The sequence below is a fragment of the Esox lucius genome, chromosome 12 (assembly GCF_011004845.1).
Source record: "Esox lucius isolate fEsoLuc1 chromosome 12, fEsoLuc1.pri, whole genome shotgun sequence".
NCBI classification, from domain to species: domain Eukaryota; kingdom Metazoa; phylum Chordata; class Actinopteri; order Esociformes; family Esocidae; genus Esox; species Esox lucius.
Window position 1 is genome coordinate 4435415 of NC_047580.1, and position 144179 is coordinate 4579593.

The window sequence follows — 144179 nt, forward strand, 5'->3', positions numbered from 1 at the left end:
GAATAATATGTTATGATAATTAGCACCACTGAATCAAACTGTTCAGTGATGGTTAGGCCACCCATTGATTTACATCAATGATGATGTTACCAGGGTAAGGTGAGGATTTGCTTACTGAACAGCAACAGCGTAGGTTTGTATTGTTTATTGGGAGGGTCAGGTTCAATGGATCCCAGGATTTTCACTATTTTCCAAGGGGTCACATTTACCAATCTGTACTATTGGGGGGGTCATGACCCCCCCTAATTATACACCCCTGCTGAACAGACATACTGTAATACTCAAATTAATGTAATTATAACCAGATACGGTTTTCACGTTCGAATACAATTTAAAATGAATGGCATGTTTTAAAATACATTTGAAAATGCATACAAATTAATTATTACACACACCAGAAGAGTAATCCCTGAAACCAAAAAGAAGCGAATGACAAACAAAAACCGAAATCAAGTTGCATTCAATATCATTGGCCAGTAGGTGGTGCCAACGACGTGAGACAATTGACATTAGAAGTTAAATTCAGCAGACCGCTTTCTATAGATTACTCAGCAGACGGAAAAATCATTTTCTAAAATCTCTGATAAATATGTCTATAAAAGTTATAATAGCTTTGATGAGAAATTTGAGCGATACTGTGCACGAAGAGCGTATGTTAACTTATCTGAATAAAGTTATAAGATATTTTTAAAAAACTGTGTCATTACTCAGTCATAGGAAGGAACTGAACAACAATATAAAACGGGTCTGTCTTGGCTTTTTGGTTATCTTGACTTTGATAATTCGTATCGTATTTCCTCATGTACTGTAGACCTTATGCCGCGTTCCAGTTACCTCTTAGGCCTATGGCTAGTTGATAATTGTCTTTCTTCCAACTGTACGACTAATGTGCAGTTGATCAAGCTCTCTAGGTGCAGCAAAATATATGTGAAGCAACATAATAACCATAATCAGATTATTTTAACCTGCGTGGCTAGTGAGTTATTTAACTCGTCTTATTCAAACTCGACCTTGTGTCTCACTGAATTTGTTCCCCCTTTTTTTTCTGGCATTGCGTTTCCGGAAATCTCGATTTATCTTTTGTTTTGTTTTTGTGTTCCCTGAGGGTACCGACGGAACAGCGACGTTGCTCCTCAAGAAACTGATGAAGGACATTTCTATCTGCTTTTAACTGAAAAATATTATTGAATGAGAATTATCCAATACATTCCACGCAACGAATACGAAAGGTGAGGACACTTTTCCGCTTGCATTTCATTGTGAGGGCTTTCATTCTGACAATATGGTTCGAGTTTTGCCATCTCAGTCTATCATCTATGGACAATGGGAGCGTAGTGTACATCGCTGGTGCTAAGACTACATTGCGGCGACTTCTTATGAAGCGCATGCTTAACCATTATCTTAACAACGGGGGTGGTTAATTTTTGATATTCTATAACAGTAAAATCATAATTCTCTTATATTGTTACTGACAGAACATAGTTATTGTTTGCTAATTGTGCGGTACTGAAATTCAGAACTAGTGCAACCGATGGTTTTGTCAGTTTTGGGTTGACATAACATTTACTGTTAGACCAATGTCTAGTTAACGCTTAATTTTAAAACGTGTTTTCTGTGAATTTGCAAATAATGCAGCTCTAATCAGCCTCTTCTATTGGAAGTATTTAAGTTTAAACCAGCTTAATAAGGGTAGTCACCTGGAATGGGGAGCACTTGTTGGCTGCTTTTCCTTCTCTCTGTGGTCCAATTTATCCTCAACCATCTCAACTGAGATGAAACTGGGTTATTTTGGAGGCCAGGTCACATGATGCAGCACCATCACTCTCCTTCTTGGTCAAATTGTCCTTACACAGCCTGGTGGTGTGTTTTGGGTCTTTGTCCTATTGAAAAACAAATGATAATCATAATAAGCACAGAACAGATGAGATGAAGAATCGCGGCATAATGCTATAATTGCCACGCTGGTTGAGTGTGCCTTTAATTAAAAAAAACGAAAATGTAAAATAAATCACAGTCAATGTCACCAGTGAAGTACCTCCAAACCATCACACCTGCTCCTCCATGCTTCATGTTGGGAACCACATCTGTGGAGCTCTGTACACTCTCATCCGTAACACAAAGGCATGGCAGTTGGAAACAAAAATCTCACATTTGGACTCAAGACCAAAAGACAGATTTATACTGGTCTAATGTCCATTTCTCATGTTTCTTTGTCCAAGCAAGTCTCTTATTATTATCGGTATCATTCAGTAGTGGTTCCTTTGCAGCTGTTCAACCATATAGGCCTGATTCACGCAGTCTCCTCTGAATAGTTGATGTTAAGATGTGTCTCCTACTTGAACTCTTAAGCATGTGTTTCGACTGCAATCTGAGTTGTAGTTAATTTCTGAGTCGGGTAATTCTAATGAACTTCTACTCTTCAGAAGAAGTCATTCAGGGTCTTCCTTTCCATTGGCGGTCGTCATGAGACCCAGTTTCATCATATCACTAACATGTTTTTGTGACTGCACTTGAAAAACATTCAAAGTTCTTAAAATGTTCTGGATTGAAGCTGTTATTGCCATAATATAATGATGGTCTGTATACCCACCCTTCTTTGTCACCTTCTGTATGTCCACCTTGTAGCAGCCAATAATGTAATAACTACCATTAATGTAATTACATTTATACATTACTATTACATTATTGGCTGGGTTAATAAAAAATAGTTACAATTGTAATAATTGGAGCTGATTATGTAATTATAAACATATATCACTGTGTGTTTAAGATCTATTAAGTGTCAGACTTCCATAAAGCTTACTGTTGCTGTTGCTTCTTTCAAATAGCTGCTCAAAAACCTGACCAATTCTGACCCCTGAATCTTTGGCCTAACTCTGAGGAAACACACACACCTCTCTTTCTCTCTTCTTGAATAGATATTTCAGTAAAAAAAAATCTAACTTAATGCATGGCTTTTGCTGTACTCCTCCATTTTCAATGGTACAAAAAGTAATTTTTGTTATATTCTATAAAATGTCACATTTAATTCCGGAAACACTGGAGACAGGTAATCTAGAGGCCCTATCTAATAGCAATACCTAAAAAAAGAGAGAATATTGTTTTGTTTTTTTCAATTTTGAGGCATACCCTTTATATTTATTATAACCTTTGACTGGTTCAGTGTATCAGTGCATTTGTGTATTCTAAAATACTTTGTATTTTCAAATAACATTGCAATTTTCAAATACTTGACTTAACAAATCCATTCATTCATCTTCTTCCGCTTATCCGGGGCCGGGTCGCGGGGGCAGCAGTCTAAGCAGAGATGCCCAGACTTCCCTCTCCCTAGACACTTCCTCTAGCTCGGGGGGCACCGAGGCGTTCCCAGGCCAGCCATAGTCCCTCCAGCGTGTCCTAGGTCTTCCTCGGGGTCTCCTCCTGGTGGGACGGGCCCGGGACACCTTCCCGGGAAGGCGTTCAAGAGGCATCCGGAACAGACTTAACAAATCATTTAATTAATTGAAATGTCATATATACAGTTAAATACTGGTCAGTTCCAGACAAGACATCTGTCTTCCCAATCACTCTCACCTTGTTCCTGCTATTCCTTGTAATTTTTCTCTTTTTTTTGGAGCCAATTTGCAATCATATGCATAAATCTTGGAAGTACATTGTGATGATAATCAGCTGTGATTAATTTTACAGCAGCATTTATTTTCCCTTAATCATCCACTTTCCAATTCTGTTGTTGTGGAAGCCTTTCAAGTAGTGCAGCTGTCTAAGGGCTTGTTTACATGCTACATTTTCCGAGACATATCGAAGAATACTTGAAGAAGTAGATTATTGTGTTGTTAACTTGCAGATATCGTTAGCGATGGAGAGCCCACCCCCCATAGTTTTGCTAGCGTAAAGAAACTGTTTTAAGTTTCACATATCTATTTTCCTGCGATTGACAGCCACAATCATGCATGGTACGTCTCAAATGTGCCAGTGTAAATACAAAACAGTATGGAAATTATTATGAAGACTAAAGATAAGTCTATATAATGTTTTATTCTCTGTCTCGTAATGTAAACAAGCAAGGTGCTCTTTCATAGTACCAAGCCGACCATGTTTTACACTGACATTTTTGTAATTTAGCTGACACTCTTATTCAGTGGTATTTACATACATTATTAATTGCGTACATTTAGTACCTGTACTCTTTTTATAGGTAGTTACAGGGGATGAATGGACCAATTGGAAGCTGGAGATGATTAGTTGGACATTATATTTGGCCCATAGTGAACCTTAAGCCATGACACCAGATTTAACACCCCTAATCCTATGATCAGAGCCATTGAATCTTGAGTGACCACAGAGAGTCGGGACACCTGTTTAATGTCCCATACACAAGATGGGACTCTGCACTGAGCCATGGTCCAGTTGTGGTCTCCTCTTCATCTTTTTCTCTGAGGCCATCTGTCAGAAGAAGAAATACATAAATTACCCATGCAAGGTGAAAATTGAACTGTTGTGACCAACATTCCTGCTGACTTATTGTCTTACAGTTCTAGTAAAAGAAGAAGTGTTTTTACCAGAAGTACCGTACTGTTTTGTATATACAGCTACGAAAAACCTTCCTTTTCAACTTTTTTGGAAAGGAAATAAAAAGGTGCAGTGGTCTCTTAATTTTTTCCGGAGCTGTAGTAAGCGAGTACGCCAGTATTGGGACCAATTGGGACATTCTACCTCGTCATAAAATCGTCTCTACATTAGATAATTTTGTAACGCATAACATCATGCCAAGTTTGAATATTTAGCTAGACACCATTAAGCATTGTGTTAAACTGACTAATGTTTCCTATTAAGTTTACTTCCACCACAAATAGCATCTATGAACTGTATAGCTTGTATTAGCCAGTAATAGGTCTACTAGTATCTACTTACTATTTGGAATAATCATAAGAATTGAGCAATTGCTAGCAAGGCTGAAGATTAACTTTACACTGCCAAAGCTAATTTCATTTCATGGCACAACAATGTACGTTTTTCTTTCATTGGTGAATGACATTGATATAATAACTATCAGTATAAGGGAAGATAACTGACTATTTTATCAAGTGAAAAGACGAAACAATCGTTGATTCCCTCCTCTTTTTACTGCTCAAGGGGTTGCAATCTATTTTACCCCAAAAAGCATACACGGACGCGAAAGTAGCTACTGAAGGTTGTAGCAATTCAAGTTTTTGTCTATTCTAAAGGAATCCTAATGCATAATTTGTTTTGTTTGTGGCGAGGTTCAAACATCGGGTGGTTGCATGGCAGTCCACGTCTCTAACCACTACGCTATTTAACAAGGAGTTGTCATTCAGTCACTCAGTAAGGGACATTTGCTCTTCTTGGCTGGCTCCATTTATGCGGTCCCGCAAAAATAATGTGTGTATAGAGTGGAGAGTGTGTGTTATGTGTAGATATACGGGACATAGTGTTTGTGGGGGAGGTTTGTGGTTTCTTGGATTCAAATTGGAATGTCTGTATGCTGAGTGACAGCAGAATGTGAGTGTGATTTTATGTGGAGGTATAAGAGAGTGTGTAAAGAGAAACAAGAGAAAGTGTATTCGGAGGGAGGGAGTAGAGGGTAGGAATATGTGTGTGTGGAGCAGAGAGTGTGTCTTGGTGAGGAGTGGGGGGAGGAGAGTGTGGATTGTGTGTGAAGAGAGAATATAATGTGTGTGTGTGTGTGAAAGTGTGGAGGGAGGAGAGCAGTGTTTACAGAGTGGACCGTCATTCTCCACTCGAGTGACCACCGATGATGATGGAGGGAGGAGAGCGTATGGGCGTAAAGGAGAATGTGTTTGCGTGGTTGTGGAGACAGAGGAGATGATGGAAATCAAGTGTCTAAGACACAAGATTATGCGTTTTTGTGTGTTGAAAGAGAAAATAATGTGTGTACGGGGTAGGGATTCGAGATAGTGGAGATGGTTTACATTAAGTATCAAAGATACATTATGTTCTGATTAACTTCAAATTTTATGTGTCAATCTTGTATGGCAGAATTTGGGTGAATATCTTAACATCTGTGACATTTATAGCTGCTATAAACCCATTACATTGTGTATAGGAGTGAAGTGTCAAAGACGTTAGCCACATTGCATTAGTTACCTAGCATTAGTTACACTGCGTTAGCCACATAGCGTATGTCAACTTGCGTTAGCCACCTGGTGTTAGCCATCTTGCGTTAGCCACATAACATTACCCACCTTTCATTAGCCACCTTGCGTTAGCCACCTAGTCTTAGCCACCTAGCCTTGAGCTTGCAAGCCACCTGAGTGACAGCTAAAATCCTCTTCCTCTAGCGCAGAGGTCTCAAACTGGTTCCACGGAGGGCCGAGTGTCTGCAGGATTTCACTCTCATCTTGTACTTCATTGACTAATTAGGTCACTAATTGGTTCGTTTCTACCCCCACCTGGTTGTTTAGGTCTGAACTGGGAACCAATTTAAAGGAAAACCCAAAAACCTGCAGACACATGGCCCTCCGTGGAACCGGTTTGAGACCTCTGCTCTAGCGTCACACGCACACTCAGTGGCCAAAATGATATGACACCCGGTTTGAATTCCTAATACCATTGACTTTGAACGGGAAATGGTTTAGCTTGTTAAGATGAAGAATCCTTGGCTCCATCGATTAAAACAATTGCAAACAATGAGTGTCTCAGTTACTTCATTTAGTGATTAAAATCTCCAGAATTGTTCATGTCTCTTACATATTTGGCAGAATTTTGATGAATTTCTTAAAATCAGTAAGGTTTATAGTGCCACCATTAGAGCAAGCTGTTCGTACCTTTCAGGGTTCATTCCTGGCCTTGGGGTTTATCTGTAAAGCAAGTAGCATCGTTTTTGGATTTATAACCTTATAAAAATTGTGCCACAACTATGTCAAATTCAATTGCGGATTGCGGCCACATTGTTTGAGTTATCAACTTTCTTTATAGACTTTTAAAGATAATGGTCCACAGATCCTGCACCGCAAACAGCATTCAACGGTCCCTGAGATGTCATTTAAGCACTTTATGTCTTTCATCACCCTAAATCATATTTGGTTTCAAATGGTTGGTTGTAATCTAATAGCCTGTTTTATAGTTAAATTGTAACTATATTAAAAACTCCCCAAAATCTAGGAAGGATATTTCTAGAAATACATTATGATGAAGCATTATTTGTGGTTCATGGGAAATCTGGTAAAAGTGTTTTACTTTTGGATATTTCTATTTTGGCAGAAATATATAAAAGTGCAAGATTCTTTCACCCATGTGCTCCTCATCAGATGTATTTTAAATGTGGTGAAACACTTAATATGCTTAAGGAAGGGTAGTAAGATGTGTGGCAAAGCAGCTGGCCTTGACATTGGAGACACTAAGCAGTGTCTTGCTTCACAGTTCTTTTATAGTCAGAGGTTTCTCTCTTCTCCTGAGGTGGTCTCCTATCCACTATAGTGCAATGTGACTGGCATCTCAAAGCAGCACAAAAGCTGTAAGAGGGCTATAAGGGGTACACTTCCCTGTGGTCTAAAAGTCAAATCCCAATGCCCCAGCATAGTGGAGGGGACATTACCCTACATAGGATTCCTGACTCTGGTCAGTCTCTAATGCTCTCATGGCACTTGTCATAAGAGGCCGTTTTAACCTTGGTGTCTTGACTGAATGTCCAATATGATCCTCGTGTCTCCATGGCTACCTAATCATCCCCAGCTTCCAATTGTTTAGTCAATTCTCTCATCCTCTTGTAACAGTTTCCCATGCAGGTCATTGCTTTAAATGAGAAATGCTGTTAGATAGATTTAGCTAGTTTTGTTTAACTGTAATAATTCAGAACGTTCGGGGGTGGTTGCTACCAGCGCACCCTTGCTCTTTCACTCTGTTCCTGCTAACAAGCACAGCGGGAAACTGCGGGCGAGTGAGGGTGACATGACACCAGCCCAACTGTCTCTCCTACGCATTCACATCGCTGCCTCTCTGCCCGAAAAGAGGAGCCACACTCTGGTCCAACTCCTCTCTCCCTCTTTGGCTTGATCTCCCCAAACTTCTTGTTTCTCTGTCATCCTCTGTCATTCAAATCATGATGTTCTGGCACCCCTTCTTCACTACACCAAGCAGGCAGTGTTCCCTCGTCCCTTTTGCAGGTGTGATGCCGCACATACAGAAATATATATGCTTCTGATTGAGCTGCACCATTTCAGCTTTTCCTACTGACACCTATTCACACTGGCTTTTTTATTTATGTCCACATTTTACTTGCTGTACTGGTGGGGAGTGGCATGTTTCTGTCAAGCTAAATGCTGCTCTGAAGGGAGATAACACTTTTCTCTACCAGCTGGTAGAGCATATTTTGAAAGTGGATTTTTCACATTTCCTAGGGTCGTTTCAATTTGCAATTTACAGGCGGCACTGCATTAAAAACAGACACGATTCTGCAGTGGAAATCAATGCATGGGCTTAGGAACACTTCTGAAAACCGTTGTCTGTGAACACAGTATGTTGCTGCATCCACAAATGCAAGTTAAGATTATACCATGAAAAGAAGTAACCATTTATATGCATTTATATAAGATCCAGAACCGCCGTCACTTTCTCTGGGGCTGAGCTCATTTATGTTGGACTGAGGCAAAGTGGAAAACTCCTGTGGTCAAAATTGTACATTTGTTTTGAGAATCATGGACGACCGCGTTCTCCGGACTAAAGAGGAGAATGACCATCCAGATTTTTATCAGCGCACAGTTCAAAGGCCAGCATCCGATATGGGGGTGCATTAGTGCACATGGCATGGGTGACTTGAACATCTGTGAAGGCACCATTAATGCTGAACAATATATACAGGTTTGAATACATTTCACTTTCAGCACTACAGCAATTGGTGTCCTCAGTTCCCAACTGCTTACAATATTGTTAAAAGAAGGGGTAATGCAACACAGTGAAAAACATGCCTCTGTCCCAACTTTTTTGAAATGTATTGCTGGCATCAAATTAATAATGGGCATGTATTTTTCCAAAAATAATACAATATCTCAATTTCAACATTTGATATGTCGTTTTTGTACTATTTTCAATTAAATATAGGGATAATTGATTTCCACATCAATTCATTCTGTTTTTATTTGCATTTTACACAGCATCCCAGGTTTTTTGGAAACGTTTGTAATAACCAAGAGTAAGAAACAAAATAGGTTTTCCCCATTTTCACTGCTGAATCCCTAATAAATTGTTCAACTCTTTCTGCTCTTGTACCTTTACATCAATCATCTTTTTTTTTTTTTTTGCAAGTCTCTGTTGATGCACAAAACGTCACTAGTAATATGCCATAAAATAAGAGATCAGATGGTTTCAGTAACATTTCCAACTAACAGTTACCTTTTAGTTGTGAGTGTCCATTATTATCTAATTCACTTAGGAGGATGTTGTGTGAAGCATAAATCTGGCAATTCACCGTGCCTCAGGGACGGGCGACTCCATTCGTGTTTTCAGTCAATATACACTATCGCTCAAAAGTTTGGTGTCACTTAGAAATGTCCTTGTTATCCAAAGAAAATCTAATGTTTTGTCCAATAAAATAACATCAAATTGATTAAAAATACAGTGTAGACATTGTTGATGTTGTAAACAACTGTTATAGCTGGAAACGGCTGATTGTTTTTATGGAATGTCTACACAGGCCCATTATCAGCAACCCTCAGACTGGTGATTCAATGGTATGTTGTGTTTTGGTAATCCAGTTTAATCATTTTAAAAGGCTAGTTGATCATGAGATAATCCTTTTGCAATTATGTTAGCACAGCTGAAAACTTGTGCTGATTAAAGAAGCAATAAAACTGTTCTTTAGACTAGTTGAGTATCTGATGCATCAGCAATTGTGGGTTCAATTACAGGGTCAAAATGGCCAGAAACAACAAACTTTCTTCTGAAACCTGTCAGCCTATTCTTGTTCTGGGAAATGATTCCATGAAAGAGATTGCCATGAAACTAAAGATCTTTTACAACGCTGTGTGGTACTCCCTTCACAGAACAGCACAAATTGGCTCTAACCAGAATAGAAAGAGGCTCCAGTGTGCAACTGAGGTTGAGGTGTTCGGATCACAAAGAAGAAAATTAATGATTTGCAGACCAAATGAAAAGATAATGGAGGAGTGCTTGACGCTCTCTGTCAAGCATGGTGGAGATTACCTCTTCAGATGACCTCAACAAATTGACAGCTAGAATGCCAAAGGTCTGCAAAGCTGTAATTGCTGCAAATGGAGGATTCTTTGACAAAAGCAAAGTCTCAAGGACACAATTATTATTTAAGTTACAAATCATTATTTCTAATCTTGTCAACTGGTATATTTCCTATACATTTTGCTATTTTCCTATTTCTTTATTAATTCAATGTATATTTTCATGGAAAAGTGACCCATGAGCAAATTTTTGTACAGAGCACACTGTTCCTGTATATATTTTTTTTACCTTGGTGTTGTCAGGAAAATGTCAGTAATTTTTTGAAAGCAGAGGCTTCTCCTTTTCTAACCACCTATGTTGACCATGTTTGTGAAGTTTCTTTTTGAATTTTGACTCACACTTTAACATTGATGCTGGCAAGAGAAGCCTGTAGATCCTTTGATGTTACCCTGGTGTTCTTAGAGACTTCCATGAGCGTCTTTTATACAACTCTTGGGCAGAATTGGTGGGAGGACCTTTGTGGATTGCCAGTGTTCTTGACTTTATTTTTAGTTGATCTGTTGGTCAGTGGAACGATGTACTTTGAATTGCTTGGAAATTGCTGGCTTTGTAACTCCTCCCAGACTAATGGGCACCAATAATCTTTCTTCTGAGGGCTTCGGACAGGGTACGACACACCCATATGATCAAGACCAAACTAGACCCAGTTTCTACACTTTATGAAAGACTAGACCCTGCCAAGTTAACCTGTAATGATTCTGTAATTATTTGCCTCTTTTTTGGTGAACCTTATTCTAATTTTACCCATTTTATGTGATTGTGAAGGTAGCCATTTTTTCTCATTTTCCACACATGGAAATTGCATGGCTTTTTCTTGTGATTCTTTAAATGATGTTACCCTTATTAATAATTGTGGTTGTAATTTAGCTCAACTATTCATGTGTACAAATCTGTACGAATAAAGACAATCTAGGGGGTGCACTTTTTCATGAGACTGTTGCAATATCACTAAGTTGAGCTTGTCAAACAAACAGTTATTCATGCATGACATGGTTGAACTGACAAATGCTTGCATATACAACAGGTAGTGCACTCTGTGAAGGACAGACACATCTATCTTTAGCTAGACATTAGAAGGGCCTGCACTGCCTACCTACCATGAACCATTCTGATGCCCTTTAGGTGTTCATCAAAGGTGCTTGACTGAGGTTCTGTCCCCTTTTGAGATAGAGGAGTCTTAAGCCATTAGAGGGGAGACTTCCAACTGTGCCCTGTCCTGCACTGTTCAATACTGTAGCCTTGAGCTTAGGCCATTTTATGTTCACCCTTACATTTCCTACAGTGTTTTATAACGGCATGAACAGTGTTCGACTAACACTGACCTGCATGCTTAACTCTGTGTGTGTGTGTGTGTTGTGTATGCGCAAGAGCATGTGTCCTCTTTTAGCGTATATCTTGTATAACTTCTAAGGAACAGTGGCATTAGCCAGCTCTTATGTAAGGCAACTCTTATGTAAGGATGTAAGGCAGCTGTCTTTCCTTTCAGTGGCCCATATTACTTGTAACTTTTTTCACTCCCAGATGAAAAACTGCCTTTCACTCCCTCTTCCCCTCTCTTGCCGCCTGTCTCTCTCCCTCTCTTGCCACCTGTCTCTCTCCCTCTCTTGTTCTCTCTCACATAAAGAGCTTCTCTCGAAAAAATTTAAAAAAGTAGCAATATTCCAGTTTGCCAATCTTGTCCATTTCCTGGTTAGAAAAAAAAGTCAAAATGCAAACCAACCAATTTTGTTTATGAAATAAATGTTTCCACATTTAATAAATGTATCAAATCATTAAGAGATTTACAAAGAAAATATCTAACGGAAGTTCTTTGTCTACGGTGAGACATCACAGGGATATATTTCGATGAAGCACGGAGAAGCCCCAAAATTAGCTACTTTGGAAGCATACGTTTCAGATAATAGGAAGTGGATGACAGAGAACGTCTTGCTTTTAAACCCAAGAAAAACCGAAATGCTTGTTTTAGGACCCAAGAAACGAAGAGTTTTGTTGTCAAATATCACTGTGAACCTCGACGGCTGTATGGTGGTATCCCAAAAAACTGTAAGAAACCCTGGCGTTACCCTGGACCCTGACCTCTCCTTTGTTGAACATATAAAATATATCTTGAGTTGCTTATTTTCATCTTCGGAGCACAAATCAGAAACCTTTGATCAAAAACTGATGCAGAAAAACGAATCCATGCTTTTGTTACTTGTAGATTAGATTACTGCCATGCCCTTCTCTCCGGTTACCCTGATAAATCTATAAATAAACTTTGTGCTGAACACGGCTGCTAGAATCGTAACTAGAACTAAAAAATGTGAACACATTACTCCAGTACTAGCCTCTTTACACTGGCTGCCTGTTAGGGTTAGGGCTGATTTTAAGGTTTTATTGTTAACCTATACAGCAATACAATACAACTTGCTCCTAGAGTGAGGAGAACAAGTATTTGATACACTGTCGATTTTGCAGGTTTTCCCACTTACAAAGCATGTAGAAGTCTGTACTTTTTATCATAGGTACTCTTCAACTGTGAGTGACGGAATCTAAAACAAAAATCCAGAAAATCACATTGTATGATTTTTAAGTAACTAATTTGCATTTTATTGCATGACATAAGCATTTGATACATCAGAAAAGCACAACTTAATATTTGGTACAGAAACCTTTCTTTGGAATTACAGGGATCATACATTTCCTGTAGTTCTTGACCAGATTTTGGCCCACTCCTCCATACAGACCTTCTCCAGATCCCTCAGGTTTCGGGACTGTCGCTGGGCAATATGGACTTTCAGCTCCCTCCAAAGATTTTCTACTGGGTTCAGGTCTGGAGACTGGCTAGGCCACTCCAAGACCTTGAGATGCTTCTTACGGAGCCACTCCTTAGTTGCCCTGGCTGATGGCGGCGTAGTGTGTTACTAATGGTTGTGTTACCAGGAGAACAGGAGGGCTTCTTAAAGAAAAACTAACAGGTCTGTGAGAGCCGGAATTCTTACTGGTTGGTAGGTGATCAAATACTTATGTCATGCAATAAAATGCAAATTAATTATTTAAAAATCATGCAATGTGATTTTCTGGATTTTTGTTTTAGATTCCGTTTCTCACAGTTTCTCACAGGTGTACCTACGATAAAAATTACAGACCTCTACATGCTTTGTAAGTAGGAAAACCTGCAAAATTGGCAGTGTATCAAATACATTCCCCACTGTAAATCACACATAGGGTATTGATGAACCAAATATATTAACGATCAAAATATTTACTGTACATTGTGTAATTTGTTGAGAACCAAATGACAACGGTCTTTCACATCTTTCACATGTTCTCAGTGTGAACCTGCTCTCACCTGTGAAGAGAACGGGGCACCAGTGGCAGATATGCCAATTCTGATGTTCTCTGCCGAATGCCAGTCGATCTGCACCGTGCTGAGCTGTGAGCACAGATCTCACTAGAGAGCGAAACACAAAATCAGAGAAGAATCCGTCAGGAAGGAGAGCGCAGTTGTTTGTGGCCTCCCCCTGCCAAACCATTCCCTTTTTGGGTGTTGTCTTGCTGTGGCCTCTTCAGTGCATCTGCTGTAATTTCCATATGCACCATAACAGGTGACAGTGATTAAAATAACTTTTGTTACTTTTTGTTCTGAGTGTTGTTTAGGTGCCATTTGTCAAACTCCAAGCTGGCTGTTATGCACTTTTTACTGAGGAGGGGCTTCTGTCTGACAACTCTATCATGAAGAACTGCTAGCAAATCTGCCTCAGTTATTTTGTCAAGGAGGTCTTTCTTTTGCAAATTTACATCTAAGTTAGTTTAAGAATCCTTTCCATCTTTCTCACTCGTAGGATTGGTATTGTTTACCATTTACCAACTAAGGTTTAGACTTAAACCAGTACAACAAAAAGCCGAATACTGAAAAAGCTACAACCCCACATTTTTGGGAGGATGTGATGCAGAACTGAAGCCCCATACAGATTTGATACTTTTGTGCCACATGCTTCATGGGAGTGGCAAGTGCATCTAGTAGCATCTGTAAACACTAGTTTATTTGGGCAATGAAAAAAGTTGCGATTCAAATTATACAGAAGGTTCACATATTGTACAGTTATTTGCTGCAATGATGCACATTAAGGTGACTATTTTTAGAATTCTGCTTTCATTTTACAGAGCAAAAATCCTGTCTTCTGGGATAATAGTAATGAAGGTAATTAGTGCTGGGAGATGTGGCATGGGAGAGCCACTGTCTTTTCACGGTGCCACTCCGAGGGTTGTGGGCATACAGTAAATCTCCCACACTATCTTAAAGTTTGGAAATCAACTCAGTCCCTATTTAGATACAAGTTTCTTTCCTGGACCTAGTTTAGGTTGTGAAAGTAGTGTAAGTTTAGGCAGAAACAAGGGAGCATCGGAGGGTCATCCAAATCAAAAGGCTGGATGATGGCTAGGTGCTTTTGATGATGATGATAATGATGAGACGGCATCAGCCGTTGGCACAGGAAAAGGCTGTGAGTGCAATGTGAGTTTTATTTCACCTGAGTGATAAGCTCTAAAATGCCTCCTGGGGGGCTTTGCCTCTCTGCCTTCCAGGAACAGGCTGCTTCCAGCGTCTTTCTTCTAAGTAGTCCTCAGCCTTTACAGAGAAGCCTGTTTTTGTTTGTGTTGTTTCCATCTTCTCTGATGTAAGGAGAGGGTGAGTCTGTGCCTATCCTTTGTGTTTACAAAGGACCTGATTCTCCAGTGAAATAGAAATTTAACACTACTGTTGTTTGCTCCTTGGGGTTTAAGGCTGGGTGTTTCTGTAAAAGCACTTTGTGACAACTGCTGTTGTAAAAATGGCTTTATAAATACATTTGATTGATTGATTGAGTATCAAACCCCACTGGAGGATTTACAGTGGGGAATGTATTTGATACACTGCCAATTTTGCAGGTTTTCCTACTTACAAAGCATGTAGAGGGCTGTAATTTTTATCGTAGGTACACTTCAACTGTGAGAAACGGAATCTAAAAGCAAAATTCAGAAAATCACATTGTATGATTTTTAAATAATTAATTTGCATTTTATTGCATGACGTAAGTATTTGATCACCTACCAACTAGTAAGAATTCCGGCTCTCACAGACCTGTTAGTTTTTCTTTAAGAAGCCCTCCTGTTCTCCTGGTCAATTTCCCTGAAGAGAGCTGGGACCACAGTCTCAAAGAAAACCTTTAGTAGCACACTACGCCGTCATGGATTAAAATCCTGCTGCTCATGCAAGGTCCCCTTGCTCAAGCCAGCAGTGGTCCAGGCCCGTCTGAAGTTTGCCAATGACTGTCTGGATGATCCAGAGGAGGAAGGGGAGAAGGTCATGTGGTCTGATGAGACAAAAATAGAGCTTTTTGGTCTAAACTCCACTCGCCGTGTTTGGAGGAAGAAGAAGGCTGAGTACAACCCCAAGAAAACCATCCCAACCGTGAAGCATGGAAGTGGAAACATAATTCTTTGGGGATGCTTTTCTGCAAAGGGGACAGGACGACTGCATCGTATTGAGGGGAGGATGGATGGGGCCATGTATCGCCATGTATTCCCTCAGTAAGAGCATTGAAGATGAGTCGTGGCTGGGTCTTCCAGCATGACAACGACCTGAAACACACAGCCAGGGCAACTAAGGAGTGGCTCTGTAAGAAGCATCTCAAGGTCCTGGAGTGGCCTAGCCAGTCTCCAGACCTGAACCCAATAGAAAATCTTTGGAGGGAGCTGAAAGATCGTATTGCCCAGCGATAGCCCCGAAACCTGAAGGATCTGGAGAAGGTCTGTATGGAGGAGTGGGCCAAAATCCCTGCTGCAGTGTGTGCAAACCTGGTCAAGAACTACAGGAAAAGTATGATCTCTGTAATTGCAAACAAATGTTTCTGTACCAAATATTAAGTTCTGCTTTTCTGATGTATCGAATACATATGTCATGCAATAAAATGCAAATTAATTGCTTACAAATCATACAATGTGATTTTCTGGATTTCTTTTTTTGATTCCGTCACTCACAGTTGAAGAGTACCTATGATAAAAATTACAGAAAACCTGCAAAATCGGCAGTGTATCAAATATTTGTTCTCCCCACTGTATGTGGGTTTGTGGAAAGGAAGAAAGTGGTGGATTTTCCGAAGTAGCCTGAAGGAAATGCTCCGTTAGCCTGGTTGTGAGACATATATTGTTTGGCTTACTCCAAATATGAAAATAAAGTAATAATGTATTTTATTGACAAAAATCATGAAAGAGGATTTGGTTAAATAACAAAACATTTCCACTCTGCTCCCTTAATATCATGAGTTAGTACTGGAATTGACACATGCCCTTGGTTTTAAACCATGTATGGGACTTTCTATTGAGTTATTTTATTTATAGAATCATATAACGTTTCAAGATAAAACATGTGCCTAATGGAATTATTTTGCCATTCAACCAACATCTTATGTACTCCCCCAAATGTTTATAGCTGACCCCTTGCCATCTCCTGCCACTTTCATTGTGGCTTTCAACCAAAGTGGTGCCATGTTACTTCGTATGAGTGATATCATCTGAAACATTAGACAGATGGCGGATACGTTTTATAGCAGTGTCCTCTTGACATAATGTGTATACAAACTTTATCCGGGATTATATAACATTTTATGCTACTAGAGTGCTGTAAGAATCTCTGTTTAGCTCATTGCTATTATGGAATGTAGTGACAGCAAAATAGAATATAATGTTTCAGATGAAGTTACGAATACATAGCTTCTATAGGCCACATCACTGCACGGAGAGCTTTAAAAGGGACACATTTTTGTGTTTTGGAGCTTCTCTTTTACATTGTATTTACATAAACAATGTACATTTGGTCGTAAAAATCTAATTCAACCAAGACGTTGAGCAAGGTAGGAGTTGGATTCAAATCTAAAAGTTACATTTGAGTTTCTTTACTAGTGAACTTTAAATCTTGAATGCCAGCTTCCTTATTTTGGAATTGGCTTTAATTAAGCATTAATTCACAAGGGGGTCTGGTATATCCCAGGACTAAGAACTATTCTTACGCATTACTATTATAAACTAGTTACAACTGAAAAAATATAGTCTCAAACAACGCCTTTAAGCCAGTAGGAGTTCAGGAATTAAACCACCCTGTTTATATTGCAAAATGAAGTACCTTCTCATGTATCGACTAGGCATACAAGTAAACACACACAGATCCTCTTAGTCTCTGTCCATCATCATGAACTCTATAGGCTATCACATGTCAGCAGATAGCCGAGCCGAACAAAGGCCTTGCTGAGAGAAAACAATGTAATTTAACAGTCTGATAAGACAATATTCAGTAGCACTACAACAGCCTGTGGCCTGCCTGACTGGCCCTGACTCACTCACTCTATGGAGGGGGAGCAGGTTGGAGAGGGGTGAGGATCAGGGCGAGGGGAGTAGCGGCGTGGTAGAAGACTGTCTTGGTGTTGGAAGGTGGGTGGGTGTAGATTGCATGTTGATGTTCACTGCCTTTGTCTGAAGGGTACGTGTACTCGAAGTACATTGATTATTCATTGATTTGAAGTACATTCTGTGTGCATGCACCTAGGAGATGGGAAGGCGGTCCTTTGCACCTGTTGTTCCGCAAGCAGACAGGAGGCTGTTTGAGACAGACCAGGACTACTGTACAGGGAATGAGAGGGCTGCTGGTGAACCAGTCAGTGTAGCTGTGGAGAGGGAGTTGACAGAGTAGTGGAGTTCACTGATCACTTGAACCAGAGGGTACTCCTACTTACTGGCAAAATAGGAGAACGTTTGGAAGAGATAAAAGGCTGGAGGGGTGGAAGGAGATATGGAGAAAGAGATGGCTGTGGAAGGATAGAGGAACAGATAGAGGTAAAAGAAGAGCTTGAGAGTGAACAGGATTATGAGTGACCCTTACCTAAGATCTGCTGCTTATGTCCACCATGTTCCCAAACTAAAGGTCACTGGTTCTAATCTCTGAGGAGACAAGGTGGGAAGAAAACTGGTGGTTACTGTAAATAACAATGTTTTTTTTGTTTGAATAAAAAAATGTAGTAGCTGCACAATTTCTTGCTGACATTTGGTCAAATAAGCTGTCATCATCAGGGTATAATGTCAAACACTGCAGGTGGTTTGGAGAGACATATGCAGGTGTAAGTAATTATGACCATAATTGCTCTTATCGTATGGAAATAACACATTGACTATATCTGAATTAACTCATTAAAAAGACAACAGAATTGATAACACACAATCATAAATGTGACTTACTATAAGCCACATTTAAAAATCACAGGAATGGTTTAAGGTCAAACTCTACATTGACAGCAAAGGGCCCAATGGTCTTTAGATTGAAGGTCTTAAACAGCCTCTCTTGTTAAAATACTCCTATGTGGAGAGGGTGCTGTGTTCGATTCTGGTATAACATAGCGGTTCATCTCCAGAAAGTGGGCACCAAAGGGGTACATCAAGATGTGCACCTAATCTTGTTAAAGTATTCTGAGATTATGACTTTACATGTTCAAGTTTAACAACTCAGTTTTTCCAGATTTATTGAAATCCTTACAGTTTAATGTCTTAATGTTCTCTGAAATGAAAGCATAGAATGAATAAACAATTGGAGACAAAAAATTAATCTAAATAATAATCTTATAATCTGAAGTTTTTACTCATCAAAGTAGCCACTCTTTGCTGACATAACAGCTGAACACACTCTTTGCATAATTTTCTAAAAGAATGTCAAATATTGTTTGGAAGGTTCTTCCCAACACTGTTGCAGAGGTTCCCACAAATGTGTTGCACTTGTAGGTTGCTTTGCTTTCACCGTTCTGCCCATTTCATCCCAAACCAAAGATTTCCTATCTTGGAATGGCTTTCTTACTGCCGTTCGACCTGTCCAACTTGCTGCTCGAAGTCTTCTCTTCATGTTAATTTACTTCCATTGCTGCAGAACAGCTGTACGTTATTAATCCATTACTTGTTCCCTGAAAAAGGGTAAATTTTTAATATTTGTAACATTTCAGATTATTCACTGGACTTGAACTGCTTAAATTTCTATAAAAACTGGAATAATGGGGGTTTTCTAAAATGTTTGACCGGTAGTGCATATTTTCACAAGGACAGGTAAAAGTCAAATAACTGGTTGAGCTGATAAGGACCTTTGATGGGGATATCATGTTTGAGGGTGCATGAAAGATCTACATCTATAAGTGGCGTTGCTTCAGGCTCAGGCATTAAACTGTAAATTGCAGGCCAGTAAAGGCCCACAGCAGTGTTGAGAGGAAGACATTTGAAGAGGTCGGTCAGTTTACCGAGTGATCTCAGATTTTTTTGTCACACAAGAATACGACTAATGGACGGTCCAAAAACACTTTGCTTATATTATCATCAGAACTAAGAATGGTTAGAGATTTTGGAGTACCAAGTTTTTAAAACACAAGAATAGTATTTTTTGAGGGACTGTCCTTGTTTTTTCTCTTCAAATATATTAGCTGGTAAAATAATGGTCCATGTTTTATGGGTATTTTCAGAGGACTTTATTGATGGTGCCACAGTAACACTTAAAAAACTCAGTGATTTGGACAAAACATCAGAATAATGCATCAAATCATACATTTACAATGGTCTTATGCACCACTTTAGTTTTTAGCCTTTAACCTAGTACTAGTCTGATGGTTTTTGCTTTCAGTTGGCCCATTAACAATCACCCAGGACCACAGTCCTGGAGGCTCCATGTTTATGGGTATTTATATGATGTGTGTTTGTATTGCAGGTCCCCTGTGTGTGAGGATGCGTAGGTAATGCTCCTGTCTGACAGAGGGACACCATGTCTGAAGAATGGACCTCGGGAAGAGACATGGACTCCCACCACCTCAGCAGTCAGGACGAGGAGGATGAGGAGCTGGAAGAGGAGGAGGTGGAGGAGAATGATGGAGATGAAGACTGTGTCCATGGTAGGTGGAAATGGAAAAAAGATATACAGAAATTGAAAATACATGCTATGAATAAACCTGATATGTTATAATCCTATTTAACGATGTCGCAAAAAAAGGCAACCAATGGTTTTGATCTCCATTTGGAATATGTTCGGTAGTATTGATTGCACCAAGAATAATTGCACACGTCACAAAATAATATAAAATCTTTGGAAGAAGAACAGAAAAAGTCACCATCATCATCCCCATCATGCACCATCATGGCAATTGCAACACCTCAACTAGTGGATCTCGATATCCTGCCAATGTCAAATAATAACAGAAGGAGTGCAGTGTGGCATAAAAAGTAAATATTTCACTCCATTCTGTCTCTAAAAAGTTGTCTTCCACATATTTTATTTTTGCGCCTTTAACAGAGCTTACCATTGCTCACACCTAACTGCAACATGCTTAGCTAACCACAATTAAATTATTTTTCTTGCTACTTCCCATCTCTGCTTTTTTACGTTAACGTAATCAGGTGAAAGAACAGTAGAGCGCTTACAGTAGGCTGCATTAATTTAATGACCCCTGATTTGGATGTTTGTCTGTAGTCCGAAGGATCACTTTAGCCTAACTGGAAGGAACTCACTTCAGTGTATTTCACTAAAAGATATTAAACCATTGTATGTACATCAAGTAGATATTTATCAAGTACACAATTTCTAATCTCATTATGAATTGTGTTTGCTCAGAAACTTTAGCACTAAGACAATTTCATTGATAGCTAAAGTTTCATGTATTTGTTGATTCTATAATACTTTTTTGACTGTTCTGTAAAAACAAATGTAATAGTAATTGTTAATGTAAACAAAATCCACTATTGATGTATTGGACTTTCTGCCATGGTATTGAAATGAGTATTGATAAGCTTAAAATTTCTCTGGTATCATATTTAATTTGAAAATTCTGGTATCGTGATATACCTAGTTCAATAATATTATGTCAAGCATGGAAGAGTTAACCATGATGTGTATCTAACATGTTTTGATGGAAGGGAACATACTTTAATTTTCATTTAGGAGTTTCCGTTAGTGATTTTGAACTGATTTAATGAGTTGGTTCAAACCTACAGTCATATCATCTGTCTTTCCTTTCCAGTTGTGTGTATTTTCAGGCTGGTCATTGGTAGAAAGACATTGAAGGAGATTAATTCTGTCTAAACCCTGTTCAGCTCTGAGAGGGGCCGAGTTTTGAATGGGTTACAAGAAGAAAGAAAATTGAGAAGGAGAGGGATAGTTGAGTAGAAAGAGTGCTGTTCATTCCCTAGGAGGTGGTGGTGACATTCACAGATGGTTTTGGGTATGTCACTGTGACACAGCGTTCCCCAAACCTGTTATGAAAGACGTCCCTCAGCCTTGCCGTCCTTCCCCCCACTTTCTGTATCTGAGCAGCTATGCCTCGTTAAGCTCTGAAGCACAGCTCTACTGCAGTCCTGTAGCACACACACACACACACACACTATTATACAAGTTTCTGTGGGAATGAATAATGGGGTTTGAGCTGGAGTGTACTGTTCTGTTCTTTGTCATGTTTTGTCATATAGTTGTTTCACAGTCAGAAAATTGAGTGCCCTGAAGTCTAGCTACTGTACTTGGGCTCTGCTCAGTATCAGAATTTACACATTCCTACAACACTTTGTCTCACACACTCTTTCAGTATCTACAGATTTGCATAAATCTAAACTCAATAACCAGTAAAGACCAAGCCAAAACATGTTTTTAGAATATACAGCTCTGGAAAAAATTAAGAGACCACTTCAAAATTATCAGTTTCTCTGGTTTTACTCTTCATAGGTATGTGTTTGAGTAAAATGTCAGTAGTTTATTCTATAAACTACTGACAAAATTACTTCCAAATTACAAATACAAATATTGAAAACTGGTTTTCAGACCTCAAATAATGCAAAGAAAACAAATTCATATTAATTTTTCAACAATAAAATACTAATGTTTTATAACTTAGGAAGAGTTCTGAAATCAATATTTGGTGGAATAACCCAGATTTTTTTATCACAGCTTTCATGCGTCTTGGCATGCTCCCCACCAGTCTGTCACATTGCTGTTGGGTGACTTTATGCCACTCCTGGCCCAAAAATTCAAGTAGCTTGGCTTTGTTCGATGGCTTGTGGTCATCCATCTTCCTCTTGATCAAATTCCAGAGGTTTTCAATTGGGTTCAGGTCTGGAGATTGGGCTGGCCATGACAGGGTCTTGATCTGGTGGTCCTCCATCCACACCTTGATTGATCTGGCTGTGTGGCATGGAGTATTGTCCTGCTGGAAAAACTAATTCTCACATTGTCCGAGCAGAAGGAAGCAGGTGTTCTTCCAGGATAACCTTGAACTTGATTCATGCGTCCTTCACAAAGACAAATCTGCCCAATTCCAGCCTTGCTGAAACATCCCCAGATCATCACGATCCTCCACCAAATTTCACAATTTCAAACCGTCCTCGCCTTGCACTTCACCCCAGCTGCTGTTTGCCATTCTTTTTGTAGGTCATCCTACGGTTGTTGAGTGACATTTGAATGAGTTGACGGTCATCTCGCTCACTGGACAGTTGTTTTTGCCCTCTGCAAGTCTGTAGCTTTGTTGTCCCCAATGTCTGTTTGCTTGACCTTGTTCTTATGAACCGCCATCTATGAAATTTTAAGGATGGAAGCAACCAGAATGACCTTTGAGGTACTACTTACACTGGTTTTCCCATCCAGCTGGTCCTATTGCAAGAGGATATTGATGACCACAGCAGTGATTTTTATACTTTTCCTCATTAAACTAGGTTTGGTTCAGGTAATCATCTAATCAGTACCTCATTAAGTAAAATGAGGTGTGCCTGTGTTGGAAGTTAACAGACACTGGAGTGGAATGGCTGCCATACATGTAGAGATGCTGATTTAAGGAAAATGGAGTGATCTCTTGTCATGGTGCGGTGAGCAGCAGCGCCACCGTGCCATATTTTCACAAGTTCCCATATTCTCACAAACACATCCCGGACTGTCACATGTTTCCTATCTTCCACACCAGGTCCCAATCTTGCTAATTTGTATGTGTATGTATGTTTCCCCTCTGCTCCCCACATGGTGGCTCATTGTTCTTGTCGTGTTTGGATGTTGTGTGTGTTGCCGTTGTTGACTCCACACCGACTACACCTGCCTGCACCTGGTTCCTTGCTCTTGCAACACTGCACTACACCACCTTTTGTGACATCTCTTAATTTTTACCGGAGCTGTATATACACTGCTCAAAAATAATTATGGAACACTTAAATCACACATGTGGTCTCATTGAACAAAATATATTAAAGATCAAAATCTTTACAGTACATTGTGTTATTTGTTGAGAACATCATGACATAACAATGTTCAATGGAAACCAAAATCACCAACCGATTGAGGGCTGGATTCAAACTCACACGAAAGTCTAAATCAAAATCAAACTCATAATGTGACTCAGTGGTGTGTTTGGCCCCCATGTGCTTGTTTGCACTCCAAACTACGTCTGGGGATGCTCCTGATTAGACAGCAGATGGTGTCCTGGGGGAACTCCTCCCAGACCTGAACCAGAGCATCAGTGAGCTCCTGGAAAGTCTGTGGTGTTACTTGGCGCCGTCTGATGCACCGATACATAACGTCCCAGAGGTTCTCAATTGGATTCAGGTCTGGGGAACATGATGGCCAATCAATGGCATTAATGCTTTTGTCATCCAAGATGTGCCTACAGACTCTGACAACATGAGGCCGGGCATTGTCCTGAACCAGGAGGCAACCGGCCATCCACGTGATGTAAAAGGAAACGTGTTTTATCAGACCAGGCCACCTTCTTCCATTGCTCCGTGGTCCAGTTCTGATGCTCACGTGCCTATTGTAGGCGCTTTAGGCAGTGGACAGGGGTCAGCATGGGCACCTTGACTGGTCTGCGGCTATATAGCCCTATATGCAACAAACTACAATGCAATGTGTGTTCTGACACCTTTCTATCAGTACCGGCAGTAACTTGTTCAGCAATTTGAGCTACAGTAGCTTGTCTGTTGGATCAGACCATTCGCTCCCCACATGCGTCAGTGAGCCTTAGCCGTCCATGACCCTGTCGCCGGTTCACCGCTTTTCCTTCTTTGGACAACGTTTGATAGGTATTGACCACTGCAGACTGGGAACACTCCACAAGGGCTATGTGTGTATATATATATATACACATACAGCTCCGGAAAAAAATGAAGAGACCACTGCGCCTTTTTCTTGAAATGAAACAGCCAAGATGGAATTGAAGTGCAGACTTTCAGCTTCAATTCAAGGGATTGAATAAAATATTGTCTGGAATGCATGGACATCACCAAACGCTGGGTTTCCTCCTTTGTGATGCTTTGCCAGGCCTTTACTGCAGCTGTCTTCAGTTGTTGTTTGTTTGTGACTGTTAGGGTTACACTTCAGAATTCTTCCGGCTGCTTCTGTCTTCTGTCACATCATCAATAAACACTAGTGATCCAGTGCCACTGGAAGCCATACATGCCCATGCCATCACACTGCCTCCACCGTGTTTTACAAATAATGTGGTATGCTTCAGATCATGAGCCGTTCCAAGCTTTCTCCATCCTTTTTTCTTCCCATCATTCTGGTACAGGTTGATCTTAGATTCATCTGTCCAAAGAATGCTCTTGCAGTATTGGGCTGGCTTCTTAGATGTTTTTTGGCAAAATCTTGCCTTTTTATTCTTGAGGCTTATGAATGGTTTTCACCTTGTTGTGAACTCTCTGTATTTGCTCTCGTGAGGTCTTTTCTTTATGGTCGACTTGGACAAGAGAGTGTTCCTCACTTGGCTGGATGTTATGTAAGATTTTTTTTACTATGGAAAGGATCTTACGATCATCCACCACTGTTGTTTTCTGTTTACGTCCAGGCCTTTTTGTGTTGCAGAGCTCACCAGTGTGTTATTTTTTTCTCTGAATGTACCAAACTGTTGATTTGGCCACTGCTAATGTTCCTGTTATCTCTCTGATGGATTTTTATTTTGCAGCCTAAGGATGGCCTTTTTCACTTGCATTGAGAGCTCCTTTGACCGCATGTTGTGGATTCACAGCAACAGCTTCCAAATGCGAATGCCACACCTGGAAATCAACTCCAGACCTTTACCTGCATAATTTATGAAATAACAAAGGAATAGCCCACACCTGTTCATGAAACAGCTTTTGAAGTCCATACCATATCATCATCTTCCGCTTATCCGGGGCCGGGTCGCGGGGGCAGCAGTCTAAGCAGGGATGCCCAGACTTCCCTCTCCCCAGACACTTCCTCCAGCTCTTCCGGGGGGACACCGAGGCGTTCCCAGGCCAGCCGGGAGACATAGTCCCTCCAGCGTGTCCTAGGTCTTCCCCGGGGTCTCCTCCCGGTGGGACAGGACCGGAACACCTTCCCAGGAAGGCGTTCCGGAGGCATCCGAAACAGATGCCCAAGCCACCTCAGCTGACCCCTCTCGATGTGGAGGAGCAGCGGCTCTACTCCGAGCTCCTCCCGGGTGACCGAGCTTCTCACCCTATCTCTAAGGGATCGCCTTCCCTCACTCGTGAACAGGACCCCTAGGTACTTAAACTCCTCCACTTGAGGCAGGCACTCTCCACCAACCTGAAGTGGGCAAGCCACCCTTTTCCGACTGAGGACCATGGCCTCGGATTTGGAGGTACTGATTTTCATCCCCACCGCTTCACACTCGACTGCAAACCGTCCAAGTGCATGCTGAAGGTCCTGGCTTGAAGGGGCCAACACGACAACATCATCCGCAAAGAGCAGAGACGAAATCGTGTGGTCCCCAAACCTGACACCCTCCGGCCCTAGAAATTCTGTCCATAAAAATTACGAACAGAACCGGTGACAAAGGGCAGCCCTGCCGGAGTCCAACATGCACAGGGAACAAGTCTGACTTACTGCCGGCAATGCGGACCAAGCTCCTGCTTCGGTCGTACAGGGACCTGACAGCCCTTAGCAAAGGTCCCAGGACCCCATATTCCCGAAGCACTCTCCACAGGATGCCGCGAGGGACACAGTCGAATGCCTTCTCCAAATCCACAAAACACATGTGGACTGGTTGGGCAAACTCCCATGAACACTCCATCACCCTGTAGAGGGTATAGAGCTGGTCCAGTGTTCCCTTCTTAAAAAGAGGGACCACCACCCCGGTCTGCCATCCCAGAGGCACTGTCCCCGACTGCCACGCGATGTTGCACAGGTGTGTCAACCAAGACAGCCCCACAACATCCAGAGACTTGAGGTACTCAGGGCGGATCTCATCCACCCCCGGTGCCTTGCCACCGAGGAGTTTCTTAACCACCTCTGTGACTTCAGCCCGGGTGATGGACAAGTCCACCTCTGAGCCCTCATCCTCTGCTTCCTCAATGGATGACGTGACGGCGGGATTGAGGAGATCCTCGAAGTACTCCTTCCACCGCCCGACGACATCCCCAGTTGAGGTCAATAGCTGCCCACCTCTACTGTAAACAGCGTTGGTAGGGCACTGTTTCCCTCTCCTGAGGCGCGGATGGTTTGCCAGAATCTCTTCGAGGCCAGCCGATAGTCCTTCTCCATGGCCTCACTGAACTCCTCCCAGGCCCGAGTTTTTGCCTCCACAACCACCCGGGCTGCAGTCCGCTTGGCCTGTCGGTACCCGTCAGCTGCCTCAGGAGTCCCACAAGCCAACCAGGCCTGATAGGACTCCTTCTTCAGCTTGACAGCATCCCTTACTTCCGGTGTCCACCACCGGGTTCGGGGATTGCCGCCTCGACAGGCACCGGAGACCTTACGGCCACAGCTCCGAGCGGCCGCTTCGACAATGGCGGTGGAGAACATGGTCCACTCGGACTCAATATCTCCAGCCTCCCTCGGAATCCAGTCAAAGCTCTGCCGGAGGTGGGAGTTAAAGATCTCTCTGACAGGAGACTCGGCCAGACGTTCCCAGCAGACCCTTACAGTACGCTTGGGCCTGCCGAGTCTGTCCAGCTTCCTCCCCCGCCATCGGATCCAACTCACCACCAGGTGGTGATCAGTTGACAGCTCCGCCCCTCTCTTCATCCGAGTGTCCAAGACATGTGGCTGCAGGTCAGATGAAACGACAACAAAGTCGATCATCGACCTGCGGCCTAGGGTGTCCTGGTGCCACGTGCACTGATGGACACCCTTATGCTTGAACATGGTGTTCGTTATGGACAAACTGTGACTAGCACAGAAGTCCAATAACTGAACACCGCTCAGGTTCAGATCAGGGGGGCCGTTCCTCCCAATCACGCCCCTCCAGGTGTCACTGTCGTTGCCCACGTGGGCGTTGAAGTCCCCCAGTAGTCGGAGCACTTTCCAGCACCCCTCCCAGAGACTCCAAGAAGGTTGGGTACTCTGCACTGCCGTTCGGCCCGTAGGCACAAACAACAGTGAGAGACCTATCCCCGACCCGTAGGCGCAGGGAAACGACCCTCTCGTTCACCGGGGTAAACTCCAACACATGGCGGCAGAGCTGGGGAGCTATAAGCAAACCCACACCAGCCCGCCGCCTCTCACCATGGGCAACTCCAGAGTGGTGAAGAGTCCATCTTCTCTCAAGGAGTGTGGTTCCAGAGCCCAAGCCGTGCGTAGAGGTGATCCCGACTACCTCTAGTCGGAACCTCTCAACCTCACGCACGATCTCAGGCTCCTTCCCCGCCAGCGAGGTGACATTCCACGTCCCTAGAGCTAGTTTCCGTGTCCAGGGATCGGGTTGTCTAGGCCCCCGCCTTCGACTGCCGCCCGATCCTCTCTGCACCGGCCCCTTATGGTCCCTCCTGTGGGTGGTGAGCCCACGGGAGGGTGGCCCCATGTCGCTCGTTCGGGCTGGGCCCGGCCGGGCCCCATGGGGAAAGGCCCGGCCACCAGGCGCTCGCAAACGAGCCCCAACCCCGGGCCTGGCTCCAGGGTGGGGCTCCAGGGTGGGGCCCCGGCTGCGCCATGCCGGGCGACGTCACAGAACACAAGATTTCTTTCATCATTAAGGGGTTTTTGAACCGCTCTTAGTCTGACCCGTCGCCTAGGACCTGTTTGCCTTGGGAGACCCTACCAGGGGCATATAGCCCCAGACAACATAGCTCCTAGGGTCACTCGGGTACTCAAACCCCTCCACCACGTTAAGGTGGCAGTTCAAGGAGAGGGCTTTTGAAGTCAATTATCCAATTACTTGTGGTCCTTTGAAAAAGAGGGGGCTACATATTAAAGAGCTGTAATTCCTAAACCATTCCTCCTATTTGGATGTGAATACCTTCAAATTAAAGCTGAGAGACTGCACTTTAAGCCAATTTTTATTGTTTAACTGTAACTTGAATGCAGTTTTTATATTCTAAATTGGATGGGGAGCGTCGATGAACTGCAACCCCCAGGTTTCCCAGCAGATGTTCAGTGGAGTTCTAGTCCAAGTTTTGGCTGGGACACTCAATGACATTCACAGACTTTTACTTCAGAGTTGTCTTGGCTGTGTGGTGAAAGATGAAACTTCGCCCATGCTCTGGATCTGGTTTTCTTTAAGGACCTCTCTGTATTTTGCTCTGCTCACAATCTTGACCAGCTTCTCAGTTTCTGCCACTAAGATGCATCTTCTTAGCATAATGTTGCTTCACTGAAGGGATGGTATTAGCCAGTTGTTGAGTGGTACCTTGTTTCTTCCAGATGTAGCGCGTGACATTCAGACTTTATACTTTGATTTTGGTCTCATCAGACCAGAAAATATTTTTTCTCATGTTCTCAGAGTACTGAAGGCATCATATGCCATGTACTTAGGTGTGGCTTCCATATTGCCATTTTACTTTGAAGGCCTGACAGATGGATTTCAGAGAGGTTTGTCCTTCTGGCATGTTCTCTAATCTCTACAGAGAAACCCTGAAGCTCTGTTATAGTGGCAATTTATCTTCCTCACCTCCCAAACCAAGGCCTGTTTTGCCAGGTTGAGATAAGTATTTTACCTAAGGAGCCAACTGAGCTCCTATGAATGTTTTAGCAATTTTTTTTAGAACCTTCCACAGATCTATCCCTTGACACACTTTTCTCAGAGATTTCCAGAAAGTTCCCAGGACTTAATTACTTCATTTTTGCTCTGACATTAACTGTATAGTCATGTGTGTTCCTTTCCAAATCATATCTGATCAACTGAATGTGCCACAGTTAGACCCTAATCAAGTTCTAGAGTTATCTCAATAATTACCAAAGGACTTAGGATGCATCTGAACTCTTATTGGAGTGTTATGGCAAATGGTCCGAACACTTACACTACTGTTCAAAAGTCACTTAGGGTCACTTGGGGTCCTAAGGGTCACAGAGTTGCAAAGAAAACTCCATATCTCCATAGCAGTACAATAGAAAGAAAAGTTAAAGATGGGCAAACATACATAGACACTGGACAGAGGAAGAACTCTGTCTAGAAGGCCAGCATCCCGGAGTCGCCTCTTCACTGTTGACATTGAGACGGATGTTTTGCGGGTGCTATTTAATGAAGATGCTAGATGAGGCCAGTTTTATAGGTTATGAGGTGACTGTTTCTGAAATTAGACACTCTAATGTATTTGTCCTCTTTCTCATTTGTGCACCGGGGCCTCCTACCCCTCTTTCTATCCTGGTTAGAGCCAGTATGTGCTGTTCTGTGAAGGTAGTACACATTGTTGTACGAGATCTTGAGTTTCCTGTCAATTTCTCACATGGAATTGCCTTCATTTATCAGAACAAGAATAGACTGATGGGTTTCAGAAGAATGTTATTTGTTTCTGGCCATTTTGAGCCTGTAATCAAACAAACAAACTCTGATGCTGAAGATGCTGAACTAATCTAAAGAAGGCCAGTATTATTGCTTCTTTAATCAGCACAACAGTTTTCATCTGTGCTAACCTGATCACAAAAGGGTTTCAAATGATCAATTAGCTTTTTAAAATGATTAACTTGTATTGGCAAACACAACATGCCATTGGAACACAGGAGTGATGGTTGATGATAATAGGCCTGTGTAGATATTCCATTAAAAATCTTTAATACATCTATCTATAATAGTAATTCACAACATTAACATTCATTGTATTTCTGATACATTTTATGTTATTTTAATGGACACATTTCTAACAAATTTCTTATTTTAATGGTCACATTTTTAATGGACATTTATAAGCGGTCCCAAACTTTTGAACGGCAGTGTATGTAAATGAAAGATTTCAGTTATACATTTTCAATAAATAGGCACAAATATCATAACATAATTTCACTTTGTCATCTACGCTATTTTGTTTCGATTGATAGCAAAAATATATATTTAATAAATTATATAAATTAGGCTGTAACATAAGAAGAAAGTAAAGGGGTCTGAATATTTTCCAAAGGGATTGCATATACAGTGGGGAGAATAAGTATTTGATACACTGCCGATTTTGCAGGTTTTCCTACTTACAAAGCATGTAGAAGTCTGTAATTTGTATCATAGGTACACTTCAACTTTGAGAGACGGAATCTAAAACAAAAATCCAGAAAATCACATTGTATGATTTTTAAATAATTAATTAGCATTGTATTGCATGACAAAGTATTTGATCACCCACCAACTAGTAAGAATTCCGGCTCTCACAGACCTGTTAGTTTTTCTTTAAGAAGCCCTCCTGTTCTCCACTCATTACCTGTATTAACTGCACCTGTTTGAACTCGACTCCAACCTCTCCACAATGACCAAGACCAGAGAGCTGTGTAAGAACATCAGGGATAAAATTGTAGACCTGCACAAGGCTGGGATGGGCTACAGGACAATAGGCAAGCAGCTTGGTGAGAAGGCAACAACTGTTGGCGCAATTATAAGAAAATGGAAGAAGTTCAAGATGACAGTCAGTCTCCCTCGGTCTGGGGCTCCATGCAAGATCTCGCCTCGTGGGGCATCAATGATCATGAGGATGGTGAGGGATCAACCGAGAAGTACACGGCAGGACCTGGTCAATGACCTGAAGAGAGCTGGGACCACAGTCTCAAAGAAAACCATTAGTAACACACTACGCCATCATGGATTAAAATCCTGCAGCGCACGCAAGGTTCTGCAAAGGGGACAGGAAATTGAGGGGAGGATGAATGGGGCCATGTATCGCGAGATCTTGGCCAACAACCTCCTTCCCTCAGTAAGGGCATTGAAGATGGGTCGTGGTTGGGTCTTCCAGCATGACAACGACCCGAAACACACAGCCAGGGCAACTAAGGAGTGGCTCCGTAAGAAGCATCTCAAGGTCCTGGAGTGGCCTAGCCAGTCTCCAGACCTGAACCCAATAGAAAATATTTTCCCAGCGACAGCCCCAAAACCTGAAGGATCTGGAGAAGGTCTGTATGGAGGAGTTGGCCAAAATCCCTGCTGCAGTGTGTGCAAACCTGGTCAAGAACTACAGGAAACGTATGATCTCTGTAATTGCAAACAAAGGTTTCTGTACCAAATATTAAGTTGTGGTTTTCTGATGTATCAAATACCTATGTCATGCAATAAAATGCAAATGAATTACTTAAAAATCATACAATGTGATTTTCTGTATTTTTGTTTTGGATTCCGTCACTCCCAGTTGAAGAGTACCTATGATAAAAATTACAGACTTCTGCATGCTTTGTAAGTGGGAAAACTTGCAAGATCGGCAGTGTATCAAAAACGTGTTCTCACCCAACCCACTCTCTTCCCTTTGCGTACATATAACACGGGTTTACACTTCACAATTTCGTGCTATGCATACGCCAAAGTACTTTTTTGCATGCAGTTCAGACACGATCTCCTCCAATTAAGAACAATGGTGAATAAATGCGATATGAAAGTTTCACCTTTACCCTTTTACGTTCTTTCAAGAAAAAGGTTAATCTACGTCTTTTAAACGATTAGTCACTCTTCGGGAAATCTGTACCTCGATGATGGTGACGTCAAATAGGTTTCAGTTGGTGCGTGTCAATTAAACGTTATTATTGACCACCATTATTATTAATGGGAGGAGATTGCGTCTCAACTGCACGCAAAAAAGGACTTTGGCGTATGCATAGCACGACATTGTGTGAACCTGTGTTATATGTACGCAAAAGGAAGAGAGTGGGTTGTCTCACCACTGTATGATATGCACTCGTGTTCACACAGAAAGTACACCCACATCAGTGACTAGTAACCATTACCTCACCCTTCTCCTAGTCTTTGACCTTTTCCCCAGCATGTCTGGATGTTAACATAATTAGCTTGCTGTAAGATTAAGGTCACTGGTGCCAAGAGCTGGCCCGGTCAAATAATGATCCTTAGCTCAAGCCCTCCCTCTGCTTTAGTATTAACACTATATTCAGCCTCTGTCCTATTCTACCCCGTTCACCCTATTCCTGTCTCTACTTTTCTAGGTAAGGCTATCTAGAGCTGATCCATCTTCTTTGCATAACACATGACAGTCAACATGATTAGGGTAGCAGCATTATGCCCAGGTTTTCTGGACATCCAGTTTGCAGGATTCTAGATTTCCTTTGTTTATTCCATTTTGATCCTTGGCATTTACAACCTGGATTTCTGGAAAACCTTTCAGGTGTTTTTTCACTTTTTTGCAACAATTAACTTGATTGTGATCCAATTGTGGCTTCATGTATTGTGGTGCAGAAACGCACTCCTATTTAGGTCATGAGTTAGGTAAAAAATTATATGTTTTGTCCCCGATGATGTAACCCTGTTTTTTTGTCCCCGAAGATTTGACACCCTATATAACTTTTGTGATTTCCAATCCAACATGTACCTACGACCCGTTAGGTTACGCGCGTCTTCCTCCTAGGCATCTGCACCATCCCAATTATTTATTTTATTCCCTGAACTTAACATCCAATTACAAAGCTGGACGTGAGGACACGCTTACTTTGTTAGGCTCTTAATTTGTCTGAAGCCGCTAGAGTGAAGGAATTCACTGCTAACAATGAGCATTATGCTTCACCAATGGAGCTTCCAGTCAAACATATGCCAGCGAAATCCCTGGTATGCCATAAAGGTCACCAAGGTTTTTGAGCTCATAATGTACATAACCCACCATGCTACCATCAAATCCCACAGTCTTTTCCTCACCTCCCAGTAAGATAATATTCACAAAATGTCTTCTCAAATACTGAGCCACATGATCCATAACAAAGGTCAGCTATTATGTTGCCGGCAGGTTAGCTGCAGCTTATTGAGCCTGTGAGTGAAGACCTATTTTTGTTATCAAGTCAAATGCCATCCAGGCCATTAGTGCACCACTAACTAGCAATCTAACAAGTGTTGATAAGACTTTGGCCATGGAAGAGCATCACAGAGAGCTTCAGGTCTATTGAGGCAGTTTAACCTATATGACTGCCTCTGCTTTTTGTACCTATACTGTACAGAGCTACGCACAAAGTAGAGTCATGTATTGGAACATTTGTGTTTGTCATAATTGGTGCAGCAGCAACAGCCTGTATGGTCCTACGTGACTCATGTATGCTGGCCAATTAACTGTTCTTTCTCCTATGTGACTCATGCATTCTGACCAATTAACTGTTCTATCTCCTGTGTGACTTGGATGGATAATATTAATCAGGGCCCTGGAGATTTATGCGCACTATTTCTGTCTGTCTCTCTCATTAATACTGAACTACACTGCTAAAAGAAATTGAGGGAACACAATTATCACAGGATAACACCAAGTAAATTAAAGTTCAGGGATAGATTTCTATCATTCTCCAGTGCACCTGTTGTCACTGTTTGCACCAAAACAGGTGACATTGATTTACATTCGCTTATGCTTCCTACAGATTGATAAACTCAGAGTGTAATTGAATTGGTGTTATACTGTGATGATTGTGTTCCCTTCACTTTTTTTTGTGCAGTGTATAAACATTTCATTCAGCATTATTGAGAGAGATGGACAGAAAGGGTTTCTGACAGCTTGTGCAGAAATTCTCTGTTTGTGTGAACCATATCAGCTCTCTGTCTAGTTTCTAACAATCCCATGGTGACATTTTCCAGATGTAGGGGTCCTGGGCTGGCTTGCTTTCACAGTGGTGGTCTGTGGTTGTGAGGCCAGTTGGACATACTGCCAAATTCTCTGAAACGATGCTGGAGACGGCTTAACGTTTAATTCTCTGGCAACAGCTCTGATGGACATTCCTGCAGTCAGCATGCCAATTTAATGCTCCGTCAAAGCTATTATTGTCATGCGGAGCTGTGGTCGAGTGGTGTCGCTCCTGGATCAATGCCAGAGTTTAATACCTGTCTCCACCCTTCATGTCTGTGTCTCCGCTTCAACTGTTTCCATCTAATGTACTTTCAATGCAAAAAGACTTGAAAAGCTCAAAATAAGTTGTACCTTCCCACCTTTTATTGTCCCCGGCACAAGGTGCATCGGTGTAATGATCATGCTGCTTAGCCAGCTTCTTGATATGACATACCTGTCCAGTGGATGGATTATCTTGGCGGAAGACAAATGCTCACTAACTAGAATGGAAACACATTTGTGCACAGCATTTGAGAGAAATACTATTTTTGTTCCTGTGGTACATTTCTGGCATATTCTTTCGGTTTATGAAACATGGGACCAACTCTTTACATGTGTTTGGATTTTAGTTTGTGTAAATTTAAAGGGGATTGATTTCTTTTCTTCATTCATCTTTCCCTCAATGGAAAAATAATGCACCTGAGCTCAATTTCAAGGATTGTAGCAAAATGTCTGTGTACTCATATAAATGTGATTATTTTGTGTTTACTTTTTTATGAATTTGCTAAAATGTCTAAATGTGTTTTTGCTTGGTCATTATGGGGCACTGTGTATTGATTGATGAGGACAAAAACAATTAATTTTGTTAAAGAATAAGGCTATAAGGCAACAAAATATTTAAGAAAAGTAAAGGGGCCATAATCACCAAGTGCAAGGTATATTTGTATCTACAGTATCTGTATTTAGAGAGCGACACATTTTATGTTTTGGCTCTGTAATGTGGCTTCCAGTGCTTTGGAATGTATATTATATAATGAGACTATGTGGTTAAAGTGCAGACTGTCCATATTGGATGAAACATTTATAAATGAACAGCACATTTTGTACATAGGCCCCCACGCTTCTGGCAATAATTAGTAAGTGTAGTCCTAACTGTTCAGCATGCATTACTTAGGGTTTTGTGATGTACTGATGGACTACTTTCACAAGATTCTGCATGCAGTCTGAATTGTACATACACATTTAGTATGTGTATGTAGAATTTATTTGTGATTTAGCAGATACTTTTTTATGATATATTGGATGGTATTTTATGGTTAATGGACAGAATAGTGTTGAACAGAGTTTTTACTGAAAAGCACTATGTCTGACTCTGTCTACTCTGCAGACATATAGGCCACATTTAAAATATTTGTCATCCAGTGTAAACTGTATACTTTTTTGAACTATCCCCTAATGGGATTCAAACTCACAACCCTGACATTGTAATCTCAATGTTTAACAGATGTATTTACAAAGGATTTGAATGAGCACATTGTTTATATGGTGTGTTGTACGTTATTTAGCCAAGATGCCAATTTGATATCGTACACCCCAAGTCTGCATTTTATGATACTGCAAAGGATCATACAGAGGTTTGCTGTTAACTCAGATTCCATGTAACTATTTGGGTTAAAAACATCTCATTAGGGATGGTATTGGCCAGGTTATGAGTGGTCGCTTGTTTCTTCCTGACGTGACACTTGACATTCAGGCCAAAAAGTTAAATATCCGTTTCATCAGGTGAGATTTGGTTTATCATAGTCCGGGGAGTCCTTTAGGTTGCCTTTTAGCAAACTTTAAGTGGTTTGTGGTTCCAAACTTCTTCCGTTTAAGAATAATAGCCACTGTTTCTGGGGACCTTCAGTGCTGCGAAAAGTTTTGCTACCTTTCCCCAGATCTGTGTCTGAACACAATCCTGTCTCTAAGTTCTGCAGACAGTTCCTTTGACCTCACGGATTGGTTTTTGCTATGACACGCACTGTCAACTCTGGGACCTTATATAGACAGGTGTCAAATCATGCCCAATAAATTTTACTACAGATTAATTTACAATAACTGGAAAAGGTGAAGCGGCCTGATTACTGTCTGAATGCACTGTATACTGTACTGAGAGATTAAAACACATTTTGACAGAAATTTCAGGAATGAGGGACAGATGGGCTGCAGGCAAGACAGACAAGGAGACGGGCAGAAAGAGACAGTCAGCAATCCTCACTCCCTTGGTTCCTGTGGACAAGCACAGAGCTGCAGTGGTTGAGTCATAGGGGATAACAGGAGCCATTAGTACAAAATTACTTGAAAAGATAGTCAGTGGCTGAGAGCAGCTGAAAATTCCCTGTAGACAAGAAAAGATCAAGGGAAAGCTCTGTAGAAGGTCTGTGTTTAATAGATTAATTTCTAACTGCAAATGTTTTACAAATACTAATTACACAGAGTTTTTTCGGGATCAAAAAGGGGCTTAGATTGGTGGGCGTGATCAGTGGTGTGTCATGGGGGCATGGCCAGGGGAGTAATGATTGTCGACGTCAGCCCCTCACCCTACAAAATGTATGAACTTTAGAGGCCACACCCTATCTTAATAATGTTTAAAACATGTTATTGACATGCTATACATTTCTCCAATGAGCTGATAGACATTTCCTGCAATTCTAAAAATTTTCCCATAGAGCTGAGAACAAATGGTTATTTTTGTTTTTAAGTGGGTTAAATACTTTTTTGCCACTGGTGGTAACAGTGATGCTTCTGAGCCAAAAAGTAAAAACAAATTAAATGACCAAGCCCGGTTTCACTCCTGACAATGGGCACATGATCACCAAAACTGGACATTTGTAGATTGGAAAAACCTTTATAATTCTTCAATAGTAATGTTGAAGAAAATGTATGTACAGTCACAAATTGGGTGTCAAGTCAGCACCACCACAAGCACAGGCCTCCGGTTCTCAGCACGTCATATCCCATCCCACAGTTACCCAATTGCCACTATCGCTGTCTCCCATTTATTGAGTGCACATGTTACATTCGTTTTCACCACTATTTAGGCACACCTTTGTCACTGATTCATTGTTGAGTATTTTTTTGGGTTATAGCCCAGGTCACTCTCTTCCTCCATTTCTTATCCAGTTTTCTATTTGTAATACCGCTTCAAGCCGTGTTTTGTGTTTTCCTAAGTATTTGAGCCTGCTGCGTCTTTCAACATTGGGACATTATTTTTGACAATATATCATTGTAATGACATTTAATTACTTCTGCTTAAGTATGCTGTACTGTTTTCAAAACAGATTTTTTCTTTTTAAATCGGGAACTAATTTGTTTTAAGCACTTTTATGTCCATAACTGATCAACACATGTTTCTCATGGCTCTAGTCGCTTGGCTTCAGACATTTGTTGTGGAACATTGGAATGTTACAGCTCAAAGGGCCCATGACTGCTTTCTCGGCCCAGCTCCTGTTTCTGGGTCAGGTTGAGTGTCTGAGCCATGTGAGGACGTGTGTGTGACCTGGATACTGACGGAGCAGTGCCAAGCAGAGGGGGGGGGGCAGAGGAATAGCTGTGATAGGGGCTGCCATAATGCTGGAACAGACTGGGAGGGCATGTACCTCTTAGGATGTGTTAAAATCATGTAGTAAGGGATATAAGTTTACCACTTAAAATTTTACTAAGGGGACAGGTAGGACAATTAATGCAGGAGAATTTATCCTTCGTGACAGTTTAATATCTAATTATCTGACTCCATATTGTTTGTGAATATACATGATCCTAAGTGACCATAATATGCTGGCAGTTCTTAGTAAAGGTAGCAACTCATTGGTCATGAGCCTAGCGTTAAAAGGTCATGTGTTTCACGGCCTACGCAAATCCTCAATGCTTCTCTTCAGTCAAGTACAGAAGTCAATTGATCGTGTAGCAGTCCGGAACTCAGGGATGACCAGTCAGTTCACTTCAATTTACTTATGTGTGTGTATTATTTATCATAAGCGACCATAATATGCCAGTTGTTTATCACAAGCCGTACAATTGAAATTCAATTAGCACAATCCAAAGCGAGAAACTTGGTCTTGCAGAATTCTTCATCCAGTGAACATTTACCTGTAACAAATGATACATAACATGTACAGCACTGAAACCTATTGGAGAGTTAATCACTTAACTGAAACAACTGTGCTGTTAATCCAACAAATGTCATATTTCTACTTTGTTAGTTTGTGCGTCTTCACACCCAGTTCTTCTGGGTGTGAAGACGTGAATGAGTGAATGAGGCTACCTTGGCCCCCCTTTGTTTGTCCACTCCTTTCAGGAAGTAAATGGGCCCATTGGTGTGAGATTAGGATGTCCCACTGACTTGAGATGCCAGACAACATGGCACCTTCACAAACCTTCCACAGTCTTTCATTTCACTACACTCACTGTCAAGAAATTGATGCTTTCCATCAAAGATAACCGCTGTTAAAGAGTTTTTGAGCATGCTCATGTGCGCAAGTGTGGATGTATGTGTAGTTTTGAGTGTTTTCAGTGAGCGTGAGCGCTTTTATCTGTGTCTGTTAGTGAAAACAGGGAAGTCTGTTTGTACAGAAGTAGATTAACAAATCTAGTTTTGTTGCAACTTCCCTTTTGCTGAGTCAATCAATGTTATGTTGTTTATTATGATTGATATCGGAGTGCATACTTTACCTCCATTGCAGACTGATCATGTAAACAGAGAGAAATGGTAGCTAAAAGACTTAAGAGCAAAGTAAAGACGATGACGTGTTATTAAGATGCCTGTTAGTGTGACGCATTTGAGCAATCTCTTATTGAATCCCCCTAAATTCTCAAATAAGGAATTTCCTGTTGCATCACCCATTATTGGACTGTATGCACAGTACACATGACATATAATAATAATGTATTAGTATTGATTATTAGGACTGTTATATGCATGACAGGTTGCTGTACTCTATGTAGCTGACCTGGTCTGGGCTGACTAGTGGCCTCTGGGTACTAGCTGTCTGGGGGAATGAGAACTAAAGGTGCCAGCCTTACAACAGAGAGGTTCTGATACCTACTAGTGAGATGGTTGTTTTTCTCTGCACTAATGATTAGGGATGTAGCAGCGTTGGTAGAATGATTAGATGCCGTTCATATACTCTTTTATATACTCTATTTCTCTTGTCTTGTTTGTCTCTGTGGGTTCTTGACCCAATGGGTTCTTAGTAATAAACTATTTGCTTTGAATTTCATTCAGTGTCCTGTGTTTTAGCTGATTCACTTTGATAACATGCTACTTTAATTTGGGATGGCCAGCTTTGTGCAGATAGCCTTGTTCACAGGGTTTTTCTAACCCTGATCTAAACAGGGAAGTTTAGGTTATATTGCTTTTTTCTCCTATTGTCTATCTTCACAAGGCTGGTTCTGTCTGTTCTTTTTGCTCTTTGCCTCTTTCATTTCTAGTTCTTTCCTCCACATGGGAGGCGGGGGAAGGGAGTGCAGTGATGTGCAAGTGTGTTTGTAAACTGATCAGAGTAAGCTGGATGGGTGTTTGGAAGTGTCCCGGGACATGGGCCTGCCGCATTGTTTTGAATGGTCCCTTCTCTTTCTTTTTCCAATTCAGTCATTCCCCCTGTCCGAATGAACTCTACCACCTCTGTTACCTAAGGCAGCCTCTAAGGGGGAGGGACCTGCTGACATCATGCTGACAAGGGTGTCAGTTGCTGGGGCGTCTCTCCTGCTGGAAGGGGGGTTATTGACAGGCAGGCACATCTGGGCTGCTTTCAGCGCCTCATTGTTTTATAATTGTCCCAATGGCCTTCTCTCCCATATGTCGGTGGCCTTGTTTACTGCCATGTCTCCGTACACTGGGAGTGCAGTTAAAACAGGATCCAGAGGACTGACCGGAGACCAATATAGTCTATTGACCAACTTTTATTATACAGAATTCATAGGTAATTGTCTGTACCTGATTCTGTTTGATTTTTGTCCTGATGCTGTCTTGAGGATCCTGGATAGGAAGAGGTGAATTTCTGAGTATGGTAGAATTTGGCTCTAGTAGGAACTGAATAGCAGTGAATAGACCTTGCATGTTATTTTGTCTTGTTTTGTTGCCCTTTCTTTACTATTGGCATGAGCATCTTTGTGCTATTTTTCCATCCTTCTATAGTCCATGTGTTTACACCTGGCAAATATTATCTGAAAGTGCCGTCTCCACTCCCCGTTTCACACGACACACATGCTGCTTCCTCCACCCAGCCTGCGTATCTGCTCTCCTTTCTCTCCTTGGCTTCAGTAAGGGACTAGCGGCTTGCGTGCGTAGACAGCCCCCCTGGTCAGGCCCCCAGCTACAGCGTGAGAGGTTATGTAAGGAGTTTTAGTGGAGTTTACTGGTTGCGGTGAGCCTGACTCAACTCACATTGATAGCGTACAGGCGCTCACGCGTCCACCCAGTCAGTAAGTCAGTAGGAGAAACCGCTTCTCAGATAAACGGACAGTAACTGAGACAGGAAGACCGGTTTTGCCTTGCAGCTTCGAGGAGAAGGCTTTTCAACCCAGCGGAAGTGTGTTCGTTTTTTTGGTAGTAGACAGGTGTAGTTGGACCACCTGTGTTTCACCAACAATCAGAGCAGAGGAACAGAGAGAGACCCCGGGAGACTGTTACCACTGCACGTTCTCTACAAGCTTTGGAAACACACCATACACTCCTCACGGAGACTCTAAACATGCTGCTGCTGGAAGAGTCTGAGACTTTTGCAGGTAGGTGGCCCCATATCTGAACCCATATGAAACATTGAATGGAAGAAAGCCCTTCTAGATGGGAGCATTACTAACCTTTAGGACAGGACAATGTGATGGCTGAGGAGGATATTTTGATGGATATATGTTGAACAAAAGGTGTTGACAGATGAGTTGTTTGTGATCTGGATGGGTTTTTTCTGTGGTAGTTGTGAGTTAGAGTTGTTTTGTAATAGTGTTGTGTAACACTCCCTGCTTATCCATCAAGCGTCAGGTTGACATCAGGAATCTTTTTCTCTTTCATTCGTTGATTTGTTCACTCGTGTTGTTCTCAGTTAGGGAGCTCTTAGATGTTATGTTTGATCTGGAGGCTCTTTGACTGTTTCTACGGTAACCTAAAGAATTGGCGGTGGGAGGATTAGTGTTAGGCCTAGATTATACAGTACTTGTCAGTCTGGTCAAGGGCAGCTTGATGAACAACATATGGTCAACTACAGAAACCATGTGTTTCTATTGGTTACAACAGATAACAGCAATCCATGATGTGACCATGTAGAATAGGTGGGATTACTGGTAGCCTGTGTTAGTTACGTTATTTCTCTGATTGGTGTTGTTGAGTGGATGGACAGTTGTGTTGTGTTCAGTGCAGGCACCTCCAGATAGTCACCAGGGGCTTCCTATGTCAAGCAACACACCAACTGTTGTTGAACACTCAGGCAACGTCCTGAACATGGGATCTTTTGAGCACCAGACATTTTAGGAGGTTAGCCGTGATTCCTGTGTGGACATGCGGTTCTGTCCGTCCAGATGGTTCAAAGGTGTGTTAGTTCTAAAACCTGTTATGCAACACTCTCCGGTTAACACACTTGCATTAGAGGCTAACTATGATGTGTAACGGGTAACCTTAAAACAAACTGTAAATGTCTGCTTTGTGGGCAACCATAGCCGTGTTTGCTACGTGAAACTGGTGATCTGTTATTCAGCAGGATGGAGGGCAGCGTTTACCAGATCGGGTTGGGGTGAGGGCTTACACAACATGAAGGGCCATGGTTTAGAAGCATTCCATAATGGTCTTTCCCAGCCTTCCACTGTCCCGGGTCATGCTAATCTCTCTAGTCTGTGAAATAATGCCCTAGTAAAGAGCAAACCATGCAGCCAGAGTGTGTGACATTATATAAGGCCCCCCCTTAATGCTCCTAGAACTCTGTGGTACGGCGAGCTGATGTTCCTGTCCACTTTGGCTCACAGACCAGTTATTCAAGCAGTCTTGCCCTCTGTTGAGGTGTTCTATTGTTAACTGTGTTCTTTCTCACCAGAATTAGGCTATTGTCGTTCCTTTTTTCTTCCTTCTTTCCCCCACAGCTTTGATGTCAGATGATTTCAGCCTATTTCTAGATCAGAAGAGATTTTGAACAGTTGTTTCTTATTAAATTATACAGACAGGTTATTTCATGGAAACTGATTAACTGCTGTCAATCTCTGAGTTTTTTTTTTTTCTGGTGGAAGCCATTGTATAACACAACAGATATTCTTCCATTTGAGACTGGTATGCATTGATAAATATTGATAAAGCATTTTCCAATGAATTTAAAAAAACATGTTACATTGCAGAAACCACAGGTTTTGGTTTGTGACTGCGGTGAATGTACGTATGTTGCTCTGTAAAACTTCTGTTTGTCAATGGTTTCTGTGATTTGTAGTGTGTGTGTGTGTGTGTGTGTAGGACGTACTGGATGTGCAGTTCTGTGGGTTGTGTAACTGACAGAGGCTGCCTTTACATAAGCGTCCCTCTGATAGTCCATGCTTGTGGCGTGTGTGTGTGTGTGGCAACAGGAGATGAGGAATACAGGCAGACAATTGGTAATGGTATTGTGCTGACTAGCCTGAGGGGGTAGGAACACGGTGAACCACTTGTGAAGCTAATAGATTTCAATATAGTCAATTGACCGCCTTACACCTTCTTTGGTCACAGCTGCAGTAATCGGGGGTCTTCCATTTGGCACATCTTGACCTCTTTCACAGTTAACTCAGTAAATTTATACTCACTTCTTAGAGTTAATCAAACTCATCTGTGACCCATTATGGCATTGGACATGAAATGAAATTCCATTTCATTTCATTAGCATGGAACTTGATGATATCCTCAACATTGGGTATATGAACATCAAAAATGACAGTTGAAGTTTCCCTTTAAATAATTGGTACAGAAATGTACAAAAGTTGCTTGAGAATGCTGCTTAGTGCTGTCACTAAATATCAACACATAAACACACACGCACATACCGTGGATATAAAATGTCTACACACCCCTGTTAAAATGCCAGGTTTTTGTGATGTATAAGAATGAGACGAAGATAAATTATGTCAGAACCTTTTCCACCTTTAATGTGACCTATAGTGTGAACAATTCAGTTGAAAAACAAACTGAAATCTTTGAGGGGGAAAAAATGTAAAAGTCACAATAACCTGGTTGCATAAGTGTGCACACCCTTAAACTAATACTTTGTTGAAGCACCTTTACGTTTTATTACAGCACTCAGTCTTTTTGGGTAGGTGTCTATTAGCATGGCACATCTTGATGTGGCAATATTTGCCCACTCTTCTTAGAAAAAGCGCTACAAAACTGTCAGATTACGCGGACATCTCTTGTGCACAGCCCTCTTCAGATCACCCCACAGATATTCAATTGGATTCAGGTCTGGGCTCTGGCTGGGCCATTCCAAAATGTTAATCTTTTCTGGTGAAGCCATGCTTTTGTGGATTTGGATGTGTGTTTTTGGTCATAGTCGTGCTGAAAGGTGAACTTCATCTTCAGCTTTCTAACGGACGCCTGAAGATTTTGTGCCAAAATTACCTGGTATTTGGAACTGTTCATAATTCCCTACACCCTGACTAAGGCCCCGGTTTCAGCTGAAGAAAAAAACTGCCCCAAAGCATGATGCTGGCATCACCATGCTTCACTGTGGGTATGGTGTTCTTTGGGTGATGTGCAGTGTTGTTTTTGCACCAAACATACCTTTTGGAATTATGGCCAAAAAGTTCAACCTTGGTTTCATCAGACCATAACACATTTTCCCACGTGCTTTTGGGGGACTTAATGTTTGTTTTTGCAAACTTCAGCCGGGCTTGGCATGTTTTTCTTTGTAAGAAAAGGCTTCCATCTTGCCACCCTACCCCATAGCCCATTCATATGAAGAATACGGGAGATTGTTGTCACATGTAGCACACAGTCAGTACTTACCAGAAATTCCTGCAGTTCCTTTAATGTTGCTGTAGGCCTCTTGGAAGCCTCCCTGACCAGTTTTCTTCTCATCTTTTCATCAATTTTGGAGGGACGTCCAGTTCTTGGTAATGTCTCTGTTGTGCCATATTTTCTCCACTTGATGATGACTGCCTTCACTGTGTTCCATGGTATATCTAATGCTTTGGAAATTATTTTGTACCCTTCTACTGACTGATATCTTTCAAAAATGAGATCCCTCTTACGCTTTGGAAGCTCTCTGCGGACCGTGGCTTTTGCTCTGAGATCCAACTAAGAAAATGTCAGGAGAATCCCACTAGAACTGCTGAACTTTATTTGTGATTAATCAGAGTCACTTTAAATGATGGCAGGTGTGTAATGAGTTTTATTTAACATGAGTTTGAATGTGATTGGTTAATTCTGAACACAGCCACATCCCCAGTTATAAGAGGGTGTGCCCACTTATGCAACCAGGTTATTGTAAGGTTTTTATTTTTCATTTTTCCCCTTGAAGATTTCAGTTTCACATTATAGGTCACATTAAAAGTGGAAAAAGTTCTGACATGATTTATCTTCTTTTCATTCTTTTACATCACAAAAACCTGGCATTTTAACAGGGGTATGTAGACTTTTTATACCCACTGTACATACATTCACGCACATGCACGCAAGCACACACACACACAAGTGCAATATGTTCACCCTGGTCAGTTGTTGTTTGAGTTCCTAATGCCCCACGTTACATAAGGTGAAAAACTTTTCCTGAGACACTTGGTCATGTCTAACACCACTTACATTCCCTGGTTCTCAGGGCTATCAGCAGCTTGCTTTCCAATGTAGACCTGAACTGTTTCTTGGATAACTTGCCATATTTATTATTTCCTATTTTGGAGGCTTGTTAGGCATATATTGTCGTATTACCCTCCACATTCAAAGAATATGTAGAATTCCCAGAAACCCAGCCACTGCAAACATCATCATGGCCCTTTATTCAGAGACAACCGATCCTGTTCTTCCTGATTCTCTACCTGAAGCCTCGTCAGCCGAGTGAGCAAGAAAAAGAGGTGCCTGAACTTCCAAGAAAGATCGCAAGACGAGCACGAGTCAAGACAAGTGCAAAAAATCTATTTGTAAGTCACACACACACATACTGTCATTCATGTGTGCGATGTGAATAAGTAACCAATTGTGCATCAACAACTTTTTCCCCCAGTGTGTTAACAATTTATTTCAATTGTAGCCTGATGTGAGGGGTCAAAGTCAGATTTATATTGGGAAGGGCTGGCCCAAAATATTGTTTATTATATGTTTTGCTAACCAGCACTAACTTTTGCAGATAATTCATTCATTTAGTACAATGTACTTACTACTAACGAGTACTGTGGCTGTCCCACCTAACTTCTTAAACTGTATGCATTAACCGTAAGTCACTCTGTAAAGGGGAGTCAGCTAATTGAGTGGACGTTTTGGCACGGTGGAGAAACACTTGCCCCTGAAACAGCATTCTACTAGCAACTTTCCCACTGTAACCCCAAAATTACTCAGCTTAAGGTCTCTGATGCCAAGTCCTCACTGCTCAGTTCCCCAAAGACACTGCCCTATTGGGCCGGCCCACTCCTCCGCCTGCAGAGCTGTTGTGTAACCCAGCGGGTCAGAGTGAGCGTCAGCACCACAGTATGATGTAGGAACATGACACACACACAAATATGTAGGCCAGGCAGCCAGGAAACAGGGCGTCTGGAACACTACACTCAAATGATTTATGGACCTGGGTCACACTTAGCATGGGGTCTGGGACCACAGTATCCTCACATATACAGTGTGGAGAACAAGTATTTGATACACTGCCGATTTTGCAGGATTTCCTACTTACAAAGCATGTAGAGGTCTTTTTTATCATAGGTACACTTCAACTGTGAGAGACGGAATCTAAAACAAAAATCCAGAAAGGTGCATTGTATGATTTTTAAATAATTAATTTGCATTTTATTGCATGACATAAGTATTTGATCACCTACCAACTAGTAATAATTTTGGCTCTCACAGACCTGTTAGTTTCTCTTTAAGAAGCCCTCTTGTTCTCCTGGTCAATTTCCCTGAAGAGAGCTGGGACCACAGTCTCAAAGAAAACTTTTAGTAACACGCTACGCCGTCATGGATTAAAATCCTGCAGCTCACGCAAGGACCCCCTGCTCAAGCCAGCAGTGGTCCAGGCCCGTCTGAAGTTTGCCAATGACCATCTGGATGATCCAGAGGAGGAATGGGAGATGGTCATGTGGTCTGATGAGACAAAAATAGAGCTTTTTGGTCTAAACTCCACTCGCCGTGTTTGGAGGAAGAAGAAGAAGGATGAGTACAACCCCAAGAACACCATCCCAACCGTGAAGCATGGAGGTGGAAACATCATTCTTTGGGGATGCTTTTCTGCAAAGGGGACAGGACGACTGAATCATATTGAGGGGAGGATGGATAGGGTCATGTATCGCGAGATCAAGGCCAACAACCTCCTTCCCTCAGTAACAGCATTGAAGATGGTTCGTGACTGGGTCTTCCAGCATGATAACGACCTGAAACACACAGCCAGGGCAACTAAGGAGTGGCTCCGTAAGAAGCATCTCAAGGTCTTGGAGTGGCCTAGCCAGTCTCCAGACCTGAACCCAGTAGAAAATCTTTAGAGGGAGCTGAAAGTCCATATTGCCCAGCGACAGTCCCAAAACCTGAGGGATCTGGAGAAGGTCTGTATGGAGGAGTGGGCCAAAATCTGGTCAAGAACTACAGGAAATGTATGATCCCTGTAATTGCAAACAAAGGTTTCTGTACCAAATATTAAGTTGTGCTTTTCTGATGTATTAAATACTGATGTCATGCAATAAAATACTAATGTATTACTTAAACATCATACAATGTGATTTTCTGGATTTTTGTTTTAGATTCCGTCACTCACAGTTGAAGAGTACCTATGATAAAAATCACAGGCTTCTACATGCTTTGTAAGTGGGAAAACCTGCAAAATCGACAGTGTATGAAATACTTGTTCTCCCCACTGTATGATCCAGTCCAACACCAACATTCAAAGGCTTGATAGTCAGTTGCGTAGTTGAATGAGATGTGCTGGTCAAGGAATACATCAAGTAGGCTGAGTGAGCCTGAGGAAGACTGGGTGAAAGTGCAGACAGAAGTGACAGGGAATTAACTCTTTCCCAGCGACTCACTGGCTGGCACAGAGGGTCCTTGTCTTTGTTTAGCAGTCTGTTCTTATCCTCTTGTCGCCATGGTACCCCCTGGTATTTTTCCAGGACGCTCTACCCCTAAACCCTCACGCCGTGCCCACTGGTGTCTCCTGACCTCGTTGGTAATCGTCTTCCTTTGGTACTCAAGTCTACGCGGACGCATCTGCACTGTCCATAGGCGCGTGTGATGCAGCGTTCCATAAATAACCACGGTCTTGTTACCTAATGGCTTTCTGAAGGTGCTACCCTACTCTTAGCACCTCCCTTCATCCACACCCCTACGCTCCCAGATAGCCCCACCCCTGTATATGAAGGAGCTGTCAGTTCGTCAGCCACAGAGGAAAGAGTAGAGGAGGGAATGAGGGAGACCATTGGAGTTCTGCTGCTTATGTTAATGTGAGGCTGTTTCAGGAAGCCCAGTCATATGAATGTGAAAGAGCAGGAAGTGAAAATTGGGCTGGCATTCTGCAAGCCTCTGGACTGAATTAGAACAGGAATTTGACCACCAATCAATGTGTCGTCGCTGATGTTATGGTCTGAGGGATTTTTGTTCTCAGATGTTACCCCCCCCCCCCCCCCCCCAAAGGAGCCCCCAGTCCAGTGGTACATCTGTAGATATGAGACCGTCTCTTCTGTCAGAGGAATAACATATCCCCTCTGCCATTGTGCTCTTGCTGTTGTTGTGTAATCTAGGGGAATGGAACCAGGCAGGAGAATTATGAATGAGTGTGAACAGTGTATTCCCTGAATGGGTAGGATAACTAGCTAGTGGGTTTATACAGAGATGTTGTCTTCTGTTACACTGCGCTGTCTGCAAAGTGTCTTGGGCTAATAACCGGAAGGTTGCTGATTCATTTACATGTAAGTCATTTATCCCTCAACGACAGTGTGGCAGGGAGAGTGGAATATGCAAAACACAGTGTGTGTGTGTGTGTGTGTCTAGGGGTAGCAGGACAAATAAAAGCATCTCATTTGATGTTCTTTGACACTGCAATGTTTGTTTACACAAGACAAAGAATTCTTCACACATACTGTACAACTAAACAATCAAACACCAACAAACTCTTATTCTTAACATTTACACTTTATTTCCAGTCCATTTCAGGTCTGTTCACTAATATATATCCCAGAAGCACTTGGCCAGGTTAGACGGCTGACTTTGGGAGCTGATTGATTAAGCTCAAATCACTTCATTAGGTTCCTCAGTTTTTCATAATCTAGTCTTTGTTGTGTGCATTGCTAGTGCCGCGCGGACACAACCTCCCTTTAATCTCGCTGGTTATTGTGATTGGACCGCTGCCACGGCTCGCTGTGTGTATAGTGTGGTTTCCACTGAGCTAGTCCACTCCCTCACTGCTCACAAAAACCAGCGGAGCCAGTGTGTGTGTGTGTGTGTGTGTGTGTGTTACCATGATTTGTTCAGTACCATTCTGAAGGGGGTTTTGGCTTCCTTGGTTCTGTGTTCTTTTGGTTATGTAACAGTGGCCTGTGTAACATTACATTGTGTCACCACCATCAGGAGGACCGTTGCTGATGTCTGCGTGGGCTCTGGTCAGAGGCTCTAATTAACAATCCAAATCCATGACCGGTTGAGGATATATACAGGTGATGCTGTTAGAATGCCAGCTAGTTAGAGTGAGACGTTGGAAGCCTGAACATGACCTCCACCTCTTCCAGATCACCGCCCCCGTGCTGCCCAAGGGTGTCTTCAATCAAAGCTAGTCATTAATATGCTCAGTGGGGTTCCATAAGGTTTGGATGGATTTCTTAAACCAGTGGGATTCCCCTAATTTCTCTACTGCACCACCTATTGTGACAGTGGATGGTGAAGGGCAATCTGATCTCTATCTCTCTCTCGCTCTGTGCCCTGTCTATGATACAAGACAGTGTGTACTTTCAAAAGGTGGCATGCATTTCAGGAATCAGTTATGTAACTGTTCCGTAATGCAGTCTGTAGTGCCCTATAAAAATGAAACTGGAACTCAACAATATTCAAAAATGCATTGTCTATTTAGATATCTAATAAATGTATGCAGTTTTTAAAATGTGTTATTTAGCCCGACATTATCATCTGACGTGAACAATTGGCTCACTGATTGTTTACTTTTAAATTCCAGGCTGTTTGCAGTGATGATCATTGAGTCAGTGAGAGATGGAAAGGCCTTCACAGTTGTTAATTACAAAGTAGCCCAAAGTAACCTTAATTTGCCTTCATCTAATGCTGATTTTCTTAAACACCATGATCATCTACAGAAACACTGTTAATCAAACAACTATAGCTAGAATGCACCTGATTTGTTTTAAGGGTTATTTTCTTCCCTTTTGTAGCCAAGTTAATTAAATCCAGTGCAGGGAACTTGCAGTGTTTGGGTACAGATAAACTGAATGTTTATCAGCCCCCCCGCTTTCAAAAACCTGTTGTCTGGAATTTTATGGGGTTGTAATGGAGGTCAAAGTCTGCAGACAACTGTCTGGATAACATTATCACTTTTAGGATAGTTTTTTGCCCAAACTGTCCATAATCCCTGTATTAAATCATATTAAATTGGTTTTAGCCTGACCAAAATGCCAGGGGTTACAGAGGACTGTTTTGCAATGTTATTTAGTATATATACTGTAGCTAAAAGCTTATGTGATTGGATCCAGACCAACATAGACTTGGCTGAACATAGAAGTTCCGTCCTGACAGATGTGCTGTTGGGTCAATCTAGGTTCATTGGCTATGCTTATAGCTGTCTCGGCTGTGCCGAGCTGTATTCGTTTGGACCGGGCCTGTCTGTTACAATGAGACAGCGGACCTGGATACAGTCCTAGTGAGAGTGTGGGAGCCAGGTTTATGTGGGCCTTGACCTTGGTTTTATCCTCAGCCATGTCAGTCGGTCTGTCCATCTGTCTGTTGAGCCCCATGAAGCATCAGAAACCCCAACGGCCAGCTACAGTGCTCCGGGTTTCATAAGCGTGCCATATTTCTGAGCACTTACATAAGCAGCTCAGATCTAGTTCATTGTGTCTGCTGTCTGCAGGGAGGGAGGTCCCAGACTGTGTCGTATCAAGCTCTGGCCCAGTTCCTCCTCCTTAAACACAAAAGATCTTCAGTGTAACTCCTTATGGGTCAGTTTGTTTGCTGAACTGTTCTTGAATCAGTCTGTTTCTTCAGGGATGCAGAAATCCACGCCTGTTATGCAACTTACCTTTGGAATAGATTGCGTTCAATCCGCATCACAATGTTTTGTGCCCTAATAATTAAAAGGCCCCTCCCTCCACATGTCTCCACAGACCAGGCTCACAGCGCTCCTTTCAGCTCCCAGAATGAGGCGCAGGGGGGGGACCCGGCAGGGTGGCAGTGTACCATCCCATCTACCTCACCTCCGGGGGAGTTGCCGTCCCACCCCTCAGCACAGCCACTCTACCCACCGTCCTCAAGGCCCCTGAGTGGAACCAAGAAGAGGTCCCACTCTAACAAACCTGCACGCATGAGGAGGAACATCAGGTATGACCTCTAACCCCTCAAACCACTTTTCAAATTGCAGACTTTGAAACTCATTATCTAGCATAGGCCCTCAATCAACAGAGGAACGAAAGGCAATATTCAACGGTAAATTCCTGAATGTGTGTTAACCACCCATACTGTAGTCCACAGAGTGTCTTTACCATCTCATTGGCTTCCCCTTGGAAGGGCTCACTATTATGAAGCCTTTAAGTAGAAATATCTGTATTACTCACAGTCTGGCAACAAGTCAACCATGCCGCCAATACCATGAGTGGGATTATTTCCTCAGTGTGTCTTACAGCTCTCACTGTACAAAGAGATACACACACACACAGATTCAGAGATAAACAGATATGCACATAAATGTTGTCTAAACACACACAACATTAGTAATGTATATCCCCATGTGATCTGGCTCACTGTATTCTGTCTGTTGGCCCTTTAACAGAGATAGATGCCTCTGGCCCTACTCTGAGCTCTCTAATCTTTGTCTCTGTCTCTCTCTCCCTCTGTCTCTCTCTGTCTCTCTGATGTAGGAAGTTATTGAGGGAGCATCAGTTGGAGGCAGTTACCAAAGCTGCCCAGCAGGAGGAGCTGGAGAGGCGGCAGAGGCTTGACCAGCTGAGAAAGGAAGGGCACTATCCAGTACCCCTCCTATCCAAGACACCAGGTGAGGACCCTTTAGTCTCTCTCTCACTCACTCACTCACTCACTCACTTCAATTCAATTCAATTCAATTCAAATGGCTTTATTGGCATGGAATGTGTTACTACACACATTGCCAAAGCAAACATCAATATATAATAAAATTATGGGCAAAACAAAAATGAAAAACAGCAGTGAACAACAACAATCACTGTTACAAGTAGGGGAAAGGATACAGATATTACTGTAGAATCATTATCCTGATACATTATTAAGTAAGTAGGGGAAAGGTTACAGGTTTTACTGTGCATTCATTATCTTGATACATTATTAAGTAAGTAGGGGAAAGGTTACAGGTATACTGTAGATTCATTATCCGGATACATTATTAAGTAGGGGAAAGGATACTGGTAGTACTGTAGATTCATTATCCTGATACATTATTAGGTTTGTTGTCTCTCTCTCTCACACACACACACACACACACTTACATACACATGATTTATTCCCTGGAAATGATAATTGGATTGAACTGGTATACTGTTGAAATAAGATCTATCACAGTGGAAATGTACTGGTTGGTGGATAACTCTGGTGACCAAGTTCTGCATTTCTGTCCTTACCAGAAGACCAACCTCATGGTGTGTCTGGTAGGGTGGCTGAACAGGATAATGTGATCTGTCTGGACACTGGTGACAGAAGCACTAAGCTGAGTGTGGACCACTCCAGCGTTCTAATCCCAAAAACACGCACCCCTAAAGAAGGTAAGTCCTCTGTCCCAATGAGTTCAGTTTTTAGGCTGGAGAGGGTCTGTCACACACATTACGAGACAACAGACTGACTGCCACCATCCTCTACCAATCTAGAATCAGGTCTCTCTGTCCCTTTTATCTTACTCATTATGTCCTCAAATCCTAGCTGACCCTAGATCAGAACTCTTCTTTGACATTTTGAATACCAGTACTGAGTAATTCGGCTCCAGTTATTCATATTTGTCCATATTAACAGCATGACCAGTGAGTTCTCTTCATTTCACATGTGGTCAGCTGACTGAAAGACTCCCTTAGAATAGCCACACTGTACTTAATAGCCACAATGTACTTAATAGCCACACTGTACAGAATAGCGGCACTGTACTTAATAGCCACACTGTACTTAATAGCCACACTGTACAGAATAGCCACACTGTACAGAATAGCCACACTGTACTTAATAGCCACACTGTACAGAATAGGCACACTGTACAGAATAGGCACACTGTACTTAATAGCCACACTGTACAGAATAGGCACACTGTACAGAATAGGCACACTGTACAGAATAGCCACACTGTACAGAATAGCCACACTGTACAGAATAGCCACACTGTACAGAATAGCCACACTGTACTTAATAGCCACACTGTACAGAATAGCCACCCTGTACTTAATAGCCACCCTGTACTTAATAGCCACACTATACTTAATAGCCACACTGTACATTAAAATCAGTAGACCTCCGTGGCTCTGCACCAGTCACGGTTCCTAAACCACTGACTGTCTGATAACGGCCAGGCTACAACCGTTGACATGTCGTGCCCCCCTCTGGACTTTCGATGTCCGTCTTTATATTACCTATAAACCCTGGGTTTTGTCACTGGTAGTGGAATTGATTTCGCCTCCCAGTGTACTTTCTGAAAGCACATCATGAGATGTGATTCATATAATGGTTCAAGGTTAGCAGGGACTTATTTGCTCTGAGCACTCTGGATAGAGCAGGAGAGTTGCTACAGTAAAGAACTAAGCTTTTTCTCCCCTGGTCATGACTCACGTACACACACAAGCACTCTTTGTCTGTCTATTAACACACACCTGTCTGCTGCTTGCAGCTATAGATCCACAGTTAGAGCCCTTATAAGCCTGACCCACTGGCTTTATCAGAGCCCTTCTTGCATTCCTGGGTGAGAGGGCAGAATAAGGAGACTGTGTCTGATATAGAACTGGGTCTGTGGAGCAAATGTCTGGTTAATCCTGGTTACATGCCAGCCCCAGTGTCAACCCCAGCCAGCCTCGGCCCAGGAAGAGCGGTGACATTTCTGCCCTGGGTTATGTAAACCCCATCCCCAGCTGCTATAATCCAGCTTGTATAACCGGCAATTCACCAGAGTTATATAAGCCTTCAGACTATCGCCCTCCCCTTTCCTCCAGGACACATCTGATGTCTGAGAAATCACCATATGCTTGTGTGGCTTATCACATACCATTAATGACATTAATTCCCATTCATAGTATGGGGATTTTTTGTCGTTGTTACTTTTCATCTTTGATCTGCAAAACGATCTGCAAAACGACATAACCAATGAAACAAAGACAGGTCAGGGAGGAACTTTTTAAAGATCGTTTTTTCAGCTACTACATGATTACGTACATTTTATAGGATTTGTGAAAATGGATAGTATGTTTTGAATATCCTTTTTTTATTGAAACACTTATTATTGAAATGAAAAATACACATTAAATATTATATGTTAGGCAGTATTGTGTAAGAAAATAATGATCGTTTTGATCAATAGGCACCATGCAATTGAACTAGCTATATTTAATGTTTCTCCATTTCCATCCGCCATGCACTTCGACACAAACACTGACCCCCACTTCCTTTCCAAACCATAGATGTGATTGAACTCAGCTCTGATGAGGATGATGGCAGTGTGTCCACCAATGAAGATGAGGCCAGCGGTGCCCATGTCAATGATGCTCTGAACCAACCAGATGCCTTGGGGCGTGTCTTGGTCAACCTGAACCATCCAACCGATGAGACTGACCTATTCCTGTCCCCTCAGCTGGCCCGGGTCATCAAACCTCACCAGGTACAAGTGTTTCACTGTTCACCAAGCTACCCTAGTCACTGAATATAGTACCATATTCACCAATCCATAGTTAACCTAAAAATCACTTTGGTCTATGGAAAACCCCATAAAGCCATTTAATAGAACCCAGTCAAACAAATAAATGTGGGCACTTGTTAAATTGCAAACAAGTTGAATCTGTCTTGTTTTTCTCCTCCTCATCTCCGTCAGATCGGTGGGATCCGGTTCCTCTACGATAACCTGGTGGAGTCTCTGGGGCGCTATAAGAGCAGCAGCGGGTTCGGCTGCATCCTGGCCCACAGCATGGGGCTGGGCAAGACCCTGCAGGTCATCTCCTTCATAGATGTCCTGCTCAGACACACAGAGGCCCACAGTGTTCTCGCCATCGTGCCTGTGAGTGACCACCAGTACTCTGTCCTCAGTCTGCACGCCGCGTTCTCTTTGAACATCCTGGATCCTGATAAGAGTCTCATGACTGAGGTAATTCACTCTTCCTATTTCCACAGGTCAACACTTTACAAAACTGGCTGGCTGAGTTTAACCTCTGGCTTCCGTCCGCCGATGCGCTACCCCTGGACGTCGACCCAACCCACGTCTTCCCGCGCACCTTCAAGGTCCACATTTTGAACGATGAGCACAAGTGAGTTTCAGGTCACCTCTACCACATCATCCTCTTTTATTCTTGATCATAGCTTGTGTCGGTGTAAGATCTGAGATGATGATTCACTCCCACTCTCAGAGATATTCATCACAGCTCTCTCTCTCTCTGATTCTGCTAAGTGTTTGTCACACAACTGTTGGGCATATGTCCCTGGGAGTCTGTGGCTTGCACTGCTCTCAGCTTTGCACTCTACAGATCTCACCCTCTTGCAGACGTGTCATAGCAATTGACCCAATGACCTAATGGTTTCCTCCGATCAAGCCTTCTCTTTGCTCCTTCACTTACTGTTCATCATCTTGCCTTTTTTTTATCAACTCCACAACCTTGCTCCCTCTCTCGCTGTGAGTGAAGCAAAGCCAAGTCTTTGGCACTTGTCTCTGTCAGTGTTTTTTTTCTGTGTGAATATTCTTTCTTTAAACCTCTTTAAAAAGCCCAACAAATAGTCCAACAGTCAGCACATATGTAGAGGGAAATGTTAAAATATTTTTTTATTAAATAAATATATAAATAAATGTAACATGCATGCCATTCTAGTTTTAGAACACTCAAATTCAAAAATATAAATGTTTTGAAATTTAAGTCCAGTTAATAACCTGAAATGGTAAAAGGGTAAGTGGTAAACTGCCAAAGGATAGAATAAAAGAAATTGAACATTTCAGAGTTATGAAATGACTTTTCAGAGAACAAGTATTGGGTTAATAACTTACAGCTGTTCTCCAGAAATGGGAGTAAATTAAGCCTTGAACATTGGTGCTAACAATTCCAACAGGTGACCCAACTTTTTGCTGATTACATACAAACCCTCTGTCTGTATAAATGCAATGTTTGAACAGACTGGGTAATTACACCCTCTTAAGCATTATTTGGACAGTATTGTACTGCAGGAAGTAGTATATTTCTATCTGAAAAGGGCAATTAACAAAGGCAGACCGACCATTATTACCCTTAATAGGTCTTTCCTTCAGAGAAATTGCAAAGAAATACAAGGTGTCGAGTACAGCTTACTATAAAAAAGGCACTTGGAAATTGGAGGACACTCGGACAGGAAAAGATCTGGCAGACCCAAAGCCACAACAGAATCAGACGTTTCTGACAGTCAACAGCTGGCGTGATAGGCGGCTCACAGGACAACAGATTCAAGCACAGCTTAACACAGGTCGAAGTAAACAAGTCTCAGTTTCAACTGTGAAGAGAAGATTTCGAGCTGCAGGTTTGACAGGTTGAGTGGCAGTAGGAAAGCCATTGCTAAGATGGCAAAATAAGAAAAAGAGGCTACTGAGGACTGGAAGAAGGTCTTATAAATCTGAAAGCTTTGATTCATCACATAGGGTTTGTGCACATCGTCAAAGAGGCAAAATGATGGTTCCTCAGTGTGTGACACTCAAACATGGAGGAAGCGTGATTGAATGGGGCTCTTTTGCTGGATCCACAGTCAGCGGCTTTCACAGAGCGAGTGGCACCCTGAACCAAAATGGCTACCACAGCATTTTGCAGAACCATGGAATACCCTCCGGTGTACACATAGTTGATCAGGGGTTCATCCTACAGCAAGATAAGGACCCAAAACATAACTCCAGGCTATGGCTAACATAACTCCAGGCTATGGCTAACATAACTCCAGGCTATGGCTAACATAACTCCAGGCTAGGGCTAACATAACTCCAGGCTAGGGCTAACATAACTCCAGGCTAGGGCTAACATAACTCCAGGCTAGGGCTAACATAACTCCAGGCTAGGGCTAACATAACTCCAGGCTAGGGCTAACATAACTCCAGGCTAGGGCTAACATCACTCCAGGCTATGGCTAACATCACTCCAGGCTATGGCTAACATCACTCCAGGCTTCAAATCTTATAATTGCCGGTACAGTCTCCATACTTAAACCCCTTCAAGCTTGTTTGGGTTCAACTGGGCAGAAGGGTGAAAGCAAATCAATTTACAAGTGCAACACATTTGTGGGAATTTCTTCGAAAGTGTTGGGAATAATTTTCTGAACAATATTTGATTTCCATTGTAGAAAGAATGCCTCAATTCTGCTTGGTTGTTATGTCTTTCGACAATTTAGATTACATTTTGTTAAACAACCCGATTCCATGATTTCTTGTTTGTCTATACACATTAAACTATGGGAAGTTCAATGAAAACTGGAAAAATTAATGTTTCAAACACTTTTCACCAGTAGTGTATTTACAAACATGACTCAATCTCTCATCACCCTGGTCTGTAACCACTTTTAAGTACTTCTCTAAACATCTTTGTTTTTCTGTGTGGTAAATTTTCTGCTCTCTGTGCTCTCTGGGCATCCTTTTTTTTCTCAGAACGACGGCCACAAGAGCAAAAGTGATCTCTGACTGGTCACGAGACGGCGGCGTGCTCCTGATGGGCTATGAGATGTACCGCCTGTTGACCCTGAAAAAGAGCTTTGTGGCAGGCAGGAAGAAGAAGTCCAAGAAGCCCCAAGGACCGGTTGTCATTGATCTGGATGAAGAGGATAGGCAACAGGAGCTCCTTAAAGGTAGATTGGATTAAATGTTACCTCTAATTGACAAATGTCAGTGAACAACATAGTCAAAAATATAGATACCCTTTTACTTTTTATAAATAATTGAAGCAAGAAAAAAACTTTGTCTCCAAAATCAATTTTCTGTTTTTAAGTACTACAGGTACCAGTAGCCTTTAGGTGATATAACTGCTAACAACTATTTAAGGCTTTCACCTTTTAAACTTCTCAGACCAAATGTTTACAGCTGTTTTTCTTTCATCAGGCAAAATCATCTACACATTACGCTTTTGCTAAAGGAAATGTGCAATTCTTTCTTAGACACCTCTTTGTTAGATTCCAGTCCCAAAGTAGCTACAACAACATTGTGTGACTCACAGCCACCATTATTAGTAGATGTGAGTCACACATATACACTATACATCTTTAGGGCTGCCATTGCAACTGCTCAATCAACCAGTCCTCCTGTCCTCTAAATCCTGTAGGAATAGAGAAGGCCCTGTCTTGCCCCGGCCCGGACGTGGTTATCTGTGATGAAGGTCACCGCATTAAGAACTGCCATGCCAGCACCTCGCAGGCCCTGAAGAATATCCGTACCCGGCGAAGAGTAGTCCTCACGGGCTACCCCCTCCAGAACAACCTGACAGAATACTGGTGCATGGTGGACTTTGTCCGGCCCGACTTCCTAGGTACCAGGCAGGAGTTCAGTAACATGTTCGAGAGGCCCATTCTGAACGGGCAGTGCGTGGACAGCACTCCCCAGGACGTCCGGCTAATGAGATACCGGAGCCATGTCCTCCACAGCCTGCTGGAGGGCTTCGTCCAGAGGTGAGACTTGGCAGTGGAGAACGGCGTGGTCGCTGCAGGTGGTTGACAAAGTCTGTACCCAGACGAGATAGTATTGGAATCAGATAATGGTTATGTTTCGTCCGTTATTGTACAGACCTAGTGCATAGGTATTTGAAGTCCAACTCCGGTTGTGTTTGTTCCCAGGCGCGGTCACGACGTACTGAGAGACCAGCTGCCCTCCAAGGAGGAGCATGTGATTCTGGTGCGCCTGTCGCCCCTGCAGAGGGCCCTCTACACGGAGTTCATGAAGCGCTTCAGAGAGGCAGGCAATAGCGGCTGGCTTAGCCTCAACCCACTCAAGGCCTTCTGCGTCTGCTGCAAGGTGAGTCTGTCCGTGTGTCTCTTTCTGTTTGGGCACGGACCGGGCGTAACACATCCTGAGTACTCATCCGCGTGCCATTCAGACGTCGTCCCCTACATGCTTATATAATGTTTACATGTCTTCGCCAGATCTGGAACCACCCGGACGTACTGCACGAGGCGCTGCAGAAGGAGAATCTGGCCAATGAGCAAGACCTGGACCTGGATGACATCACCAACGGTCCTGCCCCCAACCAGAAGGGCAAGACCCCGGAGGACCCCAACAGCGTCGGAGGGCTGAGTCTCAACGCTCTACAGGAGAAGGCCAATCAGGTCATAACCTATGAATGGGTACGCACTGATTTCTTTGTGGTTTTAACTCCATTTAAACAACAGGATTAACCGACTGAGCTAGTTGAGTCATTATGGATTTATGTGGGGTGGAGAACAATTTAAGAGCTGTTCATTTACAATAGATTCTGTCATAGGTTTCAGTGAAAACTAGTTATTACGTGCGCACCACAATTACACTTAAGTGCTGATATCTTCACGTGTCAACTCCTCTTGCTCTTTCTCACTCACAGGCGAAGGAGATTATGTCAGATTACAAGCCAGGGCTCTTGGAGAACTCTGCTAAGATGGTCCTGCTGTTTCACCTGATTGATGAGAGCGTCAGGAAGGGAGACAAGATCTTGGTCTTCAGGTAGGCCCTGAAATAGAACCTTACATTAGCTTGTATTGTTGACTATTTAGATCTGCCCATCAGAACAGAGTATATAACAGATTCCAACATTCAGACAATACTTCACTGAAATGTTCTCATTAGTTTCCAAGAAATGTTCTCATTCATTTTACACTGCAATTTCCAAGACCTCTTATCACCCTTTTCACTGTCTCCTGCAGCCAGAGTTTGTCCACACTCTCAGTCATTGAGGAATTCCTGGGGAAGAGGCCCATACCAGCGGGCAGTGCCAGAGATGGCAACAACCAAAACTGGGTCCGCAACCTCAACTACTACAGTAAGTGTCCCATGTTCCAGTGACAACCACTACTGTCGTTAGTGTTTAGCTCCGTTTGTACAGTGAGGTCTTCTATTGAAGCAACACTAATTCGTATTTTGCCTTCCCAATTCCGTGATGACGCTTTCCCATTCACTAACATTTACTTTCGCCACCTGCTGGTAATCTTGATATTGCTTCATCAAGCCTGTGGCTGAAGACTGGTTGGTTCTGTGTGTTGGGGACAGGGATTGTTTATTTCTATGGCTCCTTTCTTTAGGACTGGATGGAAGTACATCTGCCTCAGAGAGGGAGCGACTCATCAACCAGTTCAATGACCCGTCCAACACCTCTGCCTTGGTCTTTCTTCTGTCTACCAGGTAACAATAAAAGTTATTGCAGTATGTTTAGAATCATGCTTTAGCCTAGCAATATTAACAACCACACTTGTTACAAACATTAAACCCTCAATCCCATGCTCAAATCTATACACACACACACATACGCCCCTCAGGTGATTGACCTGTGCTTCTCCCCATCCCCAGGGCTGGCTGTCTAGGAGTGAATCTGATCGGAGCTAACCGCGTGGTGGTGTTCGACGCCTCCTGGAACCCCTGTCACGACGCCCAGGCTGTGTGTAGAGTGTACCGCTACGGCCAGAAGAAACCCTGCCACATCTACCGTCTGGTCTGCGACTTCACCCTGGAGAAGAAGATCTACGATCGACAGATCTCCAAGCAGGGCATGTCTGGTGAGTAACCGTCTAACCAAAGAGTAGAATGTGACAGAAGTGATGCAATTGACTACACAAATGACATAATTACCTTCCAAGAATTCTCTGCCTCTTCCAACCGGTCTACTCGGCAGCAGTTAACACTAGAACCGCCAAATGCCTACGCCAATTAGCATTTGAGTTTGTAATTAAAATAAAACTAACATTTTGAAAGCTAAACCCTCCTCCTTCCATTACTTTTTCTAAATAGGCGTATATAACATTGTTCTATTGTCTGAATTCTAAACTGACAAACAGAAAACTATTTAGAAACTATTTACCTGCTTTTTTTTTACCCGTTTTCCAACTTAATCCGCCAGCAGCCCACAGTACCAAATGGTACCCAGGCGCTAATCACCCCTCACTGAATGCATGACGTCAATGGATGAATACGCGATACTCCCAGATGATCAGAGCCTTGGTTGAATTTGAACAAACTTACAAATTAAATTTCCATGACCATTCAAAAACATAATTAGGCTATTCTTGAAACATAATACAAACGATTTAGGCTACTAATCACACGTTACCATTTTTAAAATAGGCGATTCAGCTTATTGTGTAGTCTAATTCATCAAATATAAATCTACAAAAGTATTATGCTAAATAATTATTCACGAAACGAAATACCAAGGATCAGGGGCATAGGTTTGATTTCAAATGTGAGGGGGACAAACACTGACGAAGCGTGGTGATGCCGGGCTGGGGTGCAAGCTGTCCTTACATGGACTCATCGACCAGTTCAATGACCCGTCCAACACCTCTGCCTTGGTCTTTCTTCTGTCTACCAGGTAACACTTCGCGTTATAGACGCATGGAAAGCCGATTCTGAAGTCTGAGTGTGATAACCACATAGAAACACACAATAAAAAATACAATTAAAAAACACATTTTTATAGAGTTCAAGCACGGGCCCCCCACCCACTCATTTTTATAGAGGTCAAGCACGGGCCCCCCACCCACTCATTTTTATAGAGGTCAAGCACGGGTCCTAGCAACGCCAGTGGGGACTAATATATGTTTTTGCAAATGCCCATGTTTTGGAATGGGATGGCCAACAAGCTCATATAGGTGTGACAGTCGAGTGTCCACATAATTTTGGCCATATCCTGTATGTGCACTGATGGACACAACATCCCATTGATTCTGCTACAACGAACACGCAAAATACAGCCTTCAGCCATTTCATTTAATATTACTTAGTTAACATATTGTCTATGATGTGTGCTCTTAATGAAGAGCTACTACATATCTCTCTATTTCAATGTGTGTGGCTGATTTTGCCAGTACTGTACAACCTCACCTCCCAAGCTCCACCACTCTCTTCCATGACTACACTGGTTGACTCCACATCATTCTGGTTCTGCTAATAAATATGAACATTAAAGATATGGGCTACACATAACATAACAAATGTTATTATACAAAAGCACTCAAGCAAGCCTCCAGAAAAGTTGAGCGAAAGTGGCTCTCCACCAAGTTGGAAGTATTCAGACAAGCCTGGATAGACAGTACACTACAATACCGAAAAGCACTCACATCTGCTCGATCAGCATATTTCTCCAACCTGATTGAGGTGAACAAAAACAATCCAAAATATCTCTTTGATACAGTTGCAAAGTTAACAAAAATTCAACGCTCAACAAGTGAAGTGGGTCTTCACTTTAGCTGTAATGAATATGTGAACTACTTTGATGAAAAGATCATCACCATTAGAAAACCAATAACTGAATCCTCCTTAAATAGTTATAGTCCCCAAAATCTCAGTTGTCCTGAAAATGTCCTGAACCTCCCTGACCAGGTGTCAATGAGAACATTGGAATTGTATGATCCCGTATCACTCAACACATTCACTAAATATGTAATGAGTTCTAAACCCACAAATTGTCAGCTAGACCCGATTCCGACAAAATTACTTTAGGAGCTATTTACTGTGCTAGGTCAGCCAATGTAATAAATTGCTCCCTTTCCTCCGGATGTGTACCAAACTCACAAAAAATTGCGGAAATTAAGCCTCTTCTAATAAAAAATTATCTGGATCCAGACACAAACAGTTATAGGCCAATATCGAACCTCACCTTTCTCTCAAAAATCTTTGAAAAATGTGTTTCCCAACAACAGAAAGCCTTCCTGATCACAAATAACATTTATTAAATGCTCCAGTCCGGTTTCAGATCCCATCATAGTACTGAGACTGCACTCGTGAAGGTAACTAATGACCTTCTAATGGCCTCAGACAAAGGTTCCGCATCCGTCCTGTTGCTTCTCTTAGAGAGACTGGAAACCCATATTGGGCTACATGGACATGTTCTAGCCTGGTTTAAATCTTATTTATCTGAAAGCTATCAGTTTGTATGTGTGGATAGCATATCCTCTGACATATCAAAGGTATGTTTTGGTGTTCCTCAAGACTCGGTTCTGGGCCCATTATTGTTCTTACTATATATGCTGCCTTTGGGTGATGTCATCCGGAATCACAGTATTTTTCACACACATTTTCACTGTTATGCTGATGACACATAGTTATATATTTCAATGAAGCATTGAGAAGCTCCAAAATTAGCTACTTTGGAAGCATGGGTTTCAGATATTAGAAGGTGGATGACAGAGAACTTGCTTTTAAACTCAAGAAAAACAGAAATGCTTGTTTTAGGACCCATGTGTTTTCATTTTGTACATTTGAGGGGCCTAATAAAAGATTGGAAATACTATAGCCTGTGTACTTAGAAATAATCATTCTTTGTATTCTTTTCTTAATCTTTTTTTTTGTATTCAATACAAATACATTCTTGTATTCTTCAAATTCATTAACACTTATAAACAAACAAAATCTGTAATTAATAGTTTTTTAGACTATTCTATATAGTTTGATAACGACCCAATAGATGAACTGATGCTCTGGCTGGATGGTGATGCTGCGAAGGAGAATGTGTATGCTAATAGGGACGCTTAGTATGCTAATGACGCCAAACGGCGTTTGGCTCTGGCGGTTACTGGGGGTCAGAAAGGCCTGGCGGTTATAGTGTTAAGCAAATTGAGACTATTACATGTAGCGTTGCTATATCGATATTACTGATTCTTCTTTTACCCCAATCCTCCCTGTTATCAGTACTAAAGTTGTCAATTTTAGCGCGACTGGCTTGCCAAATTAAATTATTATTAATTATTATAACATTATTAAAAAAGCTGCTTACATGATTCGGACTGAAATACAGTACTAGTCAAAAGTTTGGACAAACCTACTCATTAAAGGGAATTACTTTTGACTACGAAATAATGCATATGGAATTATGTTGGAATTATAACACAATCCCTTTCCAAAGCTGATAACCACAAGCAAATTAAAAACAATAGTAACATCAAAACAGGCTTCATTTATATTAGATATGTCCCCTACATTAACTTAAGCTCTAACCATTTCTCGGTATGCTCCACCTTATTATATTCTTTACTTCTTTACTAATTATTTAAATAGTAATTTTGTTTCATTTATATTATGCCCACATAGTTTTCCTTTAGAAAATTTACAAACCGGGCCTAGGCTTGGGCTGAACCTGGCCTAGGCTTTGGTCAAACAGGGACAGACTTTTTTGGCACAGTGACAATTCTAATCATTAGTGAATTCACTATTGCCCCAGTCCTCTCTGATAAGTGGCCTTCATCCCTCCTATTTTACTAGCATGATAAAGTGTGTTCTGTCAACCACTCAGCGCTCTGTCAGACTCTCTAAGACTCTGGTCAAACCAAGTGCACTTCATGCATTCCTACGCTACTTCACATGTACCACAGTGACATCCATTTGTTTCAGCTAAAAAAGAGAACCCCAATATCTTGGAATAAAGTTCAAAACTAAATAAGTATTTGTATACTTTGTCATGTTAAGCTGTGTGCAACGTTGTGTCATACACAAAAACCTTTTAATTTACCTGTTGATGGTCCCAGACAAACAAGTTTGTCATTGCTTGTGTGTGCGTGTGTGTATGTAGTAGATTAAGCTTTGTTTTCCCCACAGATCGAGTGGTGGATGATCTAAACCCTGTGCTGTCCTTCACACGAAGGGAAGTGGAGTCTCTGCTCCATTTTGTGGATGAGGAACCTGATGTGTCACAGGTACAACTAAAGCCCCGACAGGACATGGAGACGAGCATCAGACAGGCATGCCAACTCTACCCGCACCTAGTGACCAAGGTACCGACATTATGCACACATCTCTGTATTCACCCACAAACACACACAAGACAGGGCTTCCAGCTGTACACCTGGTCAATATATATACACACCCACTACCATACCATACCATACCATCTTCTTCCGCTTATCCGGGGCCGGGTCGCGGGGGCAGCAGTCTAAGCAGGGATGCCCAGACTTCCCTCTCCCCAGACACTTCCTCTAGCTCTTCCGGGGGGACACCGAGGCGTTCCCAGGCCAGCCGGGAGACATAGTCCCTCCAGCGAGTCCTAGGTCTTCCCCGGGGTCTCCTCCCGGTGGGACGGGACCGGAACACCTTCCCAGGAAGGCGTTCCGGAGGCATCCGAAAAAGATGCCCAAGCCACCTCAGCTGACCCCTCTCGATGTGGAGGAGCAGGGGCTCTACTCTGAGCTCCTCCCGGGTGACCGAGCTTCTCACCCTATCTCTAAGGGATCGCCCGGCCACCCTGCGGAGAAAGCTCATTTCGGCCGCCTGTATCCGGGATCTTGTCCTTTCGGTCATGACCCAAAGCTCATGACCATAGGTGAGAGTAGGAACGTAGATTGACTGGTAAATCGAGAGCTTCGCCTTGCGGCTCAGCTCTTTCTTCACCACGACAGACCGATACATCGACTGCATTACTGCAGAAGCTGCACCGATCCGTCTGTCAATCTCCCGTTCCATCCTTCCCTCACTCGTGAACAAGACCCCTAGATACTTAAACTCCTCCACTTGAGGCAGGCACTCTCCACCAACCTGAAGCGGGCAAGCCACCCTTTTCCGACTGAGGACCATGGCCTCGGATTTGGAGGTACTGATTTTCATCCCCACCGCTTCACACTCGGCTGCAAACCGTCCCAGCGCATGCTGAAGGTCCTGGTTAGAAGGGGCCAACACGACAACATCATCTGCAAAAAGCAGAGACGAAATTGTGTGGTCCCCAAACCTGACACCCTCCGGCCCCTGGCTGCGCCTAGAAATTCTGTCCATAAAAATTACGAACAGAACCGGTGACAAAGGGCAGCCCTGCCGGAGTCCAACATGCACTAGGACCCCATATTCCCCAAGCACCCTCCACAAGATGCCGCGAGGGACACAGTCGAATGCCTTCTCCAAATCCACAAAACACATGTGGATTGGTTGGGCAAACTCCCATGAACCCTCCAACACCCCGTAGAGGGTATAGAGCTGGTCCAGTGTTCCACGGCCCGGACGAAAACCACACTGTTCCTCCTGAATCCGAGGTTCTACTATCGGCCGTATTCTCCTCTCCAGTACCCTGGCATAGACTTTCCCGGGGAGGCTGAGAAGTGTGATCCCCCTATAGTTGGAACACACCCTCCGGTCCCCCTTCTTAAAAAGAGGGACCACCACCCCGGTCTGCCATCCCAGAGGCACTGTCCCCGACCGCCACGCGATGTTGCACAGGCGTGTCAACCAAGACAGCCCCACAACATCCAGAGACTTGAGGTACTCAGGGCGGATCTCATCCACCCCCGGTGCCTTGCCACCGAGGAGTTTCTTGACCACCTCAGTGACTTCAGCCCGGGTGATGGACGAGTCCACCTCTGAGCCCTCATCCTCTGCTTCCTCAATGGAAGAAGTGACAGCGGGATTGAGGAGATCCTCGAAGTATTCCTTCCACCGCCCGACGACATCCTCAGTTGAGGTCAACAGCTGCCCACCTCTACTGTAAACAGCGTTGGTAGGGCACTGTTTCCCTCTCCTGAGGCGCCGGATGGTTTGCCAGAATCTCTTCGAGGCCAGCCGATAGTCCTTCTCCATGGCCTCACCGAACTCCTCCCAGGCCCGAGTTTTTGCCTCCACAACCACCCGGGCTGCAGCCCGCTTGGCCTGTCGGTACCCGTCAGCTGCGTCAGGAGTCCCACAAGCCAACCAGGCCTGATAGGACTCCTTCTTCAGCTTGACGGCATCCCTTACTTCCGGTGTCCACCACCGGGTTCGGGGATTGCCGCCTCGACAGGCACCGGAGACCTTACGGCCACAGCTCCGAGCGGCCGCTTCGACAATGGCGGTGGAGAACATGGTCCACTCGGACTCTATATCTCCAACCTCCCTCGGGATCCAGTCGAAGCTCTGCCGGAGGTGGGAGTTAAAGATCTCTCTGACAGGAGACTCGGCCAGACGTTCCCAGCAGACCCTTACAGTTCGCTTGGGCCTGCCGAGTCTGTCCAGCTTTCTCCCCCGCCATCGGATCCAACTCACCACCAGGTGGTGATCAGTTGACAGCTCCGCCCCTCTCTTCACCCGAGTGTCCAAGACATACGGCCGCAGGTCAGATGAGACGACAACAAAGTCGATCATCGACCTGCGGCCTAGGGTGTCCTGGTGCCACGTGCACTGATGGACACCCTTATGCTTGAACATGGTGTTCGTTATGGACAAACTGTGACTAGCACAGAAGTCCAATAACTGAACACCACTCGGGTTCAGATCAGGGGGGCCGTTCCTCCCAATCACGCCCCTCCAGGTGTCACTGTCGTTGCCCACGTGGGCGTTGAAGTCCCCCAGTAGAACAATAGAGTCCCCAGTCGGAGCACTTTCCAGCACCCCTCCCAGAGACTCCAAGAAGGTCGGGTACTCTGCACTGCCGTTCGGCCCGTAGGCACAAACAACAGTGAGAGACCTATCCCCGACCCGTAGGCGCAGGGAAACGACCCTCTCGTTCACCGGGGTAAACTCCAACACATGGCGGCAGAGCTGGGGAGCTATAAGCAAACCCACACCAGCCCGCCGCCTCTCACCATGGGCAACTCCAGAGTGGTGAAGAGTCCATCCTCTCTCAAGGAGTGTGGTTCCAGAGCCCAAGCCGTGTGTAGAGGTGATCCCGACTACCTCTAATCGGAACCTCTCAACCTCACGCACTAGCTCAGGCTCCTTCCCCGCCAGCGAGGTGACATTCCACGTCCCTAGAGCTAGTTTCTGTGTCCAGAGATCGGGTTGTCTAGGCCCCTGCCTTCGACTGCCGCCCGATCCTCTTCGCACCGGCCCCTTATGGTCCCTCCTGTGAGTGGTGAGCCCACGGGAGGGCGGCCCCACGTCACCCGTTCGGGCTGAGCCCGGCCGGGCCCCATGGGGGAAGGCCCGGCCACCAGGCGCTCGCATACGAGCCCCAACCCCGGGCCTGGCTCCAGGGTGGGGCCCCGGCTGCGCCATACCGGGCGACGTCACGGTACTCATAATGTTGTTCTTCATTAAGGGGGGTTTGAACCGCTCTTAGTCTGACCCGTCGCCTAAGACCTGTTTGCCCTGGGAGACCCTACCAGGGGCATATAGCCCCAGACAACATAGCTCCTAGGGTCACTCGGGTACTCAAACCCCTCCACCACGTTAAGGTGGCAGTTCTTGGAGGGGCACACCCCCACTACATCTTCAAAAAAAAACAAAAAAAAAAACACACCCACTACATCTTTTTATTTTGTCTGCTCTTGGGCATCCACATCCACTGTTCCTCACTGAATCATTGACCGACTCAGCGTCCACCCATCATTTCTATTTTACAACTGTCACTCTTTCAAATGATTAACCGGAGTGAAAACCTACCGGAAGGCATATTATACTTATTACACAATAAGGCAAAAGGGAATGTGGTGTGTTGCCAATATACCATGGCTAAGAGCTGTTAAGAGTGCCTGGACAAAGCACTTAGCCGTGGTATATTGGCCATATCACAGAAACCTCCCCACACACACAATTAGAGCAGTAAAAAGTGATGAGATGTCATAAAGTGATGTGACAGTAGACGTCTGATATACCACGGCTATCAGTCAGCATTCAGGTTTCAAACCACCCAGTTTATCAGAGTCTATACATGTCTGTCTCTTTAGCAACCATTCCACCACGAGTCTCTTCTGGTGGACAGGAGGGAGATGAAACTGACCAAAGCAGAGAAGAAGGCGGCCAGAAAAAGCTACGAGGACGAGAAGCGTGCGTCCGTGCCTTACACACGCCCCTCCTACGCCCACTATTACCCTGCCAGCGACCAGAGCCTCACCAACATTCCTGCCTTTAGCCAGCGCAACTGGTGAGAACAATTCCTCTAGTCCACAAAAACAACCATGATTTCAGTTCCGGTTTTCACCAAATACCTTTTTTAACAGAAATTGTAATTGGGTACAGTCAATGAGGCACCATATGTTGAATTCCTTTCAAGCAGTTGATAAAATTGTTAACCTTCCTTCTTAGTTTGAACTGCCAATTCACTGCTGTCATATTCTTTTCACACTTGCCCCTCTTCAGGCGCCCACCACCTCGCCAAGAAGAGAAGCCAGTAGCCAGCGTCCGCCCCGTTCAGTCAACTCCAATTCCCATGGTGCCTCGCCATGCGTCGAACAGCTCCGCACCTGCAGCAGACTCCGATCTGAGCTCGGGCTTTCCCGTCAATTACCTGCAGAAGGCAGGTGTCTTGGTCCAGAAGATAGTTACCACCACAGATATCGTGATTCCTGGAAGCACCAGTTCAACTAATGTCAAGGCCAGGATCAGGGCAGGAGAGAGCATCCATGTCATCAGAGGAACCAAAGGGACCTACATACGGACGTGTGATGGGAAGATCTTTGCCATCCGCGCTGCGTCCAAGCCAAAAGCAGGGGAGGAGAACTCAGCTGTGACACACAAGGGTAAAAATCCTACTGGGACCTTTTTAGTCAGTACCTTTGGCCCATGTTGGATGTTTTAGTTTGCTCATTCGGTCCATGTGCGATGTGGTCTCTGAACGTTTCTATTATCCTGGACTTAAGAGCCATATTTTCCCTTTCATCCCTCAGACACCCAGGAAGCATTGGTGGAGCCCTCTGCCAACGGCTGTGCATCCCGTCCACTCTCGCCCGACAGCCCAGAGATCTTGAATGAGCTCCAGAGGTATGCAGCCGCAGCCGTAAACAAGTCCCAGTCAGAGCAGGGCTCCAAGGCCCCGTCTGTAGGATCAGAGGGCCTGGCAGAGACCTCCGACGGCAGCAGCTTGATCAGTCACGCCATGGCCTGGAAAGGTGTCTCGGCTCAGCCCAGCACAGACGCCACGGTGGCCCTGGATCTGAGGGGCACCAAGCGCAAGGCTTCCACCCCATCTGCCAAAGAACGGCCCTTCGACAAGCTGCCAGCTACCGGCAAGCGCACCACGGCGCCGTTGCCCCCCCAGGCCTTCCCCTTCACCAGGGGCTACGGCCTCCCGACCATGTGCCTCAACCAGACCATGATGAGTTCCGTTGGACACGCCCTCTTCATGGGGTCTGGCTCAGCCTACTTCCAGCCACAGAGCCAGCTGGGTGACCCCCGTGGCATGTTCCCCATGACCTCTGACCCATACAGCATGGGGGGAGACACCCTAACTAGCTCCTCTAGGTCTCCTTCCACCACCTCATCGTCTTCTCCGGCTGCCTCTGACTCCACCTCCCTGGCTCCGTTCCTGCTGGGCGCCGGCATGGCAGGCATGCTGCCCCCGGGGTTCCACATGTCCTATGACCAGTCCGTGGGCATGTACCCAAGCTCGCTGCTCCCCGGGGGACTGCCTGCCGCCACCCCAGGCCCTGCTGGTTCCAGCTTCCTCTCCCACTTCCCCTCCTCCCCTTCCTCCGGCCTGATGGGGAAAGGGCCAGGTCGCTTTGATGCCCACGGCTCAGCAGAGAATGCCAGTAGCAGCTCCGACAGCAACAATGACGATGAAGATGATGTCATCGAGGTGATGGGACAGTGAGAGCCTCTAGATCTGTAATTGTCTTGTAGGGGGCAGTAGAGGGTTGGGACAACCAACCTCCATCCACCTGCTCTAGCCCTCTACGCCTTCTCTAGTGCAATGTGCACGCCTTTCAAAAAACAACACTGTTGGGATTATACTCAGAATGTGACTGGGCAACAAATCATTATGCTGAATATTTTACTGAAAAAGATTTACTAAAAAATACTGAGAACCGGACAGAACTTAGATGAAAAATTGGACTTGGGGCTTCCAAAATGAGTCCTGTACTGGTTTATACTAGTCACTGAAGTGGTTCCTGGGTCATACAGTAATCCTGATCACCACGGCGTCTGCTTTTTGTTCAGAAAAACTTTTTTGGCATTTTTCCAATAATTGACAATAGACTAGAGTTAATTAATCCATTTTGATTGGCATAGTTGGTATTAATTATCGTATGGCGCAAAAAATCAGTTACATGATTTTGTTCTTGATTGTCTACATTTTTTACTGAACATTATTTTATATGATAGCCCTAGTCTGAAAAAAATTATTTGCTCTTGAATTAACTCCCAGGACAGGAGTGCTGTTGTCTTTGTTGAATAATTGGATCATAATTCAATTGTAATCAGACAATGTACTATGAAATACTATAATCAAAGAAACAGGTTCCTAGCTGGGTGAAAATGTCAAAGTAATTCCTTAAGTTCAAAGAATGTATGCTTATATACGCCTTTATCACAGACCTTAGAGACAGCATCACACTTGGGAAGATCTGATTTTCAGCTTTTATAAATCATCTACTGCATTTTTCTAATTGATTGGCCGCATACAGGTGACGATGTGGAAACTGCTCTTGCGAAGAACCAACTGCCCAAAGGGAAGTTGAATTAAAATGCCTTGTCTCTGTCTCTCTGAATGTGACCTAGTGAGAGTAGAGAATCTGAAGTGACACGACTGGAACCTCACCCATAGTCTTACTGTAGCTCTGCTAAGCAATGCAAATATGACCAACAACCCCTCTGGTATTCAGGTCACCTGTCTCCTTCACTGTTTCTGCATCTTGTTCCCAAATGTTCAGGGCTAGAAACCTGCTGTCATAACTCGCTTTGCCTCATGGATTGCATGAACACTTATTTTCTGTTCCTTTTTCTTATCTCTGTCATATGTGATTTAAATTGAAAAACAATCAGGTTTCAAGAGGTCATTGTCAAACCAAAATAATATTGAGAGAAATCTGCAATAGCTATGCCAAAAAAAGTACAACTAAAACATTCTCCAGAAGGGATCTTTGAAGTAACCAAATACCAACGTCAACTACTTTTGGTCTAACCTGAGAATGTATTTCCCAAATGATGTAATGGTTTTGTTGTGACACACTGTAAAGATAACATTAGATTTGGCTTACAAAACATATTTGGTTAATTTGGTAGTTTTGTAGTACATAAAGTTTGTAATATTTAAAGGTTCTGGTATTCAACCTAGCGGTACATTGATTTACTTTGGTGGGAGTCAATAACAGAACATTTCTGACTTGGTTACTGCCCCTGTCATTATACACTTAGACAATTGGAAGGGGGGAAAGTCCAGACCTCCACCAAGTCCCTAGCTTCATGTCTCTTCACCAAAAGCTTCAAACACCAGCTGTTGTACTTGTTAAGAAACCATAATATCATCAAACTTGTTTTTACAAACCATACTTAAGTTGTTACTTTACCATTTTTTGTATTATTATTATATGATTTTTGAATTACCAAATTTATATTTATTTATGACATTGCATATTTATTCCATTGTGTTTTTTATTTTTGTACTTTCTGTTTTTGTATGTAAGAATTTCTATGTTCATTTCCTGGAAGACGTAATGTGTTCCAAGACGTCAGAAATGTGATTGAAGACATCTGACCCAAATTATGTCAATTTCAGGACCAACCAGTTAAGCCGGTCGAACTACTTATTAGCAGAGAGAAAATGTAATCCAATGCTATGTTTTGGTTAATATCATTCATATGTTCATTTAAATCTATCCTCTTGGCAAATGGAAATTACTTCCCTCAGTATTTAACATTAAAAAATTTTTGTAACAACTGCTTATTTTCATAGCTTTATACTTGAATTTAAGTATTTATTTATAAATTGACTGTCTTAATTCCATTTATTTTGTCAGGCTGCTGTGTTGAGAATTTCTAGCAAAGTAATAGTTAGTGAATGCAAATGCAACAATGGATTGCTTTAAATATTTTTTTGAAGTTTGTAAATAAAATAAAAAATGTTTTAAATGGCATTTCAATTTTATTTACTTTGTCATAAAATCCAATATTTTATCAAATCCAATTTCTTATCACAGACAGATTAGGTTTTAGTTGAAAATAATTAACTGTTTTACTAAACTCTGATCTCTGATGACATGGTTGATGGCATAAAAGGGTTTCTGTCTAAAGTTATGTCCATCAGATGACATGACTTAAAATAAACAAATTCTCTTAGATCAGTGGTTCTCAACAGGTGGGTTGTGACCCACATTTGGCTTGTCGGATGTTCTGAATGAGTTGCTGTCTGTGGAACAAACTGCATGAAATTAAAAATTAAATAGAAATTCACACTAACATAATGGAATTATCTGAAGAAAATCAAAATGATTTAATCACAATATTATTCGAAGTGCATTTTAGAGGATTTTGTGGATTTAAGCAAATTCGTAATATGGAATGAACAATATAGACTTATTGACAATGAAAAAGTGTGGGAATGATCCATTTACTATCAATATAGCATAAACCACTGTTTTCCAGATAGCTTTCTGGTGATGAGAACTTGTGATCGAATATTGGGTTTAGACTGAGAGAACTTGTTAAATTTCGGTCCCAAGCCAGACCAGTTGAGATGCACTGCCTTCCTTAGATGACATTCCATTAAAAGTATCACCAAATAAATTCAGTCAAAATGGATATCTTTAGACAGAACAGGTGTATTATTTTGTATGTAGAATGAAACCACAATTGTCTGCAGCATGCGTTTAGTTTGTTTACATTAGCTTTAGTGAAAAGACCTGTCTGTATGCCTTCAGGTTGATCATGATATTTTTTTATTACTACAAAACTTAAATAATGTGCAGTACATAGACTATACCACTCATAGGCCTATCTTAATTACTTAGAAGCCTTAGATTTCATAGTTTGCTATGCAAGTAGATTCTGTTCAATTATATCTAAAAACAAGTGCTTTTATCTACTCATGATAATGTTACTGTACTTACAAATGAAAACTATGTTTTTCAAATGGCCCTAACATATCTTAACATGTGAACAGAATTCCATTATGTCTGTTTTTTCCATGAAGCTTGGCTGTAATGGATTACTCTGTGTGGCGCTGATCTATATTGTTAAGTGGTAATGCTTTGGTAATGGGAGAGGCAGGCAAAGACCTGGGACTACATATGTCACACTTCTCTGCCTTACTGACTCAGTGTAGCTCCTCTTATGTGATCAAGGATGCTTGGATGTTTACGTGTGTATTTTGAATTGAAGGCTTTCAGTGTTGGGGTTGCCTAACGTAACATGAGTTAACACTTAACACCCTTGACCAAATGTTCACTGGCATTTTGGTCAGACAAATTGTCCAACTCGCCACCATCGCACACTCACCATTTTAAATCATAGTACTAGTGTTTTGTCTTTGGTTCTGTAGAAGCAGAACTGTTATATTCAAAGAAAATGTGAAAATGTTAACACTGTCAGAGCAGTATTGTTCAAAATTGTTCTTTTTGTTCTGTGTAAGCACACTTCCACTGAGGCATAACAGATCCTTGCATGTCTCATCTGGGACTTGATAAAACTGCCTTCAAGTGTTGTTTTCATCACTAAGTGGACAAGCTTGTTGTAACCCTGCTTAACTTAGTGTCACAGCTTGGTTTGCACAGGATTGTTTAATGTAAGGATGTGTCCATTTTTGTGCTTGTCTTCACAAAGGACAACATGCATATCCACCATTGTTCTTAGCCAGTAACTTGCCTGGACTAAATCACTGGACATTTTCTGCCAGTCAGCCCTTCACATCATCTTCTTAGTTTGTCTTAAGATCTTATTTTGCTGTGCTGTATCTTTGTCAGTGATCTTTGATTCTTGTAGCATTCTGCTATCAGCGGGTTTTTGTCATTTCTAATGATTTCACTAATTATAATTATTTTTATCATGGCAATTAATCACTCAATAAAATGTATGTGTATGTGATTATCCAAGTTGCTTTATTCTCTTGAATGTTTTTTTAAATTTTGTGAGCAACACTATGTATTGTTCAGCTGAGAGATGATTTGCACTCAGGCTAAAAATAAAAGAAGGGCATCTGGTGCCTCAGCAAAATAATTAATGAAAAATAACCCAAATATGCACTAATGACAATGAAAAGGAAAACAATCCAAGGAGGCTGAGATCCAGCAAATGACTTAATACTGAAACCTAAACAAAAGGGTTTAAGGGCGCAAAATCAATTTGTATAAAGCAAACGTTTTGACTTTATGCCTTCATCAGAGCTGTGCATAGTTGTGAGACACACACCCTTAATAAGATACAAAAACATGTTTGGCCGTGCATTTGAAAGAACTTTACAATCAACCAGTGTAAACTCAAGGCTGCGTTCTAAAAGGTGTAGTGAAGTAGACAGCAAACAGACAAAAAACACAGTATAAATAGCTTGACACTGGCTGTCAAAGTTGTCAATGGAAAACAGGACTGCAGAGAAATCTATTGGCATCACATAGATACCATATTCAAAACATACTGCCGATTTAGGGTATTTTCTGCGAATGGCACTGCGATCTTCGTTTATGCGTACACGCTGCTGTCTGCGTGTGATGCCGGTGTATTGTAACCACAGGGGGATGTAAAAAGATAAAGACGTATTCTTTAGGCTATTAGTGGTAAAGGACTTAAATGTGTTAGATTTTTTTTATCCTTGCACACGCTGCGCAGTGGCGACAAGTGAAGAATCCGTGGGAATTATCAAGACGATGTATCAAAGATATCACCGCGTGCCAAAATGTCTCTAAGGCTACGGTCTTTGGAATGGGTAAATAGTGGAGGGTTATAGAAAACTCGGAGTACTCAGTACGTGTAGCTTCTCCTCATTCAAAACTGGTGAACACAGCCAAATATTCTACTTTTTACACCACTGCATAGAAGATGGCCATGACAAATTATTATTTTGTTTACATTTCTAAATAATGACAACATAGCATATATGCCTGCTTGCATATAGTGACAGGTGCATGCATCTTTAGTTAGTTATAACGTACCCCAAATTAATAGAGCTGGCTAACAAGTAGCCTCCTCGTCGCGTAGCTAGCTACCTTTAAACATATAAGGGTTGTCTTATTGTTGTCTGTGTTCTGTCACTGGCAAGCTATTCGAATCTCAGATTCCAATAATTTAGTAGAAAGCGATCTTAGTGAACGCTTTAACTATCCCTTAATATATAGCTAGAGGTTGTCATATGGAAGCACTTACCGAAATCTTCGTCATTGACTCCGTAATTCTTCCTTCATAAACGCATGCACTAAATCAAAAACACCACACCAATGGAAACCGTCAATGGGCGTAAATTAATATTAAGGAACCCCCATATTAGGTTATGCCTCGGACTTGCGCTCTGCAGATATACCCCCCTCGGCTTGTTGGGAAGCAGTCTCGCATTATAACCAATTACCGAGTTTGCTGTTATGTTTTGCTAGAATCTTGCCTGTTGGAAACTTGTCTGTTGGACAACGAAAGTTCGATCAGAAGTCATCCTCTGTTGGACAACAAAAGTTGATCCCAAAACATCCTCCATTATTTCCAGCAAAACGATTTCTCATTCCGAATGAACACGTAGCTGCCACTTATTATCAACAAATAATTAGGGAGGGCACTTAAATAAAAGCAATAGGGCAGCGTTTCGGATCCACCAGGGTAACCTTTCATTCCGCTAATAAACGTTATGTAGCCCACATTGTATTTATGGAAGTTGTTAATAGTGGTTTAGTGGTCGTTTATATAAGCAGAGAAATATTTTCTTTGTCAACTAGTTTATAGTATATTAATCTATTTTTTTCGGAATCATTTCAAAAACATATTCAACAGATTAATTATTATAATTATTCACATCTGAATAAAGTTATGAAACATTAATGGATTATTTACATTTCAAAGATACTTCAAAGAGATTGGCACGATGCATACAGTGGTGTGGGAGCCAAAACACCTTTAGGGTTGAGCGGTTGTTTAATATAGGGTGTGAGTGCACAGGCAATAGTATCACCACCCTAAACGTCATACTGGGCATAAATTGTTGTCTAATATTTTTTTTTTGTAATTTCTGACATTTTACTACAATGGTAGGACACTATGATTGATGTACATTGTATAGGCATGGGATGTATTGTCGTTGTATATCTTTATTTGGTTAACGTCACTTTAATACAGGTGGTTATTGGACTTCAGAACTGTGTCTTCCATGCCTGACAACATTTGGTTTCATTGATATTTACAGTGCAATATCAATGATAACATTACTTAATTTATTAATGTTTAGTATATTTTTTATTTGTGTGTGCCACTTCTGCGCGATGGTGCCGCTGTGTTTTATTGTGCTGGGTAATGTAATTTTTACCGCCGTGCGCTACTTCAAAATCCATGCGACAAACCTTACAAAAAAGCTTGGAGGTTGTCGATATGACTCGGTAAGATGCATGTAAATTGTTGCGTCCAACACTGTTGAAATGTACAGCTATATTTTGATTTCTTTGCGGGAACACCGCCTTCACCTGCCATTATTATCGCTCGCTTTCCGGTCTGAACTTTTCGCGAAGCTTGCGCAGAGACCAGGTTGAGGTGACAAACGTGTTGAAAATTGAATGGTGTGTGGATTGTGTGAATAGGATACTTTTCATACAAGATCTGGCAACTAGTCAACATTAGACAAACATATTGGTCCGATTATTTATAAAGGTGTTTGGGCCATGCAAATGACGGGAGTTTCCCGGGAGAAATAACAAACCGTGAGGGGTCCGGGAAATAGAGCTAAAAAACGGGAGAAACCCGGGACAAAACGGGAGTGTTGGCAGGTGTGGTGTGTTCTGCTGTAACGAATAGGTGTCCAGCAGTGGGGATTTCACTTCCCCTATAATGTAAAAAAAAAAAAACAGTCAAATATGTACTATTGTGTAAACATTTTATTGACAAAAAATGCGTTAAAACACGTTCATCTCTAAAACTAGTTAGTTCAGAATCAGCTACAGGTCGGCTGACTCGATTTTACCGCAAAGTCACAGTGCATTTCCCTGTTGAAGCCGAGCGTCCATTGACGTCAATGGGACTGCTTAGAACAGTTTTTTTAAGTGCTCCGAAAGTAGACGGTGATTGGATAAATGCTGCGATTATGTCCCGCCCACGGCCGCTCAGCGTCTCTGGGGCTGAATGAGGAGTGGGCTGGCCCGGACTCCGGGCTTCCGCGTGATATATATATTGTTCTGTTACAAAATTAAATGTTATTGTCTGGGGTCCAAAAGACCCCAAAGACCCCGAGTGTCACTACAAATAAAGACCCTCAGAGTGTTATAATGTAGGCCGAAAATGAGCTTCCCCTCTTTGAAAGACCAGCAGCCCCCACTGGCCTGTCCAGGGTTTGAACAGCGGAGCAAACAGTTTTCTATCCGTATTTTCATAAGTTATATGTAGGAATAACTTTACTTAAGAAGATTTCTTTAACATACCTTAACTGTGAAGCAAACTGAATAAACATAATATTTTGTTATTCATAACTACGTAGATTCCTGTGGAAGTATTTTCTTTATATTATCATGCATGAGTCAAGGAGCTGTTGCCAACATGCTACCACCAAAGACGAATGCACCGTGAGCTCTTATACGTGAAATTCAGAATTTGATGGAAGACTGATACCCTTTATAAGAAATAGGCTATGCTATGAAAAACAAAGAGCGTTGTTAGCAGATCTCACTGTGAACCTCGACGGCTGCATGGTCGTATCCCAAAAAACTGTAAAAAGCCTTGGCTTTACCCTTGACCCTGACCTCTCCTTTGAAGAACATATAAAATATGTCTCAAGAGTTGCTTATTTTCATCTTCGAAACATTGCAAAAATTTGAAACTTTCTATCAAAAACTGATGCAGAAAAATTAATCCATGCTTTCGTTACTTCTAGACTAGATTACTGCAATGCTCTTCTCCTTGGTTATTCAGACAAATTAATAAATAAACTTCAATTAGTGCTGCACACGGCTGCTAGAATCCTAACTAGAACAAAAAGATTTGAACACATTACTCCTGTCCTGGCGTCCTTACATTGGCTGCCTGTTAGGGTTGATTTTAAGGTTTTACTCTTAACCTATAAATCAATATATGGACTTGCTCCTACTTACCTTGCTGAAATGATCCAGCCATACATACCTACACGTAACCTTAGATCGCAAGATGCAGGCCTTTTAATTGTACCTAGAATTTCTAAACAAACAGCTGGCGGCAGGGCCTTTTCTCATAGAGCTCCACTCCTGTGGAATGATCTGCCAATTAAGGTTAGAAATGCAAACTCAGTGCAAACTTTCAAGTGTCTACTAAAAACTCATCTCTACAGCACGGTTTATAATTAGGTGTAGCCTGGCCCGGGGCGTGAAGGTGACCAGTAGGCTTGATACTGTCCACCCTTGCTGTCTTGCCAGGTGGGCTCTTGTCACCACTGGGATGCCCTCCCTCCAACGCCTTTCGGGGGAAGAGTCACTGGCTTGTTGTTGACTCTCTGTTGCGCACTTGTGCAATTGGGCTGTACGCTGCTAGCAATACTTGGCCCTCATTCAGGGGGGTTGCGGTTGGTGGGTGTCCCTTTGGTTGATGCCTGGCAATGTGGGTGGATTGATTTCCTGCCTGTTGGGCCCTGTCCGGGGCCTCCCCCGGGTAGGGCCACAGTGTCACCGGACCCCTCCGTCTCAGTTCCAAGGTGTTACACTGCTATATTATTGTGCTGGGGGATATGAGGGATGTACTACTAACGTTTCTCAGTCTCCTCCAGTTTTAAATTTTAGGAGGAGATGAGGTCCTGGTCCACACCTGCGGATTACCTGGTTTGGGGGGCCCGTTGCTGTCCCTGTCCTTGTCCACCTGGTCATACTTCTGACCTAGTCTAAAATCAAATAGACTCTGGATTTAGCCCAGAGAAATTTTTTTATTATTCCAATTGGACTCTTAATATCTCACCCGGCACAGCCAGAAGAGAACTGGTCACCCCTCTGAGCCTGGGTCCTCTCTAGGTTTCTTCCTAAAATTGGACCTTCTTAGGGAGTTTTTCCTAGCCACTGAAATTCAACACTACTGTTGTTTGCTCCTTGGGGTTTAAGGCCGGGTGTCTCTGTAAAGCACTTGGTGACGACTGCTGTTGTAAAAAGGGCTTCATAAATAAAGTTGATTGATTGATTGATTGATGAATCCAGTGAGAAAGACAATATTTATAAATTTTAATTGTGGGCCGCAATAAAACTATTTCTTGGGGATTTTCAAAGTACCCATCCCGGCATGCTTTTTGGGTCAGGATAGACAAAAACATAGCTGGCTACAACATTCAGTAGCTACGTTATATTAAGCCTCAACTAAAACTGTTTACGGTTATATGGTATTGCGATTATTTCTGTTGGATTCCATGATTCACACGTCTTTTCACTTGATGAAAATGTTAGTTATCACCTTTATTGATAGTTATTGGATCAATGTCCTTCACTAATGAACGAATAAAAAAATTTGTGCCATGAAATGAAATAGATTTGGAAGGGAAAAGTCCATATTCAGTCTCCCTGGCAATTGCTCAATCCTTATGACTATTCCAAGTTAGTAGGTACTAGTAAGCCTATTATTGGCTAATAAGCTGTTAAAACGGCCAGTGGCAAAAGACATACAGTTCATAGATGGTATTTGTGGTGGAGGTAAACTTAATAAGAAACATTAATCAGTTTAATACAGTGTTTAATGGTGACTAGCCACTGGCTAAACGAGCAGCGCCGTGGCATAGTAGTTAAAGACAGTACCTCTCATGTGGAAGACCTGAGTTGGAATCCAGGGATTATTCATTTTAATTGCTGGCCAGTTGAACTAGGCTTGCCTGGTTCCTTTTCTGGTTGAGAGCTCTCAGAAGTAACGTTAGATTTGACATCACTCAACATGGCATCGTTTGTGGTGAAAAATAATAAAATAATAAAAAAGTAAAATTACTTGCTTCGCGCACAAATAAGTCACTACATTTGTTTATTTAGGTTGTACACATTTGCACAGGTGATTGTGATGTTAAAGGATACTTTGCGGTTTACTTTTGTGTAACTGAGGTAATGCCTCCTTGCTAGTTAACCTTAACAGTTAATACAGTTCCCTGTTTTGTGTCGACATGTGAATGCTCTCAACTAAAACTCCTGAAATGAAACAAATTCCAGAATCTAAAACATTTTGAGGGAGGAGTAGATGTTATTTCAAGGATTAAAACATGATAATTGAACTTTTCATGTGGAAAAACCATATCAGTTATAAAACGTTATTATTCAAATAATGATATTAAAAAGTTTATGTAATGCATGTTTTTTTTTCCTTATCAGCAACTCAAGTTGTTTATATAAGCTCAAAATCCTCCTATTTAAATCAATGACCTTTCTGCCCTGGCAATGTGGCTTTTGTGCCCTAAAAATGTTTGTGACAAAATGGCCTTGCCCCTAAAATGATGAAATTCCAAGCCTGGTGATACGTAAATACACAGCATACAATCCACACATGTAAACCGTGGTACGTAAATACACAGCGGCAAATCCATGATTGTAAACCACAATTTGTATATTCACAGCATTAAACTCAAAAATGCGTAGCTGGAATTGATTACGTCATTTACTTTTCAGTTTCAACAAAGAGGCAACCAACTGTGTTGCTTGATGTACCTAGCTAGCTAAATTGTATAATAATTAACTTTTCCCTTGTAGGGCACATAAATTATCAAATTAAATGCATCGATTCCACAATGTCCACAAAAAATAGACAGTTTTACATATTTCAAAAAAGTTATTTAGAAGGTGTCTCTTGGCCAACGTTGAATGCTGACACAGCAAATTAGCTACATACTGCACAGTACTGGTTACTACTGCCAACTAACTTTTGTTAACAAACTGTGTTTGTTCATCTCCAATCAGTGACGTCACTAGATATTCATGGGTACGGGGGCTAAGCCTCGGTTAGGGGAGTCTGGACATATTCCCCTAAACATATTTTCATCATTTATTTTGAGAGTAACTACTGTTGTTAAAGTTATTTTTGGTCAAGGTTGGCTAAAAGTACACCTGTCTCATATTTTGTGTTAGACACTGACGTAATGAATTAAATTCAATCCAAGTAAAGAAATGTAAGTCCACTTCATCCAACACCAACAAAAGGCACAAAAACATTCAAAATACCAAAATACTTTTGTCAGCTAGGCCTATATTTTATAGTAAATGAACATCTACATACATATTCTGTTTCTAAATGCTAAAGCCACCCTGTAATAAGCCTAGCGATGTCACTGTCTCCAGTTATTGGTAAGTTTCAACTATAGTTAGTGTATGCCATTAGTAATTAGTTAGCTAACTTACAATATTTGTCTGCTAAATTACATGGTTATTTTAGACATTGTGGTGTTTTTCCCGCACTACAAGTGACGTATTTTACCTGGTTAACCACTACAGTTCATCTCTGGATGCAAGCAAATAATCGTTGAACTGTGACCTGAAATCGGAAGTAACTGTCCAAATTTTGTTCACAAATGTAAACCGATCCAAATGCTATTTTAGGTAATGTTTGTTTGTCGATGGTGACTTACATTTGTGCAATTTTTTATTTATTTACAATTCCAACTGCATTTGTGAGTTTAATGTGTATATACGAATCATGGTTTACAATCATGGATTCGCTGCTGTGTATTTACAGATTACGATTTACATGTGTGGATCGTATGCTGTGTGTTGACTAATCATGACTCACATTTTTGAGCTGTTTGCTGTGAATACAAACATTTTGGCAGTATCTCCATAACTGTAACTAGCTAAGACAGCATACTTCCGAGGGAGCCAGATACTGTAGTTCACGGTATTTGGAAGCATAAGTTTGCAATTTGAGGCAGTGGAGGTAAATGGAGAGAGGTGAAAAGTGACTATCTGGGTTCCAAACATTTTATTATCGATGAATCTCTGACCTCAGGAGTGCCTGTATAGGTAGGGGTAAGGTTAGTGTAATTATTTGTGTTGTTTAACTTCTGTGTCCTATGCATATGAACATCAAAGCTTCATACTTTCCACATGAAACAAACTTTAAATAAAACTCTGTTTCCCAGGATGCTCCCGTGAACCACGCTGGCGTGACTCAACTGGACTTAAGACTTGGTGTTCGTGTGTGTCTACGTTGGTGATGGTGACGGTAGCAGCCCATAGAGAAGGTTAGAATATGCATCCATATTTATTTCCCATTATGGGATCTGATGAAATGGATGTGCCACTGAAGGTATCTGCCGCGTTTATATTGTTAAACAAAACTTCTAAAATGTTGCACACTATAACAAATCTTGAGCTGCTACCAAAAGAAATTGACACCTAATTTAAAAGGACAAGCATTTGGAGCATAGAATATAAGTGGGCATCAACTACATGTTTTCATTAGTGACCATTGAAAGTTTTGTCATAAAAACTACATTTTTTTCTGTTAGCTTTTAAACCAACAATAACATTACAAGCAAATTAAAGGGACGACTCCAAGCTGAAAGGGACAGGTTTTCACTGGTCTGGCCAGAACTCAACCCTATCAAAACTAAACCTCTGTTAAATGGCTTTGGAAATGACAAGCCTACCATCCCAGTGCTGAAGATTAACTTATAGATAATTGTGGTAATGGGGGACAGTATATTCTAGGATAAACTCTTAAAGCATTTATATGATTTGTATATGTACTGTATATGTAATAAAGGTGTGATTGGGCATAGAATGTTTAACAATGCATTCTGGGATTTTAGGCCACATGTTGTGTGCTGTCATGGATGTGCCAAAAAGTGTGTGCTGTCATGGATGTGCCAAGATGTGTCCCATGGCATCAAGCTTTCATACTTGAAATGTCATGGCTAACTGAGGTCTGAGTGTTGCTAACTACCTTACTATCTAAATTAGCAAGCTAAAAAGGAAATAATTTAGCTAACTACATATAGATCATGCACATACAGTATCTCACAAAAGTGAGTACACCCCTCACATTTTTGTGAATATTTGATTATATCTTTTCATGTGACAACACTGAAGAAATGACACTTTGCTACAAGGAAAAAAATAGTGCACAGCTTGTAAAACGGTACATTTGCTGTCCCCTCAAAATAACTCTAGGTTATATGAAGATTGCCAAGACCGTGAAACTGAGCTTCTGCACGGTGGCTAAGACCATACAGCGGTTTAACAGGACAGGTTCCACTCCGAACAGGCCTCGCCCATGGTCAACCAAATAAAAGTTGGTCTGCATGGCTGTCGTCCCAGAAGGAAACCTCTTCTAAAGATGATGCACATTCAGCACAGTTTGCTGAAGACGAGCAGACTAAGGATATGGATTACTAGAACCATGTCATTTGGTATAAAATTATTTTGGTTTTGATGGTGTCAAGCATGTGTGGCAGCAACCAGGTGAGGAGTACAAAGACAAGTGTGTCTTGCCTACAGTCATGCATGGTGGTGGGAGTGTCATGGTCTGGGGCTGCATGAGTTCTGCCGGCACTGGAGAGCTACAGTTCATTGAGGGAACCATGAATGCCAACATGTACTGTGACATACTGAAGCAGAGCATGATCCCCTCCCTTCAGAGACTGGGCCGCAGGGCAGTATTCCAACATGATAACGACCCCAAACACACCTCCAAGATGACCACTGTCTTGCTAAAGATGCTGAGGGTAAAGGTGGTGGACTAGCCAAGCATGTTTCCAGACCTAAACCCTATTGAGCATCTGTGGGACATCCTCAAACGGAAGTGGAGGAGCGCCAGGTCTCTAACATCCAACCAGCTCTGTGATGTTGTCATGGAAGATGACTCCGGTGGCAAACTGTGAAGCTCTGGCTAACTCCATGACCCAGAGGGTTAAGGCAGTGCTGGAAAATGATGGTGGCCACACAAAATATTGACACTTTGGACCCAATTTGGACATTTCCACTTAGGGGTGTACTCACAGTTTAGACATTAATGGCTATGTGTTTTGTTATTTTGAGGGGACAGCAAATGTACACTGTTATACAAGCTATACACTCACTACTTTACATTGTAGCAAAGTGTCATTTCTTCTGTGTTGTCACATGAAAATATATAATCAAATATTCACAAAAATGTGAGGGGTGTACTCACTTTTGTGAGATACTGTATAAAACAACACATCACACATGCTGTTAATCTGTAAATGGGAAGTTTTATAATATAGTTTGATATTTGTAAAATTACATTTCCCTCCCAGGGAAGAAAAGTTATTTGAATTGAATGGTATCATTCTTTATGATCCGGTTTGACATAAATCCAACTGGGTCAGCAGGACGAATAATGAAGTATAAAAAATCGCTCACAGACTTGGTCAGTAGGAAGGATGAAGGTGAAAGTATAAGTTGAAAGTCCCATCCACTTCACTACGTTAAAATGTTGGATGCCTTCAATCTGACATTTATTGAAACGGCATCTTGGACACAATACTAAAAGCTTCTAGCCTTCTCTATGTTGCAGCCCAATAGTTGTTGGTCAGTGTGTGCATTGCTGGGAGTGCCTCCCAAATAAGCTAACAAATTCTCGCTAGATATCGGTTATTTTATTTTGGATTAACGTTCAAGTAACCTAAGAGTCATTTCTCAAACCGTGAAGAATTATATATTTTTCAGTAAATATCCGTTTTGGTTGTTCGCCTTGACAATAGTGTTTTAAAGGCCTGTTTCTAACTACCGACCTAGCTTAGTTAGCAAGCTAACAGGAAATCCTCGAAATAAGGTATCTGGTGGACTCTGGGCCGAGGAAAAGAAGTGGGTACCGATCGTAGTCTTTTTTTTTTTTGTAGTTAAACCACTCAAATCCATTAACCAAATGGGGACAGTTCGTCGTATGCATTCAAATGGTGGATATAAAACATAACTGTCTGATCTTTTAGCCAGTTGGTAACAACTACTGACAGTATAACGTTAACTTACCCAGCTAGGCTATACAGTGTCTGTTAGCAAACGAGCTAATGTTTGGGTTGTTTTGGTGTGTTTTCTAAAGTAAAGTTAGTTGGGCTTATCATGTTAGCAAAATTACAATGCATGTAAGGTTCGAATACACGGCACGACTTGGTATCAGTCGAGAGTAATTTGCAGGTTTCATGTTTAGTTTACGTTAGATAACGAAATATCTGCGTTAAATAAGCTAGGTAGTGTTATCTAATCAATAGTAAGGTAACTTCAGTTCAGCAACTAAAGATCAGCAAAAGGCATCGTAAGGTTGAAATGGTGCGCCAGCGATTGTTTTGAACTTTAAGACCACAAACTGTTGATTTAAACCATTCAGTAGCGTTGATTTTATTAAATTTTTCCCGGATGAAGCCTCGCTTTCGAGATTGGATGTTATCTGGATCTGCAGATTTCGTTTGTTCTTCTTGGCGTTGTTAATTAAAGCCAACACGTGAGCAGCCACACTTAAACGCTACAAACTAACTGATCTGCCTTTGTGCCAGACTGAGAAACGGCGCAATGAATCGTTATCTGCCAGTTGCACGACAGCACTTTTTGGGCGCATTAGCCAATACAAGTGTTGTGGTGAAGTCCATAAGCGCCATAGTTCTTCTCCTGTACCTTCTTTCATGGGCAGTAAACACTCCATACGCACTGGGCGTGACGCCTGGCTACCTCTTTCCTCCTAACTTTTGGATCTGGACCCTGGTGACCCATGCTGTGGTGGAGCACCATGTTTGGGGAGTGGCAGCCAACGTGGGGACTGTGATGGCCTGTGGCCGGCTGTTGGAGCCTCTATGGGGAGCTTTGGAGCTGTTAATTTTCTTCGCCGTGGTCAATATCTCTGCAGGCCTCCTAGCAGGCCTCTGCTACTTACTTACATACATTGCCACCTTTGACCTGGACTACCTGTTTGCGGTACGCATCCATGGGGCACCAGCCTTCCTTGGAGGAGTGTTGGTGGCCCTCAAGCAGACCATGGGGGACACAACGGTGTTGCGGGTTCCCCAGGTGAGGCTCAAAGCGGCCCCGGCGCTGGTCCTCCTCTGCATAGCCCTGCTTCGCGCTTCAGGTCTGCTGGATACTGCTGCCCCGCTGGCAGCCTACAGCTTTGGCGCCCTAGCGGGCTGGGTCTACCTACGTTTCTACCAGAGGCACAGTCGGGGCCGCGGGGACATGTCAGACCACTTTGCCTTTGCCTCCTTCTTCCCTGAAGCAGTGCAGCCCGTGGTCGGAATGCTGGCTGGCCTGGTGCACGCAGCCCTAGTGAAAATGAAGGTGTGCCGGAAAATGGTGAAGCGTTATGATGTGGGGGCTCCTTCCTCCATCACCATCAGTTTGCCGGGGACTGACCCCCAGGATGCGGAGAGAAGGAGGTGAGTACCTGTAAAGGTGGAAATACACCGATGTATCCAGTATAGCAGACACCTCAGGATTTGTTTATCTCATTCTTTGTTTTGTGGTTGACACACTTGCAAGCTCTCACCCATAGACTACATCGCCTCCATTATATCGCCTTACACTTCACCTGGCGAGAATCATTGGCTGTTTCAAAGGGGCACTGAGACTCTATGACACTACCATGATGAATTGCATGCATGTACACAGCCTTGCAATTGCTCCAGAACAGGCGGACACATCCTTCTTACTGAATGTTTGTGATCTTCATACAGGCAGTTGGCACTGAAGGCTCTGAACGAGCGACTGAAAAAGGTGGAGGACCAGTCGGCCTGGCCGAGCATGGATGGTGAAGAGGATGACGAAGAAGATGAGGTCCGGACCGACACCACTCTGCTCTTGGGGCAGGAAAGAACCTCGCCAGGAGCAGGGCCTAGTGGCTCTCAGAACACCACGGGACAGGAGTCCAGCATCATCAGCTTTGAGGACGCCCCCTCACGCTCATAACAGAGAACTGATACACACTCAACCATACTCACTTTTGACTAGCACACACATACTACAGTGGCTACACCAACATACACGCCCTAGCAATTCATTTTTACACCTTGTCAAGGTTGTCAGTCTATTTCTTTTATGCTCTTAGACTCTCCAAAGTTGTAAACCGATACCTTCAACAAACCATTGCTCTCCGTGCCCCACCTGCCTGTGTCCATTGAAAAGTGAATGCAATGAGGTATCACATTGGACTTTATCTACCACTTCACATCTCTCCTGAATAAACATTTGAATGGGTGTACAAAGTATTTTGTAAAGCTCTTTTGACCCAAAACATCTGCTGCTCGTCTGACTGACAGATCTTATGACTGAGACACTAAGACTGGAGCCGAGACTCTTGGCAAACACCCCATCTGTTGCTGTGTGTTACTGTTATCCCAGAGCAAGTTTTCAGCAGACCGATGCAGACTTTTAGTGGTTTTCTAGGTCATCCTTTTATGCATAAGTGTGTTAAGTCTTTCTCTTTTCTCTCCATCACCAAAAGACAGATGGCTCTAGATTTATTTCCCAAGCTGTTTTGCCACTGTTAGATCTTCTGTTTCAAATATTTCCAACATTTATGGGACACCTGAAAAGTGGCTTTGTGGTTGATGTATTTCCTTGAGTGTTTTTTTGTTGTTGTCAGAGATGCTTATAGGACAACTGAGAGAAAATGTTTAATCATGGACATTGCCATGAATGGCATCTGCTATTTAATTGAAAAGGGGTACTTCAACATAACTGGCATATCCCTCCTTATGACTCCAACCATGTCATCTGGAGGGAGCAGTCAATTACACCACAATGTGCTACTTTAATATGGAGATACTCAGTGATGCATCTCTTTGGGGTTACTTGAAGACAGTACAGGAAATGAAACAACACACTCCACTCCAGCCTGTTTATTGCCCTTGCCCTGGGCTCAAGTGTGAGACATCTCACAGGCAAACAAACCGAAGGTCTGTTCTGTTCACTTGAACTTTTACAGAAATATTTGTTCTAAAAACCATGTTTACACAAAATGTTCTTCAATTGACTTTGAGGTGTGTTTTTACTCCCTTTGGGTGTGGTTTGAGGCAACGGTTGAATTCCGTTAGTCCAAATTAACATACCTGAAAACTATTAATTTGTGGAATTTGCTAATTTGTGTTGTTATGCTTGCCTCTTACTATTCCCTTGCAGTGAGTCTACGTAGCTATAGATTTGTTGAGCTGAAATTGCTCAATGTATTGGGATCACTACTTTTGCCCTGGGTACACTACGGTGAGATTGACAAACCAAAGTAGTAGCAAGTCGATTGCATTCCCTGCAAGTAGTTAACTTTTTTATTATAGTTTCACATTAATGAACTTATAAAAATGTATGTTGCATCTGAATCTGTTACTCAGCTGGGCAAAGGAAGGGGACTTGCTCTCATTTAGATTTTTGGAATTGAGTAGGGTTGCATTCCAAACTTAAAGTAGACAGGCCCTTAAACCTACACCCTCAACCCTTCAATGGCATTTCCCTATTAATTTATCACATCATGCTTTTTCAAATATGGTCTGTTTTATTTAGGCTTACCCTGGCTCAGTGTTTTGATAAGTGTGAATATAGTCAGGACAAGGTGATGTTTTTCAACACATTTGCTTCAATTATCTTTACATACATAAAATATATTTGCTTATATGTAGCTAATGTAGATAAGTCTCCTTTTAGTCCTATAGTTATTTATAGTTATTGAAACGCTGAATTGGAGTAAGCCTACACAAAATACAGACCTTATCTGAAGTGGATCAAAAAAATCCCTGTGAAAGAAATATATGGTGTAAAAAGGCAGATCTGCTTGTCGGGTTTTTATGGGGGTTATGCCATTATTTCATGATTTTTAATCTAGCAAGGGAGACATGAAGTTAGCTAAATTGCTAAGTTAGCGAGTTTGCTAACTCACTACGCACCTGAACAGTGAGGTTTGAGTCTGACACAAAAATGTAGTTGTGCTGATTAAATTTGATGTTTTATTGCTACCGGCGTTAGACACGTGATTATAGTTTGCATTGAATTGTAGGTGATATAAACTGTTGCATGTTAGCAATGTTGCTCACCCGTCCCCTGGAGCTAAATCAAGAGCGAAGGGCAAGCTTTTGTGAATTGGACAGGGAGATGGCACTCAAACTGCATCTGATTTCAGTGGGGATTCCCACTAAAGAAAGTGACTATTAGGAACTAAATACTGGGTGATTGGACAGCAGCACTTGAAGTGTCATATTTAGGGGACAGTGTCCATGCTGACAGCGTTCCTCAACCCAAAACCAATCCTTCCCGTTTGTGTTCAATTAAACATTCCAGAATGTAAAAAAATTATGAATTGCAGCAAACAATTCCCCTTCAGCTGATTACGCCCTACCAGAACAAAATTGCTATAGAGGCACAGGGTACCAAAATATCTGTCAAGATAATAATATTTAGAGGGTGTGGGGCCTAGTTTCCTGTACTGTTGCTAGTTGACTTTAGCTCAGAATTCTTTAAGTAATTCTCAGGTAATCCCAGTGTCTCAGAGTAAAGGGTGCATTACTGGTGTGGTACATTAGCCGATATAAATAGGTTGGGTTGTCTTTGTTCATACTTTTAATTTGAGATCTGTCAAATTGTCTGTTTTTCTTGCCAGCAAATTTGGTTATTGTGTGATTTAGGTATATGAATGTGTATCAGGGAGCACACTAGATGTTTTTATGTACACAGTGGTTTCCTGACAATGTGGGGTGATTTGTCCTGACTAAATTTCAGCAGCTTGTAACAATAAGAGCAATGCAGCTAATGCAGTTTTGACTGACTCTATTCTCCCCAAGGAACATATTGTCAATCTATAGTTATTTTTACTATCTGATTTCTCTTTTTTTGCCCCCTATTTATGTCTTCCATCTCTGAATGTTGAGGACGATAAGTACTGCACTCAGAATCTTTAACTCACATACTGTATTTGAGGTTTGATTATGCTAATTTACTGTACATGTTTGTGTGGATCAAATGAAAACGTTTGGTATGGTAAATGATGCCATTACTGATGCATTTCTGTTTAATTTGTTGGTGAAGGTGACTCTAAGCTTGTTTGTTTTTTTCAGATGTTTTGTGGAAAGGACAGTTCCTCTGGATTTCCACTAATGTTTCTCTTTCTTTGTACTGTTGTCATTGCAGACTCCTCTTATTAGTTCAGATAGTTCTTTATCTATATGAAATAAAATACAATTGTATGACATCTACAAATGAATTGTCTTTATGCAACGCTGGGTTGTAGTAGTAGATGTACAATTAAATGGGCAATATTATGATTTTTACTTTACCACCATTATAAAAACAAGCAGAAATTACCACTAGACATTTGCAGTTTGTTTTAAGTTAATGTTTCAAATAATATTTTTTTTTACAAATTCAATCCCAGTGACTGACGTATTCATCATTTAAACTTTCTTGCCTGTCCGTCTATCACTTTACATTAACATGTTATGTCCTTATACTCACTTTAGACACTTGCAGTATTCTTTCCCACCCAAAACCACCCTGGACTAGCTAGTACTGTACTACTGTATACCGGTCTCGTTCAGTAAATGAAAACGATGAAGAAATAAGTCGTGTTGTTTTGTTTAGGGGCAGGATTCTACACAGTGCCCCCTTAAGCAGATGTGAATTTAGGGTGCTGCTGGTTTGACCCTCAAATATGCCGCTAGATGGTGCTGTATGCACAGTATGTTACTGTTCTACACCGTTGGATTTTGAAAGTACCATGGCAGTTAAGAATAAAAACATTTTTTATCTAGCTTTACTATTTGAGATAAAAGCCGTGAAAAAAATACATTTTGGAAGAAAGGCACAACCTATCCCCTCCTTCTCGCTTCTTTCATATTTTTTGTTGTGGAAAAGTTTCATAATTATTAACCACGATATTGTGTTAAAAAAACGCTTCCTTGAAACCGACTCAGAAATTCTTTACTAAGGCAACGTGCACACGCAGGCGTGGCTCACGCTCGTTCCCGCCACCCCTCCCCCTAGTCTACCCTTGCGCGCACACGCAAAGTCATTCATTGTATCGGTGTCGAGTTGAAACGGGGATTTTCAGCGAAGTAAGTCCTGGGAATAGACTACTAGCCGTCTAAACAAGTAGGTAAAACTACTTTCGAAACAATTTTCTAGTAGTTAAATGTTAGTATGACTTTACTGATGTAGTGTATTTGCAAGATATATTGTTACAATAGAAAGTTATCCCGGCCTCAGCGTCGTCTGTCTCTTTTTTTAATCGAGCTGAGCGAGGTACCTCAACTTCCGCACTGACTCAACTTGCTAACTAGCTAGCTAACGTTAGCAAGCACTGGTAGAATAGGTCTTTTGTTTTTATCAGAAAACCACCGTATCACGGCCAATACTGTAAGACTAGCTAGCGAATGCCGTACCATTATGATACTTTGTTAAAAACTAGGCCCTTTAGGTACAGATTACAGCAACTAATGTACTGACTCTACTGATAACTTGCTAACTACAGTACAACGCTAGCCGTAACATTAACAAATATACGTATTTTTTTAATGGGCCAGTTTGTCACTATTAACTATTACATGCGGTGTGCTGTTAACGTTGTTGTAGGAAACAGTTGGCTTACTAGGTACGATAGTAGTTGTTTTTGGAACGCCGGAAAAGTTGTATGGGCTCTATTGAATTGCACAGAATTAGCGTTTGTTTTCTTCAGTAAGGTGGCTGTCTCGTATCGTAGAAAGGGATCATAAAAAATAATTAGTTTTTTTATAATATCCTACCAACGTCATGTTAACCGTTACAGTTGCTAACCACACGACCATATATCACCAGTGTAGGTACCTAACGTTAATTGTAACAAACATGTCTGTGTCCTGTTAAGTACTGTATTGTACCTACTCTAAGTAACGTTTACTACAGTAACTAGCTTAGCTGGTAGTTTTTAAACATCTGCGTGAACGGTAAATGCAATCCTGTATGCAGGCTCTAATATTGCGGTACTGTACCTATTTTGTTCGGACCTGATTGTTCAGCTCGGCCCATTTCCACTAGTGCAAATATCAGTTTCTCTGTTGAAACTACTGAACATTAGACACGCTGTATTTCTAGTTAGGTAGGTAGATGTTTGGTTTGACCGTTTTCCGTTAACTTTTCCTAAGTTGGGAAAGACTTATGTTGGTGGAGACCCAGCTAAATTAGGTAACATTAGTGAAGTGAGTTTATTTGAACGGGGCCGCCCTTATACTGCGGGCATCAGCCATCTGTTGATGCACTGACGCCATCTTAATGACCATTTGAATGATTCAACGTATATTCAAAATAACACGTAGCCTAACCGTATAGCAATAAATCCATTCTCATTTCAGGTGTGTTGAAGATTGTAATCTATTTGTCACACACTGCTCCCGGGACATGAAATGAACATTACCAAAAAGATCAATAGGAACCAATGTTGAGATCAATATTGTCATTGTATCTATAGCGTTAGACCAGTGCGTTGTTTTTCAAAACACCAGTGAAATTGCATTACTATTTAATTTGTCACACAATTAAGGACTGTACGGTTATTCTAATTGGCCCCACGTCCCCCAGTCTAAAAGTACATTGGTTGTGTTTTCCATTAATTAATTGTCTATGAATACACAATTAATTGTGTGTCCTGCAATCACGTTTGCAATCCAATCACTAAATGTACAGCTACAATTGCTGTTATGGGAGAATTAACAAAGGATGGATCTGCAATATTTTGGTGACCTAACACTAATGACCTAATCAATGCAGTGTAAGGTAAAATAACATACACAGGAATTAAGTTTCCCAAAGCATGCATCCTATATGCTACATGGCACTAATGCCTTGCTGCAACAACTGGACAGTTTCTATGTTGTTCACCCTTTGGCCTAAATGCAGAGCCATAAGTAACTGCCCCTTTTTCAAGCATGGTGGTGGCTGCATCAAGATATGGCTATGCTGCGTTAAACCTGCTTTAGACCAGATACTGGGAGATGAATTCGCATTTCACAAGGACAGTAACCCGAAACAGAGAGCCAAATCTACACCGGAGTTGCTTGCCCACAAGACGGCGTTTGAAGTAAATATCTTAATCTATGACCGAATCCCCCCAATAACTTGACAATGCCTGACTAATTTTGGAAAGAATAATTGGTCAATAGTGCAACACTTTTAGAAACTGTCCAGGAGACTGACATTGTTTTATTTTAATTTTTTTTAAATGTACAAAGCTATTTAAACCACAATTTCTAATACAAAAACAGGGTGGTGGGTTCCATTCAATACACTGTGTGTCACATTCAGTTTCTTCTTAATCACTGCGTTTTTGCATGAGCCCGGTTTAGCATTTTGTTTGTCTGTGAATGCAAAGAATATTAGGACACTGACTGACTAAACTGGGGTTGCACGATATTGGAAATAACTACATGTCTTCAGAAAGAGCTTTGGTTATCAACCTGACAGTATGTATTCTTCATTTTCCCCCAGCCCCATCCTCTTCAATGAAAATGTACAAAACCCGTGAAAATTGTTATATTTCAGAACAGGTTGCTAGGTAATAATATGTACTAGTATAGCAATTGGGCATAACTTACCAACTGCAAAATGCAGTCTGTGGTCAAAGCACTTCAATCTGGTCCACTTGTTCAGGTGCAGCCTTCACCATGTTTGCGGCATTGTCTGTTGTAATACAGACTAGATGACTCTCATCTAGGCCCCAATCAGCTAAAACTTCTCTTGCTCCTTTTGCGATGTTCACTTGTATGATCCTCTGGGAAAATGCAGTTTGCAAACAGCGACTTTTCAGGTGGAAGTCCTCATTTATGAAGTCTACGGTCAGACTTATGTAGGGCTCCGTTGTCCAGCTGGACCACAAGTCTGTTGTTGCTGTATAATATTCCACTTGTGACAGCTCTTTTTCAATTTGTGCCTTGCATTTTTCTTACAGCTCTGGGATGGCAACTTGAGAAAATTTGTTGTGTGATGGCATTACATACCGCTTGTATAGCGACCGGATAAATTCCTCTTATGTAACCGTGTTAATTGGTACCATGTCTTTGACGAAATGTTATTGAATCTTTGATTTCTCTCTGCCGTTTGGAACCCTTCTCGTATGGTTTAATACTGGCAAATGTATCCAAAGTCGATTTTTTTCTTTGGACGGCATTGAGATGCTTTGCACTCGTCATACAAAGATTTGTGGTGCCGCCTTAAATGATGGAACAAATTGGTCGTGTTGTGGCAACAATTGCAAGGCGCTCTCGACAAAGTACCTGTTTTTGGTCAACATCATCCTGTCTGTAGCCGAAAAATGTCAATGTAATTGATGAGGCATTTCTTTTTGCAACCATATTCTCCATTTCTGTCTTTTTTGCCTGTTCCTTGCTCATCATTTCGTCAGGCACAAGCAGAGCCTGCATGTCAACTAAGGGCAGCAACGATCCTTGTTTAAAATAATAATAATAAACTGTGTATCCAATAACCCATAAATCAGAGTAAATGACCGTATATCAGACAGATATAATGCTGGTTTTCCATTTGAAAAAAATATATATGGTAGATTGATATATGGTTACCTTACTAAATCGCACATTCTGCAGTGTGACTATTGCAAATGCGTACATCGGAATGTCGATGCTGAAACGATATATTGTGCAGCCCTAGACTAAACCATCAGGTTAAATTTCTAAATAAACTGTCCCTCTAACCTTTGTTGTTTGTCGGGTCTTTGTTTTTCTTCACTAAGCCTTGCAACTTCTCTCTCCTCAGGCATGGCAGCAATTCGTAAGAAGCTGGTGATTGTGGGAGATGGTGCTTGTGGGAAGACATGTCTGTTGATAGTCTTCAGTAAAGACCAGTTCCCTGAGGTCTATGTACCCACTGTATTTGAGAACTATGTGGCTGACATTGAGGTGGACAGCAAGCAGGTAACGACCCACCACATCATGCCATTTCTCTGTGGAGGATGTTGAACTAGGTCTAATATCTTACATTTTCTAAATGGCTTCCATGATCCTTACCATTATGGTACTGGTTGTTTGGGCTTGAGCCACATGTATCTGTTGCTATAGAGGCTTATGTGTATAATCTCATGGTACACGTTTCATCTGTTGTAATAGAAACACTAGACTGGTGGCACATATGCTGAATTATTCTTTAAGTGAAAGTAACATCAATATTTGTAATGTAACATCCTGTGGCACTTTTAGTTAAAGGAAAATTCTTGAGGTTAAGCATTTTTTTTAATCAGCCATAGCAACTTTAAGCAATTTGAATTAAAAATCTGTGGCACTAATGAATTTATTTAGAATTTTTTTTAATGGCCCAAACACATGTAAGTAACATTAGACCAAATATATAGTTGATTTCAGATGTTTTCCTGAATGTTTGTAAAACATGCTCACGCCACCGATACTTTCCTTCATTATCAGCTAGCAATAAACGTAACTTATGTTTGCAAAGACGGATTAAAGAAAACCGGACCATAGATTTGTTTCTCTTGGCCCATGTACTATTTCCAGGGTAAGGAACATTAAGTTGTAAAAAAGTAAATGATCCTTTAAAGATCCAGGGAGTGTTACACCCCCATGTGTCCTGGCCTCAATGAGGCTTCGCTAGAAATCTGGGACATCTAGTCTAGTTTGTGTTGCCTAAACCAACTCGGCTTTATCTTTAAATTTCTTTCTCCATTAAGTTACTTGCCATTCTCACTTGTGAATTATGTTTGACTGACCCTAGAAAGTGCCTAGTTTAATTTGTTTTTTGGTTTGTTTGTCTGACACCGTTCACTAATTATTTGTCTTTAAAGCTGACATGGTGTACTTTCCCGTATTATTCTAGCTAGAAACTGTTACTAAAAGAAACCTCTCCGGTAAACGCTCTAACCCGGTAAAGTCTTGAACACGGTTTCTAAGTACATGTGCTGTAGTTGAAGTATCTTTGTCTCTGATTTTGGTTGGTACACTGCCTAACCAGCAACGGTAATAAAATAGGGTAATTAAAGGGGTCTAAATGTGAAGTTAGGTTTCCTGGCGTCATCATTACCATGGGACCCGGATGTATTCTGAGTGGTGGCTGGTAGAAGTTGGAGCTTCTGACCAGCAAACAGAAAGTTTGCTAGCTTCAAGGTGAGGAACCTGAGCAGTGCAGTTGGGACCACCCTGGAACTAATTCTGGTTCTCAGACAACTTCCTGGTAAAATAAGGGTACACAGCTCTTCTGATTGTGGCTGTAGATTTATGTCACAACAGGGTCCCGTTGTTACTTTTTTTTCACTGTTTCTTTGAGCGAATTGGCCAATAGACTACTGGCCTGATAATGTTGTAGGTGTTACACAGTGCTTAATTTGTAAATCGGGAGGTCCCGGGAACACATTGTCTCTCACAGACCCCATGGGTCCGGTTGGCAAATCCACTCAAATGGGCTACCGCACATCGGTAGCACAAATAGCGGAAAGCAAAAAGCTAAAATTTTCACAATCTTGTCACACAGTGTGGAGGCTACAAGAAGCTGTGGGAATAATCAACTTTATGAACTCTGATTGCTTTTAGTAGAATGTTTACAGTGCAAAGCGAATATAGTGATGGGAAAAGACAAGTAATGCGTAGCAGACCGGATCTGTGAGAAGTAGGTGCCGGAACAAACTGAGGAAAATCTGAGAGGTGCTGGATCTTGTTCTGGCAGGATCCAGCTCAAATTAACCACTGGTGTTTCATGTATTGTGGTCATGCAGGGCCTGTAGGTTGGCAATATTACATTGTTACATTATGTTTAACATTTGAGCAATGCTCAAATAAATAAGCTTGGTGTATGGATTGATAGGTGCTTCTTTTTGCTCAGGACATTTGGGGATTTACACCAAATAACTGTAACCTATTGCATAAAGACTCTTTACTCATGGGGGCATGGTGAAGTTTTAATGAATTTTCTATGTTGGGTATGGATACAAAAATTAGATAAAGTTACTGGGTCTGTGTCTGAATATATCCATGGACCTAACATGTTACTGCTGGCCTGAACCATTGTTTAATGTCAGGCCCTATTGTACCATGTTTATTTAAATGTTCTGGTCTATGGTTTGTTTAAATTGTCGCAATGTTGTTATTAAACCCAGTCACTGTATCTGCTGATGTGCACGTATATATTTGCACACTTTGACCAAATGCATTTTGGGGAGGTAATCAGATCAGCACTTGATTCTTGCTCAGCATGGCCATAACAGGATAGAAGGAAATCAATCTAAGATTAATAGAGGAAATGATTCATTCAGCTCCTACTGAAAACAACTGTATGTATTGCATTCTCCGCTGTATAATGTTTCGCACATGACCCTTACTGATGCGTCAGTTGGTTGACCAAGTGGGTTAACCGTGGGTGTCAACTCTGTACTAGGTGGAGTTGGCTCTGTGGGATACCGCTGGCCAAGAAGACTACGACAGGCTTCGCCCCCTCTCCTACCCCGACACTGACGTCATTCTCATGTGCTTTTCCATTGACAGCCCAGACAGTTTGGGTGAGCTCACTCATTTTACCCTCGCAGCTCATAAGCATAAATTAGACCATTAGCCATATGGTTGTTACAGATAGCTGGCCTAATGTATTGCTACATGAGTGTGTGCTTGTGCTTTTCTGACCTCTAGCCTTTTGCTTCTTTATAGAGAACATTCCAGAAAAATGGACTCCGGAGGTCAAACACTTCTGTCCCAATGTTCCCATCATCCTTGTGGGCAACAAGAAGGATCTGCGCAACGATGAACACACACGCCGTGAGCTGGCCAAAATGAAACAGGTATGCAGAAATAACACTGATACAGTATTTCCTTCTCTTCAGCTAATCTTCAGGAAATAAACTAAATATGGTGAAGGGCCATGTTGACACAGATTGAAAACTCCCCCTAAGCCTTGACCATTAATTGTATGCAGTATAGCAGGTTATCTTCATTATATGGTCAGTGTTTTGGTTGTGCTAACAGTGCCCCTGAACTCTGTAGGAGCCAGTGAAGCCAGAGGAGGGCCGAGACATGGCCAACAGGATTGGCGCGTTCGGCTACATGGAGTGCTCAGCCAAGACGAAGGACGGAGTGCGGGAGGTGTTTGAGATGGCTACCAGAGCGGCACTACAAGCCCGAAGGGGAAAGAAGAACAGTAAATGTCTCCTGCTGTAGACTGCATGACAGGACTCTGTCCCTTTACCAGGGGCTCTGACAAGTGTGTGGAGAGATGAAGGGGGTCAGAGAAGCACCCGTTTACATCCAACTAAACTCTGACCCCTCCTCCTACCACTACTCACCCACCAGCCAATCGCTGGAGCTCGCCTCTTTGCTTTGGGAGACTATCCCAGATCTAACTTTTTTTACTCATCTTATTTTTTATTTTATTTTTAAAGTTATGGAAAACATTTATCAGTATTTAAAATTGGAGGTGAGGGGAGAACCTGGGACTGCTTTTTGTTTTAAAATGCTTTACCTTGATATTTGTGGTTTCATTACCATCTTCCACCTGCCAAATGCTGTCGTTGGGGCAGGTAGGCTCTGGACTGCCAGTCAAGTGCTATGCCTGCCTGGACTCCGTATGCTGGCTGCTTTCCGTTTATTTGTTTGTTTGGAACACAAACAGGGCTGATAACTGCTTTAAGTCTAGTCTCCTATGTAAAAAAAAAAAAATGTTTTTGGATGTGAAGTGTTGAAACAAATAAACAGGAAAACATGCTGTATGCAAATCTGTAAATAAAAGACGTGGGTATATTCATACACACACGTACATGACTGGAAACTGTATTTGTAAACTAGCCTTGGGTACAATGTGTAATAAATTACTTTCTATAACACATTTCATTTTTTGTGGTGAAGGAATTGAATGGCTACATTTTGATTTGTCAAGTGAGTTTCTTACATGTTCAAGACTGAACTGAAATGCTGAAGGATAGCATCACCTGACAATTAATCTAATATCTCATGAAGACCTTATTAGGTCAAAAATCAAGCAATGCAGAAGCAGTGGCCATAAAGCAATCCAGAAAGAAGAAACCGAGGATAACAGCAGATGAACCAGGCGTTATCAGTCTTTTGGCTGTAGTCTACCGGGTAAGGTTATCGTGTAGTCACCATACGTACCGGTTTCGTTAGCTACTGAATGAAACAAATAGAAACAAACCGGGGGAAAAAGTTGATTGATGGCAACCACTGCATTATCAACCATGAAAATGTCGGACTGCAAAACGTTACCGTTTATCAGTAACTGTTACAGCACCGTTAGTTCAATGAAACGTAACCAATGAAAGCACAATGATCCGTTTGTATGTACTCGAGGCTTCGTCGGTGCTAGCCATTTTAAGGATATAATTTTTTATACATGAAATGTTATTTTTTTATAGACTTTCAAGCCTATACCACCCTCACATTGTGATATGGCTTATAAATTACCGTTTCGCAGACGATAATAGAGTATTTGTCATAAGTAGGTCTGCCTTCAAGGCTTCCACATCTGACATTGCTGCTAAAAAGGAAGGAAACACGTTAGCAAGCCTCCACCCTCAGCAGGCAACACCCATCTCGTGCAAGGCCTATGTATTGCAACAGCGTCGCTCTTGTGCAATGCTTGAAGGGATGGCTGACGTGGGGCTAGAGCGGGCTAAAGCTGAAACAGCCTACGCTGCCGCATTCTCATTCTCGGCCAGTTTCCTCCACTGGCCGAGGCCAACTTGGTAGTGCATAGTTCTGTACGATTCTTTCTTTTGAAAGGATATTTTCACTGAAATTAAAATATTTATTTTCATTTCCGTGAAAATAAATTATTAGCTATGCTATTATGTATGCTGTCATTAGGTATGCTCTCATTAAAGCATACCTAATAAGCATAACACGTGTCATTCGTAAATATTGCGGTTCTACGGGTCATTCGTAAATATTGAAGTATCTACCTGAAAATTTAGAACGTCGTTAAACATTATACTGGTTATGAGGTAGGTTTATGTCAACTACAACTTTTGCCAGTTCTGTAACAGGTGGTATTCGAGTGATAAACCCTAGAGGATCAGGCTCTGCAGGAAACACGTTTTAATCGTTATGATAATAGCAATTGTTTTTCATTGCAGCCTAAATTGTGCATGATCAAAACATGAAAACAAACATGCACAGTGAATAAGATAACTTTTTATTGCTGTTATTCATTGCAGACTGAATTATCTTGGTTACTGTTGGAAAAAATAAATGTCTATTTGTTAACAGTACTTTTTTCATATGTTCTATACTGGAAACATTAAAGTGAGTGCTATTACAATTAACAATATGGTCCCATCATGAGATAGAGATGAAATTAAGCGGTTGGACAAAAAGATTAATTAAATGAAGTAGTGATTCAAAATATTATAATATTTTATAATAACTACTGAATGACTCGGATTGCCCATCCCTAGCAGTAACGCACAATGTGGAATCTAACTGCTGGTTTATATACCCTGCTATTTTTAGTCTCCATGGGAGAAACTATTTTTAACCAATAATGAGCTCATCTTTCTCGCAGCCGCCCAATGAGAGAGGGAGAACATTTGGAGGCGGGTTGCAAAACGATAGGCTTATCTTCGTCCCTTCGACGGAAAGTAGACGGAAATTGACGAGTTGGACAGCTTCTGCTGTTTCTAGGAAACGCAAGAATGGCATACACCGCATTTGCCTTTGTTATTGCTTAGTGTCAATAACACAATGTGTCATGGGTTAATTGTAACTGGCTGACTGATACAAATAATAATGGCAGTTTTTTGGTGGATCATTTACTATTTACGCATGATACATTTAAGCAATAAGGCACAAGGAGGTGTGGTGTATGTCGTATACACAACTATATGAGCTCTTTAGGCACAACCTAAGCATCAGTTCTTGTCAAACATAACTATGCAAAACCTTATTTTGAAAGTGCCAAAAGTGTGCTAGTACATGCTCTACAGAGTATATACTGACTGTGAGTAATATTTTAATTAACTAACTAATATTTACCCTAGCCTAAACCCTTACAATAAACCTTCTAAACCTATCCTGAACCTTAGCAACCAGTTGCTTAACAGATAGTTTGTTGTATGTTTTCTGATAATATTAGTATCTATAAAACATATCTCCAAATACTATTTAACCTAAAATGCATGCTTTGCACCCAACATTTCCTGTACCTGCCTGCCCCACAAATAAGAATAACTTAAATGGATCTCAGTTGAAGTTCTAGGTTCCTACCCTGCCTCTTTCAAGATTACATTACCCGCCACCGCTTTAAAAGCAAATCTACAATTGGTTTCCTGTTTCACAACAAAGATTTCTTCACCCATGCTGCAAAATATATTGTAAAAATGACCAGTCCAACCAGTCCTAGACTCTGGGGGTGTAATTCACCAGGTTGCTGCTGACAGACACCTAAATAATTATGATGTAATTCATCACATTACAATCCGCTTTGCCACCACTGCCCCCTAAAACACTCACCGCTGCAATCTTTGTGCTCTAGTAAAATGCCCTTCACTGCATACACAATACCAGACTCACTGGTACCCACTTATCTAAAAGACCTTCTTAGGCAAATCCCTGCTTTACCCCTGCTCACTGCCCAATTTGTGCCTACTCAGTCGAAATCTGCATTTTGGCAGTTATATTACCCTGGTCCTTCCTAAAGTAAACACTTTAGGAAGGACCATTTATTCATTGGTTGAACCACTGGGTTTATAATGCTGTTTTGATTCCCTTTTACACGGCCCAAATATGGCTTACAATATGTATATATTATACATATTTCTTAAAGTTAATCGAAAATGTGCAATTTTGAATGTGTTTTGAAGTTCCAGGGTAGTTGGTTTATACTCAACAAATTCCTTAATAAGTGCCTTGAACTGAAGGATTCTGAACACTCTCACAAGTCTCAGTCAAAAAACTACAATAACCATAAGACTGTTGACAACCAAACCAAATCTTACTGCAATTTGTTTAACACTTTAATCAACCCATTTGCCATACACTCAATTAATTTAAAGTTTATTTTTCAAATGTAATTTAAAATAAATCCCACTTTGTTCACTTACCTGGATGCAAAATTTTGAAATTGTTTTTCTTTGTTTTGACTAATGGCTATGTCTCTGGTGGACAGATTCTGTAAACATAAATGCTACCATAGATCTGTGATGAAACAATGGTTTCCATGAAATGACGAGTAGCATTAGTTCCAGTGCCTTGGACAAAGCATATTTTTGCTGGTGTTGGCATCTTTCGAATTCAGAAAGGGAAGGGAGATTTTGCCCTGTATAATTTTAAAAGAGAGAGGGTGGAGCTCTTAGTTCCAGTGTCAGTCTCATTGTTTGGTTGTATGAAGTGACTGGCTCAGGCTAGAGTGGATGTAATAAAAGTGTTTGTGTACATGACTAAGTGTCATAAATACCGCTTCATAATGCCACACCTCACTATATTTTGATTTGATTAATTAAAAATATGACAAATACCATTGAATGGAAGGTGTTCCAGGCTCATATGCGCACAATAGCCTAGGGACGAGGTTAAAAACACATGGACCCAGAACCTAAGTCAGCGTTAGAGTTTAACAGATATTTTCAATATTACATTTTGGTGGAATTTGTCAAAATACACCATAATCACTTCCTTTACTATGATAATACTTCTGCAAAATTGACAAGCTGTGGGAAAAATTACAAATTGGTTTCATTTCTCGGAAGTGGTAATCTTGACTTTGATCATGTCGTCACTTGCCTGAGTAACAACCTGGGACATCACTTTGTTAAAGGCTGAAAACCACAGAGTATAAAGAGTAGATTATGGCTGGTGGACAGATCTAAATAATCATGATTTGTTATTTATGATGCACAGTGATTTGTTGATCAATCCAGTACCATTTAGTGCCTAGGGGTGATTAGGGTCAAGTCTCCAGTTTTTTTTCCAGTCCTGCAGCGACATCATGTACATGCTTGTGTTTTGCTCTAAGACTTAGCCACAAGGGGGCGCCAAGTCTCTAGATGACGTTGTTAAGATTGACAAGCAAAAGCACATCTTACACAAAGCATGATTCTTCCCTATTAGTCAGGCTGACAATTGACTGTACTTTATCATAAGCTATGACATGTCTCATGTGACATGTAGACAGTGTTAATAGGTCTGGTTAATTGACATCTCAGAAGAGGTCTGAAAAGGATAAACATTACTTGTAATCTTTGGGTCACAAAATATTACAAGATATAGAAATTAGAAATTATTTTATTGTACTTTTTTCCTTGTCCTTTAAGTTCAACTTAATTTTACCCTGGCCCGTCCTTTCCCCTTGCTCATTCTCAGCCTTTTTTAATAGATAGTCAAGTGAAAAATGAGGTACACCGCCTGGAAAGCTGCCTTTTTCCATACAGATTTGGAGACAGTAGTTGAGATTAATTCAAACCATATTCATTGATAAAGGTACCTCAATTTGACAAATCACACCAAAATATTTAATTTGAAACATTAATGCAAATGAAATAAACTGAAACGCAACTTTGTATTGCCGAAAAAAACTAAAGTTAGTATATTTACCATTCCATAATATGGCTAAAACTTGAGTCAGATGCTTTGAAACTGAAAAATCATTATGTAATGAACATTATTATAGAGTAACTTTGGAGGATCCAACTTTCCATAAAGATTTGATCTCAATTATTTTGGTGGTGGTGGAAAGTCATGCCAAGATAAAACAACACCTACCCGAGGCCCCCAGAAATATACAGTGAGGGGAAAAAGTATTTGAACATCGGTCTAGGGCTCCATCAAAATCTTGGAGCCCCAGACCGAGGGAGATTGACAGTTCTTTTGTGTTTCTTCCATTTGCAAATAATTGCACCAACTGTTGTCACCTTCTCACCAAGCTGCTTGGCGATGTTCTTGTAGCCCATTCCAGCCTGGTGTAGGTCTACAATCATGTCCCTGACATCCTTGGACAGCTCTTTGGTCTTGGCCATTGTGGAGAGTTTGGAATCTGATTGATTGCTTCTGTGGACAGGTGTCTTAAATACAGGTAACAAGCTGAGATTAGGAGCACTCCCTTTAAGTGTTCTCCTTATCTCAGCTAGTTACCTGTATAAAAGACACCTGGGAGCCAGAAATCTTTCTGATTGAGAGGGGATGTAATACTTATTTCACTCACTAAAATGCAAATCAATGTATAACATTTTTGACATGTGTTTTTCTGGATGTTTTGGTTGTTATTCTGTCTCTCACTGTTCAAATAAACCTACCATTAAAATTATAGACTGATCATTTCTTTGTCAGTGGGCAAATGTACAAAATCAGTAGGGGAGAGGCACTGTCTTTAAACAGTATGCCACGGCGCTACATGTTTCATCAGTTGCTAAACTCCATTGAGCCTTGTGTTAAACCGCGTCTATGAACTATAAGCTTATTAGCCAGTAACAGGCTTACTAGTATCTACTAACTTTCTAGAAATAGTCATAAGAATTGAGGAATTGCTAGAGAGACTGAAGATTAACTTTTCCATGCCAGAAACAGTCATAATATAACCGTATACAGTTTTAGTTAAGGCTTACTATAATGTAACTACTGAATGTTGTAGCCAGCTAAGTGTTTGTCTTTCCTGACCCAAAACTCATGAACGGGTGCGTATTTCGAAAATCCACCAGGAACAGTCGCAATATAACCGTAAACTGTTTTATTTCAGGCTTACTATAATGTCGATACTGAAGGTTATAGCCAGCAAGGTTTTCGTCTATACGGAATAATTGTAATCACTACACTATTTAACAAGGCCAGTCAGTATTTTATTAACCTGCTATAAGGCATTACAAGCATTAACATTTACTATATTGAATCTGGTGGCTTCCGTGCCCCTGCTGTTTGTCCGTGTCCTCCTGGTCAGTGTCACCTTCCTCTGTCTGGTTCATGGCTTCTCTCCTGTCTCCTACTGCTTGATCTTGCTTGCCATTTTCCTTCGTTCCCTGTCTTCTCCTTTTTCTTTACCTCTAATTCTTTAAATCCGCAGGTCTCCTTACTTACTGTGCTCTCTACACTTCTCCCACTCTTTCCTCCTCCATTCAACAGAATCTGTTTTTGTATGGATTCAATTCCTCATCAGCTGTTACTCATTCATCGGCTACTCTTCTTGGGGTCCACACCAGCACAACCATTGTACTGTACCCATTGTGGCCATGAGAGGGCAGCACTATATCACCGACAACTTTGACTGTCTGTGACTTTGGAGGATGGTGTAGTACCTAGGTCATTAACAATTTCTATGTAGCTATATTGAAAACAAGAAGGTCTAAGTTGTAGGTTGTGGTGGTAATGTCTGTGTGGCAGTAATGAGAGGGTAAAAAATGCATTGTTTTTTCAAAATAACTGGGTGGAAATGTAAAATATTATTTACTCCTATAAAGACTTTGATGTATTAAGTTATAATCCACTTTGTTTTGGCGTAGTAATGAAAGTTGTGATAATAACTATTTGGAACATGATTTACCAGCCTTAAGGTTTCCTTGGTTAATATGGCCACCTTTTAATAAATACAAACCACAACATAACCACATGTATTCAAATACAGGACAATCTAGATGAGTTATAGACATTATGGTGCAGAGACAGATTACACCTATCTTATTATTTACTGATTCAGTTATGTTTTCATGAAAGTGAAAATATATCAAACACAGCTCCCCGCTGCCACTTCCCAATTTATGTAAAACAGCAAAAAACAACAACAACAATATATATATTTTTTATTCAGAGCCATGGCCATGATGCAATATTGTGAAACACCTGTATTTTAATGGTTTTTGTATGTACAATAACTATATATAACGTCCATTATTTTGAATCCTTCTGAACAGAAGCAGTGAATAATTCCAAATGACTACAACGTTTAATATGTAGTGTAATGTAGTCTAATACATAACAGAATATCAGCTGTTATCCTGATTGACTTGATAAAAACTGTGCGAAACAGTGACATCCAGAATCCAGTAATGCTCTTAGAAAATGTACCTGAATGAAAAGGTTTTGTGTCTAGATAATATCTAAAAAGAAAAATGTTGTCTAATGTGTTGTTCTCATAAATATCTACTGCTAAGACACAAAAAAAGCTTATTGTTTATGCTCTTTTGAATGCTGATTGGATATGGACACACTAGAATATTATCTGGCACAATATACAGGCTGTGTCACAGTTTTTGAAACCATTAATGTTATTGTTAACAGGCAATTTATTAGGACAGCATTATGTCGATTGCATTAACTGTAATCTATCAATAATTCAACAGCTGAGCATTTTAGTGTGAGGAGAGCAAGACATGGGTACTGTTTTACCAAATATACTTTTCTCGAGACAAGTGAAAGGACTTTTTGATTACACCAAGTGAGAATGACAAGTAAGGAGGAGGGGAGTGTGCGAGTTGTGTGTGTGTTGGGGAGCAGGCGAAGAGGGAGAAAGAAAAATAAGGAGAGAAAGCGAGAGAAGACAATGAGATGGGAAATAAGATAAAAGGCCTCACACAGCAGCTGTCTCATCCACATTTATTAAAGTAGGTTTTCCTGGAGCTGTGAAAAAGAGAAGGTGGGGTGGGGGGGCGCTCTGCTTTTTTTGAATCTGTTACCCCGCCTCCTCCTTGCCTAAACAGAGAGGACTCAGAGGAGGAGATTCAGAGGAGGAGAGTACAGTGAGAGTGGTGTCCACAGTGAAAAAAGTCGCACGGACCGGAGAGACCAGAGGAAACACGTCTGATCTGTAGCCGGCACACTGAATCCAAGTGGGAGTGTTTTGTTGAACTAGACATCACAGCCTGTTCAAGCCCACACGTAAAAACGCCTGGCTTGAGTGTGCATCTGGCAGTTGCCTCCTCGTGAAGTGTGTGCTGTGCTCGGGACTTTCAGTGTGTGAGTGTGGGTGTGTATGTGTGTGTGTGTTTAAGACCATGTGGAGGTTTGTGACCCTTGTGCTCCTAGTCCACCTGGAGGTCAGTCAGACCGGGGCGTGGAGAGCCTCCCAGCCTCGCCTGCAGTTCACCCACTCAGGTAAGACAGAACCCGCCCTCCCTCTCTCTTTCACACCCTGCTTTCTATTGTCACTGTTGCTCACCATCTGCACTTCTATCTGCCTGCTCATCGTTTTGGAACTGTATTGTCTACCAATGGTTCCCAGTGCTTCCATGTATTATGATATATTGCAGAACACTGCTGATTTAACTCGTAAACTAATCATCAAGACCTTCATTAGTTTGAACTTACAACCATGTAGTGAAGCGCCTTGGGGTCTCCGCCAAGAAGTTTGTGAACCCCTGGTCCAGATCATTGTCTGTCCCATCCCCTCCCACCAATACACCTTCATACACAATGCTGTGTTCAGGAAAGCATGAGGCTGTTTTGTCTGTGTTCAGGGGAGTATGAGGTCGCTGTGTTTGTACTCAGAAGAGTATGAGGTTGTTGTGTTTGTGTTCAAAAGAGCACGTGGTTGTTGTGTCTGTGTTCAGAAGAGTGTAGGGTTGTAGCTGTGCTGAGAAGAGTATAGGGTTGTGGCTGTGTTCAGGAGAGTATGAGGTTGTTGTGTTTGTACTCAGGATAGTATTGGGTGGAGTCAGTTTTCAGTGGAGTATGGGCTTATAACTATGTTCAGGGGAGTATGGGGTTGCTGTGTGAAGATGTTTAAATATGATGAATGAATTGTGATTATTGTGTGAAGATTATGTGCCATTGAAAGTCATGCTGGATTGTGTTTTTATTGTATTTTTCTTTTTCAAAAATGTTTATCTTCTAAAAAAGCTATATTTTATCTGTCTTCTGAAAGAGAAATATGATTGATTTTATGTTTCACTTATTGGAGATCCTATTGGATCTTTCTTTTGTGTGTGTATGTGATATATGATTGTGTATATGTGTTTAGGATTGCTTATCCGTGCCATGATTTGTGCATGGCCTTCTGCTGATTAAGCAACAATAATCAACCCATATCTAGAATCATAGTCCAATCATGATGGGCTGAAATAATGTACGGTAAAGATCCCAGACATCACATTATGTACAAATAAAAACATAGTTCAAGGCTGAAACATCCAAGACCCAGCTAGTACAAAGGGAAGTTCTGCTGCTGGAGGGAAGCTGAAGAGGTGAACTCTTAGGTGGGAATATTCTCATTGATTTAGTTAGTTGGATACTGGTCCATGTTACGGTGAAAAAGCATGTGGGAAGAACTGAAGGGGAGTGTCAGTGATGTGTCCGATTCAAGATGGTGGTGTCACTGATGCATAGACAGACAAACTCACAGAGGAAGCACAATGAGTTGGCCATTTCCCTCCATCCCTGTTGGTCTGATAGCTGACAGCCAGTTCCTGCGTTTCAAAGGGTCAGATCTGAATCCACATCAGATACTGGAAGTCCACGTGTGAGCGGGTCGGTCTTAACTCCACCATGGCTGATTAAGGCATCAGCCTGCTGCTTGGACCTACTCTCTCCAACCCTCTTAGCCTTAATGAGTCAATTATCCCAGTTATTCAGTCAAACTTCATGTTGGCCAGCCAGCCAGCACTGGACTTAAACTGCCTGCCACCCCCACTGCTAATGAGTCAATTATCCCAGTCGCTTGTAGACTCTGGCCCTGATTTCCCAAATGATAAATGACAGCTGGAGATTGGGTTTGTGCCCCCACACATGCAAAAGGAACATTTTACTGCTACGGATTATGTGAAATGTATAACAGCATACACAAAAAGGTTAATGCAGCAGTCCTGGCAACTAAGCCATGTGAATGATTTGGAACGGCACAAGAGGTTTTTGGAGGAGTTGTGTTTGACCTTTACAGTTCACCTGTTCTACCCCTGACCCAGGATAGCGTATTGTTACAAGGATCGAAGAAACAGCCATGTTTGAAAGGTCCTTATCATTTATATTGATTTCCTCAATTAAGGTGATGAAATGTTCTAATTTCATCTGAGGGCAGGGTAGTGGCCCTGCTTGATGACACAAGGCATTTCTGCAGCCTTGAACTAAAGGTGTGCAGCAACACTCAGGCACAGAACCGGCCTTTGCCAAACTACTAATTATGATATAATACCTGGAGACGTAGAAAGGTGAAAGGGCACGTGTGCCTGGTAGAGCGGTGAAAGAGTCCAGATGCAGGGAGTGTTTGTCCATTTCCCAGGCATCTCCAGGCCTGCCTTTCTAATTGCACTGTAATTGTCGAAGTGATAACCCCATTTCCACAGGAAATGTGGCCAGGTTTCCTCATCTCTCTAGTGGCGCACCGAACAAAGTCTTCCCTCTGGGAACTGGAAACCAGACAACTCCGCTCTGGGGCTCCCCATGTAGAGAAAAGGGCAGACTAACTAACTCAGACACAAAGACAGACTCGCGCACAGGCGTACACAAAAAATTAACACTTACACGCACACACACACACACACACATAGACAGACAAGCAATCCCCCCGATGATAACAAGAAATTGTAATGAAGGAAGATTAATGATAAATACTCAGGACTCAGGATAGAAAAAATTCTTAGGACCAGTCTGAGGAAATGAACCAGCTGTCTTGAAATTAACTCCAACCATTGTGTGTGTGTGCCTCCTGATGCAGGAATGTTCGTAGCTGTATCACACGCCACACATTTGCCCTAATCACATAGATGCACATCAGTAGCTCCCATGACTGAGGTAATCCAATGTTCGCTGGCTGTTTTTTGGCATCTATAAATATTTCTCTCATCCTATTCGTGCCTTGCTTACTCAGGGTGTCCACATGGTCAGGAGGAAGAGAGGACACAGAGACTCGCCCATTAAATGCCACAGATGCCAATGAAGTCCCAGGGTGGAGAGGGTGGGGCTAGTTGCTGGTGGAAATATGTCAAATGTTTCCTTTCATTTAAACTGGCAAGGTCAGGGATCAACTGACTGGAGGTCAAGAGCCATGGCCTTAAGGACCTTGCTGTCACCTTCAGCTTGTCTGAGGATTTCGGCACTCGATAGTTTTTACAACTGTGTTGAGTCTACACGGCAGAGTATACATGGGTGTTGACTTCCAACACATTTAGAAACAAAGCCTCTTCTGTTGGCGATCGTGGTTTTAACTACATTTTCAAGATCACAATCTAAGCCATCTGAACCAAACAGTGTGTCCTACAATTGACTTAACTAATTGTACATTTAAAGCTGAGACAATACTGCACGCCATTCTTTCAGGGGAAACACTGCCAGTATTACTCCATCTGAGGGACCTACTGGACTCTATGCACTTCAGACGCCATTCTCTCAGGTGAAACACTGCCAGTATTACTCCATCTGAGGGACCTACTGGACTCTATGCACTTCAGATGCCATTCTTTCAGGGGAAACACTGCCAGTATTACTCCATCTGAGGGACCTACTGGACTCTATGCACTTCAGACGCCATTCTCTCAGGTGAAACACTGCCAGTATTACTCCATCTGAGGGACCTACTGGACTCTATGCACTTCAGACGCCATTCTCTCAGGTGAAACACTGCCAGTATTGCTCCATCTGAGAGACCTACTGGACTCTATGCACTTCAGACGCCATTCTCTCAGGTGAAACACTGCCAGTATTACTCCATCTGAGGGACGGCTGGCGAGGACCGGCCTGGAACCCCCACTGGGTCGATATGGACACTGTTGTCAAGGCAACTGCCCCAGAGGAAGGGTGGGCCCTGGAGGGTGGGTGGGTGCAGCTGGTGTGTTGGGAGTGAGTCAGCCGAGTGGTAAGAATGTGTGTGTGTATATGTACAGTATATGTAGTATGTGTGAATGTACAGTATATGTGAGTGTGTGGCTATGTGATGTGTTTAAATGGGGTTTTTTGCTTGGGAGAGGCAGGAATGTGTTTTCTGTCCCCCTGAATGAGAAGCATTCATCATAGTCTCAGAAAGAAGAAACCCTGATGAGTGTTGGGGCCTTGTGGTCATTTAAAATAGAATGGTGTTAGAGGGATGAGAAGGGTATGCTTGTTGCTGTGTGCCAGGAGTGGGTGTGTGACAAACTTACTCAATAGTTCTCACTTTATCTTCAAATAAATATTTGCTACCTCTTTTGTTGGCAATTAACACTGATTCAGTTTTCACCAATTTTTTTGTCCAAAACAAACATGTAACAGCCTGCTGTCTGCTCCAAATGATCTCAACTTCTTTTTTCTCTCATGCCCTTCATGCCCCATCAATTTACCATCTTTCTTACTGCAGTGTTGTTTCTTCTTCCTCATCATTTTTCTCTCTGTCAGTTTCATCTTGCAGTTCCAGTTTTTCCGCCAGACACTCACTCTGTCATTACAGTCTTCCCCACAGCCTCCATCTTCTATCAAACACATGTGCAAGTTAAGCTTTACGTTGAGGCTACGCTTTCCTAAAGGGAAACAGATACTTCCATGTGTAAGAACATTTTATCTAAACCAATCCTCTGAATTCCCTCATATGTGATATCAAAGCTTAAAGACATCTGCTATTCTCTGTCAGTTGTGTGGAGTGACCGCTTATTGCTCTTGGCTGTCTGGCTTATCGGGTTTTTCTCAGGTATTCTCCCTATCATAGTTTTCATAGTCTCACTGTGATATCATTCTTGGTCTTGAGATGGATCTGACTCAGAGTATGTTCATCCGATAATACTCCTTGATTAATGAAAGGACGTGCCAGTGATACATATGATGGGAAGAGATTTGTGTGTCAAGGTATTTGTTTATGTCTGCAGTTGGGCTCATCCAAAGTTAAAGTTAAGGCCATCAACTATAACCCCATTTCCAAAGAAGTTGGGACGCTGCGTAAAATGCAAATAAAATATAATGTAATGATTTGCATTTATCCCTAGTTTTAATTGAAAGTAGTCTAAAGACAATATATCAAATGTTGAAACTGAAATTTCTTTTGTTTATGGAAAAAATACATGCCCATTTTTGAATTCAACACGTTGCTGGCAAATTCCCTAAAAATTGGGACAGAGGCATGTTTACCACTATGTTGCATCTTCATTGCCTCTTCATTTAACAATACTCTGTAAGTGTTTGGGAACTGAGGAAATCAATTGCTGTACTTTAGAAAGTGAAAAGTTTTCCCATTTTTGTTGGATATAGGATTTCAGCTGCTCAAAGGTTTGTGGTCCACTTTGGCATATTTTTCATTTCATAATGCGCCAATGGGTGACATGTCTGGACTGCAGGCAGCATATGTTGCTCCAAAAACTGTATAAATTGTTCAGCATTAATGGCGCCTTCACAAATGTGCAAGTCACCCATGCCATGTGCACTAACGCACCCCCATACCATCACAGATGCTGGCTTTTGAACTGTGCGCTGATAACAAGGTATCCAGGATTATTTGTCAAAAGCACCAAACAACACAGTGTCATCATACACAATGAAATTCTTATGATATGGCAACCGACAACTATGTCGTGAAAATTAAGGAGAAAAATATATCAGCAAATATATAGCCAGACACATTTTTTTATAATAAAATAAAGCAAACATATACATAACACTGTACACTAGCAGCAGTTTAAAGAAAAGAGTAATGTAAACTAGCAGCAATCTGGCTAGTATTATTGAATATTATAGATACATATGAGTGTAATAAGCTTATGAATGGTGGCATAGCACACTACAACTAGTGGCCTGGCCATAAGCCGGATGGTCCCTCTCCTCTTTAGCCGAGAGGACGCTGCGGACATAATTCCTAAAACGATTCCTTTGTCATTTCTGGATATTGTTTATACAGTGGGGAGAACAAGTATTTGATATACTGCCGATTTTGCAGGTTTTCCTACTTACAAAGCATGTAGAGGTTTTTTATCATAGGTACACTGTCATAGGTACACTGTGAGAGACGAGATCTAAAACAAATCCAGAATTTAAATAATTTAAATAATTAATTAGCATTTTATTGCATGACATAAGTATTTGATCACCTACCAACCAGTAAGAATTCCGGCTCTCACAGACCTGTTCGTTTTTCTTTAAGAAGCCCTCCTGTTCTCCACTCATTACCTGTATTAACTGCACCTGTTTGAACTCGTTACCTGTATAAAAGACACCTGTATAAAAGACCACACACTCAATCAAACAGACTCCAACCTCTCCACAATGGCCAAGACCAGAGAGCTGTGTAAGGACATCAGGGATAAAGCTGTAGACCTGCACAAGGCTGGGATGGGCTACAGGACAATAGACAAGCAGCTTGGTGAGAAGGCAAAAACTGTTGGCGCAATTATTAGAAAATGGAAGAAGTTCAAGATGACGGTCAAGATGACGGTCAATCTCCCTCGGTCTGGGGCTCCATGCAAGATCTCACCTTGTGGGGAATCAATGATCATGAGGAAGGTGAGGGATCAGCCCAGAACTACATAGCAGGACCTGGTCAATGACCTGAAGAGAGCTGGGACAACAGACTCAAAGTAAACCAGTAGTAACACACTACGCCACCATGGATTAAAATCCTGCAGCGCACGCATGGTCCCCCTGCTCAAGTCAGCGCATGTCCAGGCCCATCTGAAGTTTACCAATGACCATCTGGATGATTCAGAGGAGGAATGATTCAGAGGAGGAATGAGTACAACCCCAAGCACACCATCCCAACCGTGAAGCATGGAGGTGGAAACATCATTATTTTCTGCAAAGGGGACAGGACGACTGCATCATATTGAGGGGAGGATGGATGGGGCCATGTATCGCAAGATCTTGGCCAACAACCTCCTTCCCTCAGTCGTGGCAGGGTCTTCCAGCATGACAACAACCTGAAACATACAGCCAGAGCAACAAAGGAGTGGCTCTGTAAGAAGCATCTCAAGGTCCTGGAGTGGCCTAGCCAGTCTCCAGACCTGAACCCAATAGAAAATCTTTGGAGGGAGCTGAAAGTCAGTATTGCCCAGCGACAGCCCCGAAACTTGAAAGATCTGGAGAAGGTCTATATGGAGGAGTGGGCCAAAATCCCTGCTGCAGTGTGTGCAAACCTGGTCAAGAACTACAGGAAACGTATGATCTCTGTAATTCCAAACAAATGTTTCTGTACCAAATATTAAGTTCTGCTTTTCTGATGTATCAAATACTTATGTCATGCAATAAAATGCAAATTAATTACTTAAAAATCATACAATGTGATTTTCTGGATTTTTGTTTTAGATTCCGTCACTCACAGTTGAAGAGTACCTATGATAAAAATTACAGACCTCTACATGCTTTGTAAGTGGGAAAACCTGCAAGATCGGCAGTGTATCAAATACTTGTTCTCCCCACTGTATATGGTTTCTTCTTTGCATGGTTGAATTTAAAGTTGCATTTGTGAATGAAGCGATGTACTGTGTTCACAGACAATGGTTTCTGGAAGAGTTTCTGAGCCCTTGCAGTCATGTCCACTACAGAATTGTCTGTTTTTAATGTAGAAGATTACAGCCATCCAATATTGGTTTTCGGCCTTGTCCCTTGTGGACAGAGATTTCTGCGGTTTCTCTGAATCTTATTATATTACCGTAGATGATGAGATCCCCAAACTCTTTGCAATTTTACATTGAGAAATTTTATTTTTCAAAAAACAATAATATTTCTCAATTTTATATGTTGTCTTTTTACTAATTTCTATTGAATATAGGGTTTAAATTATTTGCATGTCATTGCATTGTGTTTTTATTTACATTTTACACAGCAGCCCAACTTTTTTGGAAACGGGCTGGTAGTGCAACTCATATGATTGATGGATACAGCCTAGTACCATGGGTTTCTGGTAGGCCTAGCATCTATATGCAATGTTATTGCTATGTGTCATATTTTTGATCTTTCTACATTTCTGTTTATATAATTTTTTTAATAATTTGATTGACTGTCATTGTGCAATAAACGTAGTATAACTATAATATTGTTGTCTCTACTCTCATGTCCTGCCACTTTATGGAGTCCTTTGTAGGACAGCTTCACTACACCATGTCTCACTGCTTTATGGTGTCCATTTTAGGACAGTCTCAGTACATTATGTCAAGCCACTTTATTGAGTCCATTGTAGGACAGCTTCAGTACACCATGTCTCACTGCTTTATGGTGTCCATTTTAGGACAGTCTCAGTACATTATGTCAAGCCACTTTATTGAGTCCATTGTAGGACAGCTTCAGTACACCATGTCTCACTGCTTTATGGTGTCCATTTTAGGACAGTCTCAGTACATTATGTCAAGCTACTTTGTTGAGTCCATTGTAGGACAGCTTCAATACACCATGTCTCACTGCTTTATGGTGTCCATTTTAGAGCCCTAGTATCTCATTCTATTATGTGGTATCCATATTAGGACAGCTTTCATACCTCATGTCTCTTGGTTGCATGGTGTCCATTTTAAGACAGCATCAGTACCTGTTGTCTCTCCACTTAATGGTGTACATAGTAGAACATCCTAAGTGCGTAGTTTTAATCTCTTTGCATCTCTTTCTCTCTTTCAGAGCTGGTCCAGAATGGCCGTCTCCTATCCCTGTCCCTGGCGGCGGGGGACATGCACTCTCTTCTGCCAGACGAAGATGGCCGCCGGCTCTACGTGGCCATGAAAGACAACCTGCTGTCAACCAGCCTGGATGACATCACGCAGAACCCCAGCAAGGTCAGACTGCCTGGCTCCCTGTAGGGGGTTCACACGCGCGTATACTCTCACTGCACATGCACTCATTTACTTTTAAGTTATTTAGCAGATGCTCTTAACTACACCACAGTAGCAAGTGCTTTCAGCTTCTTATTTATTGGACAGACCCCCCCCCCCCCCCCCCCCCCCCCCCCCCCCCCTACTCTTCTCGCTACGAACCTTAAACTAATTCTACGTCAGTTTTCGCTGTAACCTAGAAAATCTAGTGAGAATAAATGTTGGAGGATGAATGATTCACTGAGGGTTGTCCAGCATGCATGGCTAAAGTAATACTGGAGGCCAGGTCCAGTTCCAGGTTCCCATCATCCCCCTGTTTCTCCTTCAGACAACCAGTCATTTTAATACACGGAGATCCACGTTCACCATCTATCTCTGTCTGTCTGTTTTTAATTGTCCATTTCCTTGCTCAGTTTCATACACATATACACACATTTACACAGGAAGGTTTCTGTACTCTCTTTCCCAGACAGGAATAGTTCCATGTGTATAAGTGAGGGTTTCCTTCTAATGTCAACCTGTTCCCATTTTTGCCTGGCTGGAGGATGACTGGGGCGCCGTGCTCCGTCTCCTAACACTGTCCTCTGATCAGCCAGGCCCTGGGGCATTCCTGCTGCATGAGTCTCTCCCCGCCTGCCCACATCACACACACACCACACACACACCACACACACATCACACAAACTACACACACACCACACACACATCACACACATCACACACACACACCACACACACATCACACACATGTCACACACACACCGCACACACGTCACACACACTACACACACATCACACACACGCCACACACAAACCACACACACATCACACACACTACACACACATCACACACACACCACACACACATCACACACACTACACACACATCACACACACGCCACACACACACCACACACACATCACACACACTACAGACACATCACACACACACATCACACACACCACACACACTACACACACATCACACGCCACACACACATCACACACACACCACACACACTACACACACCTCACACACACGCCACACACACACCACACACACTACACACACATCACACACACACCACACACACCACACACACTACACACACACTACACACACATTACACACATCACACACACATCACACTGGCTGTGTGGTTGATCTTTTGCTTTAACTGTCTCTTAATTCTTGCCCACTACCGGCCATGTGTCTCTCCTTTTCCTGCCCCCATGTATTTATTCTCCACATTAAACCACCAGCTCTCTCGCTAATTGGGTTGACTGTTGCTCAAGATTTCAAGCAGAGAAATGTATTTTAGCACCAATGTACAAAACGTTTATAAAGATTTTCTTTGTCCAAGATGGTTGATTTATATAAGCTCTTGTACAAGCCCATTCTTTTCTGTCCTGTGGTATTCAGTGATAAGAAAATGTTTTTATCACCTGATCTCTGCCATGACTTCTGAAGGCTTGGTCGTAGCCATGCTATGGAGAGTTAGTCATCACTGGTGCAATGATGACAGCTCTCATGTCTCTTCCCCGTTCAGCTCTACTGGCCAGCAAGTCCGGACCGCATCCAGGAGTGTCTGATGGCTGGAAAGGACCCGGAGGTGAGTGAATAGACACGCCCACACACACACACACACACACACACACACATACACACACACACACACACGCCCTCAATGTGTTAAACGTCTATTCTTCCTACAGTCTGAGTGCGCTAACTTCCTGCGGGTCCTGCAGCCCTACAACCAGACCCACCTATATGTGTGTGGGACAGGAGCGTTCAACCCTCGCTGTGCCTTCATTGCCACTAGTGTCTTCCTCAAGGTGAAATTACACACACAGACACACTGCTTCCTTCCATACCCCCTCAAAGCCTGTACTTGTGTACAGGGGTTAGGCCAACATAGCTCCCCCTGTGGATGTGTTGAGAAATGGGGCTCTGATGCCTCCCTCTACACCAGGCCCTACGGTGAGCCATTATACTTGGGGTTGTGTGTGGCCGCCTGCCCCCATGTCTGCTATCTGTCCCCATGTGTGCTGTACCGTCTGCCCTGATCCCTGCCTATCATATCTGTCTCTGTGTTTTACCACCGTGTCTCAACAACTCTTAGCTAAACTCCCTTCCTCTTTCTGCCTGTCTTTCTTATTTCACTTTCTCATACTCTCCCCCCCCTGTGGTCCCCATGTGCTCTGATGGAGGGGGCTAAACCCATGAAAGGGTTTCAGTCTACTGAGTGGAGACACGAGGAGACGCGGTGCTTTGAGCGGCCAGTGGTGCATTGCATTTCACACATTTTTCACCAAAATAATTTACTGAGATTATTGCATCAATTAAGTCTGGGAGAGTTTCAGAGGTGTACCACAGATGTGTCAGCATAGTATGCGTGCTTGCATGGATGTGTGTGTGCCAATCAGGGCTTCTCTGGGCCTGTTCTCAGGGACGTAAGTGTTAAGTTTCCTAGTTAGGGTAAGGTATTAAGGTTTGGTAGTCATTCCCAATGTTTTGGGAAAGGTTGAAAAAGACTAAACAAATTATCCAAATAAATGCAAAGAACTTTAGGACAGACTCAATACATACGTCTACATGGGTTTGTACTAACAGCTCCAAGTCAAAGTCAGGGACGTAAGCATCCATCTTCTATCCCTCTGTCCACAACGCCGGAGCTAACTGCCAAACAACCTAACAGTATAAATAGTATACATCCTGCCATTGCACCCAGTTGCTGGTTTTCAAGTGTATCATTTTAACCCACCTGGACAGCTGTGTAATATTCAAGTGGTCTCAAAACTCTCCTCGGGAAAATGGCAGCCATTCCATCAAATGAGCTAGTTCAGGGCTACAACAAAATGTGTAAAGGTCTGCATGTCCCTGAGGATATGTTAGAGAACTTCTGTATGTTTGACCATTATCTGCTGAGACCAGACTAGTGTGTATTTATATGACGTAAAATGTAGTTGTTTGATGTTGTTTTCTTGGCAGTCGGAACGCCACACTTTGTCATTTGGACAGACTGAATGTGGGAAGGGAAAGTGTCCGTACGACCCACACCAGAAAACTGCTACAGCCATTATTGGTAAGAAGACACCGTATTCCTGTGAGCTAATGTGTCGGGTGTGAGTGAGTTCACCCTGATAGCGGCTTGCTGTGCTTGTAGGTGTACATGAGGATGTGTGTTTTTCCACGGTTAGGCCTGTAGTTGAGGATATGTTTGTCTGTATGCATGTCCAGATGGGGAGCTGTATGCCGGGATCTCATCTGACTTCATGAGTAGAGACTCTGCCTTCTTCCGCAGCCTGGGCAGTCGCCATGTGGTCCGTACGGAACAGTACGACTCCACATGGCTACAAGGTAAGAGGAAGTGGGACCTTAAAAGATTCTGCGAATGTCAGACGATAAAAATTCCCCATTCAATTTCTAATTTGTAACTCTCTCTCTCGCTCTCTACCTCTCCTGTTCAAATTGCTAAATCTTTTCTCTCCTCTCTATCGGTCAGATGCCCAGTTTGTGAAAGTGGCCTCGATGGCAGAGACGGATAACCCAGAAGATGATAAGGTGTATGTGTTCTTCACTGAGCGTGCTCAGGAGGCAGAGGGGGCTGCCGGGAAGGTGCTCTACTCCCGGGTGGCACGTGTGTGCAAGGTAAGATCTCTGCGTGCCAGTAGGTACGGGTAGCGACGTGCATGCGTCTCTGTGTGTGTGTGTGTGTGTGTGCGCAAAACAGGTCCACTTTGTTTGTTTATTGACTGGCCTGGGGTGTGTTTATCTTCTTACTATCATGTGGTTGGTGACAGCGGTTCTTATCTGTCTGTACAGAATGACATCGGGGGCCAGCGCAGTCTGGTGAACAAGTGGAGTACCTTCCAGAAGGCACGTATGGTCTGCAGTGTCCCTGGACCAGATGGGATACAGACTCACTTTGACCAGCTACGTGAGTATCAATGATCTACTTCAGCTCACATATCCATATATTGACCAAGTAAATCTCAGACACCTTTCCTAAAGTACACCAGACACCTGTCCTAAAGTACACCAGACACCTGTCCTAAAGTACACCAGACACCTGTCCTAAAGTACACCAGACACCTGTCCTAAAGTACACCAGACACCTGTCCTAAAGTACACCAGAAACCTGTCCTAAAGTACACCAGACACCTTTCCTAAAGTACACTAGACACCTGTCCTAAAGTACACCAGACACCTGTCCTAAAGTACACCAGACACCTGTCCTAAAGTACACCAGACACCTGTCCTAAAGTACACCAGACACCTGTCCTAAAGTACACCAGACACCTGTCCTAAAGTACACCAGACACCCTAATATCTTAACTAGGTGAGTGGATATTGTACAGACTGAAGCTGCTATGTATAAGTGAAGATTGGGTGGTTGACCAACAGAAGGCCAAGTGTTTGAGCAGGCAGCCAGCTCAGCTCCTCCCTGGCTTGTGGTATTCCATTCTGTTACCACGGTGACCAGAAGCCTTGGCCCTTCATCCTGCTCTGCCTCTGTAGTACTTCAGCCCTGGTCGCCCTGGCAACTGCTTTAAAGTCTCCATTTAGAGACTATAAAGCACTGTTCGTGTTGGTGATCTTCCATTTTTTAAGTGTGCAATGTGGTGTGTGTATGTGTGTGTGTGTATGTGAATATGTGTGTATGTGTGCCTGACTATGCATACAGTATCTCACAAAAGTGAGTTGTGTTATTTTAAGCGGAAAGCAAATTTACACTGTTATACAAGTTGTACACTCACTACTTTAAATTGTAGCAAAGTGCCATTTCTTCAGTGTTGTCATATAAAAAGATATACTGAAATATTTACAGAAATGTGAGGGGTGTACTCACTTCTGTGAGATAATGTACATGCGTGTCTAAATTTGAGTATGCACTCTTGCCTGGGTAGTTATATTGGCAGTGCAGTATCAGTTCAAGATGTGATCACTGAGTGGCCTCGCTGAGACAGAGACAAGAGCGGTGTCTTATCAAATCTCTCTCTGTACACACAACTAGCCAGCAGCATAAACAACCTCGCCACTACGTCTTCCTTCTCTCTGAGGTCAACGTGAACCAAACACACACACACACACACCTTCCAGTCCAGCCCAGCCGGTCTCACCCAGAACAGTAGGAAGAAGAACATAAACATTCCCACACAACTGCCCCAGGTCATGTGGCAACTGAAAAGATCCCATCAGCCCAAGACTGCCGTCAGTGTTGTATTTACGCCACGCTCCGTCTGCCAGAAACTCTTCCAATGCCATGAGAGCCAGATGCAGGTCCCGCATTCAGAAGAGTTGACACAATCTGAGTCAGACTGACCACCATCAGGCTGTTATCGATGCCGGAAATTCAACCAGAATATTTGGACTAAACTTGTCAGTTTTGACAAGAGCCTCTATCGTAGCAGGTCATCGTTGTTTGTTCAGCTGAGAGGAATCATTTAGCTTTCTGAGTCCCCATCCATTGAACCTCACTGAATAATTTGTATTTTTCCTTCTAATGTCAAATAAATCAAATAGAGCATAACCAACTTTATTCTGCAGTTAAAAGATTAGGTCAAATTAGAATATAGTGGATTTTCAATTTATTAGAATTTGATAATTTCATGTAAAGCATATATATTGATCTGTGGAATGTACTTTGGGTGTATCTGGTCAGATGTCCCTGTGTAGTTCCTCTGTTGCCATTTTGAAAAAGCCATATTTTGGCTAAAGTGTTTCGGGTAAAAGTATTATGTCTTTTAGTTATGCAGGGTTACCAGTAAGAGTTAGGCATTGGACTAGGTTTGATTTAGGCATAAATGTTAGGTTATTGAGGTTAGGGTTATGTAGTTGTTAGTGTTAGGGTAAAGATGAATAAAAACAGGCCATCAACTTTGGTGTCCCCAATGTGTGTGTGTTTGTGTGTGTGTGTGTGTGTGAGAGAGAGAGACAGCACCCACATCTGATACCCCAGCTGGGATGCGGGAAGGGGTGGTAAAGAGTAGGGGGAGTTCAGAAGGGTGGTATCTGGTATAAGGCCAAGCAGGATAGGGGTTGGAATGGTGCGGGCCAGACAAGGATATCTCCCCCCCGTTAGACAGATCTCTTTGTCTAAAGTAACTGACACAAGTAGAGTCGTCAGGACTGAAAAGCAGACAAAGACAAAAGAAAGAGAGAATAATGAATATGTGTTGGATAAGGGAAAATGAGTTAATACATTCTAGGTGATGTTAGGGAGAGAGAGAGGGAGAGAAAGATATAGAGAGGGAGAGAGAGGGAGAGAAAGATATAGAGAGGGAGAGAGAGGGAGAGAAAGATATAGAGAGGGAGAGAGAGGTGGAGCGAGAGAGGGAGAGTGTAGTCTGTCCTTAGCCTAGTCTACCCAGAATCCTCTGTTGTGTTGTGCCCCGGGCTATGCGGCATCTTGTGTGTGCCTGCTGCAGTGTGCCCGCCTCTGCCACGTTCTCTGCATGAAACAGTCTCTGTGTGGGTGTTCATCGGTGTGTGTGTGTGTGTGTTTGGGGAGGGGGAGATTAGATTAGATTCCGGCAAGATCCCATCGAGCCACCTGAAGCAGCAGAAATGAGAGGAATGTGAGAACTCTGATAGGCTTCGCTGTATCACCAAACCGCAGCTCACAGTCCACGTATCACATACGCCTGTACTACGTTGCCTTCCTGTGCACATGCACACGTACGATTGCGTGTACTTTGGTTGTGTTCACATGCCTACATATGAACTTTATGTACAGATTACATGTGACATCCACGTCTCGTCTGGGTGCGTGTCCGTGGTGGGTGTGTCGTGGGGAGAGGCGGGGGGCGCGAGGACAGTGCGAGGCCATAGGGGAGGCCTGGCTGCGTGACGGGGGAGGAGGGCCGCTTTAGGACGATTGGTCATGGAGGATAAGCTTCACCGCAGCTCTCGCACTAAGACGGGGTCTTAATGCCTTGGATTCATTAAGCTGGCCCACTCAGCTGTGCCATCACATCAAACAGCATTAGTCTCACACACACACACACACACACACCCACACACACACACACACTAGAGCACGCAGATTACTAACATGAATACAAGTTTACCACCACCTTGTAATGCTAATGATCCCTATAAACAGTTTAAACCCGAATCTCCTACCTAATGCAGCACACACCCTGTGTTTTCCTTCCAGAGGACATTTTTATCCTCCATGATGGGAAGGACAAGAAGAACCCTCTGATCTACGGCCTCTTCACCACGTCCAGGTGAGCACGCCTCCGGCCAACTAGATCTCACAGTTTCACGTTGACATTTGACACAACAAACAAACGTTCATTGATGCAATCTATTATGAGGCTGTTTCATTCCATGTGTTCCAGGTTTGTTCTAAAACTGAAACGACTTATTAGTAAAGACTCTATCCATTAATTCTGACTAGTGAAAATTGCCGTCCTAAGTATTTGACAGTATGTGAACAAAACTTCTTTTTTAATTCTGTTTCCCATGACTGATATTCTAATATTGTACAGTATATGTTATCAGGTGGTGGATTTAATGCAAATAAAAAGGACCGCATACTTGATTAACAGGTACACCTGACATTGGGAAACCGGGAACGTTGTGTCAAGAAAGATCAGCAGTCCCAATTACCCAGTATGATACATAAACGAGATGTCATGGCTACAGAGGTGTTATAGATGTATCTTTGGTATTTCCCAGGGATGACACTGGGATTCATTGATTTAAAGCAGATTTATTAGACGGTGAAAATGTTACGCTTCAAATACATTTGCTCTTTATTTCTGTTGAACAATGTGTTAACGTTGGTGTCATTATGACAGTCTGTTGTCCTGGTGGTTGACCAGTTGCTTGTGCAATACTGCTGTAGATTAGAAGAGAGAGAGAGAAAGAGGGTGTGTGTGAGAACAGGTTTTACTACATAAATAGAGACAAGAATGTCCCCAAACTGTGGTTACACAAGGAAAATGTGATTAATGTTTTTTCTCTCCATTTTGGAAATAGGTTTTTGCTTAAGTGTAAGGTTTCTGGTCTCTTTTTGGGCTTAGGGTTGGAATCAGGGTCAGGCTAGCAGTAAGGGTTAGTAGTTAGAGTTAGGTTAGGGTTAAGATTAGGTTTTTGGGGTTAAGGATAAGGATATGGTTAGGATCCAGATTGGAAATACATTTTGATATTACCATGTGTAAAGCTAAGATGTGCTAGATATGTTCGTTTTCCCAAAATGATGTGATGGAAGAGCGATAGGAGAGGCTATGGCATGAGTTCTGTCTTTTTTGGGATCAAACTTTCCAAAGAGTGACATTGAGCCTCAGAATCAGACATGGATGCTAAATCATTTCCAACCAGTTCATAAGAAAGCCTGCCATTCTGTGTATAACTCTATGGTACAGCTATAATCCTCAACATGTTTTACATTAGAAAGTTCAAAGCATTTAGGTCTTTCTGTGTTTTTTGTTTGTTTGTGTGTGGGTGAAAGAGTGACGGACAGACCGACGGACAGACCGACGGACGGACAGACAGACAGGCGGACAGACAGGCAGACAGACAGACAGGCAGACAGACTGACAGGCAGACATACAGACAGACAGACAGGCAGACAGACTGACAGACGGACAGGCAGACAGACAGGCAGGCAAGCAGGCAGAGTTAAAGAGAGTGAATCCGTGTGTTGTCTGCAGTGACATACTCTCTGCGTTCTGCCGTCAGGGTGGAGGTTCAGTCCGGTTTTGGGTGTTGCCCAGTAAACCAGACTCTGGCAGCTTCTGGGCCAGGGATCGAGGGACGGGGAGGTCTCTGGGGTTGGACATATTCCATGTGGGGTTTCACTTATAAAATAAGAATGTAGACATCTGCCGTCATGGAAAATCTGACACAGTGAAAAATAACAGCACACGCCGCTATGATTGATGGTGGTACTAGAGGAGCCCTATGCTGACGACACACTGATCTGCATCCAGGGTTGGGACATGCAATCCTTGATACACACCCCATCAATATATATGGATGGCACACAGACAACAGACACTACTGTGTCTGTAGTCACGGCTGATTATGGACGGCGGGTGGTTGATTGTGTTTGACAGTTGATTGACATCCAGTAATGACTCTCCCCTCTTCCCCACAGTGACGTCCTGAATGGTTCAGCTGTGTGTGTGTACCGCATGCAGGATGTGGTCAGGGTCTTCAAAGGAAACTTCTACCACAAAGAGGGACCGGAGTACAAGTGGGCTGAGTTCACAGGGAAGGTCCCATACCCAAGACCTGGCACAGTAAGTGGTTTTCTAACAAGCTGTCCTTGGCTGTCTGTCCTCCTGTACTCGCCACATTCTGATTCATCACGGAATACCTTATGTACTGAGGACCAATTAAAATGTTGTTGGGACGAATACAAGCACTGTTTGACCCAACTTAACAACAACCAGTACTGATTACTAAATGTTTTTTTCCTAAACCTTAACCCAGCCCAGTTATGTCCAGCTCTATCTATGTCTATGACTGCTTGATGCCAATGTAGCTGTTTCTCTCCCCTCTCTTTCTCTGTCTCTCTCTTCATCCCAACTCTCTCTCCCCTCTTCCTTGTGCTCTCTGTTTATACCTTTTCCTCTCTCCTTCCCTCTCTCCCCCTTTCTCACGCCCTCTCTCTGTTTTAATCTCTACCTCTCCCTTCTCTATTTTCTCCTTTCTCTTTCCCTCGCTCTCTCTGTTTCTCTCTTTCACCTGTTCTGTCTCTCCCTCCAGTGTCCCAGCAGTACGTATGGTAGTTACCGCTCCACCAGGGAGTACCCCGATGACGTTATCTTCTTCAGCCGTACCCACCCTCTGATGCAGGAGGCGGTGATGCCCCTGGGAGGGCGCCCCCTGTTGGTCAGGGTGGGGGTGCACTACAAGTTTAGCCGGCTGCTGGTAGACCGTGTGGAGGCAGTAGATGGCCAGTACAACGTCTTGTTCATTGGCACAGGTGTGTGTGTGTGTGTGTGTGTGAGAGAACAGGTTTTGTGGGTGAGTTTGCCTGCAGTGTTACATTTGCACAATATTTGGGTGGAGTATGAGAAGTGTCTCCTGTGTTGCAGATTCAGGCCTGGTGCTGAAGTCCATTCACCTCCCTAAAGAACATGGTGTCACCCAGGAAGTCACCCTGGAGCAGCTACAGGTTTTCCAGGTGCCACATTTTATCCTTCCTTTGTCAGATCTTTAGTTTTTTTAATCCTTCCTTAGACAGATTTGTAGTTCTGTGTTCTTTATCTTAGACAGATCTGTAGTTTTTTAAATCTTTTATATGTGGTTTTGTATCTTTCATCTTTGACATAGTTTAATCCGTTGTCTGGTTTACTCTAATATATTTTCCCTTCTCCCCTTACAGAACAAGTCACCTGTAACTACAATGACACTGTCCAAGAGAAAGGTAGGATCAACACTAATACACAAATACCCCCCCCCCCCTTCCCCAACACTCTAAATCCAACACACTCACTCACAGTGTCATCGCCCCATCTCATATCTCCAAGGAGAGCTTCATTACCAGTTGCTATGGTAACAGTGAGTAATGAGGCAGGGCTCGCCACGGTAACGTGCTCTGCAGCAGTCAGCCTCTGTCTTACATGAATGTTGAACGTGTGAATCTACAAATCCATACATTCCTGAAATAACTGATGCACCAGCCATGTTGGAATGATCTGAATGGCTTTATTCTCTGTTTTCTTTGTTTTTTGTGTGTGTGTGACTACAGCAGTGGCTGTTTGTGGGTTCCGCAGAGGGCGTAGCCCAGTTGGGTCTGTTCCAATGTGAGCTTTACGGCCAGGCCTGCACTGAGTGCTGCCTAGCTAGGGATCCATACTGCACCTGGGACGGGCACGCCTGCAGCCCCTTTGTGCCTATCGCACGCAGGTGGGCCCCTTTACAAACACACACACACTCAGATGTATGGCTCGACACATGGTGTATGTTCGATGCATGCCTCAAAATGGCCAGAAACAAAGAACTTTCTTCTGAAACTTGTCAGTCTATTCATGTTCTGAGAAATGAAGGCAATTCCATGTGAGAAATTGACAAGAAACTAAAGATCTACAATAGTAATTTCCAACATTAACAATGTCTACACTGTATTTCTGATCAATTTGGTGCTATTTTACTGGCCAACAAATAGCTTTTCATTAAAAAAGGACATTTCAAGGTGACCCCAAACTTTGGAACAGTGGTGTACATAAGAACAACTCTGGAAAGAATTAAGAGACCACTGCACCTTTTTCTTTCCTTTCCAAAAAACGTTTTGAGTGAAGAACAGCAGCGTTCAATTTGCATTGGTCTCTTCATTTTTTCCGGAGCTCTATGTCTGACCTACTCATATACATATAGAACATACCTTTATTGTTTCATTTAACATTGTCTGTTTTGTTTTCCTCTCTAAAGGAGGAATGCTCGTCAAGTTGGCGATGAAGTGGACCCCCTTACCCAGTGTGTCAGACAAGGAGGTGAGGAGGAGAGACATGCTGTGCACAAGCCCGGTCGTTCTGACAGCAGACCTTGTGACACGTTTCTCTCTCCATTCAGCCGCTCTGCAGGTGGAAGCAGAGCAGAGGACAATGATAGTCGCTGAGGGTAACGGCACCTACATGGAGTGCCTGCCCAAATCCAGACACGCAGTTGTCACCTGGTACAAACAAGCAGGAGAGAACAGCGCAGAGCTGCATCAGGTACAGTGACACACATACTCTAATCCCGTCCCAGGGATACTGAATACAGCCCATAAGCCTTGGACGACAAACAAATGCCTTCTGTGGGAGTGACCCAAGAATTCTATGGCCGTGACGGGAATGGCCATACGTTTTTGACATCCTTTAATTTTAGCTAATTACATGACTCCAAGGCATGACTCCAAATGTAGCCAAAACGTATGTTCAAGGGAGGGGTAGTGGGAAATTGTGGGGGGGTGATTGGTTGGTAGATTAAGCCGAATTAGCCAATGCCCTTACAGCAGTGTTTTCTCACAGCCGTTCTGCCTGGTGACAAGGTCAAGTTGGGCCATGAGACTCCAGCCACAATTGGGTGGAAGTGTCTGGGAACAAGATTACACGTGGCGAACACACATGTGCATGCACACTTAATCGACACACGCAGGCCCGCAGCCTACACACTAACACAGCCTACACACTCACACAGCCTACATACTCACACAGCCTAGACACTAACACAGCCTAGACACTAACACAGCCTAGACACTCATACAGCCTACACACTCACACAGCCTAGACACTCACACAGCCTACACGCTAACACAGCCTAGACACTCACACAGCCTAGACACTAACACAGCCTACACATTAACACAGCCTAGACACTAACACAGCCTACACACTAACACAGCCTAGACTCTCACACAGCCTACACACTAACACAGCCTAGGCACTAACCCAGCCTACACACTAACACAGCCTAGACACTAACACAGCCTAGACACTCACACAGCCTACACACTAACACAGCCTAGACTCTCACACAGCCTACACACTAACACAGCCTAGGCACTAACACAGCCTACACACTAACACAGCCTAGACACTAACACAGCCTAGACACTCACACAGCCTACACGCTAACACAGCCTAGACACTCACACAGCCTAGACACTAACACAGCCTAGACACTCACACAGTCTAGACACTATCACAGCCTACATGCTCACACAGCCTACATGCTAACACAGCCTAGACACTCACACAGCCTACACACTAACACAGCCTACACACTCACACAGCCTACACACTCACACAGCCTAGACACTAACACAGCCTAGACACTCACATAGCTTAGATACTCACACAGCCTACATGCTAACACAGCCTAGACACTCACACAGCCTAGACACTCACACAGCCTACATGCTAACACAGCCTAGACACTCACACAGCCTAAACACTCACACAGCCTAGACACTCACACAGCCTACATGCTAACACAGCCTAGACACTCACACAGCCTAGACACTCACACAGCCTACATGCTAACACAGCCTAGACACTCACACAGCCTAGACACTCACACAGCCTACATGCTCACACAGCCTACATGCTAACACAGCCTAGACACTCACACAGCCTACATGCTAACACAGCCTAGACACTCACACAACCTAGACACTCACACAGCCTAGACACTAACACAGCCTACATGCTAACACAGCCTACATGCTAACACAGCCTAGACACTCACACAGCCTACATGCTAACACAGCCTAGACACTCACACAGCCTACACACTAACACAGCCTACATGCTCACACAGCCTACATGCTAACACAGCCTAGACACTCACACAGCCTACATGCTAACACAGCCTAGACACTCACACAGCCTACACACTAACACAGCCTACACGCTCACACAGCCTACACACTAACACAGCCTACACAGTAACACAGCCTACATAGTAACACAGCCTACACATTAACACAGCCTACATGCACACACAGCCTACACACTCACACAGCCTACACGCTCACACAGCCTACACACTAACACAGCCTACACAGTAACACAGCCTACACACTAACACAGCCTAGACACTAACACAGCCTACACACTAACACAGCCTACATGCTCACACAGCCTACACACTAACACAGCCTACACAGTAACACAGCCTACACACTAACACAGCCTAGACACTAACACAGCCTACACACTAACACAGCCTACATGCTCACACAGCCTACACACACACAGCCTACACACTCATGGCCCTCTTTGTATTTTAGGTGCAGTCCGGAGAGCAGCTGGTCGTGATTGAGAGAGGGGTTCTGATCCGCCGGGCCGAGACTGCGCACTCTGGTGTGTACCACTGTCAACTGGAGGAGCACGGTTTCCGCTGGACCGCTGTCACTGTGCGTCTGAGTGTGTGGAGCCCCTACCGGGCCCTGGCGTGGTCCACGAGCAATCCCAACCCCAGCCTGGATGTCTCCCAGCCCTGGTACCAGGACGTCATGGCCCTCATCCACCCCAGCAGGCTGCAACAGCACTGTCAGAGGCTGGGCTTCCGGCAACGACGCAACCGCAAACCCGACCAGGAGCAGACCAAGAACCCCAAAACAGCGGACGGCCCCAGGGGCGAGAGACATAAACATGAAGGAGGTGGAGGAAGAGGAGGTGGGAGGAAGAGCAGGAGCAAACCTCAGCAGAGGTCTCCACGAAGCACTTAGGCGCTCTAGTGCATGCGGGGGGGCTTCGTCCTGACTTGCACACTCAAAAACGTACTGACTCAAAGGCACACACACACATTTACACAAAACATATTCATGTAGAATGGGGAGTCTCGGCATGGGCTGGACTCAGGAGTGTAAATGTGGTTGCATTGCGTGTTGTATGAAGGATGCACGTCTAGGAGACTGGTGAAGTATATGACACCATGAAGAGGACCTGGGTGAACCTCAGAAGGCATGCTATGTGAGCTGAGAAACTGACTGGGTCAAATGTACCGGGACAATTGGCCTGAAGGTGAAGCTAGCTAGGATGTGTCCTAACAAAAGACTGAGGGAGTCCAAAGGACTCGAGCATGTGAGAGGGACTTTAGTGTCTTTGATGTTTAATGTAAAAGAGATACTCTTTCCTAATTTAATTTTCTGTTTTCTATTTATTTCTGTTTTGAATCAAACGGTTAGTTCCAGTATATGTCTGAGATCAGTTTAATTTACTAAGTTCTGTGTGGCATTTATCAGGCTTTCATCTTATTCCTGACTCCTCACGTCTGGCCTCGTTGATGCAGGCTTTGTTTGACATAAGTGCATCAGAGAAATTAAATGGGGGAACTTTGAGTCAAACCAGCAAATTTGCCAAAATTAAATGCAGGAAAGTTAATGCACTTTTGATGCAGTAGAAAAATAAACACACGTTTTGAGCTCTGGAGCAGCTGTATAAAAGCGGAGAGAGACGGAGGAAATAAAAATGTGGTGGGACTTCTTTTACCACATTACAGAACCAATAGGCCTACTGAGCTACAGTAGATCTGTATGTGTACTTTATTCAATACCATAAAGTATGATGGAACCCATATAGAAAGTATTTTATAATTAAACATTTAATGTTTATACTTTCCTCAAAGACCTTGTTCAGATTGTACCCTCATTCATTATATGCCCCTGTGTATTTAATTTTGTAGCCTATATTTACATCTCTTTGCCAATATTTCTTTGGGATTTTCCTAAATGACTTTGTAAGTGGAATCTTTACAATTGATCTCTTCCAGGTTATGGAGACGTGTTGTGTAAATACGAAATTTTGCCAGTATGTATTTTTGTTTTTCCTTTTGTGGTATAGGAAGCCTATTAATCGCACACACAAAATGGGACACACGCACACACACAACACACACAACACACACAACACACACAACACACATAACACACATGGGGGCACACAGCATGCTGATAGAAGACAATCATTGCAATGTATTACTCCATATCCAATACAAAAGAATGCATTTGACATTAGAATAAACAATGAAATAGCCAAGTGTGTGTAACAAGCAGTATATCCCATTAGGTCTGAACTGAATACAGAAAAACACACATGAAAACATGTTCAGTGCTGCTGGGGTGGAGAGAGAAGTCTGGTGTGTCTGGGTGGATCTTCATCACCATGTTTCCTATGTGGTTTCAGCCTCTCCTCTGTTACGTCTATGTGGTCCCACTCTCTGGAGCAACACCCAACACTAGCCACATGATTCAGGTCTCCTTAAGGCCAACCCAAGCTTTATCTAAATAGTAATGAGAAAGTTGTTTAGACATGTGGTATTGTATATTGTTGTTTCCCTAGATACTGGTGTCCTATAAACAAATAAACAAATGAAAGTACAATTGACAATGTTGGATGTTGGCTCAGTATTTAAACACAAGGCATATTGTGTGACACTAAAATAACCAAAAAAAACTTATGTGGGAGGAGTTCCCTCAGAGCTCTTTTAGGGGTTTGTAGCTTGGGCTTGAATTTCAAATCGGTCTGTACGGGCTGCTTCATCATGAACTTCAGAAGACTGTAGCTGAGCGGCGGATGGGTGGGGCTTTTATCATGGAACAACTGACACACTCATGACCATGTGCCAAATAGCTCTTTGACATCAGAAGTCATGAGCAATGGTCTCTGTCTCCCTCTGTGGGGAAGATAAATACGTGCATAAATATCTCAGGTAAATAAACTAGCGACTTCATTAGGTACACCTACCTATTATCAGGTAGGAACCCTTTTGCCTCCATCTAATTCAAGTTTTGACCCATTGCGCTCTTCAGAGAGATCCTTCTGCACCCCATTGTTTTAACAAATGTTTATTTTGGTATTTGTGTTCTTTTTGTCAGCGTGAACGAGTCTGTTCATATTCCTTTGACCTCTTACATTAAAAAGGTGTTTTTAATGTCAGCTGTTTCTGAGACGGAACCACCAGGGCAAAAATAAGTCAGTGACCATGACAATGTACCTGCAATCAATCAATCAAATGTATTTATAAAACCCTTTTTACAACAGCAGTTGTCACAAAGTGCTTTTACAGAAACACCCGGCCTTAAATCCCAAGGAGCAAACAACAGTAGTGTTGAATTTCAGTGGCTAGGAAAAACTCCCTAAGAAGGCCGAATTTTAGGAAGAAACCTAGAGAGGACCCAGGCTCAGAGAGGTGACCAGATCTCTTCTGGCTGTGCCAGGTGAGATATTAAGAGTCCAATTGGAATAATTAATAAATGCATGTGGGCTAAATCCAGAGTCTATTTAAATTTAGACTAGGTCAGAAGTATGACCAGATGGACAAGGACAGGGACAGGGACAGGGACAGCAATGGGCCCCCCAAACCAGGTACTCCGCAGGTGTGGACCAGGACCTCATGTCCTCCTAAAGTTTAAAACGGGAGGAGACTGGGAAAATTCAGAAAATGCATTCCTCACATCTACCCGGGGGAGCCCCCTGAACAGGGCCCAACAGGCAGGAAATAAATCCACCCACATTGCCAGGCATCAACCAAAGGGACACTCACCAACCGCAACCACCCTGAATGAGGGCAGAGTATTGCCAGCAGAGTACAGCCCAATAGCACAAGTGCGAAACAGAGAGACAACAACAAGCCAGTGACTCTACCCCCGAAAGGCATTGGAGGGATGGCATCCCAGTGGCGATGAGTGCCCACCTGGCAAGACAGCAAGGGTAGAGGTATTAAACCTTCTGGTCACCTTCACGCCCCTGAGCCAGGCTACACCTAATCATAAACCATGATGTAGGGATGAGTTTTTAATAGACACCTGAAAGTTTGCACAGAGTTTGCATTTCTAACCTTAATTGGCAGATCATTCCACAGTAGTGGAGCTCTATGAAAAAAGGTCCTGCCTCCGGCAGTTTGTTTAAAAATTCTAAGTACATTTAAAAGGCTGGCATCTTGCGATTGTAGGTTACGTGTAGGTATGTATGGCTGGATCATTTCAGCAAGGTAAGTAGGAGCAAGTCCATGTATTGATTTATAGGTTAAGAGTAAAACCTTAAAATCAGCCCTAACCCTAACAGGCAGCCAGTTGCTGCCAGGATGCTAGTACAGGAGTAATGTGTTCAGATTTTTTTGTTCTAGTTAGGATTTTAGCAGCCGTGTGCAGCGCATATTGAAGTTTATTTATTAATTTGCCTGGATAACCAGAGAGAAGAGCATTGCAGTAATCTAGTCTAGAAGTAACGAAAGCATGGATTAGTTTTTCTGCATCAGTTTTTGATAGAGAGTTTCTGATTTTTGCAATGTTTCGAAGATGAAAATTAGCAGCTATTGATACATATTTTATATGTTCTTCAAAGGAGAGGTCAGGGTCAAGGGTAACGCCAAGGTTTTTTACAGTTTTTTGGGATACGATCATGCAGCAGTCGAGGTTCACAGTGAGATCTGCTAACAACGCTCTTTGTTTCTTGGGTCCTAAAATGAGCATTTCTGTTTTCTTGAATTTAAGAGCAAGACGTTCTCTGTCATTCACTTCCTAATATCTGAAACGCATGCTTTCAAAGTAGCTAATTTTGGAGCTTCTCCATGCTTCATTGAAATATATAACTGTGTGTCATCAGCATAACAGTGAAAATCACCCAGAGGCAGCATATATAGTGAGAACAATAATGGGCCAAGAACCGAGCCTTGAGGAACACCAAAGCATACCTTTGACTTGTCAGAGGATATGCCATCCACACTAACAAACTGATATCTTTCAAATAAATAAGATTTAAACCAGGCTAGAACATGTCCACGTAGCCCAATATGGGTTTCCAGTCTCTCTAAGCGAAGGTAGTGATCAATAGTGTCAAAAGCAGCACTAAGATCAAGAAGCAACAGGACGGATGCGGAACCTTTGTCTGAGGCCATTAGAAGGTAATTAGTTACCTTCACGAGTGCAGTCTCAGTACTATGATGGGATCTGAAACCGGACGGGAGCCTTTCATAAATGTTATTTGTCTTTAGGAAGTCATTCAGTTGTTGGGAAAGACATTTTTCTAAGATTTTTGAGAGGAACGGGAGGTTGAATATTTGCCTGTAATTGTTTAATATGTCGGGATCCAGATTAGATTTTTTTAGAAGAGGCTTAATTTTTGCTATTTTTTGTGAGTTTGGTACGCATCCGGAGGAAAGGGAGCAATTTATTATGTTCAACATTGGCTGACCTAGCACAAGAAATAGCTCCTTAAGTAATTTTGTTGGAATCGAAATGTTGGTCTAGCTGACAGTTTGTGGGTTTAGAACTCATTACAAATTTAGCGAATGTGTCGAGCGATACAGTATCAATAAATTAAAGTATCCCCATTGACACCTGGTCAGGGAAGTTCAGGAAATTTTTAGGACAACTGAGATTTTGAGGACCATGACTATTTAAGGAGGAGTCAGTTATTTGTTTTCTAATGGTGATGATCTTTTCATCAAAATAGTTGTATTAATTACAACTAAAGTGAAGACCCACCTGCACAATTAAGGTGCAACAATGAAGACGTTACAATGCATAAAGTATATTAGGAAATGTTAGCAGGTTTACACTTCTCTTTAGATATATGAAAAAAACGGACCAAACAAAGTTAATTCCCATTATAGTACAGATAATGTGTCATTCCTACCATGCAGTGAATTTTCTGTCCGAAGGAAAATATATCTGTAAAATGGATTTTATGATAAAAAAAAATATATATAGATTTTGAAAGGGAATAATATGCAAGTTAACAGTGAATGTCAGCTATTTTGGCATGTTTCCAGGTATTATTCATTAACCTCTATAAAAAATAAAACATAAAACAATTATTTTGTTGTCCTAGTTACAATAACCCTCTACAAAAATGTTTTCCCCATGAATAATGTATTTATTATTAAAACAATTTACATTTAATGTGGGTCACTGATATCACTTTCCACATGTTAGTTTGTGGTTAATCTTCTTTTACAGAAAAGGCCTTTACACAATGACCACATGTTTTATAGGAGAAAACATGAGTTCAAAGATAAGTACTGTATATATATATATATATATATATATATATATATATATAATTTCTGTCTGAAATGTGAGGAAAATGCGCTAAATGTGAGGAAAGTGAGCTAAATGTTGAAAATGTATCAGCTAAAAAATGTTAACCGAACTTTTACATTCGGCACCCCATACAAATACAGAGGGTTCACCACAAGGTACAAACCATTTATAAGCCTCAAGAATAGAATGGCCAGATTAGACTTTGACAAAAAACATCTAATAAAGCCAGCCCAGTTCTAGAACAGCATTCTTTGGACAGATGAAACTAAGATGAGAAAATGAGAAGGTTGTTTCATCTGTCCAGCATTCTTTTGGACAGATGAAACAACCTGTACCAGAATGATGGGAAGAAAAAAGTATGGACAAGGCATGGAACGGTTCATGATCCAAAGCACACATAATCTGTAAAACACAGTGGAGGCAGTGTGATGGCATGGGCATGCACTGGGTCACAAGTGTTTATTAATGATGTGACAGAAGACAGCCGGATGAATTCTGAAGTGTTTTGGGATATATTGTATGCTCAGATTCAGCCAAATTCAGTGAAGTTGATTGGATGGTGCTTGACTTTACAGATGGACAATGACCCAAAACATACTGCAAAAGCAACCCAGGAGTTTTTTAAGGCAAAGAAGTGGAATATTCTGCAATGGCCGAGTCAATCACTTGATTTCAATTTAATCGAGCATGGATCTCACTTGCTGAAGACAGAAAATAAGACAGAAAGACCCACGAACAACTTAAGACAGTTGGAGTAAATGCCTGGCCAAGCATCACAAAGGAGGAAACCCAACGTTTGAGACTTCAAGCAGACATTTCCTGCAATGGATTCTCGACAAAGTATTAAAAATGAAAATTTTATTAATGATTGTGTTAATTCGTACAATTACATTTGAGCCCCTGAAATAAGGGGACTGTGTATGCAGTTGCAATTCCTAAACGTTTTATACTATATTTTTTGTTCAACCTTTTTTGTATTAAAGCTGAAAGTCTGCACCTCAATTGTATTTCGGTTGTTTTATTTCAAATCCATTGTGGTGGTATACAGAGCCAAAATTATGAAAATTGTGTCAGTGTCCAACATATGCTGCCATCCAGTCTTTTTTAGGGAAGGCCTTTTGCTTATTTCAGCAGGACAATGCCAAACCCCATCCTGCACATATTACAAAAGCAATGGTTTTGTAGTAAAAGAGTCTGGGTGCTAAACTGGCTTGTCTGCAGTCCAGACCTGTCACCAATTGAAAACATTTGACGCATTATGAAATGAAAAATACAACAAAGGAGACCCCGAACTGTTGAGCAGCTGAAATCCTATATCAAGCAAGAATGGGAAAACATTTCTCTCAAAACTACAGCATTTGGTCTCCTCAGTTTCCAAACACTTAAAGAGTATTGTTAAAAGAAGTGATACAACACAGTGGTAGACTGGTTGCCACTTTTTGAAACGTGTTTCTGGCATCAAACCCAAAATGGGCATGTATTTTTCGAAAAAACAATAACATTTCTCAGTTTCAACATTTGATATGTTGTTTCTGTACTATTTTCAATTAAATATAGGGATAAATGATTTGGATATCATCAAATTCTGTTTTTATCTGCATTTTACGCATCGTCCGTACATTTTTGACAGTGTTAATGAATGACTAGGCAATACACAAAAACATGCATTTTAGAGCAACACATATTTTTTATTCAAATTCTTTTCATAATTTATTATCCAGGTAAGTCAGTTGGGAACAAATTCTCATTTTGAAAGATGATAATTTACCTAAAATGGAATTAAACAAAAGTTGTTAGTCTGGGGGTCGTGTATGTATAAGTTTGCATATAAATACACCGAGAAATTATTTATAGGTTAACTAGCATACCATTTTTTATACATGGTGGACATTTTCTATTATTTCGCCCAATTTACAAAGTATACGAGACAGAACTCTTATTCTGAAGGAGGAATTATTGATCCGGAAGTACTCAGTTATTCTTGTATTCACAGTGGTCTACACATTTTCAAGGAAGAACCACACTGGTATGTGTTTATTTACTTAAAACTGACAAATATTACATTTTCGTGACAGTAAACATAAAATGTATTATTCTCACAAATTGTCTGTTGACGGTTACTCTTGACACGGGACAAGAACGAAATTGAAAACTAGACATTATTCCGAGGCCTGGCTGCTATCATCGATAGCTCACGTCATCTTACTGATAAAACAAGGGTTAATTATGAAACTCTTCGGTCATGTGAAAGATTTCTTGTTTTTGTGGCTGTAAATTACAAGCTATTTGCTTGCTGGATGTTGGAACCCAATAATCTACTGTTTAGAAACGTTAGTCTGATGGTAACGTTACGTATTGCTAATATTTGTAGCTTCCGCTGCATTACTGAGTATAGCTTTATTTTGTTAGCTATTAACGTTTTAGAACGTAAGATGTAACTAATCAAAAATAGCTATTTGGCAACTAGTTGTGTGCTATAAACACAGTTGTCAGTTTGGGCAAACATATTGTTGTTCAGTTACTGAACGGTGGCCTATTTGTTTTGTTTACTTAGCTTTATGTGTTCGATGGCAGTCGGCTGTAAAGTGAGTTTGGTTTTGTGGGTCTTCCAATGTATACTGGCTAGAGTTAGTACTAGTTACTAGAGCATCAAGTACCTTTCAACCAGGAGCAGAACTATAATAGGAAAGCAAAGGAATTGCTATGGTATTTCTCCCAACCGTAAAGCAAGAAACCCCACTGACAAAACAGAGCTGGAGCCCTCTATGGTCAACTTGATGTGAAATTATTTGTAGTCAGACCCAGTTGTAACTGTAATTATAACTGCATAGGGAGGAGTGTTGGTTGTTATAGCCGCATAGGGAGGAGTGTTGGTTGTTATAACTGCATAGGGAGAGGTGTTGGTTGTTATAGCTGCATAGGGAGGAGTGTTGGTTGTTATAACTGCATAGGGAGGAGTGTTGGTTGTTATAACTCCATAGGGAGGAGTGTTGGTCGTTATAACTCCAAAGGGAGGAGTGTTGGTTGTTATAACTCCATAGGGAGGAGTGTTGGTCGTTATAACTCCAAAGGGAGGAGTGTTGGTTGTTATAACTCCATAGGGAGAAGTGTTGGTTGTTATAGCTGCATAGGGAGGAGTGTTGGTTATTATAACTCCATAGGGAGGAGTGTTGGTTGTTATAGCTGCATAGGGAGGAGTGTTGGTTATAATAACTCCATAGGGAGGAGTGTTGGTTGTTATAGCTGCATAGAGAGGAGTGTTGGTTATTATAGCTGCATAGGGAGGAGTGTTGGTTTTTATCTGTTATGTATTTCATGCAGCAGGCGGAGGGATGAGCCTCTGCCCTGTGATTGGCACAGACGTGCCGGAAGCAGCCAACGGGGTGGATACACCAGCCTCCCCTGGATCCTGCTGTGAGAACGGCCCACACACCCACGTGCCTACTGCCTCCCGGCAGCTCCGGAAGTGCGTGGGCAGGGTGACCTGTCCTGGGCAGGGATCCCTTGATGGGACCCATGGAAAGACTGAGAACTGTGTTGATAGAGAGAGATCACACGATGGACTAGAAGACCATATGGACGTTACTCACAACCCCACTTTCCACCCAGACACCCAACGACACACGGCACCACTGCCAGCGCATTCCTCCATCCCCTCTGCCGCAGGAACAGCAGACCCTCGGACCCTCTTTAAAGACACGTCCTTCACTGAGTCCCCCCAAACAGATTTACCCCCAAACAAGGCTACGTCCGGAGACCCGCAGCAGACAGGCACGCTGTCCAAGGACGGTGACACATGGTGGGACGCTGCCAGCGGAGATGAACCGCAGTCAGAGACGGAAAACACAGAGACTTCCGGCCGCTGCTCTGCAGAAACGGAGGAGGTGGCGAGAGAGGAGCCGTATGCAGGAGACGCACAGGCCGAGGTGTTATGTGAGGTGTGTGCATGCTACACTGGCAGCTACTGTCCCCGTATGGAAATGCTAACGTTGGTAATGTTGGAGACGACAGCTGGGCAGTAGGACGGGATGTGTAGACTGTTAGAACACCCGCTTGTTTTCCAGACATGTCAGCCTATTCCAAGCTGGCCCTAACACCTACTCTTCCCTCTAGCTTACAGACAAGCCCTCCATCGCGGCATCTGGCGCCAGCTCCGTCCCGGCCGATGGGGAGTCGTCGGACTGCAGCCCGTGCCCGCCCCACGTCATGGCCCAGGTGCGCGTGCGGAACGTGCCGGAGCGGGAGCGCATTGTCCGGGGCATGCAAGACAGCAAGAGCCTGGATGAGATCAGCCAGGCTTATGGCGGGGCTGCCCGGGCGGGCGGCCGGGGGGGGCAGCCGGAGGGTCGCCGGGCCACCATCTCCTCGGCCCTGGAGCTGGAGGGCACCGTCAGCCACGACGGGGACCTCACCCACTTCATATGCCGCAACCTGGAGCAGAAGATCAAGATGAGCTCCAAACCAAGCCTGGACTGTGACTGCGAGTGTGAGTACCGGCACCAGGAGGCCTGGGGAGGGGGTGGGGGGAGGATCCGATGGTTAGTCACCTGGGTGTTGTTCCTCAGGCACCAAGCAGAAGAAAACGGACTACAGCTACAAGAGACGTCATACACTTTTCCGATGAGAAACGTGCGCTTTTCGGATCTGTTGCTAAATGTTTTGTTTACGATAGGCCTGGATAGGACCCTGATGGTCTATGATGGTGTTATTACCATTATGCGTCAGTGTTTTGAAGGCCAAGTTCCGAATCTAATCAATCCACCCTTCCCCCTTGTCTTGTGATTAGATTACCATCCCCAGGAAGGGTGGGGGCAAGGATGAGTCATAGCACTGTTTGGTTGATCAAGGCTGGGTTTGCTTTGTTGACCAGCGGATAACAATTTCCTGTGTGTGTGTGTGGGCGTGTGTGTGTGTGTGTCTGTGTGTGTGTGTGGGGGCTTGCGTGTTTCTGCCTGTGTCATTCTCCTTCCCTGTCCAGCGGACTGCTCGGGTTCCACAAGCAGTAGAGGTCGGGGGTCATCGTTGCGGCGGCCGGCAGACATCCCTCCCATCGACCCTGCCGTCCTGGTGGACCTGCAGAGACACACGCAGGACGTGGCCCACAGCGTGGAGCTGATGATGCGCAGCCTCAATGGAACCATCCAGAACGTACGTCCCATTCTCACTCTCCTCCGACTACCCTTCTTAGATCTCCTGTGCTGTTCGCCGCTTTACATAATGCCGTTATTGTAAGTTGCCCAATGTGAGTGTTTGTGTGTGTAGATGACAGCGCTGAGTGTGGGATACATCCAGACCTACAGAGACTCTGTGGACAGCCTGGGGGAATCGGTGGACATGAGCATAAAGGTGAGATGGCCCGATGGGCTGGACCTGAACAGAAGGGCGGCCGGCGAATACAGACACAGTGTCTGTCTGTGTGTTGTCTCATTGTGTTGTCTCATTGTGTTGTCTCATTGTGTTGTCTCATTGGGATCCTAGGGAATGTACACGCTAATGGCACGCTGTGAGGAGCTGGACCGCTCCATGCAGCCCATCCACACCCTGGCCGCCCAAATCCGGGACATCAAGCGCACGCTGGACGCCTTGGAGGCCATCTGCAAGTAGCCTATCCCACCCGGAGGTCCTTTCCCCCCCGCAGAGACTCACGCCCACTGCATACAAATTGCTAACCTAACAACCCCATTCCTTCGTCCTGAAATCACTGCTACTAATCGTGCCAGCTTCACGTTTGATCTGACCCCCCCCTCCCCAGAAGCGCCTCACTGCAGCCCCCTTAACCCCTCTGGGAGACGCACACTCAGCCCAGTGGCTCTCCCCCCTCATTGAACATGAAGGAAATTGAGGCTTCACTTACTACCGTCCGATCTGCTTCAGGTTGCACTAACTGCCACTGCCCACATGATGGCACACTCTCCCTCTGTCCCTCTGGAGTCTCTTAGGTAGGTTCCTGAAACTGCCTGTGGCAGGTTTTAATGGGAAGTTTAGATACAGGTAAAGCTGTGGCAGTACAAAATATGTTGTGTGGATGATAATCCCTCCAGATGTCATGTTATACTGGCTAGCTCCCTGCAGCCCTGTGGAGATATCCTCTGGTCACTGGATGCTGGCACTGTTATTTCACAAGTTGACTGGTTTGGTGGTACTCTGTAAGCCGGCCTGTCTCCATTTCATCCATTTGTTCTAAATCCTGAGGCCTTGTTATGAGGTTCTGGACGGGGTGTAAGATGTAGCATGCTGATACTGTTTGGTCGTATCATGGCCCACGAAGGACTTGGATGCCACCAGATGTGACCAGAACTGCTGGGAGTCTCGCCTCGATCAGATGCCTGCACCCTTCAGCTGGATATAGATGCAGGATGGGCTATGGGACTAGACTTTGGGGAGGAGGGAGAGATGTCCTCCTCTAACTGCTCTTAATGTCATGACCCTCTGTACATATGATCCCTTTCTGTAACAAAAGATTTCGCTACCCTTTGTCCTGAGTGTATATTTTAGAAGAAAAATAACACAAATAAATTTACATGAGCTGCTAAGAGTTACTTGTCAGGTTTTCTTTTCCTGGATTTGGTGGTCTTGGCATGTATAGGACATCTTTAGTGCATCAATATTTTTTTTAATAGAAAACATGGATACATTTTCACAGAAAAGAGGCTTGACTTAACATGAATGGTAAGAACACAAATGTAATGCAATAGCATTTTATAATATGTTTACATTGTTTGAGAATGCCACATTGTAAACCAAATTACAGGTGTCATGTCCGCTTACAGGACATGTTAGGAGTGGAGCTGAGGAGAAAGAAGGGAGGAAAGAAAGCACAAATTAAACACGAGTTGGAAAGAAACATCCTGTACTGCCATACTACAGTATAAAATGAACACACTTAAGTTCCCGCAGTGTAATGAATGTTTGATCTACTTTGTCATGTTCTTGGCTGTACAAACGGAGACTGTTAAAAAAGTTAACGTAAATAAACAGCAGATGTAGTTGTGGCCTTAAGACAAGTCTAATTAAATTGCTTGACAAAGTGTCAGGTAATGGAACGCTACAATGTAGCTGGTGTCATCTGATTTCAACAGTGGACACATTAGTCCTTTACAAACATCACCATGGCACTGATTATTTCCAGTGACAAATTTCTCAACAGACTGTCAATGAGAAACAAAATGATTCTTAGTCAAATCGGGGTAATTTCTTAAAATAGGTCAACTCGCCCAGCAGAGGACTACATGTAATGCTCCAAATTCTGCAAGCTGATTGATTGACCTGTTTAAAAGTCTCCTGCAGTCTCCAGAATAGAGAAGTAATCTCTACACAACTTTGTTTTGAAATAGAAATAGCACAGTTTGTAACAAACACCTTTTTATATAAAACTAGTGCAAAGGTCATTTTATACAAAACTAGTCGGTGTCTTGTTTTACAGTGGGTATAAAAAGTCTACACACTCCTGTGAAAATGCCAGGTTTTTGTGATGTAAAAGAATGAGACGAAGATAAATCATGTCAGAACTTTTCCCACTTTTAATGTGACCTATAATGTGAACAATTCAATTGAAAAACAAACTGAATTCTTCTAGGGGGAAAAATGAAAAATAAAAACTCACAATAACCTGGTTGCATAATTGTGCTCACCCTCTTATAACTGGGGATGTGGTTGTGTTCAGAATTAACCAATCACATTCAAAGTCATGTTAAATAAAAATCACTACGCACCTGCCATCATTTAAATTACCAAGAACTCTATGTCCCTCCAAAATTTATGAAAAGACGAGAAGAAAACTGGTCAGGGAGGCTTCCAAGAGGCCTACAGCAACATTAAAGGAACTGCTGGAATTTCTGGCAAGTACTGGCTGGGTGCTACATTTGACAACAATCTCCTGTGTTCTTCAAATGAATGTAGGGTAGGGTGGCAAAGACGGAAGCCTTTTCTTATAAAGAAAAACATCCAAGCCTGGCTGAAGTTTGCGAAAACAAACATCAAGTCCCCCAAAAGCATGTTGGAAAATGTGTTATGGTCTGATGAAATCAAGGTTGAACCTTTTGGCCATATTTCCAAAAGGTATGTTTAGCGCAAAAACAACACTGCACATCACCCAAAGATCACCATAACCACAGTGAAGCATGGTGGTGGCAGCATCATGCTTTGGGGATGTTTTTCTTTAGCTGGAACTGGGGCCTTTGTCAGAGTGGAGGGAATTATTAACAGTTCCAAATACCAGGCTATTTTGGCACAAAAACTTCAGGCATCAGTTAGAAAGCTGAAGATGAAGAGGTAATTCACCTTTCAGCACAACAACGACCCAAAGCACACATCCAAATCCACAAAAGCATGGCTTCACCAGAAGAAGACAAACGTTTTGGAATGGCCCAGCCAGAGCCCAGACCTGAATCTAATTGAACATCTGTGGGGTGATCTGAAGAAGGCTGTGCACAGGAGATGTCCTCGCAATCTGACAGATTGGAGCGCTTTTGCAAAGAAGAGTGGGCAAATATTGTCACGTCAAGATGCTAATAGACTCCGACCCCAAATGACTGAGCGCTATAATAAAATCAAAAGGTGCTTCAACTAAGTATTAGTT

The 144179-nt window shown here is 42.5% G+C and overlaps 6 protein-coding genes across 10 annotated transcripts in view; 5 read left to right on the top strand and 1 right to left on the bottom strand.

Annotated features, from left to right (window-relative positions):
* The first annotated feature begins 1099 nt into the window (after positions 1–1099).
* Positions 1100–72575, top strand: LOC105025250 (helicase ARIP4). Of its 2 annotated transcripts, XM_010895805.3 has the most exons (20): positions 1100–1229; positions 19979–20159; positions 50629–50842; positions 51379–51512; positions 52114–52251; positions 54139–54335; positions 54546–54728; positions 54842–54975; positions 57315–57511; positions 57982–58324; positions 58490–58667; positions 58796–58996; positions 59230–59348; positions 59549–59664; positions 59924–60023; positions 60189–60394; positions 64428–64603; positions 68453–68649; positions 68865–69244; positions 69392–72575. In XM_010895805.3, the coding sequence occupies exons 2-20, from the start codon at positions 20033–20035 to the stop codon at positions 70315–70317; spliced, it is 4266 nt and encodes a 1421-aa protein (XP_010894107.2). In that variant the 5' UTR covers positions 1100–1229; positions 19979–20032; the 3' UTR covers positions 70318–72575. The 2 variants fall into 2 exon arrangements, with proteins under 2 accessions (XP_010894107.2, XP_010894108.2); XM_010895806.3 differs by lacking the exons at positions 1100–1229; positions 19979–20159 and adding an exon at positions 40543–40902.
* Positions 72576–85070: 12495 nt separating this feature from the next.
* On the top strand, positions 85071–90717 carry tmem115 (transmembrane protein 115). The gene is made up of 2 exons (XM_010895807.3): positions 85071–86919; positions 87217–90717. The coding sequence occupies exons 1-2, from the start codon at positions 86063–86065 to the stop codon at positions 87446–87448; spliced, it is 1089 nt and encodes a 362-aa protein (XP_010894109.1). The 5' UTR covers positions 85071–86062; the 3' UTR covers positions 87449–90717.
* A 769-nt stretch (positions 90718–91486) lies between these two features.
* Positions 91487–99322, top strand: rhoab (ras homolog gene family, member Ab). Of its 2 annotated transcripts, none has more exons than XM_010895809.3 (5): positions 91487–91612; positions 95261–95418; positions 97883–98003; positions 98149–98279; positions 98482–99322. In XM_010895809.3, the coding sequence occupies exons 2-5, from the start codon at positions 95263–95265 to the stop codon at positions 98653–98655; spliced, it is 582 nt and encodes a 193-aa protein (XP_010894111.1). In that variant the 5' UTR covers positions 91487–91612; positions 95261–95262; the 3' UTR covers positions 98656–99322. The 2 variants fall into 2 exon arrangements, with proteins under 2 accessions (XP_010894111.1, XP_010894112.1); XM_010895810.4 differs by having other exon boundaries at positions 91511–91616.
* A 7815-nt stretch (positions 99323–107137) lies between these two features.
* Positions 107138–131936, top strand: sema3h (sema domain, immunoglobulin domain (Ig), short basic domain, secreted, (semaphorin) 3H). 3 transcript variants are annotated; one of them, XM_034295990.1, is made up of 17 exons: positions 107138–107520; positions 115915–116069; positions 117656–117718; positions 117822–117941; positions 119098–119191; positions 119347–119466; positions 119612–119757; positions 119932–120046; positions 123269–123341; positions 125219–125363; positions 125833–126052; positions 126165–126253; positions 126455–126496; positions 126821–126978; positions 127501–127562; positions 127642–127784; positions 128082–128262. In XM_034295990.1, exons 1-17 carry the CDS (start codon positions 107421–107423, stop codon positions 128193–128195), a joined length of 1959 nt encoding a protein of 652 aa, XP_034151881.1. In that variant the 5' UTR covers positions 107138–107420; the 3' UTR covers positions 128196–128262. The 3 variants fall into 3 exon arrangements, with proteins under 3 accessions (XP_034151881.1, XP_010894113.1, XP_010894114.1); XM_010895811.4 differs by lacking the exon at positions 128082–128262 and adding an exon at positions 129845–131936 and having other exon boundaries at positions 107140–107520; XM_010895812.4 differs by lacking the exon at positions 128082–128262 and adding an exon at positions 129845–131936 and having other exon boundaries at positions 107140–107520; positions 126824–126978.
* Positions 131937–137537: 5601 nt separating this feature from the next.
* On the top strand, positions 137538–142136 carry borcs6 (BLOC-1 related complex subunit 6). Its single transcript, XM_010895814.4, has 6 exons — positions 137538–137627; positions 138923–139539; positions 139715–140087; positions 140580–140749; positions 140864–140947; positions 141080–142136. Exons 2-6 carry the CDS (start codon positions 138934–138936, stop codon positions 141203–141205), a joined length of 1359 nt encoding a protein of 452 aa, XP_010894116.2. The 5' UTR covers positions 137538–137627; positions 138923–138933; the 3' UTR covers positions 141206–142136.
* Positions 142137–142235: 99 nt separating this feature from the next.
* si:dkey-72l14.3 (Glyco_hydro_56 domain-containing protein) overlaps positions 142236–144179 on the bottom strand; it is a 7875-nt gene continuing 5931 nt past the window's right edge. Inside the window, exon 6 of the mRNA XM_010895813.4 lies at positions 142236–142389. Within this exon, the coding sequence (XP_010894115.2) occupies positions 142378–142389 (12 nt within the window). The 3' untranslated portion in view covers positions 142236–142377. The remainder of the gene's footprint in view (positions 142390–144179) is intronic.

Coding starts and splice junctions, on each gene's coding strand:
- LOC105025250 (XM_010895805.3), top strand. CDS start 20,033: ATGTCTGAAGAATGGACCTCGGGAAGAGACATGGACTCCCACCACCTC. Junction 52,252..54,138: donor AACACGCACCCCTAAAGAAG/GTAAGTCCTCTG, acceptor TCCAAACCATAG/ATGTGATTGAACTCAGCTCT. Junction 58,668..58,795: donor CCTTCTGCGTCTGCTGCAAG/GTGAGTCTGTCC, acceptor TGTCTTCGCCAG/ATCTGGAACCACCCGGACGT.
- sema3h (XM_010895811.4), top strand. CDS start 107,421: ATGTGGAGGTTTGTGACCCTTGTGCTCCTAGTCCACCTGGAGGTCAGT. Junction 117,719..117,821: donor TGGCTGGAAAGGACCCGGAG/GTGAGTGAATAG, acceptor TTCTTCCTACAG/TCTGAGTGCGCTAACTTCCT. Junction 127,563..127,641: donor CCAGTGTGTCAGACAAGGAG/GTGAGGAGGAGA, acceptor CTCTCCATTCAG/CCGCTCTGCAGGTGGAAGCA.
- borcs6 (XM_010895814.4), top strand. CDS start 138,934: ATGAGCCTCTGCCCTGTGATTGGCACAGACGTGCCGGAAGCAGCCAAC. Junction 140,750..140,863: donor TCAATGGAACCATCCAGAAC/GTACGTCCCATT, acceptor TTGTGTGTGTAG/ATGACAGCGCTGAGTGTGGG. Junction 140,948..141,079: donor CGGTGGACATGAGCATAAAG/GTGAGATGGCCC, acceptor TTGGGATCCTAG/GGAATGTACACGCTAATGGC.
- tmem115 (XM_010895807.3), top strand. CDS start 86,063: ATGAATCGTTATCTGCCAGTTGCACGACAGCACTTTTTGGGCGCATTA. Junction 86,920..87,216: donor CAGGATGCGGAGAGAAGGAG/GTGAGTACCTGT, acceptor ATCTTCATACAG/GCAGTTGGCACTGAAGGCTC.
- rhoab (XM_010895809.3), top strand. CDS start 95,263: ATGGCAGCAATTCGTAAGAAGCTGGTGATTGTGGGAGATGGTGCTTGT. Junction 95,419..97,882: donor TTGAGGTGGACAGCAAGCAG/GTAACGACCCAC, acceptor ACTCTGTACTAG/GTGGAGTTGGCTCTGTGGGA. Junction 98,280..98,481: donor AGCTGGCCAAAATGAAACAG/GTATGCAGAAAT, acceptor TGAACTCTGTAG/GAGCCAGTGAAGCCAGAGGA.